The sequence below is a fragment of the Lynx rufus genome, unplaced genomic scaffold (genome assembly GCF_022079265.1).
Source record: "Lynx rufus isolate CCGP_SWC_20201006 ecotype Redwood Valley unplaced genomic scaffold, mLynRuf1.p SCAF_4, whole genome shotgun sequence".
NCBI lineage: Eukaryota > Metazoa > Chordata > Mammalia > Carnivora > Felidae > Lynx > Lynx rufus.
The window spans coordinates 8993752-9128901 of record NW_025814856.1 but is presented as its reverse complement, the minus strand read 5'-3'; the positions used below and the strand labels follow the sequence as shown (position 1 = coordinate 9128901).

General features: G+C 56.1%; 6 protein-coding genes across 8 annotated transcripts; 3 read left to right on the top strand and 3 right to left on the bottom strand.

The window, feature by feature from the left end:
• The first annotated feature begins 14547 nt into the window (after positions 1–14547).
• On the top strand, positions 14548–46752 carry RFX1 (regulatory factor X1). The gene is given in 22 exon segments (XM_047097090.1): positions 14548–14778; positions 22200–22351; positions 22353–22554; positions 29280–29389; positions 29606–29689; positions 30361–30468; positions 31437–31553; positions 32615–32710; positions 34315–34409; positions 37222–37606; positions 40063–40244; positions 41240–41359; positions 41447–41562; positions 41816–41934; positions 42018–42127; positions 42423–42574; positions 42668–42765; positions 44063–44212; positions 44295–44503; positions 44905–45058; positions 45141–45186; positions 45324–46752. Coding segments are annotated over 21 exon segments (2928 nt in total). The 5' UTR covers positions 14548–14778; positions 22200–22246; the 3' UTR covers positions 45494–46752.
• A 77-nt stretch (positions 46753–46829) lies between these two features.
• DCAF15 (DDB1 and CUL4 associated factor 15) lies at positions 46830–54740 on the bottom strand. Its single transcript, XM_047097091.1, has 13 exons — positions 54601–54740; positions 52781–52878; positions 52553–52688; positions 51727–51833; positions 51512–51651; positions 51247–51417; positions 48889–49323; positions 48704–48795; positions 48479–48607; positions 48272–48357; positions 47956–48060; positions 47746–47861; positions 46830–47361 (listed from the first exon to the last, which is right to left on the bottom strand). Exons 1-13 carry the CDS (start codon positions 54730–54732, stop codon positions 47306–47308), a joined length of 1803 nt encoding a protein of 600 aa, XP_046953047.1. The 5' UTR covers positions 54733–54740; the 3' UTR covers positions 46830–47305.
• A 3214-nt stretch (positions 54741–57954) lies between these two features.
• PODNL1 (podocan like 1) lies at positions 57955–72519 on the top strand. The gene is made up of 11 exons (XM_047094557.1): positions 57955–58038; positions 67693–67743; positions 67898–68122; positions 68692–68785; positions 69073–69137; positions 69272–69381; positions 69716–69872; positions 70126–70241; positions 70734–71391; positions 72046–72194; positions 72345–72519. Exons 1-11 carry the CDS (start codon positions 57955–57957, stop codon positions 72517–72519), a joined length of 1884 nt encoding a protein of 627 aa, XP_046950513.1.
• Positions 72520–73210: 691 nt separating this feature from the next.
• Positions 73211–90338, bottom strand: CC2D1A (coiled-coil and C2 domain containing 1A). Of its 3 annotated transcripts, none has more exons than XM_047096033.1 (29): positions 90067–90338; positions 88363–88498; positions 86160–86272; positions 86000–86065; positions 85584–85718; positions 85243–85480; positions 81312–81436; positions 80957–81029; positions 80740–80811; positions 80501–80631; positions 80350–80422; positions 79529–79662; positions 79076–79190; positions 78822–78994; positions 78038–78160; positions 77897–77955; positions 77689–77805; positions 76262–76335; positions 76129–76187; positions 75953–76004; positions 75719–75818; positions 75542–75632; positions 75090–75227; positions 74938–75002; positions 74290–74353; positions 74068–74194; positions 73913–73989; positions 73785–73832; positions 73211–73686 (listed from the first exon to the last, which is right to left on the bottom strand). In XM_047096033.1, exons 1-29 carry the CDS (start codon positions 90124–90126, stop codon positions 73666–73668), a joined length of 2859 nt encoding a protein of 952 aa, XP_046951989.1. In that variant the 5' UTR covers positions 90127–90338; the 3' UTR covers positions 73211–73665. The 3 variants fall into 3 exon arrangements, with proteins under 3 accessions (XP_046951989.1, XP_046951992.1, XP_046951991.1); XM_047096036.1 differs by having other exon boundaries at positions 74938–74999; positions 90067–90337; XM_047096035.1 differs by having other exon boundaries at positions 79076–79187; positions 90067–90337.
• A 356-nt stretch (positions 90339–90694) lies between these two features.
• BRME1 (break repair meiotic recombinase recruitment factor 1) lies at positions 90695–110253 on the top strand. The gene is made up of 10 exons (XM_047096138.1): positions 90695–90896; positions 91336–91387; positions 95491–95668; positions 98209–98290; positions 98530–98640; positions 102290–103594; positions 106698–106808; positions 107051–107139; positions 109179–109271; positions 109513–110253. Exons 2-10 carry the CDS (start codon positions 91357–91359, stop codon positions 109661–109663), a joined length of 2151 nt encoding a protein of 716 aa, XP_046952094.1. The 5' UTR covers positions 90695–90896; positions 91336–91356; the 3' UTR covers positions 109664–110253.
• Positions 110254–112333: 2080 nt separating this feature from the next.
• Positions 112334–114844, bottom strand: NANOS3 (nanos C2HC-type zinc finger 3). The gene is made up of 2 exons (XM_047094931.1): positions 114349–114844; positions 112334–112401 (listed from the first exon to the last, which is right to left on the bottom strand). Exons 1-2 carry the CDS (start codon positions 114842–114844, stop codon positions 112334–112336), a joined length of 564 nt encoding a protein of 187 aa, XP_046950887.1.
• Between the last annotated feature and the right edge of the window lie 20306 nt (positions 114845–135150).

The following is a 135150-nucleotide window of genomic DNA, read 5'->3' as shown; positions in this document are numbered from 1 at the left end:
CCAGACCCGAAGAGAGGGCACAGCCAAATACAACCCCCGCATAGGGCCGGATCTCCTCTAGGATAACAATGATAATGAGCGTTTCTGCTTCCACAGTGTGGGCTAGGCTACAAGGCCAGGCACTGCTCTAAGTATTTTGCATCTGTTTCATCCTCCCAGTGACCTATGATAATGGTTCTCAAATTTGAGCAAGCCTCAGTATCTCCCAGAGGGCTCGTTAAAACACAGATTCCCGGGCCCTATTTACAGAGCATCTGAGAATCTGCATTTGCAACAAATCTCCAGGCCGTGCTATTGCTACGTTGCTCCAGAAACGGCACTTTTCTTTCTTTCTTTCTTTCTTTTTTTTTTACATTTATTTATTTTTGAGAAAGGGGATGGGGAGGGGCAGAGAGAAGGAGACAGAGGATCTGTCGCAGGCTCCTCGCTGTGACCGCAGAACCCGATGAGGGGCTCGAACTCACGAACGTGAGACCGTGACCTGAGCCAAAATCAAGAGTCAGCTGCTCAACCGGCTGTCACCCAAGGCACCCCAGAAACCACACTATTGAGACCCACTGGACTATGAGATTAGGACTAAGATTATGCCCATATTACAGATAAGGAAACTGAGGCACAGAGTGGTGACAGAAGGGGCCCAAACTTGGCTAGTAAGTGGGGGCGGGGATGGGGATTCAAGCAGAGCCACCTGACTCCAAAATCCATGCTCTCCAAGGGAAAATCTTAAAGATCACAAAGAATATATTATGGGTACAGGGTTGCAGTTTTGCAAGGTGAAAAGAGCGCTGGAGACAGATGAACTGGACACGTAAAAGCGACGAAGATGATCAATTTTATGCGTATTTTACCACCATTAAAAAATAACTTTAAAATGTTTAATTAAGATAACATACATCAAGAAACTGGGATGTGCTGGGAAGCGTTTACCAATGAGTTCTCCAGAAGAAAGAAAAAAAAAAAAAAGAAAGAAAGAAATTAAAAAGACCCTGGTTTGTAGCAGCTGTTGGTTTCCGGCCAATTTCAAGCTACCAATATGACGTCTGCGTGGTCAGCAGAGTCCTGAAGAGTCAACCATCAGGTCTCACAAGCGAGTGTCAGCTGACTCGGCCAGAACGTGCAGTTGAAAGAATCATAAACAAGACACCCATGTTGTTACCTCTCAGGTCAGGAAATGGGACTGTGCCAGCAGCATAGACATCCCCCACTGCATAATCCTGTCACAGGCCCTCCCACCCCCTAGGGGTAGCTTTAGTTGTCGCTTCTTTGTATTTTGTTGCGATTCTAACCCCAACATGTGCATTTCTGGGACAGATAGTTCTGTTTCCTTCTTTCCTTGTGCATTTCTCTTGCCTTCTTTGTTATTTTTTATTTTAGAGGGAGAGAGAACAGGAGGTGGGGAGAGGTGCAGAGGGAGAGGGAGAATCTCAAGCAAGCTTTATGCTCTGCACGGAACCCAACATGGGGCTAGCCCCCGTGACCCTGGGATCATGACCTCAGCCAAAACCAAGAGTCCGACGCTCAACCGAGCCACCCAGGAGCCCCATCAATTGAACTTTTGATAAGTATGACACACTTAAGGAAGAGCACACAGATCATTCGTGGACACCCGGAAGAATTTTCCCAGACCAAACATACCGCGTAACTATGACTCGGGTCCAGAAACACCCCTTGCAACCACCCCCCAAGATAGAGGAACGAAGCTCCACCTTTTGGGAAGGGAGAATTTGGAAGGATTTGTGGACATACGTCAAAAGTACAGTAGTTGAGGGGCGCCCGGGTGGCTTGGTCGTTTACGCACCGACTTCAGCTCGGGTCATGATCTCGTGGTTCGTGGGTTCAAGCCCCGCATCGGGCTCTGTGCTGGCAGCTCAGAGCCTGGAGCCTGCTTCGGATTCTGTGTCTCCCCCTCTCTGCCCCTCCCCCACTCATGCTCTGTCTCTCAAACGTGAATAAACGTTAAAAAAAATTCTTTTTTTTACAGTACAGTAGTTGAGATACGCTTTGGATGAAACACTTTGAGGCTCTGCAAAGATCTTGTTTCCCAGTTTACCCACTCGCGCTAGCATTCTGGGTAGATTGTGTGCATAGAAGTGTTACTGTGGTGTTTGTTGATTAGTAATTTTCCACGTACCTCATCCCTTCCACATTTACTATTACTTATTATTTGGAATTCTGGAGGAAGAGTTGTTCTGTCTCCAGTTATTTGTTCATTCATTTATTTATACCAATATGGATCATTCATTTATTTATACCAATATGGACTCGTGAACGGTTATTTCAGTCTTTGGGTTGTAACCCGACACTATTGTTATTTATTTTGTTCCTCAAACTGTTCCAGCTGTGGCCATTGGGAGCTCTTTCAGTTGGCTCCTGTTCTAAGCATTTTATTTCAGGCGCTGTCCTTTCGCCGTGAGTCCGTATTTTTTGTTGGCTTGTTTTTGTTTTTTTAGCACTTCTTATTTCCTGGCACCTCAAGAAACGCAGGGCTTGCCTCGTGTTTTCCCTGCCCCAGTCCTAGAATCAGACGCTTTCCTAAGGAGTCAGGATTCCCTTTTATTGGAGTATCACAATGGGAAGTCAAGACCTGGGCACTGGGTGTGTCCATCACTACTGGGGGTGGGGGTGGGACGGGTATGTCATTGCTGCTAGGTCCTCTCAGCTGAGAGTCTTCCTTTTTTAATTTTTATTGATTTATTTTACTTTTTTAATGTTTACTTTTGGGAGAGAGAAAGAGAGAGAGAGAGCAGGGGAGGGGCAGAGGGTGAGGGAGACACAGAATCCGAAGCAGGCTCCAGGCTCCGAGCTGTCAGCACAGAGCCCGACGCGGGGCTCAAACCCACAAACTGTGAGATCATGGCCTGAGCCAAAGTCAGACGCATAACCGACCAAGCCCCCCAGGCGTCCGGCATTCATTTTTTTTAAATACTGGGTAAAATTCATACAGTTTACGTAAAATTAACCATTTCGGTGTTACATGTACATGTTTGTTGATAGCACTATTCACACAAACAGCAGGAACAACCCGTCAACAGATGTATGGATAGACAAAATGTGGTAGATCCATACAATGGAATATTATTCGGTCATAAAAAGAAATGAGGTTCGGATACACGTTACAGCGTGGTTGAACCTTGAAAACATTACAGCGAGTGAAAGAAGCCAGACCCACAAGGTCACATATTATAGGATTGCGTTGATCCGAAATACCCAAAATAAGCACATCCCTGGAGACAGAAAGCGGACTAGTGGGTTGCCAGGGGCTGGGAGGAGGACAGAGTGGGGAGTGATCACTACTGGGTATCCCTTTGTGGGGGTGAAAATGTTTTGCACAGAGGTAGTGGTCGCAGAACATTGTGACTATCCTATCTGCCGCTGAATTGTTCACTTTAACATAGTTTTGTGTTACGTCAATTTCACCTCGATTTAAATAAACAATACTAGGGGCTCCCATGATGGGCTGAGCTGCGTTGGAATCCCACCCTTGCCTCTTTCCTGCTGTGTGACCGTAGTAGGCAAGGAAGGCATTTAACCTCTCTGTACCTTGGTTTTCTCACCTGTAAAACGAGGAAGATTCAATGCGCGCATCTTAAAACATCCCGGGGCCGGCGGGCAGCGCTGTGTACTTCTGTTATTTCTACTTGACACATTCTCTTTGGATCCGAACTTTATCCCTTTGTCCTTTTCTTCATGACAAACTCCTGGCCTCTGTTGCCCCCTGTGGTGTCTTGGGCCCAGGCAATGCTCCAGGAAGCGGGAGTCATATCTGATTGTACTGCTTTGAAAGGGCTGATGAATAAAATGCTCCCCCCACCTCCTCTTCTCTCAGCGACTCTCCAGGGACGTACCCTTCTGCCCTTTTCTCCATATCCCCAGTGCCTGGCTCAAGGGCTGGCAAAGAACAAACTCGCTGGGAAATAATTGCTGTCTGTCTGAGTTTGACTGCCTGGCCCATAACCAGAAGGCTCTTTTGTGCTTCACACAGAATCAGAGTTTTGAGCCCAATATAGCTGCATTCAAATTCCAGTTCCTATGTGAACTTGAGAAAGGCCTTACACCTCTCTGAATTCATTGGGAAGACGGAGTTAATTGTCATATTTCCTGGGGCGCCTGGGTGGCTCAGTCGGTTGAGCCTCTGACTTCAGCTCGAGTCATGATCTCGCGGTTCGCGAGTTTGAGCCCCACGTCGGGCTCTGTGCTGACAGCGGTCCCCCATTCTCTCTGCGACTCCCCCGTTCACACACACTCTCTCTAAAATGAATAAACATTAAAAAAAAAAAGGAAATTAAAAAAATAGGCCTATTTCCTTCCTGGGGCTGTTTGGGGACTTGGGTGAAATTCTGTAAAGTGCTGAGCACCACGCACAGCACACGGTAAGTGCGGTGGGTTGGGTGTGACCCTGCACAAAGATACCTCCCCGCGTCCTAACCCTCCGGAACTCTGAACCTGATATGATTTGCGGAAAGGGTCTTTGCATACGTAATTAAGGCCTTTGAGATGAGATGGTCCTGGATTATCCGGTTGGACCCTAGACCCAATGACACAGGAGAGATAAGGCCATGTGAAGACAGAGGCAGAGGTTAGAGTGATATACACGAAGAAACCAAGTCATGTCTGGAGCCACCAGAAGCTGGAAGAGACACGGAAGGACCTTCCCCCAGAGTCTTTGGAGGGAGCATGGCCTTGCGGACCTTGATCTCAGCCTTCTGGCCTCTAGAACCGTGAGAGAATACATTTCTGCTTTTGTAAGCCCCCCAGTTCGTGGCAACTATCAAAGCAGCCACAGGAAACGAATACGTAAGAATTAGGAAAGCCCGCCTGCTACCAATATCATTATTATTTTCATTACCATTATTATTTTTGGTCAGCATACAAATGCACCCAAAGTTTACCAATCCTAAATAAAACCACTCTCTCCAAACTTAACTAATCCTATTTCTGGATGGTCGGTACAGCCTGGTGCATCAGGAAATAAAAAGTATAAGATCGGCTGCGGTATCTCCCTCCCAATCTCAGCCCCCACTTTCCCCTACAGGTAACTCACTGCTCTTAGTCTCCTGAGTATCTTTCCAGAATTTCTGTGCACCTGTACAAACATGTGAATATAGGTTCTTATCCTCCCCCCCACCCCCCCACATACACACACCTACTTTTACATGAAAGGTAGCATTTAAAATTGTTTAATTGTGGTGGGGCGCCTGGGTGGCTCAGTCAGTTAAGCATCCGGCTTCGGTTGAGGTCATGATCTCGCGGTTCGTGGGTTTGAGCCCCGCGTCGGGCTCTGTGCGGACAGCTCGGAGCCTGGAGCCTGCTTCGGATTCTGTGTCTCCCTCTCTCTCTGCTCCTCCTTGGCTCGCTCTCAAAAATAAACAAACATTAAAAAAATGTTTTTAATTGTTTATTGTGGTAAAATATACATAACACACAATATGTCATTTTAACCATTTTAAGTGTCCTGTTCAGCAGCATTAAATACGTCGCATTGTTGTACAGCCGTCCCCACCATCCATGTTTACCACCCCTATGTTTTTAAATCTTCTCAGATGTTTTTAAATTTTATTTTTTTTATTTTTTTATTTTATTTATTTATTTTTTTTTATTTTTGGGACAGACAGAGACAGAGCATGAATGGGGGAGGGGCAGAGAGAGAGGGAGACACAGAATCGGAAGCAGGCTCCAGGCTCTGAGCCATCAGCCCAGAGCCTGACGCGGGGCTCGAACTCACAGACCGTGAGATCGTGACCTGGCTGAAGTCGGACGCTTAACCGACTGCGCCACCCAGGCGCCCCCTTTTTTTTTTTTTATTTAAATTTTATTTTTAAAATTTATTTATTTTGAGAGAGAGCGAGGGAGCATGCACACACGTGCACAATAGGGGAGGGGCCGAGAGACAGAGAGAGAAAAAAAGAGAGGGAGAATCCCAAGCAGACTCCACGATGTCAGCACAGAAGCCGACCTGGGGCTCAATCCCACGAACCCTGAGATCACGACCTGAGCTGGTATCAAGAGTCTGACGCTTAACCCACTGAGCCACCCAGGCGCTCCTCTTCCGAACTCTTTCATTTTCCCAAACTGAAACTCTGTCCCCATGAGACACTAATCTCTCACTTCCCCCCTTCCACTCAGGCACCCATCATTCCCCCTTTTGGTCTCTATGGATTTGCCCATTCCAGGTACCTCGTGTGAGTAAACTCCTATGACGTTTGTCGTTTTGTGTCTGGCTTCTTGAACTTGGCACAATGTTTTCTTTTCTTTTCTTTAATTTTTAAGTCTATTTCTTTATTTTGGGAAAGAGAGGGGGTGGGTAGGGGCACAGAGAGAGGGAGAGAGACTTCCAAGCAGGTTCTGAGGTGACACAGCACAGAGCCTGATGCGGGGCTCGAACTCACAAACCGTGAGATCACTGTGTTGAGCGGAAATCAAGAGTTGGAACCTTAACTGACTGAGCCACCCAGACGTCCCTCTTTTCCTTTTTTTTTAAGTTAATTTATTTATTTTGAGAGAGAGAGAGAGAGAGAACAAGGGAGTGTGTGCATGAGCATGGGAGGGGCAGAGAGAGAGAGAGAGGGAAACAGAGAATCCCAAGCAGGCTCCACGCTGTCAAGTGCAGAGCCTGATGTGGGGCTTGAACTCACAAACCACGAGGCCATGACTTGAGCTGTAATCAAGAGTCAGATGCTGGACCAGCTGAGCCACCCAGGTGCCCCAGGCACGACGTTTTCAAGTTCATCCATGTTGTAGCATGTGTCAAAACTTCAATTCAGGGTGGCACGTTTTATACATTCTGCTACACCTTGCTCCCCCCCTCCCACCCCACTTAACAACAAATGCCAGAGATCTCCCCATATTGAAACTCTCTTCACACACCTTGTTGTTGTTCTACAGCTAGGTAATATTCTGCTGTGTGGATGTCCCATAGTTAATTTCACTCCCAGAGACGGGCGACATTTTTCATCCGTTTGTTCTTGAGCTAACACTGCAGTGAAAAACCTTGTAGAAATGTCATTTCGCACATATGCAAGTGTATCAGTAGAAAAATTCCCCAAAGTGAGATTTCTGGCTCGAACAATATGCGCATTTGTGCTTTTTATAGATATTGCCAAATTTCCCCTTTGGGGGATAGATTAATCCACACTCCCTCCAACAATTAATGAGTGTTCTGCTCCTCTATGGCCTCACCCACAGAGTGTGTCAACCTTTGGATTTTTGCCAGCATAACAGGTGAAAAATGGTATCTCGGAATAGAGAAAATTTACACTTCCCTTCCATAAGTACAGTGGGACATACTCCATGTGTTCAAGAGCTATTACAGTTTTCTCTTTCCTCTCTGGTCACCTTCGTTGCCCGTTATTTTTTAGGTTGTTGATCTTTTTCTTCTTGATTTCTAGGGGTTCTTTATATATTAAGGAGATCTCTTATCTGGTTATCCGATGGGGGATAAATATTTTCTCCCAGGTTGCCGTTTCTCCAAACTTTTAAATTAATGAACACTGACATTTACTGAGAATTTGATGGACGCCTGGTCTTGTGCGGTGCTTTAAACACCCTAGTCAACCTGACTGACATCATTTTTCGTCTCTAAATACTACGAATAACATGCATCTCTAGAAAATAAGGATATTTATACACTGACAAATATACAATCATTCTTCGGTATCATCTTACGCCGAACACATATTCAAATTTCCCTGAGTCTGTGAAATGTCTTTTCAGAGTTGATTTACAGCCCAGACCAACAGAACTTTCTACGATGGTGGGAGTGTTCTATATCTGTGCTTTCCACGATGGTGGCCACCAGCTGGCTACTGAGCGCTTGAAATGTGTCCAATAGCGATGAGGAACTAAGTTGTTCGTTGTATTTTATTTTAGTTACTTTTATTTTTTTAAGGGTATTTATTTATTTTGAGAGAGACAGCGTGTGTTAGAGAGTGGGGAAGGGGCCGAGGAGGAGACAGAATCCCAAGAAGACTGCACTGTCAGTACAGAGCCCGACGCCAGGCTCGAACTCATGAACTGTGAGATCATGACCTGAGCTGAGATCAAGAGTCCGGCGCTTAGTTGACTGAGCTACCCAGGCATCCCAAGTTACTTTGAATTTTAACAGCATGTGGGAAATTACTAGTCAGGATCCCCGATGCACGTAGGTGCAAAAACCCTCAACAAAATATTAGCAAACTGAATTCAACAATACATTAAAAGGATCACACACCACGATCAAGTGGGATTTATTCCGGGGATGCAAGGACGGCTCGGTATCCGCAAATCAGTGTAATACGCTAGCAAAATGAAGGACAAAAATCATAAATGATCATCTCAAGAGATGCAGAAGAGCATTCGACAAAATCCAACATCCTTTCGTAACGGAAACTCTCAACAAACTGGGCATAGAGGAGACGTAGTTCGAGGTAATAAAGGCCACGTACGACAAGCCCACAACTAACATCATAATGGTATAACACTGAAAACTTTTCCTCTAAGACAGGAACGAGACAAGGGTACCCGTTCCCACTACTTTTATTCAACACAGTACCGCAAGTCCCAGCCAGAGCAATTTGGCAGAAAAAGGAATAGAAGGTAGGGGCGACTGGGTGGCTCAGTCTGTTTAGAGTTCAACTTCTGCTCGGGTCATGATCTCACGGTTCATGAGTTCGAGTCCCGCATCGGGCTCTGTGCTGACAGTGCAGAGCCCGCTTCAGATCCTCTGTCCCCCTCTCTCCTTGCTCCACCCCCAGCCCTCGAGCCCTCTCAAAAACGAATAAATGTTTCAAAAAAATTAAAAAAATAAATAAAAGGTATCCCTTCCTCCGCCCCCCCCGCCCCCAGCAGCCACCATATTAGTGCAGATTTCAAATCTGTCTTCCTGACCCAAATACATCTAACCTACATTCACTGTCTCCATTCACCTCCCAATTGGCCCTCAGCCGTTTGCCATCTGCTATATGCTCCCCAAATGCCAGTGAACCTAGGTCTCACCCAGTCCCATCTCTCCCCAGACACTATCACGCCCTCACTGGTCCAAGCAAAGCGCCCACTGGTGTAATTTCATCCCAGATAACCAATTTCTTGCTCTTCCCAAACCACTGCCAGAATCTCTAAGACATTTGCCCTGTGTTCCTGAACAGGTACATAACCTCGAGCAATAGGATGTAGCACTGTGTATGTTTATATGCTCACTTTGTATGTGTGTGCAAGTATGTTGTGACTGGCACAACGGGACTGTGTACTAGATTTGCATCTGTACCCTTTCAGCTCAGTGATATATTGCATTTTTGTTAAGAGAGTCAAAGCGGTTATTAACTTATTTCCTTCAGCCTCTCCCCACCAAAAATTGTCTTACCACTTGGTGGGGGGTGGGAATAGGTTGACACAAGTTCATGTGGATACTCGTGTGTCCCAAGCATTTTCTCTCAAAGCCCAAGTATTTAGGGGATCACCTCTCAGATTTTTAAAAAAGTTTATTTATTTTGAAAGACTGGGGGGGGGTGGGAGAGAGAGAGGGAGAGAGAGACGACATGTGCCAGAGAGAGCAGGGGAGGGGCAGAGAGACAGGGAGAGAGAGAGAATCCCAAGCAGGCTCTGTGCGGTCAGCACAGAGCCTTACGTGGGGCTTGAACTCACAAACCTCAAGATCATGACCTGAGCTGAAATCAAGAGTCAGAGGCTTAACCAGCTGAGCCACCCAAGCGTCCCTCACATCTCAGATTTTTGTTTTTTAATTTTGTATTTATTTTAATTTTTTTTAATGTTTATTTATTTTTGAGAGAGAGAGAGAAAGAGCGTGAGCAGGGGAGAGTGAGACACAGACACAGAATCCGAAGCAGGCTCCGGGCTCTGAGCTGTCAGCACAGAGCCCGATGCGGGGCTTGAACCCACGAACCGTGAGATCATGACCTGAGCTGAGGTCAGATGCTTAACCGCCTGAGCCACCCAGGCGCCCCTGTTATTTTGTAAATCTCAGTTCATTCCTTTTTTTCCCCCCCAGCTTTTCCTTCCGCTCGATGATGCAATACCTTCAACAATATTTTCCCAAGATCACCTTAACTCATCAAAACCCTGCTTGCAACATAGTTCCCCAAACCTGTTGGACTGGGCGTCCTCTGACACTAGATTCCATTTCATCCATGGCTGTATCTGCACAGTATTCACACATTTATGATATTTTTTTTTTCTCTTACCCCATTGTGTGGCTTGAAAAGTTAGAACTAGCCTGCTAAGCATAACACTTAATAATAAGCAGAAATGCACCGGCTTTGATGATGATTTGCCAGTGTAACAGGAGGATGTCTCGTTTGCATTCCAATGCACCGAGGGTCAGATTCTCCTTAGTAGCTGGCACATTCGTAGAGAGTTTTAAATTTCTTCTTTCTCTGCCTTTTAGCAAAACTCCACGGAGATCTCTTTCTCCTGCCGCTTGGGGGAGGAACAGGGTTGCGGGGTCTTAAAATGCTGTGGTGTCTGGGTTTCACGCCCATTAGCACGATACTTTGTAAGCTACTTTTTGCTGCCGGGCTACTTGGCTGAGGAGTCTGGATCATGCGGCTTTCTTAGTTCATCTTGCTAGAAAGATGGACGTGTACGTTGCCTCCAGTGACCCACCTCAGTGAGTGTGCTCACCCGGTGCAAAACTTTCAATGAATACAAAAATTTGGAACAGAACCACCGAGGCGCGGTTCCCTTGGTTTAACAGAGACCCGATGACCGGCTTAAATGCGAGAGAAGGTTGGTCTCTGCTGGTGGATAGCTGGGAAGCCCGTGCCCTTCTGTCCCTTGTTGTACCATCCTCTAGGGTAGTATCTCCAAGGACGTTTGTCTAGAGACATCTTTCAGTGTCATACCTGGCTGGGGGAGGAGGCTACTGGCATCTAGCGGGTGGCGGCCAGGGGCACTGCTTAATATCATAAAACACACAGGACAGTTTCCCACCACAAAGAACAATTTGGCCCCAAGTGTCGACGGTGCCGCCTGCCCTAGAAAAGTCCCCGGTCCCTTTTTTTCATGACTGACTTGTTGAAGACACAGGGACAGTTGTCATGTGGTACACCCCCCCCCCCCCGCCCCAACGCTGGATTTGTCTGTCGCTTCCTGATATTGTCATTTAACTTGTTTCTCTACCCTTTCCATTTCCTGCAAACTGGATGTGAGGTTGAGAGACTTCATCAGTCAGGTTTAACGTTTTGGCAAGACGTGTCCTAGGGGAAGCTGTGAACTTCCTTTCGCATCACATCGGGAGGCCCAGGGCCCTTTACTGTGCTGCTGAGCTGCCTGGCAGCTAATGCTGGTGACAGCCAGGCCTCCGTGATCAAGTCCACACCCCTGGGCTCCGTGAGCCATCCGGCACCCTGTGCCTAGTCTGTTCCCCGTCATTCTCTCACCTGCTGTTTTATGATGCCCATCGACGATCATTGCCCAGATCAAGGATTTCCTTGGCTTTTGCAAAACGGCAAATTTTCTTTTTCTTTTTCTAAGTTCATTTATTTTGAGAGAGAGAGGAAGAGGGAAGGAGGGGCAGAGAGAGAAAAGGAGAGCGTGAATCCCAAGCAAGTTCTGCACTGTCAGCACAGAGCCCAACATGGGGCTCAAACTCAACAGACCATGAGGTCATGACTTGAGCCAAAATCAAGAGCTGGATGCTCAACGGACTGAGCCACCCGGAAGCCCCAAAATGGCATTTTTTCTAATTCTTTCATTCTTTCTGCATTAAAAAAAAAAAAAAAAGTTTATTTATTTTGAGAGAGAGTGAGCAAGCGGGAGAGGGAAAGAGACAGAGGGAGAGAGAGCATCCCAAGCAGGCTCTGTGCCATTATCGAGGAGCCCGTCATGGGGCCTGATCCCACGAACTGTGAGATCATAATCTGAGCTGAAATCAAGAAATGAATGCTTAATGGACTGAGCTACCCAGGCCCCCCTAATTACCAATGTTTCAGAAAGGAGTTGGTCAAGAGTGTAACTTGACTTCCAATGGTGTATATATAACGTGTGTTTTTAAGTTTCAAATTGGGGTATAACATACATAAAGGACATAGATTTCGAATGGAGAGGTCAGGGAATTTTTTATATCTATAAACCCATGCAAACACTATAAAAAAAAAAATAGAACATTTCTAGCCCACACTGCCTTCCCTGCCACAAAGGCTTATAATGAATATTTGCGATTGAAGAAATGATTTCCAGGCTTGGCTGTGCTCACTGGGGGGTTAGGGACTTCAGGGAGGTGGGGAAATGGGTGGGAGGTGGCAATAGGGCTTCTAGTCCCCCCCCCGTGGCCCCCATGCACACAGGGCTGGCCCTGGGACCTCCACCTGTCTCACAGACGCAGCTGCAGGGGCTGACTGGCTCTGCGGGCTGGGATTTATCCTGGCCACCTTATGCCTGCAAGTCGCACTCATTCTTGGGTGGACTTATCAGCGCTGGGGCTCCGCGAGCGTTTCCAGGCTGATTGAAACTGCTGCTGATTTTCCTCTACCGTGGAGGGTCACACCCAGGGGCATCAAAGCACATCGGAAAGGCCCAGAAAAGGAGACAGGCTGTCTGGGCTCTGCTGCCTCCCAGGTGCGTGATCCCGGAAGAAACTCCTTCTACCTCTGAGACTCTATTTGCTTTTTTGCTTTACCCGTCTAGTGGGGCGGGGCGGGGGGGGTGGATATTCCACGTTGCGGGGCTGTTGGGAGGTGGAGGGTTTCTGGGGAATCACCTGGCTGCCTTTGCTTCTCTGACCTCACCTCCTGACGCTTTCCTCTTTGCTCCTTCGGCCCCAGCCTGACGTTTATCTCCCGCCTCCCCTCCTCCCCGCCGTTCCCTCCACCTGGGTTTTATGGAGTTGGCTTCTTTTCACAACTCAGGACTGCAGGACCCCTCCCTCAAGTGACAGAGGCCGCTGCATCCTGTCACTCCTCTCCCACCCCCTCCCATGTCACTCTTACAGCCCCTTAAAAACCTATCTTATGTAGTCATTTCACTAGTAATGGTGTCTCTCTTAATAAAATGCAAAGCCTGAGGTTTTGTCTGCTTTCTTTACTTTTACAGCCCCGGGCCTTGCACACAAGAGGGGTGAAGTTGGTTGAACCAGGAAACAGCAGCTCAGAGACAGAGCCGCTTCGTCACACTGTCACACAGCAGGACTACAAGTAGAACCGTGGGCTCTGAGCTTTTTCGTTCATTTTCCTGTCTCTGGTGGAGACCATGGCGCAAAACTGAAGGGGGTGGCGGGGCAGGCGGGGGTGGGGGGGTGGGGGGAGGGCAAAAAACTCATTTATCAAGATAATTACTATTTTGAGAAATCAAAATTGATGCAAAAAAATTTGAGGATTAAAATATGTTTTTGAAAAAGTAAAAGACAAGATCCGATCCAGCACTTGCGTGACTCACTTCATCTTGATCCCACTCCTGGCAGGATCCTATCTTTATTTAAAATTTTGGTAGTTTGGTCATCATGGATTTATTTTTTCCCCATTAATTTTGATACTTAAAAAATATTGGATAGAATGTCATTTATCTTGATGATTGAGTTTTTGCGCCCTCAACCTAGTCTCGACCCGCTTCTGTCTCTTCTCTCCTGGAGAAACTGAGGCAAGGAGGACGGTGAGGGGGCGGCGCGACGGAGGGGGAAGAGCGTCGGGGTGCGGTGTGGAGCCTTGGTGAGCAGCCCGCACTCCCCTGGGGGTGCTGGGCGCCGACCTTTGCTTATCGCCCGCGCTAGAAGCCTCTAATTAAGTCCTCCGCTTGCAGGAGACCTTTCCCAGGGCTGTCCGCACCGCCTGCGGGGCGGAGATAGCCGCGGTTGTCCCGGCAGCGGTGACCTTTTCCGGCCCGATAGGAGGGGGAGGCGGGAGCCCTCGCGGAGGCCGGGTCTAGGCGGAGGTGGCGGGGGAAGTTTGCTCGAGGGATGGGACCCGGGATCGAACCCAGCCTTCACATCCCACGACCATCTTACCAACGTAGGGCAATAGGGGGGAGGGGAAGAGCGCCCAGTGACGTCACTGAATCCCTAGCCCAGCTCCGCCGCTGACGTCACAGACGAGCCGCGCGCGTCACTGCATTCCTCCCGTGACGTAAGCGCGCGAGGCGAGGAACTGACCCACCGGGGCAGGAAGAAGTCTGAAGGAAGAGAGCTTTCCTTTCTCGCCTTTTATAGTTGGTAAGGCTTTTAAAGTACGCTGAGCGGACTACCACTCCCAGCTGGCTTTGCGTGCTGCGCATGCGCACGGTTCCCAGCTGGAGAGCGCGGCAAACCTTTGGAATGGATTGACATCCCTTTAGCTGAACCATAAGGCAGGTTTTACAGCCGCAAGCCAATCCCAACCTCACAGACCCCACCCCTTTATTCTTAGGCCGCTGCTTCCTTGCGGGAGTGACGGGTTCTTCTGCCTTTGAGGGTTCAATTTCCTTTGATGGACATTCACACCGATGAATCAGAGCGCCGAGAAGTCGAGAGGGTGTTGAAAAGCGTGACTTAGGACCAATAGCTTAGCAGCAGGACCTAGCGCCATCCAATCACTTCTCCTGGCGCCGCCAATCACCCGGGACTCCGCCCCCGCTCATGACGTGTGTAGGGTGGGTAGCAACAGTTGCCCCGGTGAGGGAAACGGAGGCGCCATAGCCACGGTAGTCGTGGCGACCAAGCAACCCGGCAACGCGAGTCAACAACAACAACCGCCCGGCCGACCCCCACCCCCACCCCCCCCTGCCCGGCCCGGGGACCCCGGCACGTTCCGTCCCCCTCCCAACATCGCCTCCGAGACCTCTGGAAAGCCCTTCTGCGGACACAAGTAGGAAGAAGCCGAGGTAACCCGGGCGGCCCTGGGGTGGCGGGCCCGGCCAGGGAGGGCGGCGGGGCCCGGGCGGCGGGTGTCGCTGTAATCATAGTCCGGGGGGAAGGGGCGGGCGGTCAAAATGGCGGCGGCGACTGTCGGGGCCGTGGGGGAGGGGGCCGGGGCCCGGCTGGGGCGACACCACCCGCCCCTGGGGTCCGGGGCCCAGCCCCCGCGAGGGGCGGGCGCTAGCAGGCCGGCGGCGAGTGGAGGTCGGTTGGACGGGGCGGGGGGCTTTTATATGTTGGGAGGTGCGGAGAGGCGGGCCTGGGGAGGCTGGGCCAATGGGAGCGAGGGAGGGGCGAGGCGGGGCGGAGGTGAATGGGCGGGGCCAGGTCGTAAGGTGTGGGCGGGGCCGGCGGGTGCCGGTGGCGGGGGAACCGGGTGGGGCAGTTGCCGCCAGGGCCTTACAGCCTCCCAAAGGGATGGAAAGCCACCTGTGCTGCGTCGCTTTAGAACCCACCCCACCCCAGTCATTCCCAGTACTCCGTGTCTGCCACATCTGAGGCCTCAGTTTTCCATTCTGTAAAGTGGGGAGAATCATTGCCATCGTCCCTTTTCTACATTTCAGCGATTTCTGACTCCTTTCAGGAATTTCTAGGCCTCATCTTTGAACTTTTACTGCTATGTGCTATTTTTGAATATGGTTTGATAGAACTGTTAGCTAATCTTGATTTCCACACTGCCGTCTGTTCCTAAATCTCCCTTATTCTCGGAGAGAAAGCAAAGGAAAACAAAGTTTCATGGAGAAACTGTGGGCTAGGAATATGGCTTCAGCCGGAAGGATTGGTTTGCAGAAGTCGAAGCCCATGGCAGGGGAGGAGTGATCTGGGGTGACTGAGGTAGTCGAACAGAAACTTGATTGCTTCTCTGTGCACTGCTCTCTTAGACCTCGTATCGTCCCTGGCCAGAGGACTTGTTTCTGGAGATGGGACGATTTCTAACCTTCTTGCCCATCAAGGTCTGCCTTTCTGGGAATGGGAAGCAAATGGCGCCTGGAGAAGTTTCTTAGATTTCTTAAGCTGCTTCTCTTGGCCAGACACATGTTTTTGTGTCAATCAAGTTGGTGTCAGCTGGGTCACATGTCACTGAGGAGGTACCAGCCTCCAGAGCCACGTGGGCAGGAGCGGCACATCAAGATTAGAGGAAAGGGGAAGTGTTCCATGTTGGTTACAGGAGAATCTGAGCGACTGCTTTGGAGGGCAACAGGATCTACCTGCTTGGGGAAGGATTTATTTTTTTCAGATAGCCAGCTGGGCCAAGTCCACTTTGCTTGTTCTCTGTCTTGCTTTGGAGCTCGGCATCAGCAGAGCTGAGTGGCGGTGTGCAAACTGTAGCCCTTTTCTTTTAAAGTCAATCAACTTCGAGGAAAAGGATCTCAGGCTCTCCTAAGGCTTTCCGTCAAGAATTTGAGACAAGGGGGGCGCCTGGGTGGCTCAGTCGGTTAAGCATCCGACTTCAGCTCAGGTCACGATCTCACGGTCCGTGAGTTCGAGCCCCGCGTCAGGCTCTGCGCTGATGGCTCGGAGCCTGGAGCCTGCTTCCGATTCTGTGTCTCCCTCTCTCTCTGCCCCTTCCCCGTTCATGCTCTGTCTCTCTCTGTCCCAAAAATAAATAAACGTTAAAAAAAAAAAATTTAAAAAAAAAAAATAAAAAAAAAAGAATTTGAGACAAGGGGGGAGGGGTGGGGTGGGGTCTCACTTCTCGGGGACTTTTTCTAGACCCGTTCCTCTTTGAGAGGTGACAGGACCCCTTGAAAGTTCAGAAAGGCAGAGATTAATTTTCCGAGCCAGACTGGAAATACCAAGTCGCCAGAAAGGTCATCACCACCTGTTGGAAAGGCAAACTTTGGGCAGAAGGCGATGTTAGCAGTTATCTAGGCTTGTTAACTGCCCCCTCCCCCCCCCATAACTTTTACATTTGAAGGGCCCAAGCCCAGAGGGGTCTTGTGACTAGGGTTGAGGGCACTGGTTTAGTTTGCTTGTGGAAGCAATCGGCTGCTTTCTCGCAATCAACTGTCGCTGTGTGCCCTTCGATGAGTTACTGTACTTCTCTAACCTCAGTTTCCTTTTGTCCAAGCGAGGGACAGTGGCCATTGGTAATACTCTTAATCTCATATTCCTGTGTTATGGACCCGATAAAAGAATCCATGTTGAACATCAAATACATAGTAATTGCTCAAACTGTGTTAGCGGCTACCCTTATTATCATGATTGTCCTTTCCTGCTCAGCCCTCCGAATTACACCGCTTGTATTTATTTTTATCATTTTGAATTGGGTGAGAGCCTAGTGGCTTTAAAGGTTGACTCACTTGTTGGGCTGTGTGGGCAGATGACAGAGATGACAGAGATCCCGGGAAGCTGGATACCAGGACTCTAGTTTCTAGTGGGAAAGTGTTATTCCCCTCGCTCCTGAATAGTCCTTCTCCCGCTTCAGGAGAGCAGCCAAACAGAAAAAATTCTCCTGGGCCTGGGCCCAGACTCAGCCCCAAGGCTTCCAGGAGGCAGCTGGGTGAGCCAGAGATGTGGGTGTCGTGGGAATGGTGTCCCTGGAGCTGAAGTCCTTGCCCTCCCCTCCCCATACACGTCTCAACATCTCGGGGATGGGCCAGGCAGACTTCCCCGGGGATGCAGCCTGCAGATAGCAACGGCACACTGCATGCTCTTCTTGGGCTGGGCAGCCCGTTCTGGACCAGGGGGCATTGCCCAGCCCTGCTGCACAAGCCTGCTGCTGGCAGGCAGAGGCAGGAGGCAGTAACTCTTTCACAAGGTCTCGTCCATTGGTAGATTCACAGTGACCTTTGACACCCATTAACAGTGTGTTCCTGGCATGTGGACACTCATTTGACAGTAAAAGTTGAGTCCCTACTACGTGCCCGTCAGTGTTCTGGACCCGGAGGTCAGTGATGGGCAAGGCGGGCCAGGTCTCGGCCCTGGGAGAGCTTGCGTTTCTGGTCATGGAAGGAAGAGGAACTATGGATAAGAAAATGGGGGTGGGGGGCGCCTGGGTGGCTCAGCCGGCTAAGCGGCTGACTCTTAACTTTGGCTCAGGTCATGATCTCACGGTTCGTGAGTTCGGGCCCCCGCATTGGGCTCTGTGCTCACAGAGCAGAGTCTGCTTCGTATCCTCTGTCTCCCCCTTTCTGCCCTTCCCCTGCTCTCGCGCTCTCTCTCTCTCTCTCTCTCAAAAATAAAATAAATGTTTAAAAAAAGAAAAAAGAAGCAAATAAGGAAATAGAGGTCCAGGAAGAAAATAAAACAGGAGTCTGTGCTTCAGAGTACTTGGGGTGGGAGGCACACTTGAGACCCAAGAAGGTGACATATAAGCTGAGACCTGAACGATATGAGGCAGCCAGCAGTGGAGAATGGGAGTAGAGGTGAGGAGAGGATGTCAGTCAGGTGGAAGAGTTGGTGCAAAGGTCCTGAGGCAGGAGGAGGCATGGAACATTCTCGGAGCAAGAGCCAGTTTGACTAGAACATTCAAAGTGAGAAGGAGAGACTTGAGGGGCTAGATGCCTCAAGGCCCCAGAGGTCTTGGGACGGGCTCTGGATTTTATTTAATTTCTGTGATAGGAGCCTTGGAACCTCCTGAATACAAGAGTGACAAGATAGGATTTGTGTTTTCAAAGGATCTTAAAGACTATAGAGGCGAGACTGGAGCTAGGAGCCAGTAATGAGAGTGTTGTGGGGGTCTGACAACTGAGATTGGCTGATGAAAGTGGAGAGAAGTGTCCAGCCTTAGGATCTGTTTTGGAGGAATTACAGAGAAGTCTTAAAAACTAACTGGCTATAGAGGATCAAGGAAACGCACATCATGATATTTAAATTCCCTGTTCCCCTGCAAGTTCCCCATTGAAGCCATTCTACGGATGAGGAAAGTGAGCTTTCTTTCCATTTCCTTCGGAGGGCCTTGTCCAAGATATAAACCATCTGGTTGTGGAATCTGGCATCCAGAACAGAGGTCGGCAAACTTTGACTGCCGCCTGGTTTTGTGTGGCCTGTGAACAAAGAATGATTTTTACACTTTTCAGAGATTGGGGGTGAAAAATCAAAAAGGAGAATATTGTGTGGCATGAATAAAATGTCCTGACGTGATAGGATATGAAATTCAAATTTCAGAGTCTATAAATAAAGTTTTATTAGCACATAGCTGCGTTCATTTGTTTACATATTATCTATGGCTGCTTTCACTGCAAGGGCAGAGTTGAGTAGTTGCAATAGAGGCTGCCTGCCCACAGATTGATTGATTCAATGATTGATGCAAACATTCTCCAAAAACAGATACTGACTTTGAAAGATAGATACAGCCATTGGTGACTTTCTTGGCAGTCTCATTGCCAAGGAACAGGTTTGCTGAGTGATTCCCTTGTTCTGTGTGCCCTGCTCTGTAAAGAACGGGGTCTCATGCCGTATAAATATTCGTGACTTATTTCTCTCTAGGGAGCACCTTGCAGAACAGTGCTTAACCTACTCATCCACGAATGGAAAGAAAAGGGCTTCCTGGTCACACAATTGTGGGAAACTTGGGATCCTGTATGGCCCTTCCTGGAGACTGATGGCAATGACAGTTGCCAATAGAGAAGTTGGTTTAACTGTTTCACTAATCTCCCTTTCTTTAAAAAAAAAAAAATTAATGTTTATTTATTTTTAAGAGAGACAGAGAGAGAGAGAGACAGACTCCGAGTGGGGGAGGGGCAGAGAGCGGGAGACACAGAATCCGAAGCAGGCTCTAGGCTCTAAGCTGTCAGCACAGAGCCTGATGCGGGGCTCCAACTCACACTGAGATCGTGACCTGAGCCGAAGTCAGACACTCCACAGGCTGAGCCACCCAGGCGCCCCTCCCCTCCTCCTTTTCAATTTCGCTGTTCAGCCTTCATTGTCCCTTCCTTCCCCTGCCCCTGAGTGGAAGGAATGAGGCCTTCGGGCTTTGCACCTCAAGGAGGAGAAAGCACCTGCAAGTGTGGAGCTTTTAAAGTTCTTTCCTTGTGGGAGGTACCCCAGGAGCAAGCCGTGCTGGGGCTCAGAAAAGCCCAGGCCAGGGTTTCTCACAGACGTCCCCCAGAGCCACCTGCCTCGAATCATCTGGTGGAGAGTTAGCTCAAACAGCAGACTCTGGGGCCATCCCAGACTCTGGGCAGTGGGGCCCAGGAGCCTGCATTTAACTAGCTCCGTAGGTGATGCTGATGAACAAACACCAGGGTTGGAGTCCCCCTGGGCACCTCTTTCTAAGACCTCTTTCCCCTTCCCCCTCCATCTCTACGTGGCACAGATACTTGTTCAGTGAGAAGGAGAATAGTGGTTTCCACCTCTCAGGGCTTACTGGGTGCTGGGCTTGTCTCGTCGGACCTTTACACCAGCCCTATGCATCGGTGTCCTCCTCATCCCCAGGTACAGATGGGGAAACTGAGGCCCAGCGGAAGGTCAGGAATGTGTTCGTGAATTAAGAGACCAGTCAGGGTTCGTGTCGAGGTGGCTCTGACCCCAAACAGACGGACACGGATCAGCAGCCGTGACTCGAGCCCCTGAGCTCGGCCAGAGTTTGGACCTGATGGTGTGAGGAGCCCCCATAAGGCAGCCCCTCTGATGCTGGCACGAAGACTTTGGGAGGGCAGGGGCTGCAGGATGATGACATCTTCTTGCGCGTGGCAGGTGTTTAATCTCTGTGCGTGGGGCTCAGGTATCCCCATCTGGAAAACAGGGAACACGCTATGTACTGATTGAGAGAAGTAAGTGAGCCCTGCGCCTGGCTCCCGGGGTGGGGCTAGCAGTTAAGAGCACACATCTGGAGCTCAGAGAGACCTGGGTTCAAATCCTCTTCTTACCAGTTGCTGGTCACCCTTGGCGTGGTTTTGCTCATCTGTAAAATGGCCATGGTGGCTCCTCCGTCATGGAGCTGCTGTGCAGAGGTGATCGCAGCCAGGGCTCCTGGGGCTTCTGGTCAACCAAGAGTTGTCCCCACCCCCCCCACCCCCCCCCCACCCCCTGCGTCCTTCCCCTTGCAAATCCCACTCCTCGTCACCAGTGGCTGGAGGGCTGCCTGTTGGCGCTCGATGGCACACAGGTGCTCAAGGGTTAGCGCAAGAGAGCCTCTGGTTCAGCGGCCAGCGGGGCCTGGAGTGCCCACGGGTGTCACAGGCGACCACGGGCGGGGCTGTCAAACTCAAATACTTCCCTGGGCTGGCAGGGGCCGCGAAGATACGGGGGCTGGAGCTTCTGTTAACCACCCCAGTGTTTGTTCCGCTGTCCTCAGATGTTCAGGGACTGGGGATGGCACCCGTTAGTGTGGGCGGCGGCGGCCACAGGGGGAAACCGTTTGCCTATCTTCTGGGCTTGGTGAGAGGGAGGTGGGGCTTGCGGGGGTGGGGCTTAGCACTGGGAGGGGCGCGGTCAGCTAGAAGGGACTGGGCTCATCAGGAGGGGCGGGTGCCTAGCCCAGTACCTGGGAGCGGGACCCACGACCCCTCAGCAGCCAGAAAGGCTGCCTCTGCCTGGTTGGGCCGGCCCCGTTCTGAGGTCAGCGGTGACTGCTGAGCCTGCCCTGTGGCCGGGGCCTGCTCCCAGCCCGGTGCCCCTAGACTCGGAAGGGCACTCTTCCTGTGATGAGCTCACATCTGCTATGGTAACCCATTACGGTCCATTCAAGGGCCTGAAAGCCTCTGTGGCCACAAGCTGCTCTAAGAGCTTTTTGGACTCAAAAACACTCTTCCCTTGTCTGGCACCCCACTGGGAATGATACCCAGCCAAGAATCCAAGCCCAAATAGCAGGCATGTAGGGAACTGGGGCAGGCTGGCTGCGAGACAGCTTTCCCCACGACCTTACCTTCCAACAATTAGCCAGCTACTCAGGTGCTCAGAGTGCCCAGGACTCAGCCTCAGCCTGCTGTGTGGCCTGGGGCAAGCTCCTTAACCTCTCTGAGCCTCAGCTCCTCATCCGGCAGGAGCAAACCCAAACCCAGGCTTGGTTGTTGCAAAGTTTAAAATGAAATAATGGGGAGAAAGCACTCAGCACATTGCCCAGTCTGCAGGAGCCCTCAGGAGAAGTGTACTATTTGTCTCTGGGTGAGGGCCCAAGACCCCACCCTCCCTCACCCTCCTTTGACACAGGGGTCCCCCAGGCAGCCGAGGCTGGGAAGGAAGAAGGCAGAAGCCCTGGACAGGGGTGAGTGGAAGAAGCGTGGGCCAGCCCCAGTCCATAACCAGTTCCCCTGCAGTGATGGGTTGGTTGTCTCTGGCCACCAGCCTCAGGATTTAATTAAGTTAGCGATGAACCTAACCGTGTCTCTAGGGAGCCAGGAGCTGCCCCTGGTTTCCTCCGCCTGTAGATTAATTCTTGTTTTTCCTTCTTTTTTTTTTTTTTTTTTTTTTGTTCCCCCCCCTCCCCTTCTTCCCAAGGAAGAAAAAAAAAAAAAAGCCTTATTTATTATCATTTCCCCCACTGTTGGCATGGCAACACCAGCGTACGTTACTGAGCTCCAGGCAGCCCCACAACCATCCCAGCCACCACAGGCCCAGCCCCAGCCACCACCGCCGCCAGCAGCGGCGCCCCAGCCCCCCCCAGCCGCCTGCCGCCGCGGCTACCCCCCAGCCCCAATATGTCACTGAGTTGCAGAGCCCCCAGCCCCAGGCACAGCCACCAGGCAGCCAGAAGCAGTATGTGACGGAGCTCCCGGCCACCCCCACGCCCTCGCAGCCGGCTGGCGCCCCCACCCCGACCCCGGCGTCCCAGCAGTACATCGTGGTCACCGTCTCTGGTAAGTGGACATGTCCTCGGAGCCGGGGGTGCTCTGAGAACGACTCGGACAGGACTTTGGGGAGCCCTGCGTCCTGGATGGAGGGGGGCACAGGGATGCCCTCCCTCTGTCACTGTGCCTGTCAACAGCACGGCAGCTTTCAAACTTGCTGGGGTCCCCGGCGGGGGACGTGGTGGGGGGCATTTCTGGGGAAGGAGGGGTCAGGCCAAGCAACGAGGCTTCTGTGCGCCTGAACTCCTTTCCACCAGGGCGGCCCTTAGGGCTGTTTCTGTCTCTGTCCCCAAGTAAACTGCCACTTGAGGAAAGGCCTGGGCGGGGGACTTAAAGTTTGCAAACGTCTGTTGGAGACGGAGGGCGAACGGCCTGCCCTCATTTCATGCGAGGCATTCGTGGGGGCACTTTGGGGAGGTCAGCCGGGAGGCCTCCCCAGAGGTGCACCCTTTTTGTTTCTGGCAGGACCCAGGGGCCGAGGGAGGCTGTTGGTTGGGCAGTTTCTTGATCTCATGGCCAAGGACCCCTGTTTCTCACTGCAGTCTCCCCTGTGGCTCTAGAGAAAGTGGCCGGGAAGCTTGAGTCGTGGTGTCTGTGATTCCTGCCTGGACCATCTTTCCCACGTCCTAGAGATGGGCCCAGCAGGAGGGACTGGGAGCAGAGGGTCAGGACAGGGAGTCACGCCCCTGAGGAGGCAGAGCTCAGACCAGGACTGGGCATCTTCAGTGGTTTCCAGTGTGCACCGAGGGGTGGGGTGGGGGTAGGACAGGGGGAGAATGCCTTGAAGCCCCTCAATCCTTCCAGAATGGAAAGGGAAGGAGGGGGAATCGCAAAGCCATCCTGGGAGGCTGTGGAAGGGGCAGGTCAAGGCCGGGTTTAGGAAGCTAGGACAATATAGAGTGATAATGTGGCAACTGACATGGCCCCAGGGGACCAGAGCGGATGTAGCCGGAGCCCCGAGCAGCATCCTTTAGGCTCCTGGCAGTGTCGGGGTCTCCAGAGAGGGGTGGGGGTGGGGGCAAGCAGGGGCTCAAAGTGGTGACTCTTTACCACAGGGACTGGCCGGACTGGCCTGGAGGGATGTCATGTGAGAGCCATGCTGAGAGCACCAGCCATGGACATGGCCAGGGTCCCCAGGTCGCAGATCTCCAGCAGGTTCCCAGCACTGCCCAGTTATCCTGCTGGGTTTTCTCACCAGTATACCCCACCTCCCAACTCTGCGAGAAGCCGACCCTCACCTCCATCATCTCATCTCACTCCTCCCTCCTGATCCCTGACCCTGCTGCCTAACTCACTGGGGACTGGGGACAGGCGCCATCACTTATCAAGAAGGACCCCATCTCCCCTGAGCTGGCCTCACGGCTCTCAGGGTGGGTCTGTGCCCACCAGCTCTGAAAATCCCAGGCCAGCCCCTCCAGGGCCTCGTGGCTCAGTCCCTCTCTTGCACATCTTTCCCACCAGCCTGCAAAAGTGAAACAGCTCCCATTTTAACCAGAAACCCCAGTTCCTGCACCCCTCCAGCTGCTGCCCACGGCTTCACTTCCTTTTAAGTTCAAATTCCTTGAAGGGTTCCCCCTCCCTTCCTTAACTCGTTTTCTCTCCTCTGCTGGCCTGTGCTTTTCCCCCACCCCCCGCCCAGGGCCCCAGTTGGGAGTCGCCCACAGCTCCACCTTGTCTGTCTGCTGGTCTGCTTCCTTGGTCCCTGGGAGCCACCTGACACACTGGTCCCCTTCCTCCCAGAAGCACCCTCCTGCCCTGGTCTCTGCCCACTTCCTGCCTCCCTTCTCAGCCCCCTTTGCTGTTTTCCTCCTCCAGTCCCTTCAGGGTGGCCTTGTCCAGTGTGTCCACTTTCACTCCCACCTCGGTGCTAACAGCACTCCCTGGGCCGTGGCCTTGAACCCCAGCCACCTGTGACCCATCCATTCAGGGTTGAACAGGCCTCCCAAGCCAGCATGGCCAGATGGAACTCTGGATGTTTTCCCCTCATCCAGTCCGCCCTCTCCTGAGACTTCCTCGTCCTAATAAATACCACACCCGGGCCCAGGCCAGCCTGGATTCCCGTCCTACCCATCCCTGAGCAAGACCTCTTGGCCCCACCTCCTAAATGCTGCCAGCACCCACCATCTCTCCCACCTCCACGGCCCCCACCCTGATCCAGCCCCTGCCCTCACCCACCACCGTCCACCCCCACAGCGCCCAAGAGGGAGCCTGATGGCAACTATTGATTAATCGCATCACAACCCAGTTCAACCCAGATGATTTGGAGGCAGGTGGCCCTGGGAACCCTCTCTGAGAAACCCTGACCTTGGCTTTCTCACCTGAGGAGAGCCGGCCCCCTGTGGCCTCTCCCACAAGGAAAGGGCTTTCAAAGCTCCGCCCTTCCTACATCCCCTGCCGACAATTGCCTAGCGTTCTAACTCTAGCTGGGACATCTGCCAGCCTCCCAGCCCCACCTGGTCCCACCTGCCCCCTCCCACATCTGCTCCAGCCCTACTGGCCTTCCTGCGGCTCTAAAAACCCACAAGGCTCAGTCTGACCTCCAGGTCTTTGCGCTCTCGGCGCCTTCTGCCTGGAGCGCTGCTCATCCCAAACCTTCCCATGGCTTGTCCTCTCTGTTCTGGTGTCTGCTCAGATGCCACCTCCCTGACGCCCACACCTCCCCACCCTCCACGGCTCGCTCCGTCTCCTGACTTTGCTTTATTTTTCTTCTTAACACTCATCGTCACCTGAAGTGATGACGCCCATCCCCTTATCCCTGAGGGCGGGGCTCTGTCCCCTGGGTCTTTGTGGAATGATTGGTGAGCACCCGCGTGAGTGCCAGCCTGACCCATCACAGCCTTCACGTTCGGTCAGCCCTGGGCAGCCGAGAGCAGGCGGGAGGCCTCGCCTGTCACTGCTGGAGGACTTCGCTCAGCATACAGGGCATCTGATTGGCCCTGGACTTCCTGGGTGCTGGTTTTTGCTGCTTTGGGGGTCCAGGGCCCTCAGGGCAAGGGTTTGGAAAGGGCACATGGCTCCAGGCCCTAGGGCACCCCCAACTCCTGGCATGTTCCTCTCTCCCCGCCCCCAGCCTCTCCTGTGCTCCCTGATGCATGCCCAGGGAGCAAGCCCCTGGTGCTTAGAGGTCAGGCCTTTGCTCCCACTCCCCTGGTCCCCCATTATACCGTGGGGGCACTCTATGCTGGTGGGCTGCAGTGAATGGGCCGCGGGGGTGACACTAGGGATTCCTTCTTTGGTCTGTCTTTCACGGTGGTGCTGGGGGCTTTCTGTTCCTCGCTGCTCCCTGTTCCGGTGGCGGGGAGCCCGTCCCCCAGAGGGTTACTGGGTGATGCTTCCTTCGTCTGTTCTGAGGAAGAGGAGGTTGGCTGTACCTTGTCATTCCACTTGCTGCTCCATTGGCCCCTCCCCCATCCCTCGCAGTGATTTCCCAGGGTTCCTCCGTGACCCTCTCCTGGGTTAGTGTCTCTTTTCATCTAAGGGTGGCCTCTGGGTCACGTGAGCCCATCCCAGGCGCGGCGGCGGGGGTAGGGGAGGTAACTGACACCAGTCAAGGCTGCGGCAAGGTGCCAGGGGCTCCTTCAGAGCCAGAGCAATCTGAGCTGACCAGGGACCCAGGGGGACGCAGGGAGGAGGCGGGGGGGGGGGGGCGGCGCGGGCCAGATCCAACCTGGAGCCCAGGCTGGAAGCCCAACTGAGAGCAACACCACACGCCAGACTTTATGGGCTCTGCCCGAAGGTGTCTTTGGAGGTGATGGGAAGGAAACTCGTTTCCCTGCTCAGGACCAGCCCTCTAGAGCCATAAGTGCCTGTCCTCACAGGCTGCCAGCCTCTTGCCCGAAACTCGAGGTGGAAGAAGGGCACTGCGGGCCCTGGCTGCCGTGGCAGGAAGGTGAAACTGAGCCGGCCTGCAGGAGACAGGGCTGGGCTGAAGGAGGGTCTGCGGCCAGCCTGTCTTCCCTGCTTAGCTCACACTTGGAGTCCTTGGGAGTCCGGGAAGACTTGTGTCCGAAAGAGAGCTTTACAGACGGGAAAGCCAAGGTCAGGGCAGACGAGGGACCCAGGACCCACAGGCCGCTCCAAGAGCGCCTGACGGAAGTCATTTCAGGATCAAAGGATCGGGAGGGAGAGAGCCAGACTGCCCCGTCTGTCGTCCATGAGGACGACAGCTTGTCATCAAGCCTCTGGGGCTTCCCTCAGTCTTCCCCCCTCATAGCTCGTGGTCCTGGAGATGTGAGTCGGTCTCAATGGGGAAGTTGCAGGGCCCGGGGAGGAAGTGATGCTCATCAGATTGAGGGACAGGAAACCAGCTGCCACTTCCTGACTATAGACTTGAGGCTGCAGGGCCCTCCCTGGTCTCATGCACATGCCCAGAATGGAGAAAGCAGACAGACAGATGCAGAGGCCCCAACACACACACACACACACACACACACACACACACACACACACACGAAGCCCCTCATCCAAATATTAGACTCTGGAATCTCACCTGCTTACTTCATGGTGCAGCCTGGCACCCCCTCCTGGCCTGGCAGATCCGGGGCTCCCAGCCTTGAGGACCATCCCAGACTGTTTCCTGGGGCTTCCCCATCCCCTGGTCTCAGCAGGTCCCCAGGCCTCCCAGCTGCTGAGGGTCCCGCTGAAGGTCCCACTGAAGGCGTTTTCATCGGAGGCCCCGGGCCTAGGAGGTAGCTGGGGCCAGCCCTCCGCTCAGTGGCCCACCATGAACTAGGCAAAACCTGTCAGAGGCCTCTTCGGTTGGGTGCCATTCCTTGGGCTGGGCCTGGCTCCCCGTGTCCCACGGACGGCCAGGTGTGCCAGGCCCCTCACGTGACTCAGGGCTTTCTCAGGTTTCTCCCGGGGGCCCATCTCAGTGATGGCTGCCTCCCTCACTGCTCAGGGAAGCCTAAGTGGACACGAGGGAGGACTCTAGCCGGATCTAGGGATTGGTATCTCCTGGAACTGGCTGCAGAGGCAGCTGGCCAAGCAGGCCTGAGGTTGTCCCAATGTGTGTCCCACGTGTGGCCAATGAGAGGCCTCCCCCAACAACCACCTCCCGCATCTGGCCACCACTCCCCCTCCCCCCAATGCATAACGCGTTCCTGAGCTCTGCTCCAGACTTGGTCCCTGAGGTTCTCGCTGCTCCCTGGCACTGCCCTTCTGCCCTGGCCAGGCTCTTCTCCCAAGCCTGTGTCCCCACATAGCCACGGCCCGGTTCCCGATGCTCTGGTCCTTCTGGGGTTCCTGTTGACCGCCCCCCCTCACTGTTTACCACGGCCCTTGGGGTGTCAGCCCAAGCATGACCCGAGACTCTGGATTCTACGCACAATGTGAGGTTTATGTGGGCACAGATCTGGGCCAGCATCCTGTCTTGCCACTTCCCATCTGGGTGACCTTAAGCAGGTCACTTCCTCTTTCCCTGTCGCTTGCCTTATCTAACAACAAGGGTGATAAAAGTTCTTTCTGTCTCCAGCTACCCGGGAAGACCGTAGCGCAACACTTGGGGCACTAGAAGCACTATAGGTACCCCTCCTCCTTGCCCACCACCCTCCAGTCCTGCCAGGGACCCCCCGGGGAGGTGGCACTGGCAGCTTAGCTCCTGGTAGCACTTTGGAGGAAGGCAGGCACATATGCGCCCCACCACCCTACCCTGGCTTCTGGAACTGCTGGGACCAAGCCAGGCCACAGGGAGGGGGCAGGATGGATGGTATCCTGACTGGGGCGGGGGGCTCCCAGCCAGCATCCCTCAAGGACAGTTGCCCCCCGTGCCCCTCCCCTTCTCAGCTCCCTTGTTAATCACTCAGCGAGCTGTGCATGAAACTCAACCTGCGCCTGCCCGATAGCATCTCTGGGTACCAGCCTCCCTCCTGACTTCATAGCAAGGCCCCGGCCCAGAGAAGGCCCTGCTTGGGCCGTGTCTGCTGGGAGGAGAGTGTTTATTCTAAGAGGGCAGCCGGGAGCTCTGCATCCACCGGGAGGGATTAGCTCCCCAAGGTTGTGGGTAGAAAGCTGCCCACGCACCCTGCTGTTCCCAAAGAGGTGGGCAAGGAGTGAGGACCGTGGGGCAGGTTCCCCTGGATGGACGGGGGCAGGGGCAGGGGCAGGGCGGGGACAGGTGGGCACCATGTTCTACGACTGCCTCTTCTCGGCTGCCTGTCAGCGTGAGTACCTGCCTGCCCACCTCCAAGCCCCCCCCCCCCCGCTGCCCCCGCCCCACCGAGGACAGGGAGGCTGGGACAGTGGAGGGGGGGTGGTGCTTGGCCACAGGCTGGCAAGGCCTTCTGAGCTCACTCCTGACCGTCTCCCATTCCTCGGAAGCCAAGAGTCCTCTTGAGGAAGGTGGCCCCAGCACCTTGGTCCTTCCAGGGCTGCTGAGACCCTGGGGAAGGGGGTCAGTCACTGGCTGTCCACAAGTCCTGTCTGTTGGGGAAAGGGATCCAGCCCTCTGGGCCTGAGCATCACGGCTCCTCAGTCACCCCTCCTGGTCTAGCGTTGGGACGAGGAGGGGTGGGGTGGGGTGGGGCTGCTTCTGCATGTCAAGGGCCACAGGTCCTTAAGGCTTATCCCAATGTGCACTGTCAGGGCCTGCCAGGAGACAGGCAGGATCTTGGAGAGACCCCGCTCTGTCAGAGGATCAGCTTCAGGCCACTTCGTCCCCTCCTGATGGGCTCAGGCTCAGGCTCAGGGTTGACAGGGACAGCAGGCGGAGCTGACCCAGTGACCCTTCCTCACAGAAGGCGCCATGCGGGCCAGTGAGACTGTATCAGAAGCCAGCCCGGGCTCCACGGCCAGCCAGACCGGAGTCCCCACTCAGGTGGTTCAGCAGGTGCAGGGCACCCAGCAGGTAGGACGTACTCCCCTCCCCCCCCAGGGGGCAGGGCGGGAGGGCACACGAGAGGGGCATTGGTGACGGTGGCCACAGGTACTTGGCCTCCCCTCCCACCCTGCTGCCAGAGCCATCTGCTCACCTGTTCTTAGCAAGATGTTCGCTTCAGCCACCACCCCCACCCCGCCCTGGGGAAGCCCGCATGGCTCAGGTCCTTACTCCCTGCCCCTACAGCGTCTGCTGGTCCAGACAAGCGTGCAGGCCAAGCCGGGCCACGTGTCTCCCCTCCAGCTCACCAACATCTCAGTGCCCCAGCAGGTAAGGCTGCCACACCAGGCCCGGCCTCCCCCTGGGTTGCAGAGCCAGTTCCTGGTGGCCTGCTCGGATGTGCCTTCACCAGCATCAAGGACCTAGGCCCCATCCAGGGGGATGACCGCCGCCTCCGGCCAGTGAGACGGTGGCAGTCAGGGCCCGTTGGGGAAGGAGTTGCTGCAGAGGACATCTTAATAGACAGCCGAGGAGTAGCAGTAAGGAAGGTGGCTTTCAGGCCCGGCCCCGATATCTCAAAGCACAGAACCCAATGCCAGTTAGGAGCCAAGAGCCCGTAGCCAGCACGGGGACCGTGAGTACATGGTGGCCTGTCCCCCAGAAGGCTGCCGGCGGTGTGATGGGGCTCCGCCCAGAACGGGCGGGCTTCAAGGGTGAGAGCATATTGCGCATGGCCTGTGGAGCCGGGCTCCCTAGACGTCAACCCTGGCTCGGCCACTTACCGGTTCCAGGGCCTCAGGCGAGCGCTTTCGCCGTCCCAAGCCTCGCTGTCACCCTGTGTGCGGTGGGGGTGGTAACAGTGCTGCCCGGGGGCCGTCGGGGCAGTTTTGTGAGCTGACGGGTGAGCACCACCAGGACATCGCCTGGTGTGGCGCAGATGCTCGCGGGAACCGGACGGGCTGTTGTGAGTGAACTGTGGTCCTTTTTCCTCCTGGTTCTAGGCTCTCCCCACGCAGCGTCTGGTGGTGCAGAGCACGGCCCCAGGCGGCAAGGGTGGCCAGGTTTCCCTGACAGTGCATGGCACCCAGCAGGTGCACTCGCCCCCTGAGGTAGGTGGTGGCCCCATCAGTTGCCCTCTCTGTACCTCTCTCCCCGGGTTGGGCATGTACCCCCAGAGTATACTTGGAGGGGTCCCTGCGCCCCCAAGCCCGCTCGCTCCTCCAAAGTCCTTATTGAGCCCGGGTCGGGTGGCTTGGCAGCCTGACTCGTGGCCCTGCCAGCTCTGAGCTGCTTCCCACCCCAGGCTGAGATGGGCCTCGCAGCTCCACATCAGGACCCCGCGTCCCAGGAAGCAAAGCGGGTCCCCCTGCGCCCCTCAGGGCTGGTAGAGGCTCTTCCCCAGACTACAGGGTGGATTCTGGGGACCCCCCTAAGCACTAATGAGTGTGTTGGAGGCAGGCAGACCACGGGTGGCTGGGAGCATAGGTGGCAGCATCAGGAGCTTGGGGTCAGACCCCCAGCTCAGCCATTTCTCCTGGGGGACTCTGGCCAGGCCCCTGGAGCCTCCTGAGCCCAGTGTTTTCTGTGTAAAACAGCTAATAATACCAAGTGCCGTCAGCTCCGTGTGGCCACAGCATGGCCCAGAGCTAACAGGGACTCTGTCACCAATCTGCCTGGGGTCAGTGCCCGGTGCCACCACTCAGCTGTGTGGCCTTGGGACATCCCTTCCCATCTGGAAAGTGGGGCTTGCCTCACCTACCCCTCCTCACCTCAAGGCGGCAGTCCCTCTGATTTCGGAGGCATAGGTGTCCTCTGAGCTGAGGCCATCTGGGCTGCAGAGGGTGGGTCCCCCCACCAGCACCTCTGAGCCGAACCCCTAGCCTTGTCTGGGAGTGAGCGGGGCTACGGCAGGGACTAGGCATTTGGATTCATGAAACGTGGCCAGTTACCAGCCTAGGAGACTGAGACCTCTGTAGACTGCCACCCTCCCCAAGTAGCTCTTGGGACAGCCCTCCTGAGAAGGGTTTTCCAGGGCCTGGGTGCCCAGACTACGCTCCCGTGTCTCCTTCCCTCGCAGCGGTCGCCGGGGCAGGCAAACAGCTCCTCCAGCAAGACGGCTGGGGCCCCCGCGGGTGCAGTGCCGCAGCAGCTGCAGGTCTGTGGCGTTCAGCAGAGTGTCCCCGTCACCCAAGAGGTGCCAGGCCAAGGCGGGCGGTGGCTGGGGCAGGGGGTCCTGGCCAGGCAGCCTCTGCGGCCTCCTTGGCTGTCTGTGAGAGCTGCGGTCGGGAAGGTCTGTGGGAGCCAAGCAGGTAGGGGTGCATCCTCAGCCGGCCCCCGGGGGCCTCTGGCAAGCACCTCGGCTCTCCTTCAGACACGGCATCCTTATCTGCATAATGGCTTCTGCCCTGGGAGTCTGGGGGCAGGGTGGCCGGGGTTGCTGGGGGATGAGATGTGGTCCTCACAGGTGGCACCTAACACTGAATGGGCGCTGGAAACAACTTTGAGAAACAACCTTGCCTCTTTGGGGAGCTCAGGGAGAGGCCCAGCCTCCAAATGCACGGCCAGCCTTTGGGAGGAGGCTATGCTCTGAGCTGCTGGAGCAGGTTAAGTGGCAAGGGTCGTCTGCCATCTGGTTGTCATCACTCACGTTGTGGGGTCCCAAACCCCTCGCAAAACCAGATGAAAGGCACAGACCTCCCCCAGAGGAAAAGCAGAAACCCCATCCCGAAGGATTCGCAGATGTCCTGCCGAGCACCATGCACCCTCTGAACCTCCAGGCCTGGGTCCGAGTCCTAATCCACCACTCAGCACCCCACCCCACCCCACCCCCGGCCTCTGCCCCTCGCTCTGTGCCCTGAGGGCAATGTCAGTATTCCTGCGGTAGCATGAAAGTAAGGAGGAGGAGGCATGGCGGATGTGGGGGTGTGCGATAACTCATGTCCAGAGTAGGGGTGGGTGGCAAGGACTCCTGCAGTCAGTCCCAAGTTCAACTTCAGTTCTGCCACTTCCTGTCAGCCTCACTTTGATGAGCGTCTGTTCACGCCTCTAACTGAACGCCCGGGGTCAATGTGGTCCTGAATCTCAAAGGCACTTGGTGCAGGGCCGGCAGGGAAGAGCTGGAGAATGGTGGCCTCTTTCTCACCGGGCTGCTGTGAGGCTTACAGGAGTTCATGTGGGCATGGGGTGGGTGCTCAGGGATGGGTGGGCCTTTGGTCGCCACGGTTACCACAGTCTGACTTGCCTTTTCCATCCCAGAGGTCCGTGGTCCAAGCCACTCCACAGGCGCCCAAAGCCGGCCCCGTGCAGCAACTTACGGTGCAGGGGCTCCAGCCAGTTCACGTGGCTCAAGAGGTGCGTGTCTTCTCCACTTACCTCTGGGCAAACTGGGACTGGGGAGGCCCCGGGCTGGGGAGGGGTGGGTGCGGGCCCATCAGGCTGCAGGGAGGGAATGGGGCGGGGCGGGGGGCTCGGGGGCGGGGGGAGGGGGGGAGGGCCGGGGCGGGGGGAAGTTCCTCAAGGGCTTGGGCTGTGGGCTGTAGACTCTGTCTTGGAGCCTCCCCTCTCCCCGGCACCTGGCGGTTCAAGGGCCCAGGTTTTGCTAAGAGAGAGATCTGGATTCTCCCCTCCCTGAGGCACCGGGCGGGATCTTCTGTGGGGTTGCCGCGTGGGCTCAGCGACCCGGTGGGCGGCGGAGGCCTAGAGCCCCGCCCGCGGCCGCTCCCGGTGACCCCCCAGTGTCTCTGTTTGTCCTCCAGAGCTCAGGCAGTCAGTTTCCCGCTAGGAAGGCAGAGCAGCAGGAGCCCCGGCCCACGCCGCCGCCGGAGCCGCCGCCCCGGCCACCCACGCCCGGGCCCCGGCCGAGCGCGCTGGCCCCGGAGCCGCCGCCGCTCCCGCCCGCGTGCAGGGGCGAGGTCCGGCAGCTAGGCAGCCCCCAGCCGCCGCCGCCCCATTACGAGCCGGGCGCCGAGCAGTGGGTGGAGCTGGTGGGCGTGATGCCCCCGCACCTGCTCCTGCCGCAGCAGAAAGTGGTCTTCGAGCCACTGCCCGGGCTCCCGGCCCGAGCCAGCCCCGACCAGAGGGTCAGGATCCAGAGAGTCCCCCAGGTGCTAGTGTTCGGCACGGCCGCCACGGCCCTCAAAGTAGGTGGCCGACGCACGGGCGGGGGGCATCGGGCGGGCGGGGGCGGGATCCGCCGGCCCCGGCCGGCGCCCGGCCCCAGGCTGCCCGCCTGGCCCTGCTGGCCCTGAAGACCCCACCTCCGCCCGGCCAGCGTGGGGACCCACCTCCGACCCCACCCCCACCCCCACCCCCAAGACTGGCGGTCCCAGGTCCCAGGCTCCACTCCAACAGACGGGCGGGGGGTGGGGGTGGGGAATTCAGGCCCCGCCCCCCAAACCTTGTCAGTAATTCCAGGTCGTGTCCCGCCAACCGGAGCCCCACCCCTGGCCTCTGGCTCCTCCCCTGACATCCTGTACTTAGCTTCCAGGCCCCGCCCCTACAGACGGGGATCCTTCCCTTGATGCAGGCTCCACCCCTGAGGCCCTGTTTGTGTGTGGTTTTCAGGCTCCAGCTTTGGCTTTAGCTCTAGTGACAGCCTTGTCCCAGTGCTTGGCTCTACTTGTGGGGTCCAGCTTTCACGCTCAGAGTAGGACTCCGGGGTCTCCTCAGCCCGCCTCACGTCAGGCCCCATGCTTGCCGTCCGTAGCCTAAGCACCGAGTCCTGGCTTCTGACACAGCTCCACCCGATTCCCAGCCCTGACCAAGGCCACAACCCCTGGGCCTCTGACCCCTGGCCCTGTCCAGGATGTGTTCAGAAAGTCCAGAAATGCAGCCTCCCCGCCGGGGAGCCAGGTGTCCTTGCGAGCTTGGACAGCTACCAGCCCTTTAGAGACAGAGACAGAGGCAGAGGAACCGCCCCACCCCTGACCTCCTGTGTGCCCTTCCTCCCACACCAGGTGCAGCAGCTCCAGCAGGTGCCCGTCCCACACGTGTACTCCAGCCAAGTGCAGTATGTGGAGGGTGGTGACGCCAGCTACACGGCCAGTGCCATGTGAGTGGGCGCGGGGGGGGGGGGGGGGGGCGGGGCCTAGGTCGGCTCAGGACCCTGCTGGGACTTGAGGCCTGAGAGTCCCTGCCCCTAGCCGACCAGCCAGCCTTCAAGGCCTCAGGTGACAGGTGATAGGTGCTTCCCCAGGATAACCAGCAGCCATCAGGCAGGGGCAAAGCAGAGGGGGCCCTCGCAGGTTGGGAAAGGCATCCCAGTATAACTTAAGACCTTGGGGTCAGATGAGCCTGGTTTTTAGAAAAGAAAAAAAGAAACTTTAATTTTTATAAGACAAACTTTCTGAATTAGTAGGGAATGTTAAAGAAAAAGAAATCTTCCCTGTTGACCCCCAAGCTTGCTCCAAAGGCAGTGCTGTGACCAGTTTCTTTGTTTCCTCCTAGAGACACCCTGAGAATAGAAACTAGCCCCTTTTTTGTTCAGAAACAGGCAGAATGTTCTGTCCTTTATTTCTTCCCAGTTGTGTGTCTCAAAGCTCTTCCCTGTTTCTCTGACCGGGTCCCAGTCACCCTGTTTAACGGCTGCATAATACTCCACGGTGCAGACATAGCGTGAACGTCGTAGCCAGTGCCGTCAGCCAGTGCAGACGCTTGGGGGCCCTCCTCTCCCTGCTGTCGCGTGCAGCATTATCAGCACCTGCCACGTCAGGCACATGCCATGCCCGAGGCCTGCCCGAGCCTCCGCTCTGGCTCACTGTTGTCCGGGAGACCCCTCACACCACCTTCGCTCTCTCCTCCTTCACAGTAATAGTTCCAGGATCACGGTGATTGTGGGTTTAATTGTCGGAAGCTTCATTCGGTTTTCTTTGCATTGTGTCTGACCTTTTTTCTTACATCCCCCACCCACCTGTCCCATAAGGGCGTGATGCTGGGGATTAGCTCATAGAGCAACTCAGTCCCTGGATCGTGGTGCTGTGGCCTATCCCAGGGGGCTTGACCCTGGCACCTGAGTCATGGTCGACGGCCTCCAGCTACCTCATAGTTCCGTTGACTTATTTCCCATGCTGCCACTCTCTGAGCCACGCAATTAACCAGAGTGGGTAGGGACCATACAGGGCATTCCGGAAAGAAGAGTGGCCCCCATAGGGCCCCCAGAAAGTAGAACTGAGGCACAAGCCCAGGCCTTGTGGTGCCGGGCTGGCTCCTTCTGCCTCGCCTGGTAGTGTCTGTCCTTGCTTCTGTTTGAATTCTCCCCTCCGTGGTTATCGCGTGTGGGATCACACGTAGCCCGTCACCGCCATCGGATTCTGGTGAAATTGTTAGTAGCACTGTGTCCCCTGTCTGTCTCTTGCAGTGGATTTTAACTGGCTTCCCAGCCCTTTGCCAGCCTGGACCCCCTCCCTGGCCAAAGCCACAGTCCCTGCACCTCCGGCTCTGGCTCTGTCCAGAGACGCAAACGTTCATTCAATCATGCAGCAAATTGCTGCCAGAGCACCATTTTTCGAGCACGTGTGGCTCCAGATGTGGGGTGGGGTGGGGTGCTGGGCTGGGCTGGCTGTGGTCCCTGCCTGGGGATGGGGTGGAGGGCACTTGCTGGTGCCACCCAGTGCCACTTCAGTAGACGTGGACCAGGATGCCGCAGTCAAGAGCTGCCTCTTGGTGTCCAACAGGTAGGGCGCCCGCTTCGGGTGACCAGCCTCCCCCCCTCCCCCCCCCCTTTGGCCCCTCCCCCCGCCTTCTCCTTGCCGCCCTGGAGGCCTGCAAGTCTCCTTCCCCAGCTTCCTTCAGGAGCCTGTTACAACAGAACCTTCTGCGGCGGGTCCCATCTGGCCGGCCTTGCTCCCTTTCTGGATTTTTAAAATTTGATGTTGTTTTGAATCACTAATAAGTTAAGAGGACTCAGAAACCAAAACTGTGTCCAACGATGTCTTGTGAGATGCCTACTCCCCATCCATGGGGCCTCCACCCGCATGATGCAGACATAGATAGGAAATGGGGCACAGTCTCCCCCCTGTTCCGGAAACCCCATCCTTACCTTTCCCCACCTCTTTCGTTCACCTGAAAAAATGTTCTGGAGCTGCTTCTTTGGCAGGATCTTCCTCTCTCTTACCCTTTCTTAGGATTCTGTCACCTTTCACTTAACTGTCCTCCAAAGAGGACTGTCCTCCAGTTGTTTTTGCTCTCTTGCTATGAACTGCAGCCTTGAGACCCCACATCATCTGACGCGGGTCCTGGGACGGCTGGAGGAGAACGCTCCTCTGCCTCAAAAGGGACATGCTCTGCACTCCAGAAGTCGTCGCTGAATGGCCCCCCAGGGTGGCCACCGGATTGAAGGGAGGCCACCTCCCCTTTCTCCAGCCCCCTCTTCCCGGCTCGTTTACTACCTGGGCACGGACCACGTTCTGCGATGCCCTTGATTCACCTCTGTGCTTGCTTCTCCTCTGGCTTCCCGGCGACCACGTGAACTCCCCCGGGCAGGGCTTTTTCTGTCTTACCCACTGTTGGGTCTGTAGTGCCTACAACAGTGTCCAGCATACAGTAGGTGCTCGATGAGTTGGTTGTTTTGTTTTGTTTTTAATTGAGTGAAGTGTGTGCCCTATTCCAAGTGACCTAGCCATTCTGTCTTGGCTTCTTCACATCTGAGGTGTGGGCTCCCATGCCAGGGGCCGTTCTGATGATTACATGGAAAATTGGGCCCCATCAGGCACTCGCTCAGAGTGGTGCCTGGTCCGGCATGGGTAAACGTTGGCGGCCTCTGGCTCCCATCCTGGGAGGGCCCTGGTGCCACAGGAGCCCCCTCCGCCCCGCCCCTCGGCTGCCCAGCTCCTGCCCGCTGACTCTTGCCTCTGCTTCCTTCTCAGCCGCTCCAGTACCTACCCCTACCCGGAGACGCCGCTGTACACGCAGACAGCGGGCGCAAGCTACTACGAAGCTGCAGGCACAGCTGCGCAGGTCAGCACGCCCGCTACCTCCCAGGCGGTGGCCAGCAGCGGCTCTGTGCCCATGTACGTGTCCGGGAGCCAGGTCGTCACCAGCTCCGCCAGCAGCGCGGGTGGAGCCAGCGGCGGCGCCGGCGGCACCGGCGGCACCGGCGGCGGCGGGGGCGGCGGCGGCGGCGGGGGCGGCGGCGGCGGCGGCAGTGGCGGCGGTGGCAGCGGAGCAGGCACCTATGTGATCCAGGGCGGCTACATGCTGGGCAGCGCCAGCCAGTCCTACTCCCACACCACGCGTGCCTCGCCAGCCACCGTGAGTGCCGACTCGGGCCCCAGAAAAGGCATGCAGGGCCGGGGGCGGGGGGAGGTGCTGGGCGCGGGCGGTGGGTGGTCGCTGGTCGCCGGCAGCAGGAGTCTTCGCACCCTTGCGCCAGAGTCCTCAGATGAAGATGTCCGGGGATCAGATCCTGGCTGTGTAGCCTCAGACAAGTTACTCAGCCTCTCTGGGCCTCAGCTCATATGCATGAGGCTGTTAGACCAGGGCCCGAGAAGTGTTGTCTCCTGTGATCAGAACTGATGATGGCAGGGGTATAGCAAGGGGAGGGAGAGGCAGGCACCAGCATGGGGGGAGCTGCCCTGAGCAAGGCACTTTGTCCATCTAGAAGGCGACAAGAAAACCTCTCTCTGCCCAGAGGTGGGCTGTATGGAGTCACTTGGGCCGGGCCTCTCACTAGCTCTGTGACTGTGGTTGGATCAGGGCCTAGTAGTCTCAGGGTGGTCCTTGTCCTCTTGGAAGTTGGGGTCTGGAGTGATCTTTTTTATTTTTATTTTTATTTTTATTTTTTAATATTTATTTAGTTTTGAGAGAGAGAGAGAGAGAGAGAGAGTGAGCGAGCAGGGCAGGGGCAGAGAGAGAGGGAGGGAGACAGAGGATCTGAAGCAGGCTCTGAGCTGTCAGCACAGAGCCCAATGCAGAGCTTGAACTCAAGAACCGTGAGATCATGACCTGAGCCGAAGTCAGGCGCTTTGCCCACCGAGCCACCCAGGTGCCCCGGGGGTCTGGAGCAATTTTAAATACTGCCCCTTGGGGGGCGCCTGGGTGGCTCAGTCGGTTGAGCGTCCAACTTCGGTTCAGGTCGTGATCTCACCGTTCGTGAGTTCAAGCCCTACGTCGGGCTCTGTGCTGAGAGCTCTCGGAGCCTGGAGCCTGCTTCAGATTCCGTGTCTCCCTCTCTCTCTGCCCCTCCCCTCCCCTGCTCACTCTCTCTTCTCTCTCCTTCCAAAATAATAAACATTAAAAAAAGCTTTTTTATTTTAAATTTTTTTTTTCAACGTTTATTTATTTTTGGGACAGAGAGAGACAGAGGATGAACGGGGGAGGGGCAGAGAGAGAGGGAGACACAGAATCGGAAACAGGCTCCAGGCTCTGAGCCATCAGCCCAGAGCCTGACGCGGGGCTCGAACTCACGGACCGTGAGATCGTGACCTGGCTGAAGTCGGACGCTTAACCGACTGCGCCACCCAGGCGCCCCTAAAAAAAGCTTTTTTAAATAAAATAAATAAATACCGCCCTTTGACCTAGCCACCCATCATGGACCACATAACCGAGACGGAAGCTTTCTCAGAAGGCAGGCTGAACCTCCCTTATACCCCCATGTAGCCCGGCTTCAGGTCTATGTTGTTCGAATGCTGGTTGTGACCCACCCAGCTGATTTCATGACCCTGTAACGGGTCCTTACCCGAAGTTTGCAGACACGCTTCACTAGAACACTGCCGTCCTCTAGACATTCCCCATTGATAGAAGTATTCCCTCTGTGCTGTTCAATACAGAGGCCTCTTGCCACATGTGGCTATTGAGTGCCTAAGATGTGGCTGGGGTCACCAAGGAACTGAGTTGTTTTTCCTTATGCTATTTTGGTATAATTGTAGATTCATAGGAAGCCGCGAAAATAGTACAGGGAGACCCCCGTGGCCGGCTCACCCAGGTTACCCCGCCCACTCAGATTACCCCACTAGTTACGTTTTACATGACTGCAGTACAGTATCCAGCCAGGAACCTGGCCCTGGTACAACGTGGGGGGTCTACTTCTATCTTTTTATCACGGGTGTACATTTGGAAAACCACCGCTACAATCACGATGCAGAACTGTTGCACTGCCACAAAGATCACCCCCCAACTACCCCTTATAGTAACCCCCGCCCTCCTCCCTCCCAACGTCTCTAACCCCCAGTAACCATAAATCTGTTCCCCATTTCTATAATGCTGTCATCTCGAGAATGTTCTATGAATCATACTCCACATGACCTTTTGACATTGGCCTTTTCCACTCAGTATAAATTAATTTAAATAGCTACGTGTGGTTGGAGGCACCTCTGTTGGACGGTGCAGTTCTAGAGAGTTCCATGAGATTTAGTTCCCACCGGTGATTATGCTATGATGTGACCTACAACGTGGTTGTCAGCGTCACAATTGGAAATGGGCACAGAGAGAAGGGACGCCTGGGTGGCTCAGTCAATTGAACCTCCACCTGCAGCTCGGGTCACGGTCTCAGGGTTCGTGAGTTCACTGCTGTCGGCGCAGAGCCCGCTTTGGATCCTCTGTCCCCCTCGCTTGGCCCCTCCCCTGCTTGTGCTCTCTCTCTCTCTCTCTCTCAAAAATAAATAAACATTAACAAAAGAAAAGAAAATAGGTACAGAGAACACTTCACAATGAGTATTCCAGAAACTAAAGCAATTCCTCATGCTCTTCGGTCCCTGGTCCGGCCCCAGGTTCAGTGGCTCCTAGACAACTATGAGACGGCCGAGGGTGTGAGCCTGCCACGGAGCACCCTCTACTGCCACTACCTGCTGCACTGCCAGGAGCAGAAGCTGGAGCCCGTCAACGCCGCCTCCTTCGGCAAGCTCATCCGCTCCGTGTTCATGGGCCTGCGCACCCGACGGCTGGGCACCAGGTGGGCCATCCACCCCCGACAGCCGCAAAGCCCGCCCTGTCTCCCAAGTTCTCCAGGGCCTTGGCTACCCCTGTCACGCCCTCGCTCACTGGCCCCTTCCTGTCACACCCACACATCCCCACCCCAGGGCCTTTGCACCAGCTATGCCTTCTCCTTCACGCACTCTTCCCCCGTATTCCTCCTCAAACGCCGCCTGGCCCCGTTAACTAAAACTGCAGCCTTCCCGCCTCCCTGACTCCCCAGACCTCCCCCTTCCCCGCTTGCTTTTTCTCCTTACGGAGGAGCACCAGCCAACATGACTCTGGGTTACTCCCTTCTCTTGTTTCTGATCTGGCTTCCAATGCTAAAATGCAGGAGCTGCACACGGTTGGTGCTTAAATCAGGGCCTTCGAGTGAATTCATGTAGGGAGGAACAAGGAGCCATCCCACGAACCCACTCTTCCCTTCTTCTCCTTTGCGATGCCCACACCTCCCTGGGGTGAGCCCTGCTCATCTCTCCGGTCCAGTTCCCAGCTTAGGCCGTTGCCTCATTCGCTTGCACGTGCCTGACCATCTCTCTGTGCCGCGGTTTCTTCTTCACCTGTCTGTGGAGGGTGCCAGGAGCGCCCTTCAGGGGAGAGGGCTGAGGAACACGGGCCTTTGTGCGTGCGGAGCGCTCAGGCCAGGGCCCGCGGTGTCCTTGTAACTACTAGTCTACGAGTCCGTGCTGAGCTCCCGGCCCGTGCCAGCGTCAGGGGCCCAGGCGTGCCCTCCGATGCCGGCCCCACCTTCCCAGAAGGCCGTTGGCACGTGGGGACCTCGCCTGGCACCCACAGCCCCTGTCCTTCCCCAGCGCGGCGCCCGCTCGGCTCTATGGAACACGGGTCTCGCCCCCGGGCTGTTTGTCCCCCAAGCAGAGAGGAGGCAGGGGGGATGGGAAGGGCCCGGCGAACAACCAGAGCCCCCCACTCCCACCCCAGGCGCAGCCTGGCTCTCACCCTCTGCCTCCCCCCCAGGGGCAACTCCAAATACCACTACTACGGCCTGCGGATCAAGGCCAGCTCGCCCCTGCTGCGACTGATGGAGGACCAGCAGCACATGGCCATGCGGGGCCAGCCCTTCTCACAGAAGCAGAGGTAGCGGGAAGGGGCGGCCCCGCGCGGGCGGGGGCGGGGGGCAGGGCTTGCTGGCCTGTCTCAGGGCCCCAACCGCCCCCTCTGCAGGCTCAAGCCCCTCCAGAAGATGGAGGGCATGACGAACGGCGTGGCTGTGGGGCCGCAGCAGGCCGCGGGGCTGTCGGACATCAGCGCGCAGGTGCAGCAGTATCAGCAGTTTCTGGGTGAGAGTGTCCTGGCCCGCGGGGCGGGCTCTGGGGCAGGTCCGAGGCCTCCGGGGAGCATGCACATGGTTCCCTTGTCCCCCCGCCCCCGCCGCAGAGCCTCACCGTCCCCCACTGCCTGCGGGGCGGGGAGGGGGGCCCTGCTGGGGAGGAGGGTGATGACAACCTGATACGATCCCCGGGGAGAGGTCTGGGGGGGTCGGTGCATGCAGGTAGAGGATAAAGGCCTCATGGTGTCTCCTCCCGCCTCCAGATGCCTCAAGGAGTCTCCCTGACTTCTCGGAGCTTGACCTCCAGGGCAAAGTGCTCCCCGAGGGCGTCGGGCCTGGGGACATCAAGGCCTTCCAGGTCCTGTACCGGGAACACTGTGAGGTAGGGCAGCCAGCTGGGTGGGCAGGGGTGAGGGAAGGCCATGCTGCCCCACCCCGTCCCTGAGCATCCAGCCTCCCCAACAGGCCATTGTCGACGTCATGGTGAACCTGCAGTTCACCCTGGTGGAGACGCTGTGGAAAACCTTCTGGAGGTACAACCTCAGCCAGCCCAACGAGGCGCCTCCGCTGGCCGTGTGAGTCCCTCAGTGGGAGTGAGGAGGAGGGAAGGAAGTGGGGCACCGTGTGAGTCAGCAGCACCCGGGGCCGGGGCAGCCAGACCTCGGCCATCACGTAGAAGGGGGGCATCTGCCCGAACCCCTGCAGTCTGGGGGTGTACGTGGCCTTGTGACCCCCACCCCAGAGCGTGCCTGTGTGTCGGTCTGACGGCGCGGGGGGATAGCGCGCCTCGCTGGGCCGTCTCCTCCCTGCAGCGGGTGGGTGCCTGTGCCCGTGTCAGCCTGACCTCAGGGGCGGGGTGGGTGTCCACAGGCACGACGAGGCTGAGAAGCGGCTGCCCAAGGCCAGCCTGGTGCTCCTCTCCAAGTTTGAGCCAGTGCTGCAGTGGACCAAGCACTGTGACAACGTGCTGTACCAGGGCCTGGTGGAGATCCTCATCCCTGACGTGCTGCGGCCCATCCCCAGTGAGTGCGCCGCTGCCGCACCTCCCCCCCCCCCGCCCTCCCGCCTTCCCCCTCCCCCCTGCGGTCCTGATACGCCCCCGCTGCCACCCACAGGTGCCTTGACCCAAGCGATCCGGAACTTTGCCAAGAGCCTGGAGAGCTGGCTCACCCACGCCATGGTGAACATCCCAGAGGAGATGCTGCGTGTGAAGGTGAGGGCGGGCCGAGTGGCCAGCCTGGGTGCACAGCCCAGCTCCTCCCTCCTGGCCATGGAACTGTGGGCTGGGGGCCTTGGTCTCCCCTGCCTGTTAGAGAGGCAGTTCCTGTTCCCTCAGAGTGAGCTTTGGGTGTTGTCTTTACAAACCGGCTTCCTCAGGTGCCCACTTCTGAAACACAACCCCTTGGTGGTATTTTTGTACACGATCCGACAACTTAAAAAAATAAAAACCAAATGCAGCTTGAAGTAGTTCTCTTCAGATGGTTTCAACAGGGGGGGGAAAGCACCATCTATAAGGTAACAGAATAATGGCCCTCTGCATCAATGCTGCACATTCACTGCTTACATGTGAGGGATTAGATGCGACGTGCTTGCTCTTGACCAAAAAAAGTAAAAGGAAGAAAAGGGTTGTTTTGTTGTCCTTAAAATGGTAACAAGACAGTCGTACAGAACCAGACATCTGAAGCATCACCCCTGAGCGCACTGCACACTGGGGGGTGGGGGGTGGGGTGGGGGGTGGGGTGGGGGGTGAGGGGTGGAAAGAGTAGAAGCTGGATCCAGGGGGAAGCCCTTCAGAACTGGCAAGACTCATGTATTCATTCATTTATTCAGCATGCATTTATTGAGCACCTGCTGTGTGCCAGCATGGTTCTCAATGCTGGGAGCACAGCAATGACGGAGATGAACAAAACCCCACCCTCCCTGACACTCAAAGGAATAACAATCCAAGCAATGGCCTTTCTAGGCAGTGCCCTCAGAGTTTGTATTGTGTCCTTTAATTAAAAATAATAACACGGGGCACCTGGGTGGCTCAGTCGGTTGAGCTTCTGACTCTTGATTTTGGCTCAGGTCATGATCCCAGGGTTGTGGGATTGAGCCCCGTGTCTGGCTCTGGGCTGAGCGTGGCACCTGCTTGGAATTCTCTCTCTCTCTCTCTCTCTCTCTCTCTCTCTCTCTCTCTCTCCCTCCCTCCCTCTGTCCCTCTCCCCTCTCTCCCCTGCTCGTGTGCACAGTTTTTCTCTCTCGCTCAAAATTTAAAAGAAAAATAATCTGGTCAGACACATTGCATTGATTTTTTTTTTTTTTTTTTTTTTGTCCCATACTTTGGGTGTCCACCCAAAGTTTGAAAATCCCAAACCCCTTGATTTCCCAACAAAAACGACAAGATACATCCCTCCCTTTTAGGAGAAAGAAAGGATCAGAGAAGTTGCAGTGTGTGGGGCAGGGGATGGCGGGGGTGGAGGTGGGTTCCACACAAGCCACAAGCCTCCCCCCCTCCCCCCGCCCCGCAGGTGGCGGCGGCCGGTGCCTTCGCGCAGACGCTGCGACGCTACACGTCGCTCAACCACTTGGCGCAGGCGGCGCGGGCAGTGCTGCAGAACACCGCGCAGATCAACCAGATGCTGAGCGACCTCAACCGCGTGGACTTCGCCAACGTGCAGGTGAGCGCGCGGCGGAGCCGGTGAGCGCGGGGCGGCCCCGGGGCGGTGGCTGAGCCGCGGGCACGTGCCCGCTGTGTTGCAGGAGCAGGCCTCGTGGGTATGCCGCTGCGAGGACCGCGTGGTGCAGCGTCTGGAGCAGGACTTCAAGGTGACCCTGCAGCAGCAGAACTCACTGGAGCAGTGGGCGGCCTGGCTGGACGGCGTCGTGAGCCAGGTGCTTAAGCCCTACCAGGGCAGCGCCGGCTTCCCCAAGGCCGCCAAGCTCTTCCTCCTTAAGTGGTCCTTCTACAGGTGCGCTCAGGCCCTGCGCGATCCGGGCGGGAAGGGGGCGGGGTGGGAGGACCCTGATCTGAGGGCGGGGGCTTAGGGACGGCTCCTCCCCTCCGGGGGCGGGTCAGAATGGGATCACAGGAGGCCCCGCCTCCTCGGGGAATTTGGGACGGGAGAAGACCTCGCCCCCCTCCCCGCCCCCGCCTTCCCTGGGGCTCAGGTGCCCTTTTACGAAGGCGGAGGCCCCGTTGGCGGTGGGCTGGGTGATGACCGTTTGCTGTCGCTGACGGAAGCCCTTGGGGAGCCAGCGCGAGGCCGGGCCCGGTCGCCGGGCTTGCCGGCGCTTGGGGTCTTTGCGGTACTATACGGGGGCGAGAGGCGGGGCCGGGCCTGACGGTCTCCTCTCCCGCCGCCGCCTACAGCTCCATGGTGATCCGGGACCTGACCCTGCGCAGCGCTGCCAGCTTTGGGTCCTTCCACCTCATCCGGCTGCTCTACGACGAGTACATGTACTACCTGATCGAGCACCGCGTGGCCCAGGCCAAGGGCGAGACCCCCATCGCCGTCATGGGCGAGGTGCGCGCGGCGGGGCGCCCAGGGCGCGGGCGGCCCCCCCCCCCTTGGCGGGACCCTCACCCCTTGTCTTGCCTCCTTGCAGTTCGCCAACCTGACCACCTCGCTGAACCCCCTTGACCCGGACAAAGGTAGGCGGGGCGCGTCCCTACCCAGGGCCTGAGTCCAAGGGGCGGCGACCCAGGGGGATTGGGGCGGAGGAGGTGCCCACGGTGCTCTGGGGGTGCGGCCGCCACACGCTGAGCCGGGCCTGCTCTGTGTGCCCCAGACGAGGAGGAGGAAGAGGAGGAGGAGAGCGAGGACGAGCTGCCACAGGACATCTCACTGGCGGCCGGCGGAGAGTCACCCGCGCTGGGCCCGGACGCCCTGGAGCCGCCGGCCAAGTTGGCAAGGACAGACACACGGGGCCTCTTCGTGCAGGCGCTGCCCTCCAGCTAAGCCCGCGGCCTCCCCCCACCCCGCCCCGCCCGCCCGCCCCCGCCGCCCATCCACGCCAGGGTCCCTCACAGCTTCTGTGGCTTCGCTGTCACCGTTCCAGCCTCGGCCAGGGCCGGGATGGGGGCCTCCAAGACAGGGAAGGCTAGGGGGTCCCCGCCCCCAGTGGGGCCGGCACCAATCACAGGGCCGGGGCGGAGCCGCAGCTGCAAACTGACACAAAAGACGTGCCTTAAGGAACCCGCCTCCGTGCCCAGGTGCCCCGTGGGACAGCCAGCTTGGCTCCTTGGCCTCCAAGGCCTCAGCATCTCCCTCTCCCATCCCAGGGGGCAGGCAGGCAGGCCCCCCTCCCCTGTGGAACCGTTAACTTATTCAGCTCGCTGGCTTTGCACAGTCTGTCCTGGGCCCAACCCTGAGCCCCAGGTGGGCACAGGTGGGCGTCACCTGGGGACCCCCAATGTCAGCAGCAGCCCCGGGACCCCTCCCCCAGCAACCCCACCGCTCCCCACTCCTTGGTATAAGTGCAATTAAAGCCGTGGGTGTCGCATCTTCTCCAGAGCTGGGCCCTCCCTTGCCCCGCAGCCCTAGAGGGGGCACTGCCTGGCCTGGTCGGGGGTAGGGTGGCCGGGGGATGCCGCCTCCAGCTTCCAAAGAGCAGCAGGCGGGGCTGGGCGTGGGAGCCCCGAGGGGCCTGCTGCCGGCAGTGGGGTCCAGAAGTGCCCACGCCCGTCCCGGCCCAGGCTGGGGGCTCCACTCCCTCAGATCCAAGACCCCAGTGTCCCAGGCCGCCCGCCTCTGGTTTGTAATGGAACCTCCGCGCTCCTCCTCTCCCAGGAGACTGTGCTTCTCCTCCGTGCAGTGCGCCCCGCCCCCCACACGACTATTGTGCGATTTTTGTGAGCCGCCTGAGCGGAGTTGGTAACTTGTTGGTTTTTTTCCAACCATCATGGCCTTATCTGTTCCGGTTTTCTCAGTGTCTTCAACCTGTGAGATAGATGTTTATGGCAAAAAGCAAAAAAAAAAAAAAAAAAGGAAAAAAAAGAAGAACCTGAACCTATTGTATAAAAATCACTATTTTGTGTGCTCCGCGTGCTACAGCTTTTGGGGTGGCCCATCCCCACCCCGTCCCCCCCCCCACCCCGCCCTCGGGGCCTCCCCTCTCCTGGCCGTGAAAGTGTCCACGCGTGTGGTAGTCTAGTGTGCCGAGCTGTTTTCTACCTTTTTGTAGTCTTTCTTAAAACACAATAAATTCCGCTGTGATATTTGGCTACTGCTGACTCAAGGGGCCTCGGGGCTGGGGGCTCCAACTGGGCCCTGAGCGGCAGTAAAGGGAATTCAGTGAGGCTCAGAAATAAAACATTTATTACATGAAGAGGAATGACGGGCAGGGGGAGGGGATGGCCACGAGGTCTGCCACCTCAGGTGGGGGAGGCTGGGACGGGCAGGGCAGGGGAAAGGGGTCCATTCGGCCTCCCCGGGGGGCAACGTCCACACCTGTAGCCAAGGAAAGGGGCGGACGCGCAAAGAGCAAGGGCCTGTGCCCAGCGCGGGGTGAAGGTGGGCGCTTGAGGCTGGTGGGGCAGGGGGCTCCCTCCCTCTGCCCCTTCCCAACTTAAATAGGCATAAATAAGAAGCGTCCAGACTCTCAGGCCACCAGGGGCTGCCCCACCCAGCCCCCTTCCCCGCAGCCTAACACTAGTGCCGGTCGTCAGTCGGTCACCGGTCGGCCGGCCAGCCGGGGAGAGGCTGCCAGGAAGGCGGCCAGCTCCCAGGCCGCGGAGGTAGTTGGAGTCAGTGTCCAGAGCGGCCGGGCCCTCACAGCACAATCCACGTGTACCTCTCACTGTCTGCCAGAACCTTCAGCGAGCACCCTGCAGGGAAGGGGCAGAAGGGAGCCGTGGAGTCTCTGCGGGCCCAGGCTGTGGGAGGGGTCTGCCTCTTTCCCCGACTTGATTTGGGCCAGGGCCACACAAGGTTCCAGAAGGCAGTGAGGCCTGCAGCCACCCAGCAAAGCTCTGCTGAATGCAGGACTGGCCGCGGTTCCCCAGGCGCCACGCCTGCCGGGTCCTCTCCGAGCCGGCCCCTCGCCTCGCCGGGCCTGCCCTCCTCCCCTCACCCCCATTCCACCGTGTCCAGTGGCACAGCCAGCGGACTCCTCCACTCAGGAACACTTAGGAATCAGCACCCGCTCCAGGCCTGGCATGGCACCAGGGTAAGGACCTCAGTCCTGACCGCCATCGGGTCGCGGGGCCCACCTTTGTGCAGCGCCTCGTTGGTCATCCTATTGACGTAGCGGCCGCTGCTCTCAGGCACCAGCCACTTCATGACCATGTCCACGCAGCTCTTGCGGTATGAGCTCCAGACACTGCCGCTGAGGGCAAGGGAGTGAGGGCTCTCATCACCCAGGCCGCCCACCCCCGTCCCAGGCCCCCCCCCCCCCGGCCCTGGCCCCAGTCCCACCTCACCTGGTCTGCCCCTTGACCTCGGTCAGGTCGCCTACACTGACTGTCACGAAGATGCCTGTGTTGAGGTCCCATGCCACTTTGAGGCTGGTGTGATAGGTCTTTGGTCTGCAGCGGATGAGGAGCAAAGGAGAAAGGGACGGGACCAACGGGTCCCTCAGCTGGGACCCAGGCAACCCTGGGGGGCTTCTGTCTTTGGAACAGTAATGGAATTTGGGGGGCAGGGGAAGTCTTCTCACATCCCCACTCGCCCACTCCCCTGAAGTATCCAAGCGTGGCCCGCTGCTGGGCGGGGGCAAGGGGCGTCCCGCTCACTCACCGGAGCTGGCCCTCCTCAGTGGGGGACGGGAACGCCAGGAGCAGCAGGCCGATGTTGATGAGGACTTGATTGGTTTCCGGGCAGACCTGGGGGGCAGGGGCGTGGGGGGGGGGGCAGGCAGTGGGACAGTGACAGTTATTGAGGGTGATGCCCAGAACAGGGAGGCCCTGGGCACCCCTCCCCACCCCATTCCCTCCCTGGGCCCACCTCGAGGATGACAATGTCATAGTCACTGAAGGAACAAAACTGGTGGGCCCAGGTGGCATCATGGCGGATGACCTCATTGATGACATATTCGAAGTCCAGCGTGAGCTGCTCCACCGTCAGGTACTGACCCTGTGGGCAGCGGGCGGAGGGCAAGACTGCATCAGCTGTCACCCCAGCAGGCTCCCCAGGGGCTGCCCCTAGGCCTGCCCCCCCACTGGCACCAACCTGGACGGCAGCCCGCTCCCTCATGGGCCGCAGATTGCGGCCACGGAGATCAGTCACCACAAAGGGCAAGGAGATCTTGTCATCCTCGAACTCTGAGGGGGCAGGAAGTGGGGGTAGGGGTGGTGGGAGGCCTGGCTGGCCTCCCATGCCTGGGGCCCTGCCCACCGGGTGGGTTCCCAGCTCACCATCCTCCGCTTCGGTCCCTTCGCTGGACCCCAGCACGTAATACAGCTTGGTGTAGTTGACGTAGCCGGGCTCAGGGGCTGGTGCCTCCGCCGCAGGGGGGCTGTCTCGGGGTACCACCTCCCCACATGGGGCCAGGGGCTCTGAGGGCGGGCGGCAGCGACTGCCCGAGGGCCCCGGGCAGGGGGGCAGCCGGGCTTCCTCCGAGGTCCCGCCCTTGGCCTCTCTGGCCCTGCGGAAGATGTCGGCCACAAACTCCTTGGCTTTGGCGATGGCGGGCGAGGGCTCAGGGGCCCCAGGGACCCGGGCAGGGGCTGTTTCGGGACAGGGACTGGGGAGGGTGGGGGGCACCTCAGGGCTCTGAGGCCCAGGGGGGCTGGGAGGGGCCGGAGGGGAGGTGGTGTGGTCATACAGGATTTGGCAGAAGTTGTTCTCGCCTGAAACGAAAACAGTGAAAGGGGGGGGGGGATGTCAATAAACAAGTTCAAATCTAGGGCACTGCAGACCTTCCTCATTGCCCGGGGGCAGGGCGGTGGGGGGTGGGGCGGGTGGTTCTTAGAAATCCACCTTGGGGACACCCTTCTAGAAGACTTCCCTATGCTGAAAGATCAGTTGAAAACACTCAGAAGGGGAAAAGGCCTTACATGCGCGTGCAAACACGTGCATAAACAATACCTTCAAGCTTTATTTCTGAGCATCTACCAGATGCCACACTGAGGACGCGAGGGAACGAGACACAAAAATCCCTGCCCTTGGGGAGTTCACGGTTTACAGTGACAAAAGCTAAAAATCACCAAAGTCTGAAAACTTACTCCATAGCCCTCCATCCTCCCCAACGGGAGCCTGACTGACTTGGGCACCATCTATGGGCACCATCAGGAATGTGGGCTCGCCACGGACAACCCCAGTGTTGTGTTCAGGCAGGAGCACTGTAGCTGAGCCCTGGGCCCTGCCTGCACCACCTCCAGAGGACCCCCCCCCACAATCAACACTGAGAGGGCGGGGGCTGTGTCCTCCCAGTTCAGAGACTGGGGAACGAGGCTCAGAGGGAAACTTGTCCAAGGGCATGCTGCATGACAATGCGAACCAAGGCACTCCTGTCCACCAGAGTGGACGACGGCCAAGTCAAAACTCCCCCTTTGTGTAAACACTGTCCTATGGCGAGGTGTTAGACACGGGTGACGATGTCCCCCTGACCCCAGTGTGCACAAAGCTGAATCCTGTCCCACGTGACCCTTCCTACAGGGACCCATAGCCACAAGTACCGGGGACAGGTATCGGCCTCAACCAGGCCTGGGTTCTGGAGAGGGCCCTGCCCACAGTGGCACAAGCAGCCAGGGAAGGAGGCCCCTGCACGGGCCTGGGGACAGGACATCCTGGCCCTTGCCGGTTTGTGGCTTAATTGTATACATTTAATCCTTTTTTTATGTCCACTCCACTCCCTCTCCCAGGGACAACCGTTTTAATGTACTTAGTGGGTGTCTTCTTATTGACTCCATTCTTAGGAAATCGGGACGTAAGTGGTGTCGTTGACTGGTGACAGATCTCCTTGGTTTCTTTTGCGTTTGGACGTGTCTTCAAGGCATGCTCCACAGACACGCGTGCTGGGGCGCTCAGTGGACTGCCGATCCAAGGGAATCACTGCCTTGTCCTACCTCCCCGATCCCCAGGGACGGACGCCGGGTAGCCCCTACCACCAAAGCCTTGGACGTGCCCGGGCTCAGGCCGGGCTGCGGTCACATTGTTGCCCTGTGGCCCTGAGGGTGCAGGTGAGGCCCCAGGGTCCCCCATCGCCGCCAGTGGTAACATCAACCAGCTTAACATTAGCTACTCTTAACATTAGCTACAAGGGACATCACCTTGTGACTTTCACTGGCGTTTTTCCTATTCCCGAAGACATAAGATGGCCTTCTGTCTACCAACTGAAATTTTAAGTGACCGTTTCTGCTCGAAAAGGGCACTGCACTGTCCAGCATGGTAGCTGTGGCCACATGGGGCTACTTGAGCTCAACTAAAATTAAATAAAATTTAAAAGTCAGTTCTTGGGTCACTCAGCCGCTTCCAAGTGGCTACCGGTGGCGGCTGGAGCGGACACGGCAGATATAGACCATCATACCCCTACGGAAAGTTCTAGTGGACGGTGCCGGGGAGGAGCATGGCTGGCTTCGGATCCCGTACTCCTGCTGTCCAGCCGTGTGGCCCTGGACAAGGGACTCCACCTCTGCGTACCCCGGCCTCCTCATCTGCCGTGGGGGGCAGTGACAGGACCACCCTCGGAGGGCCGCTGGGCGGAGTCGGCAGGTCACGGGCTCTGAGGCTTACAGCCCGTGCTCGGCCCATCGTCGGGCCCGGGGGCCTACCTGCCGAGTGGACCGAGACCGCACAGGCCACCAGAGAGTAGCTGGTGTTGAGCAGCACCACCTGGTCCTTCTTGAGCTGGAAGGCGGGCTGGAAGGTGGGGAAGGGGTAGACCACCTGGTACTTGGTGTGCAGCATGAAGCCGTGCCGCAGGCACTGCGCGCTGGGGTCGCCTGCAGCAACACAAGCCACCCAGGCTCACTCCCGGCCGTGGGGCGGGGCGGGGGGGGGGGGCAGCCCGCACCCCGAGGCCCCCGGCCCGCTCACCCGGGTGGGCCCGGCTGGCTTCCCGGCAGGCGGCGCAGCGGCCCGGCGACGGCACCGCCACGGTGCTGATGTAGATGTCTCGGTGGTTCTCGTCACTCATCATCATCATGTTCATGAGCATCCCATTGGCCGAGCGGGTGCTGGGGGCCAGCACACCTTCAGCGGCCTGGCCCACGCACCACCCTCGCCGGGCCTTCCCTGTCCCCGGGTCTTACTTGAAGCCGAAGACGATGACCTTGGAGGCATCGCTGGGCCACTCGCACACGGTCAGGTACAGGTCGCTGTAGATCTCCTCATCCTGGAAGAGCCGCACCTGCCGGACCTGAGCAGCATGGTCGGGGTCGGTACGGAGCCAGAGCAGGTAGGGTGGGGGGAGAGGGGGCCCGAGGCTGCACGACGCTGGCCTGGAATCCGAGCTGGGGCTGAGCTGGCAGGAGCGCCCTTTCTGGGGGTGGGGGTGGCGGTGGGGGTGTGTGTGACTCCAGCCAGGGAGTCTAAGCAGCCCCTGTACCGTAGCCTCTGCCTTCCTGAGGACGGGCAGGGGAAGCTACCCTCACAACTAGGGGAAGCAGGGCCCTGGCCCAGCAGGGAGGAAGCTGATAGAAGCCCTGCCTCACAAAAGGGGACCCTGCTAGACACATCGGTTCCAAGCCGGCTCCACCCTGAAACCTGTCCACCTCCCTGGGCTCACAGGTCAGCTGGTCTGACGGCACTCACCTGCTGGAATGGGGGGGTTCAAGGAGTCAAAGTCAGGGTTAAGCGAATGGGGTAGCAAAGCTAACGGCTCCCCCCTGGCCTGAGCCCGCCGTGTTCCGCAGGCTAGATGTGGAGCCGAACCTCACGAGGGTGCTGCTGTCTACCCGCTTTCAACTTTAAAAACGGCAATTTCGTGTGGCTTGACCTCACACGTGGTAAGTCCTGACAACGACCTTAGGAGTACGATTTCTCTGCTTTACAGACAAGGAAACTGGGGCTCAGGGGTGCTGTGATCTGCGGGTCTTGCTGCTGGAAGGGACAGCCCAGCACCGGGCCCAGCCCTACCAGCTTGAGCTTGCTGTGGACGTTGAACTCCCACCAGTACAGATGGTAGATGTAGAAGGAGAAGTCGTCATCCCCGCTGCTGCTGGTGTAGGAAAGAACGTAACGGCCGCACTTGGAAAAGCCCAGGAAGATGTGTCTGTGGGGGTGGGGGCAGAATGGCCAGGTCAGGGCCAGCCTGCCACCCCACCCAGCCACCCCCCTGCTCGGCCCAGCCTCACGCAGCCTCACCCTGCGTAGAGAAAGTCCTCGTCCACAATGTTCTTGAGGGAGACGCAGACCCTGGGCGGCAGCTTCCGGAAGAGGCGAGGGGAGAGCTGCCCACTGATCTGGGGAAGGGGTGGCCCTGGCTCTTAAGGCACCATCGCCCCCAGTCCCCTCACCTAAAGCAGAGTAGCACCCCCAAGTTCTCGCCCAGACACATAGCCCCCCCCCCCCAACTATGACGGTCAAGAGGGGTCCGAGCTCCGGAAGGTGGGAATAGCTAGGGAAGATGGCTCAGCTGGGCCTCATTTGAGCCTCACTCTCCACGAGGGACCCATGCCACCCTCCCAGCCTCACACCTCTTCAGTCTCAGAGCCCCTCTTGCCCAAGCACCCAGGTCCTGAGGACCAGCACTGGCATCACCTCCTCCAGGAAGGTTCCCCAGTCAACCTTGGTCACACGGGGCCACACTGGCTGCCTTCCTAAAGGCTGTTTCCGGTGGGTGTCCTCCACCACTAAAGAGGCTTGACCAACCGCACTCACTTATTCCTCACCCACTAGCCTACACACAGTGTGCTCAGGGCCTTTGGGACAGCCCTGGCCTCAGGGACAGGTGAGGCAGCAGAAGGGTGGGGCTGACCAGTGACCTTCCAATTTCTGCCCAATTCCCCCTTCTCAATTAACCTAGCCGCCTTCCAACCGACTCCCTCATCCCAAAAACTTCAAGGAAGAATTTGGCGGGGGGGGGGGGGGGGGGGGGGGGGAGGGGACAGGCAGGCACAAGCTGAGTGCTAGGGGATCAGAGCACCCGGGTCCTACAGCCCAATCTGAGTGAGATACTTGGCCTTGCCCTCAAGAGGTTACAGTCTGATGGGAAACACCCCTATCTGGGGAGCTCTCTGGCACACTCTTCAAGGAGATCCCCGTCTGATGGAACAGCCCTGTTGGGGAGGCCCAGGCTGACGGGAGACACAATCCCAGTCCAGGGAGCTTCCAAGCTAAGGGTGGAGCCACAGACCAACCCAGGGAGCAACCAGGCTGAGGGTGGCGGCTATCCCTGCCCAAGGAACTCGTCAAAAGGAGGAGACACAGCCCTGCCCTCACAGAGTTCCCAACCTAATGGAGAAGGCACTCTCGCTACCCACAGGGAAACAGTTCTGCCCAGGTTGCTGCTGACCTCACAGCAGATTCACATGTCTGCCCTCCCGGAGCTCCCAGACTGATGGGAGATAGATACGCGGACACATTGTAAGTTTACAGTCTGATGGAGAAGACAGAGCCCTGCTCAGGAAGCTCCCAGTCTGAGGGAGAAGACCAGGCTTTCTCCAGGAAGATCCCTCCCATTCGATGCGGGAGGCAGACACAGGTACAGGAACTCCCAGCTCCCGTGTGGTCAGAGCCGGGACAGAGAGAGGAACACCAGGCAGAGGAAGCCCAAAGCCGGCAGCAGGGGCTCTGCCAAGGGGGCGGAAAGGCTCCATAACGGAGGGGCCATGGGAGCAGGGTTTTGAAAAACGAGTCTGACCCTGGATCGCCCCCTTTCTCCTTATTCCTCCAGCGACCCCCCTCCACCCAAGCTCTTTCCCGGCCACCTCCAGCAGCTCTTCCATCCAAGCCCCCTACCGCGGACCCCGCCCCCAGCCCACTCCATCCAAGCCCCCGTCCCAGCCCCCTCCATCCAAGTCCGCTCTCCTGGGCCCCGCCCAGCCCCTTCCTCTGAGCCCCCTCCCCCGGGGCTCCGCCCCCAACCCCTCACCCCGCGAACTCCCTCCCTCCCTCCCTCCCTCCGCCTCCCTCGTCCCTTTTCCCCACCCTCCAGCGAGCTCTCCCCAGACTCCAGGCCTCACCTTGACCCGCTCCAGCTGCTTGAGGACGTGCTCCCGCCGCCGCCCCGCTGCCCGCTTCCCCCCGGCGCCCCCGGGGCCGCCGCCGCCGCTCCCGGCCCCGCTGTTCCGCTCCGATTTCGAGCTGGGCGCCATTTTCACCCCCTCCCTCCACTTCCGGAGCAACCGGCCTTTTCGTCCCACCCCCGCCTCCTCCTCATTGGCCCTTTCTCGGCATTGCGGCCAGTCTGTTGGGTGAAAGCCCGCACTTGGGGCCTCTTCCCGCTACGCCTGTCCATCAAAGCGATCTCGGCACTTGATTGGTAGAAACGGCACAACCCCCGTGGTCCGCCGCCGTATCCCCGCCTTTCCGCAAGGACGCACCCATCAGAGGCCCCATTTGCGCCCCTTGCCGAAAAGACTTTGACTGGATAGGCGAAGGCCCCTATCCGTCTCGGCGGCGTCACGCCCCCCTGCGGCTAGTGGGTTTCCATGGAGACCGCGGGCGGTCCAGGCCTGTGGGCGGGGCGATGGGAGTCTGTGGTCCACAAGGGCCAGAGTCCCCAGCCTAGTGATGTCGGCGCTCTCTACGGAGGTGCAGAGGCCTGACAGTGTCCTGAGACCACCAGGGCAGGCCGAAGAAAGGGATTTGCAAAAAAAAAAAAAAAAAAAATGAGATTCGATTAAAAACATCTTTCGTTGAAAGTAGGGACGGCCTGGTGGGATGACGATGACGATAATGATAGAATCTATCGCTTATATAGCACTTCACATGTGCAAGACACGGTTCTGAGCTTACAAACAATTCTATGTAGTAAGTCGCTGTTGTGCCCATTTTACAGATAACAATACTAATAATTGTTGAATGCCTGCTGAGTATCATTTTCATATGTGTTAGCTCATCTAATCTTCGCAACAGTTTTGTAGATAGGTCCTTTTTAAAAATATTTTTTTAATTTTTTTTTTTTTAATTTTGTGAGAAAAAGACAGGACGTGAGCAGGGGGAAGGGCAGAGAGAGAGGGAGACACAGAATCCGGAGCAGGCTCCAGTTTCTGAGCCATCAGCACAGAGCCTGACTCAGGGTTCAAACCCGTGAGCAAGATCATGACCTGAGCTGAAGTGAAACGCTCAACTGACTGAGCCACCCAGGCGCCCCTAGATAGGTCCTTTTATTGCGTCCATTTCACACAGGGTGAAACTGAGGCTTACCGTGTAGTGCTCCTGAGTACCTGGCATGCATATGCCTCAATTATGGCTGTAATCAGAGAGGGAGTGAATGGATCTTGTTCTTTGTACTCTCCCAGCCTCATGAATGCATTCCGTGCATTCATTTATGCAGCAAATATTTCTTGAGCACCTACTATGTTCTAGGTTCTAGGGGTACAGCAGTGAACAAGACAGATGATAAACAAATAGATTTCAGTTACCTAATTCCAGGTGGGATTAGAAATCAAAGAGAAGGAAGAAGGCTGCTCAGGCCAGCTAGAGAGAGGTCCCCATGCAGGTGAGGAGGAGGAATATTCCAATAAAGACAAAGCCTTCAGAGGGATGAGGGTGACATGACTGAAAGACCCCAAAAAGTCCAGTTGGGCCAAAGCAGGAATAAGCAAGGAAGAAAGTAAGTAAGTCAAACAGACAAGGACCAGGAAGTGGGCAGGGAGTGTCGGGTGAGCAAGATAGTTGGATTTTACTCTTAAACATAAAGTGGAGCCTCTGGAAGGTTTTTAGTAGAAGATGATGGAATCTGATATGAGATTTAAAAGATCATTATGATCCATGGAGCGAGCACCTGGCTGTCTCAGTGGGTAGAGCATCCGACTTCTGATCTCCAGGTCTTGAGTTCAAATCCCACATTGGGCGGAGAGATTACTTTAATTAATAAATAAACAAACAAAGAAATAATCATTGTAATCCAAAGAATTAAATAAATACCCATGAGTTCATACTGGTGTAAATAAATGATTGAATAAAAAATGGGCGGGGGGTGGGGGGAAGAGACCACTCTTCCATATAGAAGATGTTCAATTAATAGATGTTCAATTAATAAGTGTAGAAAGAATGAGGGAAATAGGAAATTATCATCAGGCAAACACCACAATTACAATTTGCAGCAGGCGAGATCTACCAATGAGTGCTAAAATTTGTGGATGAAACTGGAAGGAGAAACACCTACCCTAAAAGTATCTCTCCCAAAATATTTATTAACTACTGGGTTTTTTTTAAATATATGTCCACAGATTGTTTGATATGCCTCCTTCCGGGAGGTGGAGCTTAATTCTCCACCTTGTTGGGTGCGGGCTGGATTTAGTGACTTGCTTCTAAGGAATAAAGTCATGGGAAGGGAAGCAACGAACTTGACAGTGGAGAAATCTGGCAGACATTACCTCAACCAGGTAATCAACATTGTCATCATAGCGATGAGTCATGTGCCCGGACCTTTGATATGATGTGATGAGGAGGACACATCACCTCCTCAATATCGTCACTTAAACCCCCAAACTCAATCTAGTCGTGAGAAACCATCAGATGTTTGTCCCAACTCGAGGGAGAGTCTACAAAGACCTGACTAGGATACTTCAAAAACGTCAGGATCACGAGAAACAAAGCCTGACCAAGAAACTGGCACGACTTAGAGAAGTCTTAGGAGACGTGATAAATAAATGAAATGTGGTGTCCTGGATGGGACCCTGGACCAGAAAAGAAAAGGACATCAGAGAGACAACTGGTGTCACTCATATTAAGCCTGTAGTTTAGTGAACAGTCTTGTGCCAAAGTTAGCTAACCTCTTAGTTGTGACAACTGTACCGTGGTTATGCAAGATGTTCCCATTCGGGCCAGTGGGTAATGGGTAGACAAGAACTTTCTGTGCCTCCTTTGCAAATTGTCTTAACTCACTGAGCTGCCATATTAAAAATGCTGTACACTGGGTGGATTTACAACCAAATTTGATTTCCCATAGTTCTGGAGGCTGGGAAGTCTAAGATCTAGCCAATCCTAGATTGTATATCCTTGCTATATCCTCCCATGACTGAGAGAAACAGCGAGAAAGAGGAGAGAGCAAAGGCACACGAGCACTGGCTCCTTTATAGGGCGCTAATCCCATTCATGAAGTCTCCATCCTCATGACATAACCACCCCCAAAGGTCCCACCTTCCAGTACCATCCCATTGGGGCTGGATTTCAACATATGCCTTTAGGCAAGGCACAAACATTTAGTCCATAGCACAAATCTTCTGTAAATTGAGAATTATTTCAAAATACCAAGGTTTCTGAAGAGAAGACTCTTCAAAAGTTCATTTGGCTTCCGTGTGGAGGATGTTGAGGGGAAGAGGGGTGGTGGGGCAAGAATGGCCTCAGGGAGGCCAGAGGGAGAGGTTATGGTGGCTCGGATTCGAGTAATAGCAGTGAAGACGGAGAAAAGCGGCTGTATTCGGGGCCCATGGGTCATGTTCAAGGACTGGGTATCGGGGTAGAGATAAGAAGTAGGTTTCAGGGGCGCCTGGGTGGCTCAGTTGTTTGGGCCTCTGACCTCGGCTCAGGCCATGATCTCGCGGTTCGTGGGTTCGAGCCCCGCGTCCGGCTCTGTGCTGACAGCTCGGAGCCTGGAGCCTGCTTCGGATTCTGGGTCTCCCTCTCGCTCTCTGCCCCTCTCCCGCTCACGTTCTGTCTCTGTCTCTCAGAAATAAATAAAAATGTTAAAAAAAAAAAGTAGGTTTCAGTTATTCTACATCCTTGCCAATATTTGTTATCTTCTGAGTTTTTTAAAAAAGTATTTATTTATTTTGAGAGAAAGAGATAGAGAGCAAGCAGGGAGGGTCAGAGAGAGGGAGACAGAGAATCTCAAGCAGGCTCCGCGTTGTCAGTGCAGAGCTCCATGCAGGCCCAAACTCACAAACTGCGAGATCATGACCTGAGCTGAAACCAAGAGTCTGACACTTAACCGACTGAGCCACCCGACTGCCCTGGTTATCTTTTTTTTTTTTTTTTTTGATAGAAACCATCCTAATGGGTGTTATCATTGACGTTTTTAAAAATGTTTATTCACTTTTGAGAGAGAGACAGAGACATAGTGTGAACAGGCAAGGGGCAGAGAGAGGGGGACACAGAATCCAAAGCAGGTTCCAGGCTCTGAGCTGACAGTACAGAGCCCGACGTGGGGCTCGAACTCACGAACTGTGAGATCCTGACCTGAGCCCAAGTCGGACGCTTAAGTGACTGACCCACCCAGGTGCCCCTCCTTTTTTTTCAAGTTTATTTATTTCGAGAGGGAGAGAGATTGCCCATGTGTAAGGTGGGGAGGTGCAGAGAGAGAGGGAGAGAGAGAATCTCAAGCAGACTCCACACAGTCAGCACAGAACTTGACACGAGGCTTGAACCCACAAACCATGAGATCATAACCTGAGCCGAAGTCAGACGCTTAACTGACTGAGCCACCCAGGTGCCCCCTCACTTATTTTAAATAGGCATTACCTTTATACAGTCTTAAATTCAACACGGAGGAGACATAGAATGGGCCGTGAGCACGTGAAAAGATGTTCAACATTATTAGTCGTCAAAGAAATACAAATAGAGTCACAATAATATAGCAGGACATACCCACCAAAATGGCTAAAATTAAAGACTGACCACAAGTGTTGACAAGGACTTGGAGGAACCCTAACTCTCACAGCCGCCAGTGGGGGTGCAAAACGACACAACCACGTTGGAAGGCAGTTTGGCAGCCTCATAAAAAGTGAAATGTGCACTTACTGTGTGATTCAGCGCATTTCACTCCGATGTATTCACCCGAGAACGTCTTTTTTTTTTTTTTTTTTTTAGATTTTATTTTTTTTTTTTTACATAATCTCCACAGGCAACGTGGGGCTCAAGCCCACAACCCCGAGATCAAGAGTCACACGCTCCACCGACCGAACCGGCCAGGCACCCCTACCCGAGAGAACTTTTAAAAAAGACATGTGTCCTCAAAGACTCGCTCAGGACTGGTTGTGGCCGTGTTATTTGTTAATCGCCCAAAGTGGGAAACGAGTAAAAGTGTATCAACACGTGATAAATAAATGAGTAATAAACTCACGTAATAAACAAAATGAAGTACTGTGCACCTAAAACTCACGTTGTATCTCAATTATATCTCAGTTTCTAAAAAAAAAAAAATGTTCAGACACTTCACTGACCGAGCCACCTAGGCGCCCCAATATCTTTTTCACTTTATGAAAATGATCAAAACTGTCAGCCTCGCTCTGTACCCTTTTTCTCCTCACGAGATTAGCCCTACCCACACTAATCCATGTAATGGTTTGAACAGTGACCCACAAAAAGGGTATCCTGGTGTCCTAACCCTCAGAACATGGAAATATGACCTTATTTGGGGGGGAAAAAAAGACGTAATTAAGTAAAAGATCTTGAAATGAGATTACCCTGGATTAACCAGCTTGGCCCTAAAGCCCACGGCCAGTGTCCTTATAAAAGAGAGGAGGAGGAACGCAGACACTCTCATGGAGGAAAAGTCCACATGGAAACCGAGGCAGAGATGGTCCTGACACAGCCACAGGCCCAAGAACGTCAAAGATTGCCAGCAACCACCAGAAGCTGGAAGAGCTACAAGGAAGGAGCCTCCAGAAGGAACAGCTCTGCCAACACCTTGACTTGGGACTTCCAGGCTCTCTCCACAGGTCCAAATAAATAATCTGGACTTCTGAAATGAATAAATGCCTGCCGTTCTAAGCTACCTTGTTTGTGAGCATCGGTATGACCGTTCCAGGAAGCTGATACATTACGTATATAGAGTGAGTCCCTTGTGTGTCCTAGATCTGATTCTCTATTTTTTTTTAATGTTTATTTATTTTTGAGGGAGGGAGAGAGAGAGAGAGAGAGGGAGACACGGAATCCGAAGCAGGCTCCAGGCTCCAAGCTGTCAGCACAGAGCCCCACATGGGGCTTGAACCCACAGACTGCGAGATCACGATCCGAGCCGAAGTCAGACTGAGCCACCCAGGCGCCCTTGGTTCTCTATTATTTCAACAGGAACATGTTTAGTTTGTTTATTCCCCTCTTAAGAGATTATTTTTCACTTGTTCACACGACATATGTTCACCACTCACCTGGTTTGTATTCGACACTGCTCTAAGTGCTGAGGGACAGAGGTGACTATGGCCAAGTGCCCCCCTCCACAGTGGGGGAGGACAGTGGACGGTGGGCAGATATGTAAGTCAGGATGTGAGAAATGCCAGGAAGAAAAGTAAGGCAGGGAAGAGGAGAGAGAGAGAGAGACAAAAATGTTGCTTCTGATTGGGGGCTCTGGTGAGGGGCCCTCCGAGGAAGTGACGTGAATTAAAATCACCAGCCGTGTGTGATCCCATGCGGCAGAGAATTTTCACTGTAATAAACGAGCCTACAGGGAACTCTTGTGTGTATCTGTTACCGGCTGTGTAAGAGGTTTTCCAGAGCAGATTTCTGGTCCTTGGGTGTTGCAGAGAGAGTAATACTCCAAATAGTCCCCTTGCTCCTCCCCAAGCCCCTACCCCGACCCCCACCTTCTCTGTCCCTTGCAGTCAGGCAGGACCACGTGACTAATCCTGGCCAGTGAAATGCAAGCAGAAGGTACTTCTGGGTGGAAACCCTGAAAAGCTGACTTGGGAGTCCTCTCTTTTCCACAGAGCCAGCAACTGTGGGGGCTGCTGTTCAAGACGGTGCGGCTTCTGGTGGACTGGATCCCTGAGTGACTGTGTGGCTCAGAGTGACCCTGCTGATCCGTTGAGATCATATTGTGTGGATGACCAACTCTGGGGTTAGTCGCTGACCCTTGGGGCTGCTTGTTACACAGAATGATCTTGCCTGCCCATCTAATACCCACGGGAAACTGAACCAATAACGAATGTATCTACATATATGTGTATCCGTATGTGATATATCTTATCATGTATATATATTCTTTATATAGAGATAGATATATATGTGTATATATATCTATCTTTTTATATATGCACATGTGAAACAGAACCAGTAAGATATCCATATCTAAATCATCTATATCTATCTTATCATGTGTATGTTTATCCTTTATTCTTTATATATATATCCTTTTCTATGTACATATGTATATATCATTTTATATATATATATCTTCCTCTTTCAATCTATTTATAGACATAGAATTCTATCTCTATGTATTGATTGCTCTATCTATACCTATATCTACACCTATTAATCTATAGAAAGATTTAGGGGCACTTGGGTGGCTCAGTTAAGCCTCTGAATTTGGCTTCGGGTCATGATCTCACGGTTCATGACTTCAAGCCCTATGTCAGGCTCTCTGCTGTCAGCGCAGAGCCCATGTCAGATCCTCTGTCCCCCTCTCTCTCTGCCCCTCCCCCGCTCTCTCTCCTCTGTCCCCCTCTCTCTCTGCCCCTCCCCCGCTCTCTCTCTCAACAATAAATAAACTTTGGTTTTTTTAAGTCGAGAGTGATGCCAAGGCCGTGATCGATTTGACCTTCAGTGCTCACCTGCATGCACCCACCCACCTTTGCCCCCCATCTTCCTTATACCGACCTGGAAGTATTTTTGGCACTTGGGAGACAGTCTTCGAGAGCTCGTCCGCTGTCTTCCCGGTGTTGGCCTCACTGACAGAAATTCCTTTCCTGTTTCATCACCACTGGTTTCCCTGCCTTTGGATTTTGTCGCCGGCGAGCAGCGGAAGCCGGTGTGGTTGGGAACCCCTGGAGCCCGGTCTTCTAGCACTCCTGCGCCCCTGGCCTCACTTTCTCTGCTTTCTGTTCCGTTCAGCCCCTCCATGGACTGGAGAATGCCCATCCATTTGGGGGAGGGCAATCTACTTCACTGAGTTCACAGATTCAAGCGCTAATCTCTTCTGGGAACACTGTCACAGATGCACCCAGAAATCAGGTTTAATCTGCGCAGCCCATGGGCCAGTATCACTTTATAGTATAACCTTTCACTGGACCTGTACGGTTAACCATCACAAGTACACGACAGGCACATTTTCGGTTTTACCAGATACTTCCAGGTTCGTCCTCTCTTCCGGACCCTCCTTCTCCATGATCTTTGCTGGCTGTCTTCTGCCCACCCCTCGGCCATCAAGCTTTTCTCAGCAGTGTCCCTTGGGTCTCCCTGCTCGTTTTCTTTCCTTTTTAAAAAATGTTTATTCATTTTTGAGAGAGAGAGAGAGGGAGTGTGTGAGCAGGGGAGGGGCAGAGAGGTGGGGAGGGACAGAGGATTCGACGAGGGCTCTATGCTGACAGCAGAGAGCCCGACGTGGGGCTCAAACTCACGAACCTTGAGATAATGACCAGAGCCAAAGCTGGACGCTCAACCAACCGAGCCACCCAGGCGCCCCTCCCTTTCCATTTTATGCTTCCTCTTCGGCCAATGCCATCCACACCTTGGCTGCGACTCTCATTCTGTAGATAGCCTCCGTATCCATTAGGACTTATTTTTTTAAGGATTTTATTTATTTTATTTTTCAAAAGAGAGAGAGAGAGAGAGCAGGGAAGGGGCAGTGAGAGGGAGGAGAGAGAGAGAGAGAGAGAGAGACAGAGAATCCCAAGCAGGCTCTGCACCACCAGTGTGGAGCCCGACACGGGGCTCGAATCCACGAACCACGAGATCGAGACCTGAGCTGAAACCGAGAGTAGGAGGCTTAACCGACTGAGCTACCCAGGCGCCCCCATTAGGATTTAGAGTATGTTGTTTTTTTGAAGGAGAGGAAAAGGGAAACAGTGGCCTACCCAAGAGAGACGTCTGTTTCTCCGTGGCGTTCGAGACCGCTGGAGCCGGGGTCTTGAAAAGCCTGAGACGCCGTGGCTCCTCTCCTATCTCTGAGCCTCACAGGGCCCCGAAGGCCCAACCAGGAGTCTCCCTGCTTTTGTCAGACATGTCCTCCATCCGGAGGGAGAGGCTCCCCACCCAGCTACCTCCCGCCTAATGGGTCACCTGCCTGGCAGCCTGAGAAATCTCCCAAACATGCCAATCACACCCCCTCATGGGAACCAGAGGTCACCTCCCCCTTTTGTCACTACAAAGCCTGCCTGCCACAGCGCCTGCTTTTTCAGTTTTTTCTTTATTAAAAAATTTATCCCAGGGGCGCCTGGGTGGCTCAGCCAGTTAAGCGTCTGACTTCGGCTCAGGTCATGATCTCTCAGTTGGTGAGTTCGAGTCCCGCGTCGGGCTCTGTGCTGACAGCGTGGAGCCTGGAACGTGCTTCGGATTCTGTGTCTCCCTCTCTCTCTCTCGGCCCCTCCCCTGCTCGCACTCTGTCTCTGCCTCTCTCTCTCTCTCTCAAAAACAAATAAACTTAAAAAAAATGTATCCCAGCTTCTTGGTGATTACTTGCAAAATTTGCACTAATTTGAGCATGTTGTGTTATGAATAAGCAATTTTCATTCTAAACTTTGGAGGCCACAACTTAAATAACTATGCTAATTTTAATCGCGAATTTGGTGACTATTCTAGTTGTTTTGACCCTGTTTCTTGACTTGGCTCCCACGTGCGCCACCCCCATGTGGCTCCCCGCGTGGCATGCCGTGTCCTGCCCTCCTCCAGGCTGTGATTATATGTGCATAATAAACCAACACCAGTTTTTTCTATCCAGGGTTGGCTGTCACGTGCGTGGCTATCTTGTATCATTTAGAGCAGACCCCTCCTTCACCAACAGGGTGGGTAGGAGGTGATCAAAACACTCATCATTGCAGGGATGGCCTTCCATTGTATGTGACACCCAGGTTGCTTCTATCTTGTCCCTCCACCATTCAAGAATAGTGGTCTTGACGTCATGGCCCAAGATGGCTGATGGAGTTCCAGCCATCACATCCACATTCCAACAGTAGGGAGGAGAAACGCTCTCCTTTTTCCTCAAAGTGGCACATACCACCTCTGTTTACACAGTCATATGGTTGTACCCAGCTGCAAGGGAGGCTGGGAAATGTGGCACTTTATCTTAGGCAGCCATAGGCCCAGATAAGTATCAGTGATTTTATGAATTTGGCTCAGATCTTGAAGGGCTAATTAGCCAGATGAAGGCTGATTGAGAAGTTTGGCCTTAGCCTGGGTCTTGAGGTTGAATGCCATCAGAGCATGAGGGGCAGGCCCAAGGCGTGCCTTGGGATCATTAGTGCGTACTGATTTAAGGCCCCTCCTTTCCTTTCCTTCTTTCTTTCTTTTTTATTTTATGTGAGAGAGAGAGAGAAAGAGAAAGAGAAAGAGTGATCATGAGCAGGGAAGAAAGACATAGAGAAAGAGAGAGAATCCCAAGCAGGCTCCACACTCAATGTGGAGCCTGACATGGGGCTCGATCCCACGACCCTGGGATCCTGACCTGAGCTGAAATCAAGAGTCGGACGCTCAACCGATACCCAGGTGCCCACCCCGTTTTTTTCCCCTTTCCTTTTCTAATTGGGAGACTACATTTCTCATCATCCTCTTGCCCTCTTTAACATCAACCCCCACCTCCTCCCCATACGCCCCAGCAAGCAAAATGAGACCAGATTGCTGCCCTAGCTGCCCACAGTGTTCCTGCAACTGTCCCTTGTCCCCATGACCCTACAGTCCTCCCTACTCTGAGATCAGAGCCAACACTGCCTCCCCATGCGAACCTCTCCCACACACACAGACACCATCCTCCACGCATGCATTCCATGAAGGTGTCATAAATGCTGATTATGCCGGGCTCTATATTCGTGGACCATGGTCCTCCAGTGCTGTCCCTGCAGAACTCTTTGCTGGGTAGGGGAAGGCTGGACCAGGCAGGGCAGGGCTAGGAAAGGCAGGGCAGGGCTGGGCAGGGCAGTGCAAGGTAGAGGAAATGGAGTTTGTCGCAGGGAGATAAGGCCAGCAGGTCATTTACAAGAGCAGTGATTAGGTTCCTAGCTAACCAGTGCGGTCCATCCTTCTGGCCACGGGGACTGGTTCCAGACGGACATGTGACCAAAGCGAGGCCAATGAGCTTGAAACTTGAGACTTTTCAGTTGGAGTAAAGCTCAGAGTGTGCCCGTGTTGCTGCTGGGGATATCTCGGCACTCAACAGAGAAGCCTGCTGAGAGAGCTCAGAGGCCAAGGATCAAACGAGGATGTGATTTGAGCCACTGGGTCCAGCTATGCCTGAATGATACATCCACTGGATGTTTCTGTTCATGAGTCAATAAATGCCCTCGTTTGCACCGGCTGGTTTTGTCTGGGTTCTCTGTCCTTTGCAACTGAGCTCTGTGAGGCTAGTCCCATTACTCTGCTGGGGAGACCGAGGACATTCCGAGCTAGCAGCCACTGGTTCCACATGGAGATCTTGGGCTGAGGACTGTTTCTCTCTTCTGGCTGAAACTCAGACCTGTCTCCTGCCCTAGCCCTGGGGGACCCTGAGTGTCTCCTGTCATCAGTGCACGTCGTCCTGGGAAATGTGGGCAAATGATCACCTCCAAGCTTCTTCCTTTGTGGGAGGGGGATTAGCAATGCAGATACCCTCTCTGTCCGTCATTCCCCCACATTGGTCCCTTCCTCCCACTCCCCTGATGGACTGCCGTCTCTCCGTGGCTCAACCTCCCACTCTCCCTGGCAGGTGATGTCTGGAGCCTGCCAGGAGCCCCCAAGCCTCACCATCAGGCATTTATATCTATTTAGGGCTGGGGGCTGTTCTACCCAAAGTGCCAGGGAACTCAGATCCTGCAGCCTCAGCCCTCAACCAGTGCCTGAGGGAGGGAGTTGGAGAATCAATATCCCAGCTCCCTCACCCCTCAGGTAGGACGTGTGTCCTACAAAATCTGCCAGCACTCCCCAGCAGGACCGAGCCCTATGCCTCTGGTGGGAACTTGTTTGATAACAAGCGTGACAAACCGTCCCAATTTGCCCAGGACTAAAGGTTTCCTGGGACTCAGGGTTTTGAGTGCTAAAACTGGCGAGTTCTAGGCAAGTTGATTACCCCGGAGATAACTCATCATTGACTACTTCTTTCCTTCCCTCTGTCATTTCCCTGCTCCCCGACAGCTTCTTTGTCCAAGACGAATGCACTCAATCCTTGTCTCAAGCTCTGCTTCTGGAAAACCTCCCTCCCCCCGCCCAAACTTCAACCTCCTTCATGCCCTTCACACAGCCCATCGGCTCGGCCACTTCTGAGCTGAGGACTTGTAAGGGGCAGATGTGGTGCTTAGAATTTTCTGTCCGAAACCTGGTTTTGCCTTTGAGGAAGGAAGGGTATTCTGTCATCTCTGTCCTACGTGTGGGAAAACTGAGGTTTGGGCAGGAAAACGATTTGCCTGAAGACACCTTGTGGGTAAGTGGTGCATCCTGGGAGATGGGATCTGGGGCAGAGGTTGGCTTCTTCCCCCACGCTACTGCTCTGGTGTAGAGGCCGAGGAATGTGCCGGGAACCTTCTCACCCACCTCAAATGCGTTATCTCATTTAATCCTTATACCACTCCTGGGAGATGAGAAGACCACTCCCCACTTTGCAGAGTGGGAAACCAAGGCCCAGAGAGGTGCCAGAGCCCAGGTTCAAGCCCAGGCAGGCTGGCGCTGAGTGCATATCCTTAACCACCCTTAACCACCGGGCTCGTGCTTCAATACGTGTAATTTCCTTTCAGGCAGCTGCGGCTGTGGCCATTCAGGGAGGAGGAGGAGGGGCCCAAATGGCAGGCCTGGCTGAGAGCCCCCAGGCTGGCATCTGGGCTGGCAGGCTGAGCCCAGGCCTGCCCTGACCCCTTGCTGCCAGCCCCAGTTCCTTGGGGACCCTCCTGTGGCCTGAAGCATCTTCCGCTCCTCTGCCCCCACCCCTATTTCTGCGGTTGGCCCAAATACCAGACAGGGCGAATCTTAGCTTTCCCCCAAGCATTCCATGCTCCTGTGGCCCGGCCCAGGCTGGCCGAGGTTACGCAAGCTGAGCAGGGGTGGTTGGTGGGGGTGGGACCGAGGGGACGGGCTGGCCTGTCCTCGCCACCCCATCCGGCAGCCCTCCCACCCTCCCCAGGGCGGGGAAGGGGGTGGGCCGGCTAGTTCCCCACCCCCACCCCCCAGCCCCTGGGAGAACAAGCCCGGTGGAGGGTGGCCTGTGCCAAGAGATGGGGGGCGGTGGCGGCCGCGGAAGAGGCTCCAGGAGGTGACCGCCTGGTTTCCATTAGGGAGCCCTGGTCGGCATTTCAGGCGAGACGGCAGAGCTGGGGCTGGCTATGGTAAGGTGGGGTGGGGGCGGGAGGGCAGGGGAGGGAGGGGAGCCTGCCTGCTCCCCCCTCCCCCCCCCCGCCCCACGCGGGGATGCTCCTGTCGCCATGGTGACCTGGTGCTGGGCCTGGGGCCACCGTGACCCATCAGTCCCTCTACTCCCAGCGGCTGAGCCTGCTGCTGCTGCTCCTGCTGCTGCCCGGCCCCCCACCCGCCCCAGGCATGGAGGACGCCGCCTTCCCCCACCTGGGGGAGAGCTCGCAGCCCCCGCCCCGGGCCTGCCCCCAGCGCTGCTCCTGCCCCCGGGCAGACACAGTGGACTGCAATGGCCTGGACCTTCAGGTGTTCCCGGACAACATCACCCGGGCAGCTCAGCACCTCTCCCTGCAGGTGGGGCCCCGGGGGCCGGGGTGAGCACGCCAAGTGCCGGGTTTCAGGGTGATGGGGTGATGGGGCGTTGGGCGTGCAGGTCTTGGCAGCGATGGAAGCTGGCCTGGGTGAGAGCGTCGGGGTCTGGGCACTGGAGGCGAGGGCAGGTCGGGGGGCGGACAGACACTGGAACTTTTAGGAGGGGCTGAGCGTTTGGAGGTGTTAAAAGGTCAATGTCTTGGCAGTTACGGGTTTTGGGGGGGGGGTCAGAGTGATGGAGCATGTGGGTCAGGTGTGGGGGTGATGAAATGTCAGACAGCATCTTTTTGGTTTATAGGGTTGTTTGGGGTCAGGGTGATGGGTGTCAGGGGTCAATTATGGGGGCAGATGGGGTGTCGGGGGGTCAACATCTTGGCGATCACAGGGTTGTTTGTGGTGACGGGGTTGTTTTGGTTGCAGGGTAATGGGGCTTTGGGGATCAAGTGTGGGGGTGAGGGGTGTCAAGGCTTACTTGCTTAAGGCGATGGGGAGCTGGGAATCGGGGCTCCGGCCACTTGCGGAGGGCTCAGGGGTGTGAATCCTCCCCCCAGAACAACCAGCTCCAGGAGCTCCCCTACAATGAGCTGTCACGCCTCAGCAGCCTCCGGACCCTCAACCTCCACAACAATCTCATCTCTTCTGAGGGTGAGGGGTGAGGGGACCTCGGGAGGCGGCCCCTTCCCTCCCCTGCTGGGTCTGTGGGTAGTTCTGCGGTAGTTCCCAGAACTGCCCTTTGCTGAGCAGGATGGAAACTCAGGCTGTGGCTTTGGAGGACGGGTGGGGAGGCGTGTGGGAGGGTGCCTGGAGGAGCCCCTGCCAGTCGCCAGCCAAGAGCCCTGGGGCAGCTGGGAGCACAGAGTCCCCCACTGCCCCCTCCCTGGGCCCCGGGGCCGCGGGGGGGGGGGTCCCCTCACTGCCCATCCCGCTCCCAGGCCTGCCCGATGAGGCCTTTGAGTCCCTCACGCAGCTGCAGCACATTTACGTGGCCCACAACAAGGTGAGCACCCCTACCTGACCCCTGCCCCGGCCCTGAGGCCTGGCCCGCAGGGACATACAGCAGAGCGAGGAGGGCACGGCGGGGGTGGGGTGGAGGGCAGGGCTCCCTGACCAAGCATGGCCGTGTCCCCACAGCTCTCGGTGGCCCCCCAGTTTCTGCCCCGCTCCCTCCGAGTTGCGGATCTGGCTGCCAACCAAGTGACGGAGATCTTCCCGCTTACCTTTGGGGAGAAGCCCGCGCTCAGGTAGCCCCTGGCCCAGCCCGGACCTCTCCGACCTCAGATATGCCTGGGGTCACTCCCTACCCCTGGAGGCCTGAGGGGATCATGAGCCTGCCCTTGAGGGTCTGCAGGGGCAGAGTCCTACCCTGGGAGGGAGGTGCGGGGTGGGGGGGGGGGGATCTGAGGCAGGACACCCTGGATGCTGTCTGGAGAACCGCGACACGAGGCGGAGACAGTGCGCAGACGCGTGCGCATCCTCACACTGGAGGCCGCGCTGGGGTGCAGGGGGCGGGGGCGGGAGTGGGGGCCGGTGGGAGGGCCGGGGGCAGGCTGGTGGCCGGAGCCTGGCTCCCCTCAGGTCCGTGTACCTCCACAACAACCAGCTGAGCAACGCCGGCCTGCCCCCTGACGCCTTCCACGGCTCTGAAGCCGTGGTCATCCTCAGCCTCTCCAGCAACCGGCTCAGCTACTTGCCGCCCAGTCTGCCACCCTCGCTGGAGCGGCTCCACCTGCAGGTGCCCCTCCTCCACCCTGCCAGCCCCCTACCCGCCCCCTTTCCCTCTCTCCTGGGGGAGCCCCCCCTCCCGAGAATGCCAGTAGTCACAAGTATCTTCGAGTCCTGCCCACTGGCGCGGGTCACTCACGGGTGCTCTCGGACCCGCGTTGCCAAAGCTAGCTCCCTGCTACTCCCTTACTCAAGAGCCTTCCATAGCTCCCTGCTGCTGTCTGTCCCCCAACCCCTGGTCTCGCCGTCTCCTCCTTTCCCAGAACAACCTCATCTCCAAGGTGCCCCGAGGGGCACTGAGCCGCCAGACACACCTGCGGGAGCTCTACCTCCAGCACAACCAGCTGACGGACAGCGGCCTGGATGCCACCACCTTCAGGTGGGGCCTGAGACAGGGGAGGACACAGGTGCAGCCTCCTGCTGGCAGGAGGGGTTGAAGGTTCGGAGTCCAAGCCCCACCCCCAGCAACCCTCCAGCCCCCTCCGGGGTATGACCCCCAAACCGAGGCCTCATTTGCTGAGCACCTGCTGTGCACCAGGCTCATCGGAGCACCTAGCAGCCATCCTTTTGCTCCCAGCTCCTCTGTGCCTGGGTTCTAGTATCCAAACGTCATCACCGCGGCATGCAGACTTGCACCCAGAACTCTGTCCTGGTCACCTCCACATCCAGCCCCGGGGGCCGGACTCTGCCCTGATCTCAGCAGGTGCCCCTCCCACCCAGATCTCGCGACTCGCCCACCCCCAAGTTGGGGTCTCCGGCTTCTATCGCGGGAGCACTCCTCAACCCTCACCCCCAAGGTTCACCTGTCCCCACCCCCCCACCCCCCCACTCCCCCCACACCCAGCCCCACGCCAGCCCTCTCTCCCACCAGCAAGCTGCGCCACCTCGAGTACCTGGACCTGTCCCACAACCGGCTAGCCTCGGTGCCCGCGGGCCTGCCCCGCACCCTGGCCGTGCTGCACCTGGGCCGCAACCGCATCCGCGGGGTGGAGGCGGCCCGGCTGCGCGGGGCGCGGGGCCTGCGCTACCTCCTGCTGCAGCACAACCAGCTGGGGGCGACGGGGCTGCCCGCAGGGGCGCTGCGGCCGCTGCGGGGCCTGCACACGCTGCATCTCTATGGCAACGGGCTGGACCGCGTGCCCCTGGCGCTGCCGCGCCGCCTGCGGGCCCTGGTGCTGCCCCACAACCACGTGACCACGCTGGGCGCCCGGGACCTGGCTGGCACACCGGGCCTGGCCGAACTCAACCTGGCCTACAACCGCCTGGTCAGCGCCCGCGTGCACCGCCGGGCCTTCCGCCCGCTGCGTGCCCTGCGCAGCCTTGACCTGGCCGGCAACCTGCTGACCCGGCTGCCCGGCGGCCTGCCCGGCGGCCTGCACACCCTGCGGCTGCAGCGCAACCAGCTGCGGGCCCTCGAGCCGGAGCCGCTGGCCGGCCTGGACCAACTGCGGGAGCTCAGCCTGGCGCACAACCGGCTCCGGGTCGGAGACATCGGGCCCGGCACCTGGCACGAACTCCAGGCCCTCCAGGTCAGGCGCCGGCCGGTCAGCCACACTGCCCCCACCGCCCCTCCGTCCCCTCCATCCCCACGCCTTGCAGCGTCTTCCCACAAGGCCCCGAGATGCCTCAAAGAGAGCCCGGCAGACGGACCCGGGGTGGGTGAGGCAGAGCCGGCCTCCGGGCCTTGGGCCGGGCCGTCCCTGCCACCTGGTCCTCGGCAACCAGCCCCTCTGCCTCCCCGGGGAACACGGCCCCCCTGGTTCCTCCTGAACGCGGCTGCTTCCACAGAGTTTAGAGCATCTGGGGGTGCAGGCGCTGTCCTAGGCGCTGGAGAGGTGGGCACAGAGCGACACAGCTCCGGGCCCGTGGCACCGACGCACTAGTTAGGGAGAAAGCGGTTGGTCAGTAGACGGTGTCGGGAGGGTGCCCGGTGAGGGAAGTGCCATCCTCGCGAACGACTGCTTCGATCTCTCCCGCAGCAGGCAGGTCCCCATCTGTCTGGGACCCCGGCACCTAGAGCCCAGCCTGCCCCAGAAGGAACTCCCTGTACCTCTGTCGGGGCTGGAGGGAATTTGGCAACGTGGAGGGGGTTGAGGGGAGGAGGCCCAGGCTGGTGTGGAGTGCCCGGGCAGAGAGGTTTGGGGCTCAAGGCCCGGGGCCGCCGTGGCATCATCTCTGCCCAGGTGCTGGACCTCAGCCACAACGAGCTGTCCTTTGTGCCCCCTGACCTGCCCGAGGCCCTGGAGGAGCTGCACCTGCAGGGCAACCGCATCAGCCACGTGGGTCCTGAAGCCTTCCTCAGCACTCCCCGCCTGCGCGCCCTCTTTCTCAGGTGCCCCGGAGGCGGCTGGGGAGAGCGAGTCCTGGGGGCAGGGGGCCCTGAAGGGCCGTGATGGGCTCCAGCAGGCCTGGGTGGGCCAGGACGGTCGTGCCCCCACCCCCTTCCTTTGCACCCACCCTCACGCCTGCCTCTCGGTTACAGGGCCAACAGGCTTCACATGACCAGCATCGCACCGGACGCCTTCCTGGGCCTCCTGCACCTGAGTGTGGTGGATACGGCGGGCAACCCCGAGCAGGTCCTGGTCCGGCTGCCACCCACAACTCCACGTCAGCCACGGGCAGGGAGCCCCCGAGCCCGGAGGGGTCCAGCAGTGTAGCCCAGACCCCTGGGGCTCCACTGGGTCACGGACCGAGGAGACGGTGCCCATCCGGGGCCTCAGCCAGGCTCCCCCAGGCCTCAAGGGCCCGGCCAGGAAGCTGGGGACAGGGGCGCTGCGTCCACACACAGGGAGCCCCGGGAGAGACTCAAGCATGCAGCCCGCACGCCAGGCACGCAGACCACACCAGCCCCGCCGGACGCGGTCCCCACTCCCCGCACAAGTGGAGGCGGCAACAATAAAGCCTAATAACCCTGTCAAGTGCTCACCACCTGCCAGATGCCCTTCACCTTGCAGGAGGGGCTCTCACCATCCCAGCATCCAAGTGAGGAAACTGACGCTGTGGGATGCTAAGAGGGTCGGGCAATCTGGTCCAAGTCCCGGGGCCAGTGAGCGGCCGGGCTGGATTTCGAGGGGTCAGCAAGAACCACCACGTGACAGCTGACCGTACGTATACACCCGAACACACCCAAGGCCACCAGCTACAGAAACACACGGCACGGCAGACGCCCTCAAGCAGGCCACAGCCCTCACACACGTCCCCGGAGCAAGTGTGCGAATCGAACACATCCTTCACGGGCACTCTCCCCCCACAGCCTGCCCCTCTTATGGGCACCCTGCCATCAACCCCCGGGGGACTGTGGGAGAGACCCAGCTGGCCACAGGGCGGGGGCAAGAAACATCAACAGGACAGAGTGAGCCAGGCGTGGCCCTGGCTGTTTATTCCCTGTGTCAGCCCTGGGGAGCCAGCTGGGCTCTGGCTGACCTCAGTGGCTTCTTTGGGGTGTGGGTGGGCTTCAGGGTTAAGGCTGGGGAGGGATAGGAAGTAAAGTGCTTGCAGGGGCCCTCGGGGCTTGGTCCTAGCTGCCCCCCCACCTCTGGGGCAGGCCAGGGGCCGGACACCCCAGGCTGTGCAAACGGGACTCTCCAGGGCCCACCCAGCCAGGCCGGGGCAAGGGGCACAGGCTGGCTGGTGGTGCCATCCTCGGGGCCCCCCGCCAGGAAGAACCCGGCGGAGGACGTGTCCATCTGGAGCTGACGGTCTGCTGATTGTCTGCTTGTCTGGCCTCCGGCTGTGGCCTGGTCAGCTCCTCCCGGTGCCAGGGCCTTGGGCACTCTCCAGGGGCCGCCCATCCGGCCGACCCCTCACCTGCGGAGCCGCTGCAGCTAAGGAGGAGGCCGCCAGGGTCAGGGAGGGGGTACTCATGGCCACAGCCGTGCCCCACACCCCCCGGCCTGGCCGCTCACACACCCCGGCCGCTCACCTCACTCTCCACCAGGTTCCGCCTGTAGAGTGCCTCCTTTGCAGCCTCCTGGGGGCCGAGAGGCGGTCAGCGGGCAGCCGCGGGCAGCCCCGGCCCCCCAGCGCCCACCCGGCCCTCGCCTGGCTCACCCTGCTGCCGTCGTTGCCCAGGCGCCGGGCCGCCTCTGTGTAGAACTGCAGCTGACGCTCCAGCTGGGCCGCGTACTCTGAGGGTGGGGAGGGGTCAGGATGGGGGCTGCTGCCCTGCCCTCCCCTCCCCCACGCGCCCATCCCCGAGACCCTACCCCTCCGGATGCCCGGGCCCCCCTGCTCCAGCTGCGCCCTCTGCCACTGGCTGCGTTGCATGATGTCCTGGTACTGCTGGGCCACCTCCGGGGGCACCGGCCGCCGCGCCTGCCTCAGGGCCAGGATCTGGGGGGTGCAGAGTGGGGGACTGTGACGGCCCTGTCCGGGGCCTACCGAACCCCCAATCCTGCCCCAGCCAGCCTGTCAAAGCAGGCACCCACCTTCCGCTCCAGACGCTCTTGATCAAAGGCCAGCACGCTGAGGCTGTGCAGGGGCCGGGCCGATCTGTGGAGTTGGGGAGGGATGAAGGGCCGCAAGGACCCCCCAACCCTGACCCCGTTAATTCTCACAGACGCACTGGGCGCTGGGGAACAGCAGGAGATAAGCTAGGCCCACCCTGGTGTTGCAGAGCCCACGACCTAGTGGGGCTGAGGGCTCTACACTCAGGCAACTGCCGTGCCCGGTGGTCAGGGAAGGTTTCCCAGGGAAGAACGCAGCCAAGCTGGGAGCCAGAGGAGTTAGAGCTGGGCAGGGGAGTGGGGAGCAAGTGCTGGGTAGGGGGGCTCATGGCATCATCAGAAGACAGAAAAGCCCAGAGGCCAGTGAAAACGAGGTGTAGATAACCATGAACGAACAGGAGGAAGTGGGGTGAGACGAGACTACTGGATATATTGATAATGGTCCAATCACAAAAGATCCTAAAAATCAGGCTGAGAAGTTTCAGGACGTTTCAGGAGACGGGGAGCCAGGAGACGTTTTGGAGCAGGGAAGGGATGCACTACAATTCGTGCCTGATGGGAAACTGTCCAGGAGGGGCTGAAACAGGAAGAAGGGACTTCTCTCCAGCATGGCTTGACCCAGCCACCTACCTGTTCCCTGGCTCCCTCGAAGGGGTGGGTACGGGAGGGGCCTTCCCTTTGGGCCCAGCAACCTGCTTCAGTGGACAGAACCAGTCTTGTGATTCCCGGCCCGCTTGAACCAAGCCTCCCTCCCTGGGGTTGCTGATGGGCAGGAGTCTCACCGTGGGCGCGGCTGCTGGCACGGGGTCAATGACCAGCCACCTCTCAGTTGTGGTCTCCAACTGCTGGGCGGTCAGTGGCTCCCGAATCCGGACCATCACCTCCAGCCGCCCCCCGGTGGGCCTGCGACCATCCAGGACCTGGGTGGAAATGAGGGGAGGCTACTGAGAAGCAGGCAATGGCTGGAGGCCCAGGGCCGGGATCAGAGAGAACCAGGGTAATTTCCAAAATCTGAGCCCCTAGATAGATAGAGCTGAGACGCCAATTGGTCAAAATGGAGCAGGGTGCTGGGAATATTTAGGGCTGGGTAGTATGGAGGTCTGGGATCCCTGGGGGAGAAGCTGGGTCAGCAGAAGAGACCCCTAGGAGGCCCAGGGCCTGTAGGGAGCTTTTGAATAATGTTAACAAGTGACACAGCCACACCAGAGCCTGTGGGCAAATGTCCACATCTCACCTCAAGGATCTCCCGGACCTCACACGCGGTCTCCAGGGCGTCCAGCTTCAGCTGGGCTGTGCCCAGCACCCGGTCAGTCTTGAACAGCCCCCTGTGTGCGTGAGGGGGACAGGACGGTTGGCCCGGGGCAGCTCCCCCTCCCCCAGAGTCCGCCCAGCACCTGCACCCCCAGCTCACCCCTTGTGGACCACTTCAAATTTGATGCCTTTGGTCTGGATGGCCCTTCGGAAGCCGCGGTGGCTGCGGTTGATGCAGAGTTTGAACTGCTCCTTGAACTCTACTCCGGGAATGAGGACAGGCCCAGGAGGAAAGAGGGAGGGGTCAGGCTATGGTTTCAGGTTCTCTCTGCATGGGGCTGGGGTGCCTCCCGGCAGCCACGGCCTCCTCCCCCTCCTCCTCCGCTCCGCTCACCGGGGGAGTCTGTGTTCTTAATCACACTGGTCTTGTCTTTCTGAGCTTCTTCCTAGAGCCAAATCAAATAGGAGGCAGGAAGGCTCAGGGGCTGGGGCCTGCCCTCGGACCCCTGCTGACCCACTCCCGCGGATGAGGCTTGAGCCCATCTTTCCTCTCCTGGGCTCTCTACATACCACGTTGGGATAGGGGAAGTCAAACCGAACAAAGACATCCAGGTCGCTGGGAGACAGCCCTGTGGGCAGACAAAGGTCAGAGCCGGGCAGGGAGGCAGTCCCGCAGCCCTGACCCCTGCCTGGCGCCCCTCACCTGGGGGCGTGGGCAAGTTGATGCCCTTCACGATGAACAGGAGCATGTCGTTGCTGCTGAGGTCAGGGAAGATCCTTCCGGGAGGGCAGGTGGGGAGACAGAGGCACGTCAGCCCCAACGCCTGCCCGCCTTCTTTTCCCTTTGTGGATCCGGGGAACACACCCCACGCTGGCCTTTGTAGCTATATGGGCCCCTGGGCTCCAGTTTTAGGATCTGGACAGACTGGAATTCTTTGTCCAGATCTGCCAATGGCTTACTTTCGAGACTTTTCTTCAGTCTGGGACCCACTCTGCGCCAGCCAGTGGCTTCACTGCTGGGGGACCTTCCCTTCATTTAACAATACTTCTGGGGGGCGCTTGGGTGGCTCAGTCGGTCAAGAGTCCGATTTCAGGTCATGATCTCAGGGTTCGTGGGTTCGAGCCCCACGTCAGGCTCGGTGCCGACAGCTCAGAGCCTGGAGCCTGCTTCAGATTCTGGGTCTCCCTCGCTCTCTGCCCCTCCCCCGCTCGCACTCTGTCCCTCTCTCTCTCTCTCTCTCTTTCAAAAATAAATAAACATCTTAACAAATTTAAAAGAGCAATATTTCTGCAGCCCCTACTATGTGCCTGCTGGTGTCCTCACTGATGGGGATATAGTGAGACAGACCCCATCCCTGTGCTCATGGAGCCCAAGCTAGCTGAGTGAAGAGAAGACCAATGCATATATAAACAGAGGAAACAAAGCAATTCTGCAGAAAATTAAAATAGGGGAAGAGAGTGGAGCATGCTCAGGATGGGCTGTTGTAGACGGGAGTGGTCAAAGAGGGCCCTTCAAGGGAGGCGACATCATAGGTGATTCTGGATGCCAAGAAGGCGCTACTACACGGAGACCTGGGGAAGAGGGTCTGTGCAGAGGAAAGAGCCAGTGCAAAGGCCCTGAGGATGAACATGCTTGGTTGTCTGAGGGATCAAAAACAGGCCTGTGTGGCAGGAGGCAAGCAACGTGGGGACAGTGGGTGGGGACGAGGTGATGGGGAGCCAGGCTGTGCAGATGTGGGAGAGCCAAGGTAAGGGGTGTGGGGTATCCTAGGTTGTTGCAGTGGCTGTGCCTAACCCCATGTGTAAGTGGGGAAATGATCCCAATTCCCCACGGTGTGGGAAGGCTTAAGAGGAGCAGGACCAACAACAACCACGCTGAGGGCTCACCCGGGCCTTGGGACAAGGCACATCTCTGCACTCACTCGGTCTTCCCCATTTCTCAATGTGTCACTGGCAACTCCCCAACACCATCTTTCACTTGCACCTCACGCCTGCCTCAGGACCCTTGCATATACTGTGCTTTCACCGTGCAACCCAACTCTCCCCCAGAGGCAAGTCCTCCGCTGGCTTCTGGGGAGTGCAAGCCCCTCTCCAAAGGGGCATCTGGGCCAAGGGGCATCAGGGCCTTACTTGATGACGCTGAAGGTTCTCTGCTCAAAGCGGGCAGTGGGCGTGGGGAGACCTCGGGCGAATGCCTGCTTCAGAATCTCCATGCTCCGCTTACAGTCCTCTGCCAATTTCTCAAATCTGCCGGCAAGAGAGCCCTGTTCAGGTCCCTGGTCCCGGGGATGGGATGGGGGTACAGACGTCTGGCAGAGGCAGGGACAGGGGTACTTACTTGCTGGTTTCGGCAATGTTGCCCAGGTGGGTGAACTGGTTAGAGTGGTTCAGGCACATCTGAAGAGCAGAAGGCAGTGAGGGGAGGGGCGGGGGGCCATGACCCTGAGGCCTGCTGATCTGGGCCAGGGGCCCACCTCACCTCATGCTGCTGCCTTATGAGCTTGGTGAGTTCACCGTAGCGCCGGGCAGACTCCTGAGACAGACCTGGGCCAGGCCGCTGGACCAGAGAGAAGTCGTCTTTGTTGACGGGGGCGGGTGGCACCTAGAGAAGACAAGCCTCATGGGGAGGGGCCTGCTGGTTAGCAACAAACAGGCCCGCGCATGGAAATGTCACCCCTTCTTGGAGAGGCCTTCCTGGACCACTGCTTTGCCCCAGCCCTGGTCTCTCTTCTTCCCCGAGGAGAAAAGTGGTGCTCAGAGAGAAGTGGATGGTCCCTCCCAAAGTGGCACACAGCCCAGGTACTACACGTCCCAGCATCCCTTGCAGCCGGGTACCGCCATGGGATTCAGCTGCGGCCAGTGGAAGGTGAGAAGTGATGGCATTCCATGTCACTTGCTTTAAATGGAACTGCTTGCCTTGCCCTTTCTTTCTCTCTCACTGCTTCCCACGGACTGAATGCAGGAAGGGCATCAGTCCACTCTGAGCACGTGGACAAAGATGACCTTCCGAGGTGTGACAGAGCAACAAGATGGAAGGAACCTGGGCCCTGGAGGGCTCTGTCTTCTCCAGAGCCCAGACTGCCCTGAGTATTCCATGCGAGAAACATATCTGTCTTCTTTCAGCCACTGAGTCGGGGGGGTACTTATCTGTTACAGAAGCTTAACCTGGATCCTGACTAATATACTCCAAGTTACGTGGCTGCTAAGTGGCCACAGCCCAACAGGGGGTGCCTGGGGAGGTCCAGCAGGCCTAGAGGGTTCACCTTGGCGATATCCACAGGCAGCCCATTGCGCGAGGCCTCCAGCATGGGCTCCAGCCCCTTGGCCTGGCGCAGGTGCATTTTGGCACCCTCCACGTCATTCTTCTGCTTGGCTCTCAGTGCGGCCTGTAGGAGCTGCTTCTTGCGGCCCTCCAGGAAGGCCAGTTGCTGCTGGGCTGTGGGTACAGGGGGGTCTGTGGATGCGGCCTGGCCCACAGCCAAGCAACAGGCAGCCCAGGAAGGGAGGGCATACCTACCTCTGGCGGATGCGCCCTTGGGGGCTGTTTTGGCTGCTGGGGTGGAGCCTGATTGGGGTGCCCTTGAGGGTGGGGCCTTGGGCTGGGCCGTGGGGGCCGGAGGGCTGGTGGGCTGCTGACAGACAGGGAGGGAATCAGAGCTCTCCCAGCACTCGCAATGGTTCCACTCCCCAAGGGGCCGGGGCCCGAAACTGACAATGGTGACTGTCTTAGTTTCTGTTTCCTCAGCAACGAATGCCCCATATAGTCTCATTCTCACTGAATCTTTGCAGAGACAAAGACAGCCCCTGTACCCACTTTACAGATGAGGAGGCAGGATGAGAGAGCAAAATGGCTTGCCCACAGCTGCACAGCCAGGAAGTGGCCAGGCCGGGAGGGAGGCCAGCTCTTCCCAGGCTCTGTCAGGGCTTTGCTGCCACTCCCGTCTCACCCCAAGACCCCAGCCCCTCCCACCTTCTTAGGTTCCTCATCCTCTTCATCCTCTGCGCCTTCATCCTGGTTAGCCAGCTTCATGGCGGTCTCCAAGACCCCCACCAGGCTCTGCTGGGTGGGCTCGGTGGCCTCCAGGCCCTGGATGGGGGGAAAGCCTGGGCGGCCAGTCAGGGCCCAGTCAGGAGGGAGGGACCCATGCCCCGATGGCGGAGACGTGGGTTCCTCCCCTTCCTAAGGAGCCTCGGGGCTTTGGATGTACTTTGAATCCAGGAAGGAGCTGCTGCTGGTTCTGTGTAGATGCAGATTATTCCAACCTAATCTCCTGCTGCCTCTCACCTGACCCCGGGCCTTGACCAGACGCCAACGGGCAAGCACGGGGTGAGGCGGGCCACCAGGCACAAGAGGCGGTCACAGGCCTGGAGGGATTCCCAGGGGACCAAGGTGTTGAGGAATAATTGCTCTCCCGGGGGTGCGCGGGCAGCTCTGAGAACCCAGAGGAGGCCCCCAACCCACTGGGAGGCTGATGGAAGGCTGAGTAGAGTGTAAGGCCGAGAGCTGATGCGAAAGGAGGAGTCGAACACAGAAGAAATGGAGGAAATCACACAGACGATGGTGGGCTGGTGAACAGGCTCTCCAAGTAAAACCCCCTGATTTTTAGCGTCTGCCGATTTCCGTGGTACAAACACTCCGATTGAGACCCAACCGTAAGGTACCAATTATCTAACAAGTTTGCAGAATTCCCGAATGCGGAGCACACAGCTCCCTGGGCCTGTGCGGTCAGGAGGAATAGCACCTACGGAGGCTCAGAGGCCAGGAGGGGCAGGGGAGGGGGCTGTGCCTACCTGGGGGCACCGGCAGCTCGGCCACATCTACCGTTCGGCCCGCCTTGTGGGCTCGGATGGCATCTTGGTATTGCTGTAGTGGACACAGGATTAGGGCTACCTGGGCAAGGCCTCCGGGCGCCGCCTGCCTGCCCACTGGGCCCCCACACACCTTGACGATGCGCTCATGCATGCGAGCCTTCCGCTGGTCCCCTTTGGTCTTGGCCTGGGCCGCGGCCACGTGGTATCGCTCCATCCGCTGCTCCAATGCCTCCAGGAGAGTCCGTGGAGGTGGGGGAACCTCTGGGCCAGACAGGGGCCGAGGGGGAGCAGAGGGGCAGGGTTAAGAGTCTTGGGAAGGAGAGACTTGTCGCCCTGGCCTGCCCACCACACAGGGTTCCAAGAGCCTACCTGGCGTGGAGGGCACTGTGCTGGGAGCCGGAGGCTGCGGTGACGGCGAGGGTGGCTCTGGGGGCAGCTGGTCTGAGGGCAGAGAGGTCCAGTCCAGCGAGGGGCTTGCTTGGGGACCCCCTACCCCATGCTGGTGTGGTCTGAGGGGGTCCCCAGGTGACCAGAGAGGGTGGCAGCACCAAGTCCCGGAGGCTGGGCAGGGTGGTGGGGTCCTCACCAGGGGGAGGTGGCAGGCGGGACAGGTCCACAGGCTCCCCCCGGCTCAGGGCCTCCAAGATGGCATCGAAGCTCTGAGAGAAAGGAGACGAGGGGAAGAGGCTGCGGTTGGGGGCCAGGACCCTGTGGGGAGCCTCTGTCCATTCCTCTGCAGCATCTTGCTCAAGCCCCTTCCAATACTGACGCCCATTTCACAGGCAGGGTAAACCGGGGCTTTAAGAGATACGGAAAACTACACGTACAGAGTGACTAAGGGTCAGGAGTCAAACTGGGGTCCGTGTGACCACAGCGCTCCTGTTCTTTGCCACCACGCAAAGTCGGAAGCGTCGTGTCTTCTCCCACCGGTCTGGACGCACCTTGGCCACACGGAAACGTCTGGCAGCAGTCGCCGTATCTCCCTGCTGCTTGGCGTGGAGGGCGGCCAACTTATATTCGCGCTGGCGGCTCTGCAACTGGGCCAGGAGGTCAGGGCTGCAGGGACCTGGAAGGGGGAACAGCGTACGAACCGCCTCTGTTTAACCGTCACAACGAAGCCTGTTCCTTAGGCCTGACCTACAGATGTGAGCACCGAGGCTGAGAGGCCATGCCGTCTCCCCAAGATGGTGTGGCGGGGACTCTACCCCGGGACCTGAGAAAGAGACAGAATCCGCAGCAGGCTCCAGGCTCCAAGCTGTCACCACAGAGCCCGACGTGGGGCTTGAACCCTCGAACTGTGAGGTCATAACCTGCACCGAAGTCGGACGCTTAACCGACTGAGCCACCCAGGCGGCCCTCATCTTAACTTTAAAAAGTGGCCACAGGGGCGCCTGGGTGGCGCGGTCGGTTAAGCGTCCGACTTCAGCCAGGTCACGATCTCGCGGTCCGTGAGTTCGAGCCCCGCGTCAGGCTCTGGGCTGATGGCTCGGAGCCTGGAGCCTGTTTCCGATTCTGTGTCTCCCTCTCTCTCTGCCCGTCCCCCGTTCATGCTCTGTCTCTCTCTGTCCCAAAAATAAATTAAAAAAAAAAAAAAAACGTTGAAAAAAAATAAATAAAGTGGCCACAGTTGTCATTCCCAGTGTCGTGCAAATACTGACATTCACAAAACAGAACTATCACATCACTCTTTAAAACTTAATGTACTTTAAGGGCGCCTGGGTGGCTCAGTCAGTTAAGTGTCCGACTTTAGCTCAGGTCATGATCTCACGGTCTGTGGGTTCGAGCCCTGCATCGGGCTCTGTGCTGACAGCTCAGAGCCTGGAGCCTGCTTTGGATTCTGTGTCTCCCTGTCTCTCTCTCTGCCCCTCCCTTACTTGTACTCTCTCTCTCTCTCTTAAAAATAAATAAATGTTAAAAATTTTTTTAACGTTTTTTAATCTAATGTACTTTAACTACCATGGTGATTTGAACCTCACCAGTATTCACTTATTTTTATTTTTTATTTTTTTGCAAGCTCTATGCCAACTGTGGGCCTCGAACTCATGACCCCGAGATCAAGAGTCACACGCTTTACCGAATGAGCTGGTGGTGCCCCTTGTTTTCTTTAATTGCGGCAAAATACACGTGAAATTTACCCTCTTAACCCTTTTTAAGTGTACAATTCAGTACATCAAGTACAGTTGACCCTTGAACAATGAGGGTGTCAGGGGCACCAACACCCCCTGCCCCCGCCATGCAGTTGGAAATCTACTTTGGACTCCCCCCAAATTTGACTACTCATAGCTTGTTGTTGACCGTGGGCATCACCAATAAAGACAACCGATCGACATGTTTCGTACGTTATGCGCATTATATGCTGTTCTTATAATAAACGAAGCTGTAAGAAATGATACTAGGAAAGCCACAAGGAAGAGAAATACAGTGCTGCACTGTGTTTATCAAAGAAACAGGGGGCCTGCTCAGTTTAAAGCTGCCTTTTCTTTTTTTTTTTTTCATACTGGGTGGGGGGAGAGAGAGTATGAGTGGGGGAAGGGCAGAGGCAGAGAGAGAATCCCAAGCAGGCTCCACCCTCAGCACAGAGCCCAACGAGGGGCTCAGTCCCACGACTTGGGGATCATGACACAAGCCAAAATCAAGAGCCCGACGCTCAACTGACTAAGCCACCCAGGTGCCCTGTTAAAAGTCTTTTCCTGACCACCCTATGGTATATTTGTGCAACCAAAATCCATCTATGAGGCTCACTGGCAAAGTGAGGAAATGGAGAGTTAAACTGCTTTTTTTAAAAAATTTTTAACGTCTATTCATTTTTGAGAGAGAGAGAGAGAGAGACAGAGTGTGAGTGGGGGAGGGGCAGAGAGAGGGAGACACAGAATCCGAAGCAGGTTCCAGGCTCCGAGCCGTCAGCCCAGAGCCCGACGTGGGGCCTGAACTCACGGACCGAGAGATCGTGACCTGAGCCAATGTCGGACACTCAAGCGACTGAGCCACCCAGGCCCCCCTAAATTGCTTTTTTAAACAGTATGCTAGTTACAGTATTAAATGACACATTCGATAGGTTTTCAGGAGAAATATCATTAAATTTAGGGCAACTGGTGCAATTTTTGACATAAAAAAACAAAGGGCTATTGCACTTACAACCACCGGGGTCCATAAATCCTAGAAACGCCTGGCAAGCTACATGCATCGTATTTTTTCAGACTGACAACTGCACCTACAGCTTTAAGTTCAGGTGTATTTGCCTGAAAAGGTATCCGTGAGTGGAAGCAAAAAAGCGTTGACATTTGATCGGTTTTATCTCCTATCACAGTGAGTCTCTCGGAGTCAAGAAAATGTCCTTCCGGGGGCACCTGAGTGGCTGAGTCAGTTGAGCGCCCATCTGACTCTTGATGTGGGCTCAGCTCATTATCCCAGGGTTGTGAGATCCAGGCCACACTAACAGCTTAAGATTCTCTCTTTCCCTCTGCCCCTCCCCTGCTTGTGCTCCCTCTTGTGGGGGGGGGCAGCGAAAACATTCTTCCAGGTTGAATCATTGGTATTATTAGCATAGCACTGAACAAAGCCTAAATATATCAGGCTTTTTGATAAAGAATTTTTATATGCCAAGAGCACAATTTTATCGCACTGGCACCTCTTGCTGACAGGGCTGGGGCTGGGTCCGCCTTCTACCAATTAACTCTGTTTCCCTGTTCATTGTTTCCCAACTTCCCTTTTTTCTTTTTCAAAGCACCAGGAAACCTGCTTCATACCAACAAATAGACGGGAAGACACGGGGTCCTGTTATCACCATGTTGCGGGCTTCCCTGGACTCTACCCAAGTCGTATGCCAAAACCCCGTCGTGAAAAAAGCTTTGGTGATTTTGGCTGAGCATTTCGGGTGACGATTTCCAACAACCTTCCCTGAACTTTGCCAAAACAATAGCTTAGAAACCAGCCGGGCTGTGGAAAGATTTAGACCTGGTGTTTGCTTTCTCAACCGGGCCAGCCCAGTTTTAAGTGTCTCTTCGTATGTTTGGGGAGCGTTTGCCCCTGGGGCAGTGCCTGTGTTGATATTCTAGAAGGGACAGAGGCGGGCACTCCTTTCGGGTAGTGGGAGGAAGGCCACCGGAGAGGGAGAGGTTGGGAAGGAAAACCTCCCGCAGGTGAGGGTTTGTTTGTTTTCTTTAATGTTTATTTTTGAGAGAGAGACAGAGAGACAGAGACAGAGTGTGAGTGGGGGAGGAGCAGAGAGAGAGGGAGACACAGAATCCAAAGCAGGCTCCAGGCTCCGAGCTGTCAGCACAGAGCCTGACGTGGGGCTTGAACTCATAAGCCCGCAGGTCAGTTTTAGAAGACAGACATGCTGAGGGCTGGGGAATTATCCACTTATAGCTCTTACGCGTTAGCCCTCAAAAGGGACTCCGACGCATGCTGCAAGGTGACACTAAGTGAAAGAAGCTGGCACCAAAGGACAACTCGTGTGTCGTCCCACTTACGTGACGTGTCCAGGAGACGCAGACTCATAAAGCATGGATGGCGGCTGTCAGGGGCCGGGGGAGCAGAAATGGGGAGCTAGTGTTTCGCGGGAAGAGAGTTTTTGTTCGATGAAACAGTCTTGGAAACAGAGGAGACCGGTGCACCACATGGTGAACTTGCTACTCAATTGCACACCGAAAAAGGGTTCAAAGGGCCAATGTCATGTTGTACGTATTAAACCACCACACGTACAAAAAACGGCATTCGTGAACTCCAGAGACATGAGGACCTGGGGAGGCGAGGGGCGTTAAGGATATCTGACAGTCAGTGCAGGGCCTGCACCCCCACAGAATGGCCAAGTGCTGAGTAAATCCCACGCCTGCAACATCCCATGTTAGCCCAGCCCTGCCCCCGGCCTACCTGGCGGAAGCTGGGGCTTAGCCAAGCCTATGGATGAGGCTGGGGCAGAGGAAGGCGGGCCTTCTACCGTGACCCTGGGCTCCGGGGCTGGCTGGCTCGTGGTGGAGGCCGGCTGGGAGGGTGCGGGCGTGTGGCTGGGGGTGGCTGCCGGACCCTTCCCCACTGCCACGGGCGGTGGGATGTCCCCTTCGTCGATGGCGTTACCTTTCCGGACCGAGGCCAGCAGGTTTTCAAGCGTCTGAGAGAAGGTGTGAAATGGGTTTCCGAGGAGCCTGACAGCTGGGTGCGGTGGGCCGGCGGTAGGGTGCCAGAGCCCTCCCGTCACCCGCCCGCCCGCTCACCTTAAGCCCCCGGTCGTAGCGCCGCATCTTGGCTCCACCTCCAGCTTGCCTAGCGCTTTCGATCGCCCTCTGGTAGAGAGCCAGCCTCTCCTGCAAGGTGGCCTCCACCCCGGGGCTGGGGGCTGCGGCTCTGGGCTGCAGGAGGGACCGGGGCATGGTCTGGGTGGTGACCCCACTTGGGCTCTCCCCAAGGGCTTCCCTGGGCGAGTGCCTATCACACGCCAGGCATGGTGCCCCGGGGGCCAGCTGTCCCCGCCACCTCTCCCATCCCCCCCCAGGAAGAAATCATCATCATTGTTCCGGGTGCAGGGAACTGGGTCTCAGAGGTGTCATGTCACCTGCCCAAGGTAACATGGCTGAGGGGCAAGGGAGGGCCTTGAACCCTGCACTACGGGGAGCAGGTTGTCGGGCTATACCTGAGCCACAGGAGGGTGGGACTCCAGAGACTTCTGCTCCTCCCCAAGGACCACATTTAGTTCTGCCTGCAGGGACACACGGCCATTGGCCAGGCATGAGGGCCTGCTGCACGGGGCAACGACAGCATGGGTGGCCCCCTGCCCTGCCCTGGGTGCTCACCAGCAGGTCGTCGTCAGCCTCCACATCCTCCTCGTCGTCGGTACCTTCCTCCTCATCCGGGTCTCTCATGCACAGGCTCGCCATCTTCTCAATGGCCTCCATGGGCAGGGGACCTGGTGGCAGTGACAGGCCCCAGATGGACTGGGATCCTTCAAGAGTCCCCATGGGGCGCCTGGGTGGCTCAGTCAATTGGGCGGCCAACTTCAGCTCAGGTCATGATCTCACGATTGGCGGGTTCGAGCCCCACGTCCGGCTCTGTGCTGCCAGCCCAGAGCCTAGAGCCTGCTTCGGATTCTGTGTCTCCCTCTCTCTCTGCCCCGCCCCCCCAACTCATGCTCTGTCTCCCTCTCTCTCTCAAAAATAAATAAACATTAATAAAAAAAAAAAGTATCCCCAGCCTCCTGTCCCAGTTACCCATGGCCCTAAAGAATAGGGCAGCATGCCCCCCTACTGGCCCTTCCATGGCACCCTACTGCCCTTGGGCCCACCAGGTATGATCCCGCTAATCCTGCCGGCCTCCTCTCATGCTTATCAAGCCGGACTTCCAACCCTGGCTCTGCAGCTTTCTTACTGTGGAGCCCTGGGCAAGTCACGTGACCTCCCTGGGCCTCAGTCTTCCCACCTATTAGACGAGGGCAAGTTTCTCCCTCACACACGCATCGTGAGGACTCAAGGTAAATGAGGTTCTAGAAAAGCACATCATCAGCACTTTGTCATTCGAATTATTCTCATTATTTGCGTTACCTACGTCCTATAAAAGTGCCTTCAACACTGACTTAGCACGTACTGGACCACTGCCCCTAGAGGAAATACAAGGTTAGGATCCCATGAGCCTCTGGGCACAGTTTCGTCAACCGGCCGATGCATAATCTTGTTCAATGTGTGCCTCTATCTAACTATACCTTTTTATTTTTATTTTTTTTTTTCAACGTTTATTTATTTTTGGGACAGAGAGAGACAGAGCATGAACAGGGGAGGGGCAGAGAGAGGGAGACACAGAATCGGAAACAGGCTCCAGGCTCTGAGCCATCAGCCCAGAGCCCGACGCGGGGCTCGAACTCACGGACCGTGAGATCGTGACCTGGCTGAAGTCGGACGCTTAACCGACTGCGCCACCCAGGCGCCCCCTAACTATACCTTTTTAAATATATGTTGTTGGTTTGTTAACATTGAACTCAAGGCTACTCGTGTTTGAATGAAGCTTATCTGCTAGCGTATTTCCTCCATAAGACGCATCACAAACTTCTTGCCCTTAAAGACACGAGACAGCTCTAAGCGCCACACTTTAGTGCCATTCTGAACAGCAAAATGTACCACACAAAGAGTACCCACAAAGAGTGCCAAAATGAGCAAAATGCAGCCTTACACAGACTGTGAGAAGGACCCGTGTTTACTTGAAGCCCTGAGACAAGAAGGTCGACGGTCATCTTGCTCTCTCTCAGCTGGGACCGCGTAAGGTGAGCGACTCAAACTTTCTGCAGCTCTGTGCACGCCCGCAAGGAATTGCCAAACCTCCCCGACTATTGATTTTGGTGTTACCAATAAAATTTAGCCCGTTGGCGAATTCACAAATATGGAATCCGTTAATAATGAGAGTGGACTGAATTAGCTAACAAGTATAAAGGTTCCGTCTCCCCTTGGAGCTCCAGCCCCAAACCCCACTGCAGTGTTGCTGACCCTGTCACCTCCCACGGGGGGAGGGGGGAGGGCTTTGCATGCGCTGGGCCTCCCAGCTGCACTTTCTAGCTCTTCTGCTGACCATCCTTATTGTGGGTGTCTCTTGCGGGCACCTGGCCCCAGCTCACACGTCTCCCCCATCCCTCTGTGCTTCCCTCACCCCAACCTGATCATGGGACAGCGTGTTGGAGGAAATGTGAGACCGTGTGTGAAGTACTTTACACACACGAGAAGATGAACTACTGTGACTAAGGGCAGTTATTATTCCCATTTTACAGACGGGGAAACCGAAGTCCACACAGGTGCGGGGACTCATCAGTCACACAGCCAGTAAGCAGCACAACTGGGATTTGAACCCTCACTCTGGGTCCAGAGTTGATCGCTTAACCTCTTAACCCAGGCTGCGTGTTCTAGGAGGGCAGAGACCTTCTCCATCTCCTTTCCCCCCTTCTCCCCAGGGCCCAGGGCTGAGTCCTGCCCACAGCAGGTGCTCAGAGAATGTTCAGGGGTGTGTTGAGAGTCTCACCTTTGCCTTTGAGCTTCTCCAGGACTTGGGGCTGGCCCCCCACCAAGGCCAAGAACTCGGCCTCCAGTTCCTCATCGTTAACTCCGTCCTCGGGGATCATAAGGCCGTCTGGGGAGAGGTCAACCAGCAGGCCCAGCTGAGGGAACAGTAAGGGTCCAGTCAGACTTTGGAATGCACCCCACCTGTCCAGAGGCAACCAGGACAGACCCAGGTTTCCCTCAGGAAGGAAACCCAGGTCTCGGAGGGAAAGTAATTTCCCCCAGGGAAGTGCCAGGAGGCTGGAATGGGTTGAGAATGCAACAGGTGTTCCAAGATGGGCCAGGCCCTCTGGCCTAGATCAACCCGGGGCAAAGGGCAGGCAGAAAGACCCTGCTCCCTGCTCCGAGCCCACACCCACAATGTGCTGCTGACTGAGTTCAGTGGGAAAGACAGGCCCTACACCCTGTCCAAAGCTAAGCCACTCGGTACACCTGGGCTTTTCCTTCCAGCATACTCAGCAGAGGGGGCCACGCAGGAAGCCTGGAGTTATCAAGAGCAAATAGAAGCCCGGACAACATAGAAACTGAAAGCGGGGTTTTCATTGTGTAACAGACCTGTCTTCCTATCCCGTCCCAGCTAATGACCAATCGTGATGTGATGATATTACACTGAACTACACAAAACGGCCTTTTCTGTCGGTCAGAATGGGCAAATACTGGCTACTATGTATGGCTCCTTTCAACAGTAATAAGTTACGCGTATTGGCTCAGTCGGTTGAGTGTCTGACTTCGGCCCAGGTCATGATCCCGCACTTTGTGGGTTCGAGTCCCGCATCGGGCTCTGGGCTGACAGCTCAGAGCCTGGAGCCTGCTTCAGATTCTGTGTCTCCTTCTCTCTATGCCCCTCCCCCACTGTGTCTCTCTGTCTCCCCAAAATAAATAAACATTAAACAAAATAAGTTATGCTTATTGAGTGTTAGGTTCTAGCACTTTCCATAAACTATTCCAGTGAATTTTCACAACTGTGCTGTGACATAGGGACTCTTAGGGCCTCCATTTTACAGACGAGGAAACAGGTGTAAGAGCTGTGAAGCTGAGTGTCCAACATGCAGAGGCCAGCAGGGAACTCCAGGTTGGCCAGATTCTAATACCCGGGCACTAAACTATGGCCTGAGCTCCTTCCACCAAAGCTAAGAAAAATCAAACCTTCCAGGTGCCTGGGGCAGAGGAGACGGAAGAGGGAAAAGGACGACCAGACACAGTCCCGTGGGCTCATGGCAGCCGCTCTGGATTTTGCACTTAGCCCTGGCCAAGCTGTTAATCCCTATGACCTTGGGAAGCTGTCTTCACCTCTCTGGGCCTCAGTGTCCTCATCTGTACAGTGGGGATAGAAAGTCTGACTTGGCCTGGCTGATGCGAGGTTCCATGAGTGTCCAAACCAGGAGTACATTAACTATCCTTATCTCAGGTCCCAGGCCTTCCCCTCCCAAACTGGAGAGGCTTCGGCAACAGGTGGCTCTGAGCCCAGGGCGGGGCGCCAAGAGCTGAGGAGCTGGGGAGCCGGGGCCACTAGGCCCCACTTTGGGGGCAGAACCTCATCTGGAAGGCGGGGACCGGGGCTCACCTGGGGGTGGTGATCGGTTCCCCTGGTGGGTGGGGCCCTCCTCTGAACCTGTGATAGGGGTGAGAACGGTTCTCTAGGCGGGGCCGTGGGGTATAGACTCACCTGGCGGGCGGCGGCGGCACCTCGGCCGGGGGGCCCCGGGGGTCCCTTCCTCTTGTGCATCTTCCAGGCAGGATGCCCAGACCACTGGCCACCTCGCCTGGCCTTGCCCTGCCTCCTCCCCTGGGGCCTATCGCCGCGCACGCGCACTTCCTGAGCCCTGCGCCCCTGGTTGGCGCCCCGCGACCGCTGACCCCGCGCCCTCGACCCCGGGGATGGCCGCCCCACTTCCGCCTCGGCCTCGGCGCCGCGGCACCGGAGCGCAGCCACTGGACTTGCTGGGCCCGCCGCACTGAAACTACAACTCCCGGCAGGCAGTGCGCGGGCACGCGTGCGCACTGCCGGGCGGTGGGCGGGCCGCGGGCCGCGCGGGAAAGAGGCGGGGCGTGCGCGCGCGTGCGGGGGCGGTGCTGCCATCGCGCCTGCGCACGGCGGTGCCGTGAATGCGCGGGAAAGAGGTGGAGCGCGCGCGCAGGTGTGAGGGGCGGTGTCCGCCGCGCGGTTCGCGGCGTCGCGCGGCCACCTGCAGGCTCTGGCCTCTCCTGGCGGCCCGGGTCTGGACATTCCATATTTTTAGGTGGCCGGGGTAGGGTTAGTGTGGGTCCGGCCCCCAGAAGTCGGGCCCACAGCGCTCGGGCTTCGGGCCTTCTCCTCCCTTCCCCCCCCACAGTCAGCGCCAGACCCCCGGCCTCCGTGAGGGCCAAGTTTTGCCCTTCATTTTCTCAGAAAATTCTAATGCAAGTAATTTAACCGAGTTGTTCCCCGACAGATCCAGGCAGACCTACCCAGTTCCTGATAAGGACAGAGGGACCTTGACAACTTCTGTGGCCCAGGTCGGTGTCGACTTGTCTGGACGGCCCCAGGCATCCCCCACAGGGCTCCCTGACCCTTTGAAGGGCCCCAGGTGGCTCCTTCCAGGGTCCTCGGGTGTCCCTGGAAGGGCCTCCGACCAGAGCGGAGAGGGACGGGGCTTCCCATGTTCTGTCCCGACGTGGGGACTAGAGCCATGTCCCCAGGGCTTCCCAGGCGGGCGGGCGGGCCGTGGCCTGAGGTGGCTGTGACTCCCCCCCAACCATGTTCCCTCGGGGCCCAGCTTGACCTCCCCCCCCCCCCCCCCGCTCCCGTCCCCCCCACCCCCTGCCCCCACCCCGCATCCCGGCAGCCTGATGGGCCAAGGTGCGGGGAGGGTGGCTTCTGCCCTCAGCCAAGGTCACTGGGGCTGTACCCAGGGGCGAGGACTGCTTACAACGATGGGATTGTGCTCATTTTCAGATTTCTCAAAGGAGGGATAAAATGACCAAGAGGAAAAAGCTTCGGACTTCAGGTATTTGGACACTCAAGTTGACACGTCTTTATTGCTGCTTCCGGTTACAGGAGGATGGGGGCCTGTTTGTTGTAGAAATGGTAACACGACCCCGCCAAGCCCCTGGGCGGGGGGAGTGACTTCATACGAGCTGGTGAGAAAAGGATGAATTGTGGAAAGTGCATATGGTAAAAAAAGTGAGAGCTTTCTGGAGTTTCCTCCACCCTCGGGTGGGATCCCACAAGCTTAGGGCAGGGGTGCGCTCTCAGAGACAACCTGTGAATAGAGCTACAAGGTCTTTTTTTTTTTTTTAACATTTATTTATTTTTGAGACAGAGAGAGACAGAGCATGAACGGGGGAGGGGCAGAGAGAGAGGGAGACACAGAATCGGAAACAGGCTCCGGGCTCTGAGCCATCAACCCAGAGCCCGACGCGGGGCTCGAACTCATGGATCGTGAGATCGTGACCTGAGCTGAAGTCGGACGCTCAACCGACTGAGCCACCCAGGTGCCCCGATGTTTTGTTTTTTTTTTTAACGTCTATTTTTTTTAACTTTTTAATTTTTTTTAAGTTTATTTATTTTTGAGACAGAGAGAGACAGAGCATGAACAGGGGAGGGGCAGAAAGAGAGGGAGACATAGAATCCGAAGCAGGCTCCAGGCTCCGAGCTGTCAGCACAGAGCCTGACGTGGGGCTCGAACTCACGAACCACAAGATCACGACCTGAGCCAGAGTCGGACGCTCAACTGACTGAGCCGCCTGGGTGCCCCCAACTACAAGGTCTTTGATATACTACAGGGTCATCGGTTGGTGGCTAAGTGTTTCACTCTGGAACCAAAACCCTGGGTTGAGGGCAGCCTGGGTGGCTCATTCTGTTGAGTGTCCAACTCTACATTTTGGCGCTGTGCTGGGATTTGCATGGAGCCTGCTTGGGATTCTCTCTCCCCCTCTCCCTCTGCCCCTACTCTGATCGCGTTCTGTCTCTCTCTCTCTCTCTCTCTCTCTCTTTCTCTTTCTCTCTCAAGACAAACAAACGTTAAAAAAAAAAAAACTGGGTTCGTCCCAGCTCTCATGCTTGCCCTGTGATTGCAGATGACTTACTTTGTGCCTCAGTTTCCCCTTTCTGTAAATAGAAGATAATAAAGGCACCTACCCTGTCCATTCAAACAATGATTCTCAACCTGGTGGGAGGATTTTTTGCTCCTCGGAAGACACTGGAAATGTCTACAGACATTTTTGGTTTTCACAACTGATATATGTGGGGAAGGTGGCAGGGACTGGCATTTAGTGGGTTGAGGCCTGGGATGTGCTCAAAATCCTAGAATGCGCAGGACAGCCCCCCACAACACAGAATGATCTGGCCTCAAATGTCAACAGTACCGAGATGGAGAACTCTGCCCTAGAGCTCACATGTGGATTAGTATTTGTAAAGCACAGAGGATAGACCCTAGGTATACACAAGTGTATGCTGCTGTTATGATTCTCCCCCCAGACTTAAAAAAAAAAAAACAAAAAAACAAAACAAAAAAAAAACCTTCATTCTAAAGTAATTTTGGTCTTACAGAAAACTTGCAAAAATAGTTCAGGGTTCTGTCTACCCTACCTCCAGCTTCCCATGAGGTTAATGTCCAACAAAACCACAGGACAACGATCAATCATAATATTGCGTAAGAAGCCAAGAAATGAACCTCGCTACACTACTTGTTCCAAACTTTCCTATATATACACCAATATAGTGTTTTCACTGGAAAATAGAATCATCACACATATCGACCTATAATCTGTTTTTTGCTTTATGGGATATCACATCCTCTTTATTTGTCAACCTACATATACGTTTCTTCACTTGAAAAGAAAAATACCCAACATTACATAGTATAGCACCACCTCCCTGTCATTGTCTAAGATAACTTAAACCTCGTAGAAGTTTAGAAATGATTACTTACTGGCTAATGAACATAAGGAGTAGCACTCATTTCCCACCCCACCCCCCCAACTATGTGGGACAAAAATTAGCAACGGATTGAAAATGTTTTGTGTAGAAATGAGCAACAGGCTGCTTGGAAACACAGGAATTTCACTGACCTTGGAGGGGGAAGCTGGGGACAGCCAGGCCCACCCACAGCATGTCATTTGGGGCCTCTCTTGGCAGTGGCCTCCCTAGCTTGGTGGACCCCAGGCTGGCCCAGGACAGCTGTTTCTGTGTGTCCTGGAAGGGGTGGGGACAGAGGAAGAGGATTCTGGCAGGTGGTGAAAGAAGCCCTTCCCTCCCAACGTCTTTGGCCTTTGGCGTTGAACATAAGGTTCTGCCTTAGTTTTTCTTAAATTAGTCCTGTGGGGATAGATCACAGGAAGGAAATGGGAGGCTCTTCACTTCTGTTGATATTTTTGTTTTTTATTTGGTACACATGTCCATTGGATGAGTAAAGCGAGCTGGTGTTTGGGCATCGTAAGAAACCAAATAAACAAAGCTGCTCGATTTTGCCTTTTTTGGCAGACCACAGGGTGGGAATATGCTTGTGTGAGAAGCATTCGTTGGAGCCTTGCTCTAAGTACAGCACTGGCGAGGGCACCTAAGCAGGGTGCACCGGCAGGCGGGGCAAGGATGAGATCAAAGGGTGCTGCAGACTCAGGTCCTGCCCTCATGACCCTCAGGGTCTAGGCAGGGGAGAAAGAAAATTGCTTCTCACCAGGAGCACTAATTCAAATACACAGCAGTAAGGTAAAGTTCTAAAAGGGTACACGTGAACCATAACAGAATCAAAAAAATTACAGAAAAGTCACAGTGGTCTACTGGAGCACAAACAGCCAAGTGAATGCTAACGAGGACCCTAGTGATAGATGTGGGGGATGGGGGGCTCATTCAGTGGGTTTACTTCTAGCTGAGGTTGGAAAGGATCTACCTGACTGAACTCCAGAAAGACCACCTGGTTTGCCTTTTTGTTCTCACTGGTCAGAGGCACGGTACATAGTAGGTACTCAATAAATGCTCAAGTGCACTTAAGTATGCAGGCTCTGGAGTTGGACTGACTGGATCCCATTCCAGATTCCTTGGCCTCCAGGTGCCTCAGCTTTCTTATCTGTAAGATGGGCAGAACAGTGGGATCCTGCCTCAAAGTTTTATCATAACATACCCAACTTCTCAGGATAGCGTCTGTCATGGAGTTGTCTAGGTTCAACCTTTATCATTTGTTTTTTGAATAAATGAGTAGGTTGGGGCCAGGTTTGGAGAGGTATTACAAGTCAGCCACTACTGGCAGTTTCCGTGTAAGGGTGTTTCCTTCATTCAGCAAATAGGTGTTAGGCTCTTAATTGCTTTCAGTGATGGGGAAGGTATTGCAGATATTCAAGGGGCCGAGGAGCAGCTGAGATGTCACCTCCCTAGCACTCGATAACTGTAGGTCCCAGTTTTCCCAGGATGGATATTCTGCAGGCATCACAGAAAACTAGAGTGGTACATAATCTAGTCCTATCAGTGTTTCCTGGTGGTGATCTCTGTTTTACACGTGTGTTTATTTAATCATGTACCAAGTATTTATTGAGCACCAGTGGTATACTAGATGATCTTCTAGGCACTTGAGACTCAGTAGAGAGTGAGATAGACCCCTCTTTGTATGGAGCAGGTTGTATTGAGGGAGACAGAAAATAACCAGTACATCAGATACTGGCAAAAAAAAAAAAAAAAAAAAAAAGCCGTGAAGTGAATGAAACAGACCATGGGTCTCTATAGGGGGTGCCCTATAGAGAAGTCAGGGATGGCCCTCTGCAGGAATATTTGAGCTGAGACTCAAGGAAGCCAGTACACATCTCTCCCCACTTTCCCAGAGAGACAGGTGGCTGGACCAGGTTGTCTTATGTAGTTTGGTGCCAGGCCACATCAGGATTTGGTCTCAGTCATGACCAGTCCTTAGGTAAAAAGCCTTTGAATCCCATGGCTACCTAAGCTCCTAGACAAGGCTCCATCCCATCTCTCTCTCCAGGCTAGTGTCAGAGCAAGGGTTTCCTGCTCTTGGAACAAGCTTGTTCATGTTGCGGCAGTGGCCCTGCCATGTTGGTTGTCAGCCGTGGAAGTGCCTGCTCCCTGTACCTCCCATCCCTTCATTTTCCTTTCTCTCTAAACTAGGTGGAGAAGGAATCCGTCCTCCAAAACTCCCAAAGAACCCAAGGCTAGGAGACTCTGGCAGGCCCCCCCAGAGTTCTGAGTGGGGCTGTTTGTGTCTCCCTGAAGCGTCAGAAGGCAGATCAGGACCTGTTCCCTCTGCCGAACAGAGGACAGAGGAACCAGTACAGGCAGCCTCCAGGTAGGTGGCTTGGAACATTCCAGCAAGCCTTCCCACCAACAGTGGGCACAGCACAGCCGTCCAGTAGGCAGGATGCAAAAGCGTGGGGACAACCATGACCCATCCAACGCCACGCCTCCCTCTGCGGGTTCAGGGCCCCTCAGGTTGCTTCTCAAAGCCATTCCTAGGACTCTCCTTTCCAGAGAGAAAGGTTGATATTTTAACCACGGGCAAGGAAAACCTTGAATGTTTCAAGGTCACTTGGTAATAGAATGCATCTTGTCCTCTGCTGGTCAAATCCATGTTTATCCCACATTCCTTCTTAACCAAGAAAGGATCGATGGAGTTGTGGGTCTGCGAACTAATAAGCCATGAAAGGGGATAGCAAATATTATGTGCCAGACAGTGTGCTAATAATAAACAGTTTACGTCTGTTTGTTCGTTTAATCCTCGTGGCTATGTGAGGTAAGTTTTTATCCCTGTGTCACAGGTGAGGACTCCGAAATTTCAAGAAATCAAATGGCTTACTTGCCCAAGGCTACTGAGCTCGTGCAGGGCAGGCTGAGGTCTGGCTGTGTCTGGCTCCTGGAGAGGCCAGCAGGGCTCATGGGGTCCCAGGCACTGCCCACCCTACTGTCTTAGTCCATAAGAATATTCAGAACCTACAGAAGTGGGTTCCCACTCTCTTTTTTCTGTTTTTGTTTTCAGAATGTTTAATTAAGAAATACCATGTGCATAGAAGTACAACAGAAAAAAGCAAAGCCAACAAGCTTAACACATTTATGTTGAGAAATGAAATCTTTACCAGTACCCTAGCAGCCACCCAAATAATCCACTCCAATTAAAAATTTTCAAACTCTTGGGGCACCTGGGTGGCTCAGTTGGTTGAGCATCGAACTTCAACTTAGGTCATGATCTCACAGTTCGTGGGTTTGAGCCCCATGTTGGGCTCTGTGCTGACAGCTCAGAGCCTGGAGCCTGCTTCAGATTCTGTCTCTCTCTCTCTCTCTCTCTCTCTCTCTCTCTCTCTCTCTCTGCCCCTCCCCCACTCTTTGTTTCTGTCTCTCTCGAAAATAAATAAGCATTAAAAATTAAAAAAAAATTTTTTTCAAACTCTTGCTGTCAGTATCTAGATTTATTCTGTCTCCATAACCTCCTGACATGGTTTAAACCTGTTACTGTATCTTCGTGCTTTTTCCTGTTCCACTTATAAAGGTGAAATCATGAAGGTTTAGTTCCAGATTTTGATTTTTTTTAACAACACATACATCCACATTTATTTAGATATAACCATAAGTCTCACAATCTTTTTAAAAAGACCTAATATTTGGGGGGGGCGCCTGGGTGGCTCAGTTGGTTACGTGTCCGACTTCGGCTCAGGTCATGGTCTCGCAGTTTGTGAGTTCAAGCCCCGTGTCGGGCTCTGTGCTGACATTGCAGAGCCTGGAGCCTGTTTTGGGTTCTGTGTCTCCCTCTCTCTCTCTGCCTCTCCCTTGCGCGCGCGCTCTCTCTCTCTCTCTCTCTCTCTCTGTCTCTCTCTCTCTCAAAAATAAATAAACATTAAAAAAAAGACCTAATTTTTTAAGGTCTTTGGGTTTATAATAAAATTGGAAAGAAGGTAATGGAGAGTTCCCATATAGACCCCTGGCCCCACACATGCGTAGCCTTACCCATTGTCATGATCACTCACCAGAGCTGTGCATTTGTTACCCAGGATGAACCCGCACTGACACATAATAATCACCTGCAATCCACAGTTTACTTTAGAGGTCACTCTGTGTTGTATGTTCTGTGGGTTTGGGCAAACATAGAATGACATGTATCTACCATTATAATCTCATGCACAGTATTTTCACTGCCTAAAAATTCTTTGCGCTCCACCTGTTCATCTCTCCTCTCTCCAACTCTGGCCCCATGGATCTTTTTATTGTCTTCGTAGTTTTGCCTTTTCCAGAATGTCATAGCGTTTCCATCATACGATATGTAGCTTTTTCAGGTCACTTATTTCACTTAGTAACACGCATTTAAGCTTCCTCTCTGTGTTCTCATGGCTTGATAGCTCATTTCTTTTAATGCCGAATAATATTCCATTGTCTGGATGCACCACGGTTTATTTATCCATTCACCCACTAAATGCAATCTCAGTTGCTTCTGCATTTTGGCAATTAATGAGTACACCTGTTTTTTCTGACATTGAGTCTTTTGCATCTGCAACTTCCTTTCTCTGGAATTTGCAGAGTTGGGGGTTAGAGTGTCATTCCAAATGTGAGATCCTATTCTGATTTCAGGAGCCAATTCCTGGGATTCTAAGGGTAAAGTGCTGCCAGAGCAGGAAGCTTGGAGTCTGGGTGTGAGACTCTGCACCCTTCTTGGCAGTCACATGTCACCCGAGGCGCAGCTCCCCTCCTCTACCCCACCCTCTGCAAGCAGGTGCTCCAGGACCTCCCTTGCAGGAGACTGAGCACTACTTTGCCTTTGGATTCATTCTGTTTGTCTTACCACGCGCACGGACAGCTTTCCAGAACTTCAGAACCACCTCTGTTTTGCCTTTCTCCACCCAGCTCCCCTGCTGAGGAAGCACAAGCTCCCGCCAGTCTCCTCGGGGAACCAGAAAAGGAGCCAGCACCCCTTCCTCTTTCCCAGGTGAGCCTGTTCTATGGCCTCATATATGTACTACAAACGCTGCCTCCCTTAAGCTGGAGTTCTTATCTCCATTCAGCATCAACAGGCTGACAGGTTGGTGAGACTGTGTGCTGGGGATGGAGTGGAGGGCAAGGACTGCATTTGAAGCTGCAAGAAAGGAACTGGTTTGGTGTTTGTTTTCTGAGACCTCATTCCGCCCTTATCTTTATTGCTGCTTTGTTCTTGTATCTGGTCCACAGAATTCAGCCAGGAGGTTTGTCCCCCAGTTTGCAAAGTCCAGGAAGACAGTGACAAGACCAGCAGAGTTGAGGGAAGAGGACCTCAGGAGTAGAACCCCTAAAATCAGCCAGGTGAGCCCATTAGACACCCAGTAGCTGCTTGGACCAGCCTTGGCTACTGAGTTCAACCTTGGTTTTCTTTGGCATTGGCTAGACCTGCATCTGTCTGCATGCCTTTTTCAGTGCGTGATGCTACAGATGTGTGTGGAGCGTGTGCCATGCCTGTGTGAGGCGCTCAGGACAGCTGTGCCTGCACCCAAGTGGTCAAGGCCACAGCCCTTTTCCCCAGGTTGCATGATAGTAGTAAAAATGCAGAAAGACAATCCACATTCTGTCCCTGAACCCCTTTACTTCTTGGAAGCTTTTGTGTGGTTGGGGGTAGGGGATGGGTCTTACAGCGTACTTTCTTGTCCTTTCCACCATGAGCTCCCAGGGTGATGATGTCTCTGGCAACAGGGACCCCTACAAAAGTGAGGGATGGGCATTCCCAGCAGCCACGTTTGTAATCATCCCCAGCGAAGAACACCCGATATCCTTTAATGGGCGAATGGCTGAACACACCATAGAGCACAACCCAGCAATGAAAGAGGAACAAACCAGTGATACACGCAACAATCTAGATGGATTTCTAGGGCATTATGTGGAGTGAGAAAAGCCAGTCCCAAGAGGTTATATACCGTAGGGTTTCATTTACATAATGTTATTGAAATGAGAAACTTATAGAGATGGGTTGGTTAGTGTTTGCAGGGAGTTGGACCAGGGTGGCGTGGGGAGGTGAGTGTGGCTACACGTGGCAGCACAAGGGACCCTGTGTTGGAGATTTCCCATATCTTATTTGTGTGGTGGATGCACAGCCTCCACCACTGAGAGAGCTTTGTAGAACTTCATACACACACACAAACAAGCGTAAGTCAAGCTGGAAAGCCAAATAAGGTCGGTGGACTTGATCAGTGTTGGTATCTGGACTGTGATATTATACTCAAGTTATATAAGATGATACCACTGGGGGAAACTGGGTAAAGGGCATGACGAATCTTTTTCTGCCATTTCTTTACAACTGCATATGAATCTACAATGATCTCACAAAAAGTGTAATTTAAAAACAAGAGGGGTCGGGGGGTGCCTGGGTGGCTCAGTCAGTTAAGTGTCTGACTCTTGGTTTCAGCTCAGGTCATGATCTTGCGGCTTTGTGAGTTCTAGTCCCATGTTGGGCTCTGTGCTGGCAGCGCAGAGTCTACTTGTGATTCTCCCTCTCTCTCTGTCCCTCCCCCGCCTCGTGCGATGTTTGTCTCTCTCAAATAAACTTAATAAATAAATACATACGTGCACACGTACATACAAACGAGAGGTCGGGTGCCTGGTTGGCTCAGTTGGTAGAGCATGAGACTCCTGATCTTGGGGTTGTGAATTCAAGCTCCATGTTTGGTGTAGAGCTTATTTTAAAAAAATAATATTAACTAACTAATAAAAGGGGTCTTAGCTTCACTGTCGACTGAAAATGTGCAGGAAATGCTATGTGTAACTCAGCGGCTGGTTGCCAGTGGCTTTACTGAAGCCAGACTGACAGGCCATGACCTTCAATGCTCTGATATTTGCAACACTCACCCTCCTAGAAAGGTTGGACTTGACTGATGTAGGGAGGTAACTGTGGAGGAGGCATCTCCCTCAGTGCTGATAACCGTATGGAAGAAGCATGGGAAGGGGGGGGACAATCGCTGTCTATAGGGTGCCCTTGGATACAGACCTCAGTCCCTACCTATCAGATGTAATTACTTGTAGTCCAGTTTGAAAGGAGAGTTGATGGCATGGTTGTGAGAGGAAGGGAGGTGATGGGTCGACTCCAGGGTTTGGGGCCTGAATAGCTTGAAGGATGGAGTTGCTGTAGTTGAAACAGGGAGCCTCTGAGGGCATACTCAGGAGCTGGTGTCGGTCATGTGACATTGGATGTCACCAGGAGATACCAGAGGGAGATTCCAGATACCAGTGTCTCGAGTTGGGGGAGATCCAAGGGCTGCAGTGATTCTGCAGGTTTAGGTCTGAATGCCTGGATTGAGCTGCCATCTACCTAGGGGACAATATCTATCTATGTCCCAGTCAGAACCCTCTTTCCCACCCTGTTCTGGTCATCTCTGTCTCCGTTAGGGACATTTCGCTTCTCCCTCTCTCTTTTAAGTTTTTTTTTTAGTGTTTGTTTATTGTGAGAGAGAGAGCAGGAGAGGGGCAGAGAGAGAAGGAGAGAGAAAGAATCCCAAGCAGGCTCTGTGCTGTCAGCATAGAGCCTGATGCAGGGCTTGAACCCACAACCGTGAGATCATGACCTGAGCCAAAACCCAAGAGTTGGATGCTTACCCGATTGAGCCACCCAGGCAACCCATCTCTCTTTTAAGTTTTTTTTTAAATGTTTGCTTATTTTTGAGAGAGAGAGAGAGAGAGAGAGAGAGAGAGAGAGAGACAGAGTGCAAGTGGGGGAGGGGCACAGAGAAGAGATACAGAATCTGAAGCAGGCTCTAGGCTATGCGCTATCAGCACAGAGCCTGATGTGGGCTTGAACTCACGAACCCACAAGATCATAACCTGAGCCAAAGTCAGATGCTTAACTGACTGAGCCACCCAGGTGTCCCTTAAGTTTTTATGTTGAAATAATTATAGGCTCATAAAAAATTGCAAAAATACTATGGACCCAAGTGTCCACTGATAGATGAATAAACAAAATGTTGCATATCCATACAATGGGATATTATTCAGCCTTAAAAAGCAAAAACATTCTGATAAAGGCCACAACATAAATGAAACTGGGCAATATTATGCTGAGTGAAATAACCCAGCCACAAAAGGATAAATACTATAGGATTCCACTTACAGGAGGTCCCTAGAGAAGTCAAATCCATGGAGGCAGAAAGTAGACTCTCGATGCTTGGATGCCCGGGGCTGGGAGACAGGGATTAATGGGGACAGAATTTCAGCTTGGGAAGATGAAAAGAGTTTTGGAGATGGAAGGTGGTGACGGTTGCACAACAGTGTACATGTATTTTATGCCACTAAACTGTATACTTACTGATTAAGATGGTGAGTTTATATAATGAGTATTAGACCACAACTGAAAACAAAAACAGTACAGGGGCGCCTGGGAGGCTCAGTCAGGTAAGCGTCCGACTTCGACTCAGGTTATGATCTCACGGTTCTTGGGTTCGAGCCCCGCATCGGGCCCTGTGCTGACAGCTCAGAGCCTGGGGCCTGCTATGAATTCTATGTCTTCCTCTCTCTCTGCTCCTCCCCTGCTCATGCTTTGTCTCTCTCTCTCCTTCAAAAATAAATAAAAACATTTAAAAATAAAAAAAGAAAAGAAAACAGTACAGAGAGGTCCTTGTGTGCTCTCCTCCAGTTTCCTCCAGTGGTAACATCTTCTAACTAGTATCCATTGCCAACACCGGTCAGTTGACGTTGACACAATCCACAGGCCCCCTTGATTTTTATATCCTTGATCTGTCCAAGAGCCTCCATGTGCCCAGTGTTGGTGGGAAGAAGGAGCTGATGGAAAGAGGGATTCCTCTGCTTCTGGTCCCCATTCCAGCCCCTGGCTCTAACTACGCCCAGCACTGGTACTGAATGGTACTGGGTGCACCATGTGTAACATCTGAGACTTTGTACAGGTATAGTTACAACTAGAAAAAATTTTAGTTGATTATTGAAGGCTCAAGGCTGAGTCTTTTACTCTCCATAGGAAACACCGCCAGGGCCCAGTAGCCAACAGGCCAGAAGCCGACTGCAAGAGGAGTCACTAGGGCTTGCTTCCTGGGAGGCCAGGGAGCTGGGAGCCCAGACCCAGGTAGACAGCACTCACCCTGAACACAGAGACCAAAACCCCATGACACCTGTGCCTGGAAGTGGGGATTCTCCGCCCTCGGCTTCCACCAATGTCTCTCCAGAACGGGGGATGGTACCCTTGGCCTCAGAGAGGGCCAGCCAGGACCACCTGTCGGAGCAAGGAACCAACACACCGGATGGTGAAAGCAGGAAGGGATGTTGGGTTCTAGGCTATCATGGCCAGAAAGGGCTCCTGCTGAGCAGTGATGCTGAAGAGAAGGAGCCAGACCGAGGAAGCCTCCAGGAAGCAGGTGTCCAAGGGGGAGCAGAGGCTGACCTGCCTGAGGGGCACAGAGAAAAAGGAGACCGTGTCCTGGGTCCCTCCTCCACTCAGGGCCCAGAGCCCGGATCTGCAGACCAGGCCCTCTCTGACCCCATGCAGATACCCAGCAAGACTAGCAGGGAAGCAGAACAGAGCTGTAGTGGCCCAAGTCATTCCTCCCTTGGGACCGTTGTCATCACAGACAGGAGGACAGACCCCACTGAGCCAGAACGGAGGGCTCCAGAGGTGGCCAAGCCAGATGAACAGGCCAACACCAGGGCACCTTCCTCTCCCAGTGGGAAGGCCCCTGATGGAGGCCACAGTGGGGTCCTGCTCAGCTGCACACTTCTCACTGGGGAGACAGGAGGCAGAAGGGAGGCAAGATGGGAAGACAAGCCCCCTGGCAACATCCTGGGGGGCCCTTTAGGCTCCCTGGCTCTGGATCGCAGGATAAAAGAGCCCATAGTAGGTGCTGGAGATTCCAGTCTTCTAGCCTCAGAAGTGGGCCCACCTGTTGATCAAACAAGGGCGCCTGGCCTGGATGAAGAGGGACTGGGGGGGATATGTGCACTGCCTTTGCTGTTGCAGCCTGAAGGTGAAAAAGCAACTGAGTTAAGGAGCCAGAGCCCTAAAGAAGACCTTGACTGGTTCAATCTGTCTCTTGGAGCCTTTGCTCCTCCAGTGCACAGAGAAGCAGTGGGTGGCCCTTCCCAGGAGACCAGGGCCTGCCACGACCACCCAGATGCCCCTGAAGATCCCACAGGCTGGTCTGAACCCCCTCCTGGCTCTGCAGACCAGGCTCTCTTGGGGGAGTCTCCAGCCATGGAACCTCACTTCCTGCCAGACAGCCAGATACGGGATGCCCTAGAAGTCCCTGACCTTGCAGCCTCACCTGAGCAGGTAAGAGTTTCCCCACATGATAGCCAGACCATCCCAAGATAGGTGTCAAGTGGCCATGAGCCCTGTCACAAACCACCCACTGGTGGGGAATTTGGGGTGTGTGGTCATCTGTTTATACAGCACACGGGTCTAGGAGAATGAGGTTTAGCTTCAGTATGTATGGAGTCAGTGATTTTCCAGATAGGACAGTCCTGCCTTTCTGTAAGGAGTTTGTGTGGGAACTGCAGAGCCCCAGGCAGTGACACACATGCATTCCGTCAGCCCAGGCAGAGTTGATGGAGGTCCTCCATTCCTTGACTGGAGCCCCCAGGTGTGCCCACCCTCTCCACGCTTCAGGGCCTGGCCCTGGCTGCAGGTTTCTGAAGGATATAAAGAGGATGCCTGAAGCCTTGAGGGTACCTTTGAAAAAGCCAGTGTTGTCAAAGCTGGGCATGGGGGAGAGGACTTCAGTCTCCAACTGAAAAGAGCCTTTGCCCATCTTAAGGGTCGTTTCAGGGTCCTGATATGAATTTTTTTTCCAAATATATACAAGAATTTTGCTTTCCTGCTGGAATTTGTAGGGACTTTCTTTCCTTCAGGGATCTGCCTGCCCAACAGGCAGTGGGAGAGCTGCCCCAAATCACCTTTCCTGGCTACTGAGCCTACACCGGCCATTGGCATTCCACCTGTCGAGGGCAGGTGGCAGCCTTGCTTCGGCCCCACCCCCAGGGAGGCACCACATCCCTGACCACTGGCACACCCGAATCTGGGCTAAGTGCTTTGTGGTCACACCCTGGAAGGTAGGTGGTTCTCTTTCCACACACTGGGTGTGGATAAGAGGCTGAAGGAGGTTGGGCACCTGCCCAAGGTGAAGCAGCTGAGTGAAGCAGGCTGGGTTTGTTCCCAGGTTGGCCTGATTCTGCAGCTGTGCCTGTCCTGGAACACAGAACCCAGCTTGCTTCACAAACATTGGCCTCTGTTTCTTCGGCTGTTATGTTGAAATGTTTAAAAAATTAGTTCAGTTACATGCTTATCAAGAGCCTGCTCTTCCAGGAGTCAGCACATCAGGCGTGGTCCCTGCCCCTGTGAGGTTTGTGGTTGTACTGTTCCCACCTGCCTCTCCCAGAGTAAACATTTTGTACCCTATCATTTCAGCACTTAAAGAGTTTTTTTATACAATATGGCCCCGAAACACAAGCCTAGTATTTCATCTGGTGCCTACCTGAAGAAAGCCAGCTGTTCCAGCCACAGAGGGGAATGTGGCTGGGTTGAGCAAATGTGAGTCTCCAAGGTGCTGCCTTCCCAGGGGATGGCCAAGGGTCATCTTTGGCCCTTCACCATGTTTACCTGCAAGGTAGCTTCAGACCAGGCCCCAGGTGCCACATGTGGGCCCCCAGTACCTTGAGTCATCCATTTCTCAATCACCAGATGAGTAAGATCATGGAAAGCCAATCGCCGTGCAGTCCACTCATAACGTTTGAAGACAAGTACCTGGGATAGATGGGCGTTCAGCTCCTGGCACAGCTGAAATTTTATAATTGAAGCCCCATCCCTTGAAAAATACAAACCCCTCCCTTGGAAAGAAGAGCAGTCTAAGTTACCCCCAGTCTCTGGCTGCTGGGCAGTGGCTAAAGGAGCAGTTGGGCTATCTAGTGGCATCCAGCAGGCAAAGAGCAAGCCCTTCCTGATCGGCCACCAGTGACTTTGGGCTTTGAAAACACCAAGGAATCTGCAGTGGTGGGACCCAGCAGACAGCCGGGGTGGTCAGACCTGACAGGCCCCCCAGGGGCGGAAGCGCTGCCCTGACAAGGCTGCTGACGCCTGGGCACGTTTCGTTTAGATAATGGGCGTTCCCAAACAAGTTGGGGCGACCCCGGCACAGGCAGGTTCCCACGGAAAGCTTCTGGATGGGGCCCAGCAGGAAGGCTGCGTGGACAGGCACACTTGGGAATAGAGTGCAGGTAGATGGAGAGAGTGGCAGCAGCGGCCTGCCCACTGTCCCTCACGGTGGCACAGCCATGAGCACTGCTTCGGAGGAGGCAACTCGGGGTGTCCCAGAGGTTACACAGCAATGACAGAGCAGTTTCAAACCCAGGTCTCCTCACAGGAAACTATGGTGTTTTCTTCTCATAGTAGCTCCCTTAGGATGTAACACTCCCCACAGAGACACTGGGGCCTCTGTAGGCCACTGCCACGTAAGCCACTTAAAAAAAGCTGATTCCAAGTCCCTCTTGGGTCCTAGAGTGGTGGCCTCCAGCACATTCTGGAGGAGAACTGCCCTCACTGTGTCAAACATTCACAGAACCCTGGTGGAGGCAGTAGTACCTGTCAGGAGGGAGAATATTCCTCATGGCCAAGAACAGCACAGTGAGTTGAGTGAACATGTGATGCCAAGTTGTATTTTAAGCCACAGAGTCACTTACATGAAAGTCAACCAGATGCCTGGGAGATAACTGGACGGGCTTCCCAACTCGGCACTGCTGGCATTTGGCCCCAGATAGTTCTGTGTGGTGGGGCTGTCCTGTGCACTGTAGGGTGCTGAGTGGCCCTCCTGACCTCTACCCACAGCATGCCCGTAGCACCTTCCCCAGTACCAAAGTGTGCTGACCAGCGTGAAGTGCCTAGGGGTGATCCTCCCTGGTGAGAGCCGCTGGGCTACAAGCAGCTCTTCACGTCTGTTCCTTGGGATTCAGGGACATTTGCAGCTGTAAGCTGTAGCTCAAGCACTTCATCCCATCCCCCACTGCTGTCAGGAGAGAGGGGCTCGACTCTGAAAGGATGTCTTTTGGAATGGGTCCCGTCTTACTCTAGGACTTTGGTCCCCCCAGAAGAGGCCCTGAGCCGGCCACTCTGCCCCAGCCTCTTTGCCTCTTTTCAGAGGGACATATGTCACCTCCATGATTGAGCCTGACATTTTCCATGAAAGTTAAACCACCGTTGACATTTAGAAACTTAAGCTTCCCAGGGTTATCTGGCTTTCTCCCCATTAATTATAAATTTTCCCTTAAAATGTATTTGCAAAATCTCTCCCTGACATGAAACCTGGCTGACCTCTTCCCCTCAACACCAGATGCCCACCTCGCCCCAGTCACCATTACTGGGGGTCTTCTCTGTATCTTTCCAGATACTGCAGGATGAGCAGGAGACAGTGCTACACCTCAGCCATCAGAGACAGAGCCAACTGCCAGCACAGATCAGCCCTTCAGAAAGCACAGGCCCGGCAGGGGACACCAAGGTCAGGCCCCACATTGCCCTGTCTGTTCTTTTGGAATGGGGAGGTGGGGAGAGCAGCTGGGGCTGGCGGCCCCCGGGTCTAGCTGTTACGGCATCCCGTCCCTTCCCTACACCACTGTTCTGCAGGATTCTCTGCCTCCGTGTCCCTGACATGGCCCGGAGGAACCGAGAGGTCCCCTGCATGACCCTTCCCTGTGCAGGGCTCACAGCTAGGTCATTCATAGGTGTGCTCTCTCTTCACAGTTGTTTCCTCTGGGGAGCAGGCTGGACTCTCGTTGGCCTGGCACAAGCCTACATGCTGATGGAGGCCCCCTCACTGACTTCCAGCTGAGGTAGACATGATGGGGGGAGGCTGACCCAGGACCCTTGCCCCAGTACCGGTTGTCCCTAAGTGCCTGGGAGGGGAAAACATCACTGCTTTCCTGGCACTGGCGCTTCCCACACTCTCCCTCACCATAGGCCTGCCTTGCCCTGGATGGGCCTCAGTAAGGGAGCCAAGCCCCATCTTTCAAACTGTGCGTGTCCCCTGATCCCCATGAGTGGAAAAATCGTGATCATCGATCTACAGACAAACCACAGTCTCTTCCCAGAACCCCTGGGAAGGTGCCCCCAGGTCCATGGGTTGTTGTGACGTACCATGTACTTTTTGTGGAGAGAGGTTCTAGAGCTTTCCCTAAATCTCTAGAGGGGAAGAGGACCCAGACAGGGCTGAGAACCGTTGGCCCATGTGACCTTGGGGTCTGTCCCCACTCTGGCACCTTCTGGACCTCCAGGGTCCCTGACTGGTCCCATCTCCTCACTTGGCTCTGTGCCCTAAGGCAGGCCACTTTCTGCCTCCTGCAGGCCATGGAGTGTGTGTGTGTGTGTGTGTGTGTGTGCGCACGCGCGCGCGTGTTGGGGGGGTCCTCTGTCTCTACCCCAGAGCCTTTCACAGTCCCATCACCTCCCTTTGTGTCCTTTCTCCCCACCCTGCCAGGCGCTAACACTGAGCCAGTCCTCTCCTGTTACCTTGTACTTGAACTGGCCTCTCTGCAGAGGCTGCAGCTTATCGATTATTCATGGCCAAGTTTCTGTTTCTGGCTGGCAAGTGTGGAGGAGGGGTGAGAGACACAGCCCTTGGCAGAATTTGTCTCCTTCCTTTTTCTCCTCCTCCCCCTCATCCTCAGGATAGAGGTGGCCACGTTCCCACCTCTTACCCATGCATAACATCTGTAAATAGTACCTGTTGTACCACTTGTTGCCACACACACACACACACTGCAAGGGGATCAGTGGCAGTTTAGTCAAAGTGGCCTTACTATTGCTTGAGCAAAGAGGAGAGAGATTCATGTTGTGAATCTCCAGTGGCCTCTGATATGACCCACATGGATGACTGGAAGCCCCAGGCAGGTCATGGGTCTGGTTCAGTGTCCTGTGGCTGAGTGGGACGTGCAGAGGCTAAGGCAAGCCAGCTCAGCGTGACCGAAGCGGGTGGGGCAGAACTGGAGTTCCCACAGTGACAGCCCGGCAGACACTGCTAAGCTGGGGTGTGGGAGGATTTAGGAACAGCTGTTGGCTCGAGTCCAGGAGGGCAGCCCACTGCCCACACCCGCAGGCCACATGTGTTAGATACAGTGGGTGCTGTGGTGCATCTACCCTTCCATAGATACTAATGCCATCCAGTGCCAGCTCTTCCAGGAATTGCTCTGGGCATGGGGGAGGCCGTGTGGGACAAAACACAAAACTTCCATCTGGTGGGGGTGGGAGGGTGAGAGACCAGCAAATTAGTCAGATGGTGAAGTGTTGAGAAAAACACTGTGAGGAAGGGGTTAAAAATTTACAGTGGTGATCAGGGAAGGCCCCCTCCCCCCACCAGGAGGAGATATTTGGGAAAGAACATTCCAGGGCCCTAAGAAGTGCTCAGGGAACAGCCAGGAATTCAGTGTGGCTGGAACAGGGGGGGAAGGGAATGAGAATGAGGGGATGGGGTCTGGAGGTGCTGGCAGATGGTGCAGGGCTGCAGGGAGGGGCACTGGGCCCGACCCGGTTTCCATTTTCACAGCCCACCCCACCCCAGCACTGAACGGCGGACAGGCTGTAGGGGCAGGAACTGGGGGCCAGGGAGGCTGTGGCAGCTGTCCAGACAAGGACCAAGGTGGTGGGGAGGCGGCTGGATTCTGAGTGTGCTTCTCATGGTACAGCTAGCCAGGTTGGCCATGAGGGCTCTGCCTGTGGTGGCTTCGTATCTGTAAAAGGTATTAACATCCAGAGAAGACCGCTCCAGGCCCAGCAAAAGCCCCCAGAACAGACTTTGACAGAGCTGTCCAGTGAGGTCTGGACATCCCTCCCTTCACATGATCCCTACACATGTCATCCCTCCCTTCCCCCCCAGGACATGTGTAGGGATCAAAGCTTGCGAAGCTGCCAGGATGGAGGACGCAACAGACACCGTGCGTGGCCTTGTCGTTGAGCTCTCCAACCTGAAGTAAGCATTGGGCAGGGATCCATGGATGAGTGGGGTGGGAGGGGTGGCAGAGGGGAAGGGCCTTGGAGGGTGGTGGGGAGGGCCCAGTGCCAGCATCTGCCTGTGTGCGTGTCCATGATCCGTGAGTGTGTAGGTGTGTGAGCTTGTGTGGGAGAGTGAGCAGCCACTTGTGCCCGAATGAGAGGTGGGGTCCTCTCACGGACGTCTGGTGGAGCACAGCTCCTGCTGGCACTTCCTGCAGCCGGCTGATCATGAGCACCCACCGGGACCTGGAGGCCTTCAGGCGCCTCAACTACAGGAAGGCAAGGCCAGCAGGGAAAGCGCCGGCACCCTACACATCAAAGGGAGCTGGGAATCTCCCTCCAGGGGAGCGATCCTGGAGGGATTTGTAGATTACTTCCAGACCACCTCAGGAGCGCCCTGTGCGCACACTTGTGTGCAAGCTCACAGTGCCTATGCGTGTTTCCTCTGCGCTGGCCCCCAGAAGTGCCTGGTACTCCTGCCAAACAGCTGGAAACAATCCCTCAGCAGACCCCGGAAAGCCTGCAGGCCGTGTGCGCCCCCTGGTTTACCCTAGAAGATGCTCCAGCGTTTCCCCAGTGGGCCCCAGAAACCTTCCCTCAGCCTACCTAGAGGTCAGCTTTCCATGGGAAACACAGGAGGCCAGGCCTCAAATCAGTAGCCTCCCTTGGGAGTTGGTACGGGAGGGGACCTCCCTGGGGCTGCAGCAAAGGCCAGAGGCAGGAGGCTGGAGGCTGACTGTGCCCCCAACACTCAGAAAGCCAGCTGCTCTGAGCAGGGCCTAGAGCTGCCCGGATGTTTATCTGGATTTGCAAATTTCAGTTCTTTAGCTCAGGTTATGGGAGGTTCAGAATTTGTTTCTTTCCTGGAGGAGAAAAGGGTTCCCTTTGTTGGCGGTACCTTTGTTTTTCTCCAGATTTCCATTTTATTTGTTCTGGTTAGAGCATTAATAAATGATTCCCTAGTGTGGATCTGTGACCTGTTGTTTGGGGTTTGAGGCATTTTCAGTTCCTTATGTTTTGCCCACAAACCTCCCTAACCACCTCTTTCTCCTTTTACTTCTCATCCTCCCCAGGAAGGCTGGTTGGGCCACTGCCGGGCCCTGTGAATCAAGGGGTCCCCACAAGATGCTAAGTGTGTCAGTCTCCAGGAGTGGGTGGCTGTGTGTCCATGTGTGTGTACACATCCAAGCACACACACACACCCGTATCTGTGGGGCAACAAGCCCACTGAGACATCATAGTTGATCACTCAACTGCGGAGTTGGTAGGTTCGCTTTGAGAGCTCAGATGGCCTTACCCATCCCCCAAGGAAAAAGCTGCTTCTAGGCCCCAGACTGGAAGGAGGCAGTCCTGGGGGATTGTTACTGATACAAACACAGCTAGTGTCTGCAGGTGCTGCTGTCCAACCCATTTTACAGAACACGATGCTTCAATTAAATTGGTCACCAAAAGGTTGACCAGACTGGAGACTTCATTAGTCCTTTGACCTGTGACTCCTGCACCCATTTCCTATAGTCAAGGCAGAGATCCCCTCCTACTGCCTTCTTAGACCTCAGGAAACCCCATGCTGGAGGAGAGCAAGGTGGGTCATGGTCCCCCTTCTCCTGGCTGGATGTGCAGCTTCTTCCTTGAACCTGCCTGGACATGCCCCTTCTCCTGGTATCCTGGATCTCAAGTGCCAGCAGCTCTGGCCTATACAAGGAGCACTTACAAGCAGCTGGGGGTGGCTGGGATGTTGTGTCCCCTAACGCAGTTTGAAACTCTTGGGGCTGCTAAGGAGCCTTCCTCTGGGTCTTCTTTCTCCTCCTTCCCTCCCCTCTCCAACCAGAGGGACCAGGCTGTCCTCAAGGACTGTCTCCCATCCCCAGCCCTCCTCCTGGGTGGCCTCGGGTCCTGGTCCACGTCCAAAAGCCAAGGGCCAGAGGGGACCTGCAAAATCCAAATCCCGCTTCCACCCAACTCTGGGAGACCGTGTGAGCTAGGGACGGAACCCCAGACCCCAGGCCAGCCCTTGGCTTGGGGGGAAGAATTTAGACAGACATTTGCCACCTGCTGCTCTCTGGAGGCCAGGGGAGCAGACAGGGAGTGGGGATTCCAACAAGCTCAGCCTTTGCCCCAGGAGAACTGGATCACATTACCTTGTAGGGACGGATCTCCCTCCCCTGCCCAAGCAGAGCCAAAGCCATGATGCCTTCTGCCCAAGGCCTTGGCTGGCCCAACCCCCCAGGACATATTCCCATTCTTTGCCAACCCCCTCAAGAAGTCCTTCCCTGTTCTGAAGGGTCTGGCATGTGACTTCATGGCCTTGGTTGCTAGGACATCTGTGATGACCTAAACATTCACTGAGGGCCTCCTTGGTCAGGATGATTTGGGGAGGAGGGGGAGGGACAGTCTCCTATCAAGCCCCCACCTCCAGGGTGGAGGATTCTGCCCATTTGGCATGTCAGTGTGTGAGAGATGGCTGGAAGGGAGTTCGAAAATACCAAACATCACAGAAATGGCTTCAGGGTGCTAACCGGGCAGCAAGTGCCATGCTCAGGTGCTGGGCTGTCACCCTGTGGTGCCCACTCCCATTTCTCAGCATAAAGCAAGCTCACCCCAGCGCTCCAGGATGAACCAAAATCCAAATAACAGTTGGGGAAAGTGGGGGTCAGAGTAACATGTGGGGGCTGAAAGATGCAGTGAGAATAGAAAAGAGGTGCCCCATCCCCTCTGGAGCTGTTCACACTAACCTTGTCCCAAGACCTGGCCTCTTCTGACGCTGATCCATTCATAAGCATTTATTGAGTGCTGAATGGGTGGCCAGTGCTGGGGAGGGAGGGCCAGGGTGACCGACGGCCACCTCCTTCCTCATGGGGGGGGGGGGGCTCTTTCAGCTGTGCTCCCAGGCCCTGCTCTCTTAGCCAGGCCTCCAGGCTGGGGGAAGGGCCCAGGGGCAGGTCCTTGCAAAGTGGACCTTCCCCAAAATACATCTTCCATCCAGCTTGGGTCCCCACACCCAGGGGAAGGCAGCATCTCCATCCTCCCTGCACCAGTCTCCTAGGCAGAAGTGGAGGGACAGCAGGAAGAGGGTGAAGGTCCAGAAGACTTCCCAGCACCTTTGGAACCTGGATTTTAAAAAGCGGAGGGAAGGAGAAAAACGATAATAGGGTATGATTCAAGGCTCTCAAAGTCCTGGTTCAAACTTCAAGGCTGCCGGGGCTCTGGCGCCACCTGGGGGCCTCTCCTGGAATAGCATCCCTGTGACCACCAGATCAGGACAGCCCAGGGTGGGACCCAGAGCTGGATACAAAGCCCAGGAACTCCCACTCTGGCTGGCTGCGCTGCCCCCTTGCGGCTGCAGGGCTCTGGGACTCCACATTTGTTACACCCAGAATGTTACAGGAGGCTGGCCTTTCTGCCAGTATTGCGGTGAGGGCTGCTCCACCCCACCCTCCAAACCTGGGGAGTTTTCCTATTCCCTCCCACTTAAGAAGGGAAAAAAAGCAAATTCTGAGGCCATCATTTCTATGTACCCTCGGCTTCCCCCATTTCCCAGTTGGACTTCACTGCATCTCTTGGGGAATATGGTCTTCTCCTGGAGGGACTCATCTCTTTGGACAAATGCTCCCTGCACAGCTTCTGGGGGTGAGGGTGAGATGGTCCCGCCCAGTCACTTCCCTCAAGGAGCTCACACTCTGATGGAAGAGGCTATACCCACATCGGGCACCCAAATGGGCAACAACATGGCCCAGTCAGACCTGCCTCTTCTGTTAGCCATCTTCCGCAAAAGCAATTAAAGTTGCTAAAACGATTTGTTTTAAAACCCCACAGGAGCTGAGGCCTTTCGCATCTGTAATAACTGCTGCCACGTAAACTCAAACTACACCAAGCCTGCGGCCTGCCTGGTCCCTGGCCTTCCTGCCTGGCTGGGAGCTCGTTAGAAATGCAGGTGCTCAGGCCCCACCCAGACCTGCAGAAATGGAATCCACGTTTGATGATCGCTATGGGGTGACCCATGGGGTGAGCCAGGCAGTGTGGGGCCAGTTTAGACCTCAGGGAGGCTTCAGCCAAAGCTTTCATAAACTTATGCCCCCGCTGCCCTCCTGAGCTGATCCACACACAACCTGACGTTTCCCTGGATGCTGGGTCTCTCCCTCCTTGCTACCTTGACACCTTTGCCTGGAGGACCAGCCTCCTTCCTGCCTTCTAACACTCTGAAATCTGTCCCGACAGTCCAGTCTACCACGGTCTAACATACTGTTAACATGCAGACCTGGTCTTGCCCCTTCCGTGGCTCCCTAGTACCCAAGTCCAAGATTTATAAGGCTTTTGTGCTGTTCCCCCAAGTCTCTGACACCTCTTCCACCATACATGCACACACATTCTGTCCCAGATACATTAACTTCACTGGGTTCCTGAACGAGTTCCAATGCCTGGGCCACACTTCTCAGCACTCCATCAAACTGAATTAGACTTTCAAAAGTCACTTCCCCCAGGAAGCCCTCCTGGACCCCTCCATCCGGATCCAGGTGCTTCCTCCAGACTCTCCCATTCAGCAGTCATCACACTCTCTGAAATGCCGCTCTCCCATCTACATTTTCACATCGCTGACCCAGCCCAGCACTCAGCACAAAACAGACACCCAAGCTACTTGGCGCAAGAGTGAACAAAGGAGGAGCGTGAAGAAGCCAGGGTTCAGAGACGCTGAGCACTTCTCTCAGGCCACACAGCTCCTAACTGCCAAGCAGGACTGGAGCCCCTGCGATACCTAACTGCAGATCCCACTACTAGTCCCCACAGCCTCCGCGACAGATCACCCCATGCCTGGAAAATAAGGCGTTTCCCACGTGGGCCCAAAGAGGGAGAGTCTTGCCCAGGCCACAAGTTAATCCCAGCCCCAGTTTACTCACATTGGGCAACACTTGTAGAATATTGTTCTAAAGTTTCTACACAGATCATCTCCCCCCGCCCCTCTAAAGTGGGTGCTTGGGCTAACCCCACTTCATAGAGGCCCCGAAGGACTCAGCCACAGCCTGGGGCAGGTCCCCTCCACAGCGGGTCTCCCCAGCCACCTGCACAGGCCGCCGCCGCCGCTCCCGCGCCTGCCGCTCCCGCGCCTGCTGCTCCTCCTCTGCGATGCCCCGAGTCCTGCATCCTCGCCTTATCAGGCCGGGATACCCTCTTGCCAGCTGAGTTGCGGGTGGTATAGCTGTAGACGGAGGTGTAGCCCTGGCCAGTGAGCGGGCAGAAACGACGGGTGTGGGCACGCTCACGCGTAGCGCCGCACTGAGGGCACACGTAGTCACGAAGGATGGGACACAGCACCCGGCCGGCCTCATCCTTGAGCACATGGGACTGGTAGATGGCCCGGGACTCGCCGTTGTGTTTGCAGAAAGAGCACAGGCGTTCAGGAGCTGCTGAAGATTCCGGGCTGGGCCTCTGACCCCCAGGTCCTGGAGCTGGCTGTGGCTGGGGGTCCAGCCTGGTCTCAGGCTCCCCTTCCCCACGCAGAGCCCCGACCAGGCGTGCCAGACCCAGGTAATCCGTCCATAGGTTGAAGGTTCCCATAGCTGGGCAGCGTGTGTGCCAGGTAGAGGGGCAGAGAGAAGCAGCCTTGCCTGCCCAGAGCTCCGCTTTCTAACCCGTCCTCTGCCCCTCCCTTCCCCTCTGTGGAGCCTAGGAGTCTGGGCTGTCAGTTCCCTCCTTATACCTCCAAGGGAGTGTGAAGGGGGAGGAGCAGGCCATGGGAGGTTCCTTATTGTCACAGGGGGGCTTGCTGCCGCTCCCCCATAAAGGCACCTGCCAGGGGATACATGGTCTCTAGGTGGGCTGGGGGTGATGGGGAGTGACAGGACACAGGCTGCAGGGGGCACCCACAGTTGGGAGCCACCCCCCCCACAGAGGGGCATGGGGAGGGCTACCCCTGCCTACCCCTCTTGGAGGCCTGTGAGGCCAGCCAGTCCTGCCCCACAGGGAGACGGGGAGGGGAGGGGGAAGCCCCACCCCAAAGACAAGCACCGATGTAGTCAGTAACTTAGTAACTTGTGTCTTCCTTCCCCTGGGCTGGGGGAGGGGCCGGGTGCCCCTGGGCTCTTTGGGGAAGGTGGGGAGCTGCTGATGCTCGGCTGTCTCTGCAAGGGGGATGGTGCCTGGTTCATGGGGAAGGCCAAGGATCAAGACCCCCAGCTCCGGGAGTCCCTCAGGGAGCTTTCACACCTATTTCAGTGGAACCACTTTCATGGATGAACACCCTGAGGTATGAGGCCACCTGCCCATACTTCACAAAGACAACACAAAAGCCAGTCTCCCCCATCCAGTTACCATAGCCCCTAAGGCTAGGTGCTGGCCCTGAGGTGGACAGGAAGTGAGAAAACATTATGGGGGCAGCAGAGGCACAGGCTGGGTTAATGGAGGGGGGTCCCCCCAGCACCTCAATCCCCACCCACTCCCTCAAATGAGACCCTCAAGAGGTACCCAGGTGGGGCAGAGACTCGGCAGATGAAGGGATGAGCAGGCACCAAGGTGCTAAGGGGCAACCACAGGTAAAGCAGAGGTCTGTGGGTGCTGGGCCCAGGACCTAGACACAGAGAAGAGGGGCTCTGCTGCCTGCCCACCCCATTCATTGGTTGACTGACTCGTTCAAGAAATCCTAGTCCTGAGTCCTCTGGGAACAGGGCTATCCCGTCAGAAAGGTTTTCCAGGTGCCTCCCAACTCCCCCCACTCCCCTGGATTTATTCCCCCAATCAGGCCTGTGTCCATAAGGATCCCAGATGCCAGCCCTCCCCAAGGGGTGAGGAGCTGAGGTCAGGGCATCGCGTGAGTGGGTCTTGTCCCCTAGTCCCTTCCCCTCAGGCTGTGTCCGGCCCAGCCACAGTGACATTCATCCCTCGGTGGGTCTGGCCTCCGTCCTCACAACCCACCGACAACAATGAATGTTGATTGTGACCTTCGCTGTGGCCTAAAGGAGGGGATGCCCAGGCTGGATCTGGGAGCTACCCCGGCCCTCCAGATATAGAAGGCAGGGGTCATGATGGGTGGATGGCAGTTCCAGGCCTCGGGGTCCACTCAACGGTCGATGGTTTGCCTGAGCTGCCCAAACTCACCGACAGGTTGAATGTTCCCCCAAACCCTTGGCAACTTCTCCAGGGGGGGCAGGACTGGACAGTGGGGTCGGGGCAGGAGAGACTGGAGGGGGTGAGGGACCTATTAACTCAGTAATTCAGCAAGTAGGACCTGTCTGCTCCAGGACCTGGAAAAAGCACAAGATAAATATAAATAATAACTGTAGATATTTACGTAGGCTTTGCTACACAGAGGCAGCAATACTGGGCGGTGGGCTTGTTTCTCGGCGCATCTACTCAAATCATCCTCAAAACGGTCCTGGAAGGTGCAGAGTATTTGTCAGTTGGGAGACTGAGGCCAAAGGGCACCCACTGCTAGTGAGAGGCAAAGGAGGGATTCCTAGTGGCCCCAAGAGGTCTGGCTGCCAGACGGTTATTGCCCCAGGACATTGATGCAACAGCGATAAACAAGTCATTTTAATACAATGTAATACCTTCTGTGAGCTTCACTGTGTTCCCCTGCAAGGCAAGATTGTTTATGAATCACAACAACCCCAGGGGGTTGTTCCTCTTTGCAAATTTGGGGCTAGCTGTAGGGCCACTTGGTCCACCTGACAGCGGAGAATCCTGAGGACTAGAGGAGAGACCCCCCTGGCCATCTGCCCCCTTGATGTGGGGGTACAGGGTCGCTCACCCTGGGGCTTCAAAATAGGCATCAGTCAAATCCCTGCTCAGACTCCCAACTGCACCAAGATGCTGCCCCCTCCCCATTCCCAGTCCCTCCCTCCAGGGGCCCACAGATTTGGGCTCCCACCCCCTCAAGGTCGCCCACCCCAACCCTCCATGCGCAGTCTCAGGAAAAGCCACCTCCAACCGGGGTCTGGGGACTGCCTGGGGAGAGGCCTTCAAATGTCCAGTCCCTTCTCAGTTTACTGGGAAATACTGAGGGGGTCAGGGATCCCAAGTGTGCTGAGCTTAAGTTAACCCCAAAACGCCCCTTGTCAAAGGTGGACTGAGCCAGCACAACTCTCCAAGCCAGGTCCCCAGATCCCTACCCAGAGCCAGCCCCCAGAGACCCTTGCACCCACCCCGGCCCCTCCCTAAAGCCTGACTCTGAAAGCCCACACTCCTATGGCCAGTTCCCGGGACCCGTCCTCTAAAGCCCACCCCCAAAGTCATCCCTCATAAAACCACCTTCAAAGCCCATCTTCAAAAAGCCCATATCCTCTAAGCCCTGCCTCCACACCCCGCCCTCTGAACCCACCCCTTCTGGCACCCCCATATTCCAGCTTCAGGAGCACCCAAGGCCACTAAGCCCCACGCCTCAGTCCCGCCTCTAAAGTCAGCCTGCCTAGACCCCCATAACCCCGTCCCTACAGAGGCCCCAAGGCCACCCCCTTGAAGCCCACGGTCCTTAAGTTCTGCCCCTGTAGGACCTGTCCCCAAACAGGAAGCCCTGGGAGGGGATCCTGGAAAATGCTCGCTCCTGTGAAATTCCCCTACTTCACGAAGCCCCTTCCCTAGAGCCCACATTCTTGACCTTGGCCAGGGATCCAGCCACGTTCCCACACCAGACTGGAGTTCAGAGTAGGGAGCCCTCCCCCACCACCCATCAATCCAGCCAAAAGGGCCCCATTCTGGGGATAGTTTGAGGGCCCCCCTTTACCAGGCTCAGGATATCTAGGCCCTTCTGAGAGAGCCATGTGGGGTCTCCTGCAGTGAAAATCAAGGTCCTAAAGAACAGAATGCCTAAAACTATGGGGGAGAAGCATGGTTCAGGAAGGGAAGTTTATAATAATAATGCTTTACCTACACCACTATTATTAGGATACCCATTTTATCGATGAGGATGGTGAGGCTCTAAGAGTTTGGAACAGAACTCACCCAGGTTCCTCAGAAGCTTTGTTTGTGACGATGACTATGGAGCTAGAATGAGGGGTCACCTGGCATAAGGTACTGGGCACAATGGTGGGGAGACTCCTCAAGACACCCTTTTCCTTCTGTGTCTCCTCTCTGACTTGATTCCTTGAGGGCTCTGACCTTGACCTACCAAAGAGGGAAGTCCCTAAAGAAGTTGTCTCCAAGACAAGGACCATCAGAGGGTGCCTGGTCCGGAGGGTCAGAGCCCAGGTAGGAAGGCAGGGTTTCCAGCCAAAGGAAGGGGCGGGAGGAAACCCAAAGCCCCTATAGGCCCTATGGAGGAGGGGTTGCCTGGGGCTTACCCTGGGTCTGCCTGTCTCTCTGTCTATGGTGGTCAGTGCAGGCTTCTGCCCTTGCCCTTGGTGTCTGTCTGGGTCTGACTGTGCCCCTCATGGGCCAGTATTTGTCTGGATCTCCTGCTCTGTGTGTGCTCCTGTCTGTTGCTGTCTGGGTCTGCCTGTGTGTGTCTGCCTCTTTACATCTGATCTGTTAGCCTATCCCCTCCAAGTCTGGGTCTGGCCCTTGGTGAGGGTTGGCTCTGCTCTGTCTGCATCTCACTCTCTGGACTTGGGGCCCTTGGGGAGGTGGGAGAGCGGAAGCTGACCGTTCCTCCCATCAAGCGTCCTACGGCTTTCTGAAGGGCCAACTGGGCTTCCATCTGATTTTTTTTTTTTTTTTTTTTTTTGACAGAGAGAGAGAGAGAGAGAGAGAGAGAGAGCAAGCTTGCACGGGGGAGAGGGGCAGAGGGAGAAAGAGATAATCTTAAGCAGCCTCCACGCCCAGCACAGAGCCCAACACAGGGCTCCATCTCCCAACCTTGGGATCATGACCTGAGCGGAAATCAAGAGTCAGATGCTCAGGGACGTCTGGGTGGCTCAGAAAGTTAAGTGTCCGACTTCAGCTGAGGTCATGATCTCATGGTTAGTGAGTTTGAGCCCCGTTGTCTGGCTCTGTGCTGACAGCTCAAAGCCTGGAGCCTGCTTCACAGCTTTTGTGTCCCCCGACCCCCTCCCTGCCTCCCACCCCTCCCCCGCTCATATTCTGTCTCTCTCTCTCTCTCTCTCTTTCAAAAATAAGTAAAACGTTAAAAAAAAAAAAATGGACTGAGTTCAATGGACTGAGCCACCCAGGCATCCCCCTATCTGACTTTGAAGCCCAGCAGAGTGAAGATGGGGGGCTGTTTCCTACCCCAACCCCAGACCCTGATGCAAGGAAGGAGGACTTTTCAGGGCCATTTTAGCCCTCATTCTCCCTCTTCCTGTTCCTTAGTCCTTGGGACAGCACCCCTCCCCTCCCCCCCCCCAGCTCCCATCCCAACTGGGAGGATCTGTCTAGGCAGGGGGTTGGGAGGGATGGGTGAGGGGAGCCATCCCAAAACCACACTGACCTGCCCCCACACCCACCCTCACCCTGAGTTCCAGGAGGGCAAGGCAGCAAGGCAAGGCAGCTGGCATGGGTCTGGGGGTCAGAGTTGGAGGTGAGAGGTCCCAACAGAACCAGATGGGTAGAGACGGAAGGAGGCAGGTCTGTCAAGCTGAAGAACAGGGGCCAGGGGCACGAGGTCAGAGGTACAGGGCTTCCAGAGGGTGTCTGGCAGCCTGCACGTCTTTGTGCGCCCCTCTGTGTATGTCCATGCGAGTGTTCCTGGTTGCATGACCCCGTATTTGCTCCAGTGTGCACGTGTCCCTGTGTGTGTGCCCTTGTGTGTGTGGATAGACCCTGGTGGGGCACGTGCAGGAGGAGCTGGTCAGGGCCTGGCCGACAGAGCCCATTATGGAGTGTGTAGCAAAAGTGCACTTGGAGGTCCCCAAGTGGAGTCCCATCGATGGCCCAGGCTGTGTAGACTGGGGGGAAGGGGACTCCTCATCTCCCTGATACCTCCATGATCTCTCAGGTTCCCACCTGCCCTCCCCATGGCTTCCTCTCCACCTGCCCGCCCTTTCACACAGGGTCCTCAGCCAAGGGGCTCATCTGTCCCATCAAGACCTGGGGGCAGCCAGTGGGCTCGGACCCTGGGCTTCTATCCCAAGGCTACCAGATACGGGGCCAGAGATGGAGGAGGCGGAAGGGTCCAGCTTCTCCACGGCTAGGGTGGGGGTGGGGGGGTGGGGGAGGGGGAGGGGCCTAGGCAGGTCGATGGGAAATTCAGACACTTCTAGTGAGGTTCATGGTGCAGGGTGACCCTGGGTCTGGGTCAGGGTGGACTGTGCCTGCCAAAACTCGGGCAGCAGCTACCAGTGGACCTGTAACTGGGGGTCTGCAGTGGGCTTGGGCTCCTACCTACTCTGCTGGGCTATTCGGGGGGTTCTGTGGGTGTCTGTATATCCAGGTGGGCGTGTGCTGTAGTGGGTGGCTGTCTACGCCAGTGGTGTCTTTGTGTCGGCACAAGTGTCGGCACTCCCGTGGGCTTCTGTTTGTGTGTGGATGTCAGTATGACTGTGGGTGTGTGTCAGGCTAATTGTGAGTAACTGCAGGTCGACGTGTGAGCCAGCGTGTGTGGGTGTCTGTCGTCTGTCAGTGTCACTGGGGGTGACTGTAGTCTGTGTGTCATCTGATCATGGTGCCCCCCGACCGCCCTCACTAAAATGTCAGCTCCAGGAGGACAGGGATTTTGATCTCTTGCATCCCAGTGCTAGAACAGTGCCCGGTACATAACAGATGCTCAATAAACAAGTGTTGGCTTTACATCCAGGTGACTGTAGATTTCTGCTTGTCCCTCTGTCATTTTCCCGTGGGTCTGTGGGCCATTGCGCGTGTGTTATTCTGTCTGTGTGTTGGTACCGTAGGTGTCGAGGTGTATAATCAAGTGTTAGGGTAGGTGACTATAGGTGTAGGTACTGCTGAAGGGTTCCCATCTGTCTGTGGGTGACGGTGTCATAATGGGGGTCTAGGAGGTCAGTCTTACCATGGGCTACCGTGTGTCCTCATGTGCAGCTGTGTTACTGGGGATCTGTACGTGTGTACGTCACGATTATGATGGCCTGATGTCAGCGTCCACACAGGCCTCATACCAGCTGTGTGTGTGTGTGTGTGTCCAGTCATCTGGGGGACTGCAGATCCTTGCTTGGGGCTGGCACGTGGATGTCTACATCGTGTACGTGTGTCTGCTCCAGTGCTCATGGATGGTGGTATCTATCAGTACATGGCGGGGGGGGGGGGGGTAAGTATTTGCGGTAGTCATGGTTACCCTGGGTGACAGCCTGCGGGTGCCCGTGCAACACTGAGTATCTGGGTGTGTGTGCGCGTGCAGTAGAGAACTGTGTGAATGTCCACGTTTTAGGTAAGGCGGTGCCTACACTGCGGCCACTGTCGGCGATGGCTGCATTTTTCAGCGTAGCAATGTTTTCCAGCTGTCAGCCCTGCGCGTCCTCGTCATCGCGGGTGATGTGTGTGCCCACGTGGCAGTGTTATCGTGAGTGACTGTGTGTGCGAGTGTGCGGATGACTGTTCCCGCAGGTGATGGGAGTAACAATAGGGAAGATGTATGTCCACGTATAACGTGTGGATTGGGAGACTTCATCAGGGATTTGGGAATATCTAACTGTGGCTCCGTAAATGTATCTGTGAGTAGTCCAGGGCAGGGGGATGGGTGGGAAAGGAGATGGGGGGCACTTCTCAGCTCCTATCAGCCAATAAGAGGCCTTCATCCCCCCACCCTCAGCATGCCCACCAGGGCGAAGTCCCTGTGAAAGGGGTCCTGTCGCTTTAAAAAGGCTCCCCGGCAGTGGGATTCTGGGCCATTTTTCCCTTCTTCGGCCAGTTTCGGAGGGCGTGTTCCTGTTAGTAAACCTCGGCCCCAGTAAATACCCTGCAGCCTCCGCAGGTAATGACAGGCCGGCGGGGAGCCCGCGGAGGGCGCCGGGGCTCCTGCAGGCGGCGCCGCTGCAGCCGCGGGGCCACGGCCACAGCCAGGCCCTATGCCCCCCCCACCCCCCCCCCCGCCGCCCGAATCGCGCCTGGATCGGTCTCCGCAGGGCCCGCGCAGGCCCGCGCGCCCGTGAACTTGGCCGGGGGAGCCTCCCCGAACGCGTGCGCCGGACCTGAGCTTCTCCCAGCCCTGGATATCGGAGGCCCCCACCCGCTCTGCGCCCCCAAGAACAAAGCTCGCCACCGCCCGGCCCCGGGGCCTCCCCGTGGTCAGGTGTCGGGCGGCCCAGGCACCGCTGCCCCTACGCCCCCCATCATGCAGCCCCTCCCGGCGGGGGCATCTCGGCCTGCCCTCCCCCTCGGCGGCCCAGCCTCGGGTACTTGAGGGCCTGTCCTCTTTAGGGCGTCTGGTCTCCCCGGCTCCCCTTCTCGGGGAAGGCGAGATGCAGAGATGCCGCCGGGGCCTCCCCGCCCCCCCTTCTCCAGCCTCCGCAACAATGGAGGGCCGGGCTGCAGAGGCCAGGGCGCCGGCCCCCGGGCCGCGAGCAGGTGCGCGAGGGGGCCGCAGCCGGGTTCCGCCGCCGCCCCGCCCCGCCGCGCCCCCTCCCCGCGGGCGGCGCCCCCGCCCGCCTGGCGCCCGCGCTCACCTCGTTTTGGGCCGCGGCCGCGTCGCCCCTCTTCTTTCCAAACCCGCCCGGAAAAGCCCCCTGAGCCGAGGCGCCTGCACGGGAAATTGCATTTCGGCGGCTCCCGGGCTGGGCGGCGGGGGGGCCCCCCCAGGCCGCGGGCCGGGGGAGGGGGCCGCGGGGCTCCGGCGCCGGCTCGAACCCGCGGCCGCCGCCTCCCGCCCGCCCGCCTGTCTGTCTCGGTGACGTGCCCGCGCTCCCCGCCGCTGCCGCCGCCCCCTCCCTCCTCCCCGCGCCTTGCCGGGCGGTGGGTCCGGCGGCGACCGTGTGTGCCCCGAGGCCTCCCGCCAGGCGCACCGGGACGCACGCGGGATACCCATGGGGCGTCAGGACGCAGCTCCCGGGGCCCGCGCGGGGGACACGGGGGCGCGAGCGGGCACACGCAGGGACCCAGACGCACGTAGACCTCAAAGGCGCACGGGGAGCACACGCGCACAAAGGCACGCGGACCACAAACACAGGGAAGGGTGTGCAAGGGGTTTCCAGACACACATACCCGCAGGAGGGGATGTCAGGACACGCGGGGACACCGGGGCACCGGCCACACGAGGATGTCCATAAAACTGAGCTACACAAATAGGCCCAGGGAGCACACAGACACATGCAAAATACAGACACATCGCTTCCACAGGACAGGATTGTTCAGAACTGAAATATAGGTAGAGAGGAGCCCAGGGGCATGCACAGAGAATACCAAACGGGCACATACACAGACTCACCTCGAAGGGATGGCCACAGAACACACACAAGATACACAGACATACAGGGATACACAGAGAATCAACATACCTCCCCACCCACCAGGTGCAGTCATGGGAACACCTGGAAACACAATACCCCAACACACATGGATATACACACAGAATAGAACACATCTATAGAGATATGCCAGGCACACACAGTCTCAGGGACACACACAGACACACAAAGTTCACAGACACACAAATATATGCGCAATGACTCATGTACAAAGGGCAGAGGCATGCTAGAATTCATAAAACCAACAGTCATACCCACACAAAAAAAAACCCAGACAGGTTCCCAGGGCGCAGGGGTCCATAAGGACACAGTAAATACAGGGATATTTGGGGACACGTGTACCTCTGACCATCTGGCATAGGCATGCACACAGGCCAGATACACAGGCCACATACAGAAGGTAGACTCAAAAGTTATACACAGGTCGGGGGGGGGGTCCCCTCATCACCTAGAGATGCTTACATGGAGCTCCCCTGTTCCCTCACATACACGCACATCAGGTACACAGGCACACCCGGCAGGAAACGGACACTCGCTGAGACTCCCACCGGGGATCCACACACAGGTATCCCCATATACTCCGAACACACACTCAGAGTGCCTGTCTGCTGTGGCCATGATGGCTGCTGGTTGGTGGAGGGAAGTCACCTCACCTCAGGGACCGTGAGGGAGCCAGGCGGCCTCCCCATGTCCAGGGCTGAGCTGACAGATTTCTCATTCTACTTATCCCCCCATCTCAGTCTGACAAGGCGTCAGAGAAGCCTTTGTGCACCCCACGCAAGCCCAGACTTTAACCCTCGTGGAGCCATGGCCCTGCTCTACCTGGCCATATCCCCCCCCCGACCCCCCGACCCCCCCGCTTCGGCCCCCTCACCATAGTCCTGCCCGAGTTTCCCCTTCACAGGTCCACCTTCCCCACACCCTGCACCCTTCCTCGGGTCTGCCCAGAAAGCCAAGCTCCAGCTGGCCCAGGCAGGTGGATGTCCCTAAGATCCCCCAGAGGCTACGGGGGTCCAGGTCTATTCTATGCCGGACTCCCCCCAAAATGGGGGATAATTCCCTGAGAGGGAGAGCATGTAAGGAAGAGGACAGGAGTAAATAGTAATTGGGCCTTCGTGGGTGGGGTCGCCTCCCGCGCCTTTCCCTCTGATAACTGAAAAGAGGGAGAGGGTTACTCTGAAATGTACAATATTCATTAATTCATTCACGGACAATCATCTCAGACTCTTCCCAGCAAGCCAACGAAATGAATATTGTGCTTTTTACAGACGGGCAACTGAGGCCCAGAGAGGGGCTGCCCCTTGCCCAAGGTGGCACAGCCTGGACAGCAGCAGAGCTGGAATTCTGCCCGAGGCCTTTCCCCATCTCCTTCCCTGCAAGGATTGGCCCGGAAAAGCGCTCCGAGTTCTGCCCGCTGAGCTTCCCGAGGCCACCAGCAGGGGGCAGCAGACTCCAGAACCCTCCCCTCCGTGAGGGCAGGCTGGCACTCAGCTCCCGTCGCCTCCCACACCCCCTACCTCTCGGCAGCTGGGACCCCGCCTGCACCCCCAGGCTGGAACCTCCACTGCCGAAATGCAGAGGCCCCAGAAATAAGGAGCTCTTCTTAAATAGAACCGACGTCCCCACAAATGCCTCCCTTGCACGTGGTCCCTCTTAATGGCTAGCTCTACTCCTTCTTGCTGCAACATGTTGTTGGGCGGGCGGCCTCTGCATTCCTGAACCGGGTCAGATCAGGAGAGAGGATTCCTGGAGCCCAGTCCAGTGGTCAGCACCCTTCCCCCGCTTCCTGCCCCTAGAGTCCTCCGAATATCCCCCCGGGGACCAGCACAGGATGGGAGAGGCAGTAGGGGAAGCCCCAGTGCCCCAACCGCCTGGTTCCTCTGGGCGTGGGAACTGCCCTACCCACCCCAGCCCCAGCCCCCAGTTCCTGGGGCCCCTGCCAGTGCTGACTCATAGGGGACCCAGGGCTGTGACTCAGCAGCAGCCCTTCTTGAACTTCTTGAGAGATTTCCCACCCCATGTCACCTCCTGTCCCCCCGGGGGTCTTCTTAGAGACCCAGATGTACGCCAGGCGGGTGCCTGAGCCACCCTTCTCAGCCATGACAGCTCAGAGCCCCAGGCCCAAGGGGTCCCCAAGTTTGTGGCCATGGGTACGCATGCCAGGTCAGCGGGGGTCTTGGGTGGTGGCTGCACGTGCCCAGATGGGTGCGTAGCTCGCACACTCAGGAGTCAGCCAAGAGAAAAGCTTGAAAAGGCAAGGCCCAGAGTGTGAGGATGCCTCCCTTTGCACCCCCCACCAAAGACTGGAAAGGGACAGTCCAGGGCCAGGACGAGGCCCTGGGCGGGAGTTTTGCTCACTCCAACCACAAACCAGCTTCTCAGCCATCTTCTCAATCTGTGGAAATGGCAGCTCCATCCTTCCAGCCGCTTGGGGCCAAAACCCTTCTTAACAAAATGCAGCCCGTTAATAAATTCAGTTACTGTCCCTCCTAAATGCATCAGGATCCTACTCGCCCCAGGGCCCCCACCAGGTCTCCTCCTGGTCCCATGCAGTCACTAGCTCCCTGCTCTCCTGCCCCAGCTTCACACAGTCTGTCTGGTCCACCCCCAGCAGCCCGAGGGCACCTGGGATCAGCCGAGTCAGGTCGTGTCCCTCCTCTGCTCGGAATTCTCCCTGCTTCCCATTTCACTCAGAGCACACTCCTCCCCACAGCTAGCTCTGCACACGCTATCCTGTCCCATCCCCCCACCCCCGCCCTCACCTCCTCCCTCGCTCGTTCTGCTCTGTGTACACAGGCCTCCTCGCTGTTCCTCAAACACACCAGGCACAGTCCAGTCTCAGGGCCTTTGCACTGGCTGTTCCCTCTACTAGGGACTCTCTTCCCCCAGATACCCACATGGCTGCCTCTTTCAGGTCTGTGCTCAACGATCACCTCCACAGTGACACCTTCCCTGCCTGTTTAAAATCACACCCCCTTGCTTTATCCTGCCCTGTTTTTTCACCCATCACCCTATCACCTTTGACCACACTCTATGTCTTACTGCATATCTCATTTCTTGTCTGTCTCCTGTACTCACGTGTCAGTGTCAGTTTCTTCAGGGCAGGAAGCTTTGTCTTGATCATTGTTGTGGCACCAGAGCAGAGTCTCAGACAATTATCTGTTGCATCGATGTATTGATAATTACCATATTCCTGGCATGCCGGGGAACAAAATAGACATGGCACCTGCCTGCCACTGTTTGGCGGGGGGGGGGGGGGGGGGGGACAGTCACATAGCTAGCTGATAGTAATGAGTTCTCAGGGCTGAGAGCTGGAGGCACGAGTGAGTATGGGGGGGGGGCATGGGGGCCAGCCTAAGTATGGGGTGCAATCAGGGAAGCCTTCTGGAGGAGGTGGGGCCATGCAGTGGCCAGGGAGGAGTTTGGATTATAAGTAAGACAGGAACATTTGGAGGGTTTTTATTTTTAGTTCAGTTTATTGAGGTATAATTTACAGAGAGTAAAATTCAGCCTTTATACAATTCTATGAGTTTTGATAAGTAAATATAGCTGTGCAGTCACTGCCTGGATCATGAAAAAGCAGAGTCTTTGGGAGGTTTTAGGCAAAAATAGGTCACATGTACCAGGTCATGCACCCTGCAAAGGGGACAAGGTTGGAAGCAGAGGGCCAGCGGGGAGACCAGTGTGGCTGTCCGGGAGAAAACACACGGGACTGGATTAAGGTAGGGGTCTGGGGGAAGATGGGAATGGGGAGCCCAGGAACTGGGGCCGACAGGGCTGAGGGAGAGAGAGAGGGAGAGCGAGAGGGAGAGCGAGCGAGCGAGCGAGCGAGAGGGAGTGAGGAACCAAGGACGTGCATGGGGACAGGGTGAGTCAGAGACACCTGTAGGACTTCCTGGAGGAGATATTCAGAGAAGGGGTCATGAATACACAGTGAGCAGAGCTATGCCTGGGGAGGATGGCATTTGGGAGGTATTTTACAGAAAGGACTGAAGAGGAGGAGGGACACCAGGAGAAAGTAGTGTCCCGGGGCCAAGGCAGAAGAGAGCAAAGGTGACAGATGTTACCCAGAGATAGAGGACAGCGATGGCTGAGGAAGTCGGGTGGGCTGGGCAACTTGGTGTCAGCGATGTGCCCAGGCAGCTCCTTGAGAAGCAAAAGAGAGGAAGGGCGCCTGCGTGGCTCAGTCGGTTAAGTGTCCCACTTCACCTCGGGTCACGATCTCACAGTTCGTGAGTTGGAGCCCGGAGTCAGGCTCTGTGCTGACAGCTCGGAGCCTGGAACCTGCTTCAGATTCTGTGTCTTCCCTCTCTCTGCCCCTCCCCCACTCGTGCTCTATCTCTCTGAGTCTATCTCTCTGAGTCTCTCAAAAATAAATAAACATTAAAAAAAAAAAAAAAAAGTAAAAGAGAGGGAAGGAAACCAAGGCAGTGGTTCCAGCACAGCGCTCTTCAGCAGAAGGCTCTGGCAAACCACAAACGCAAGCTGTCACATGCGGAATTCTAAAAACTTCGAGCAGCCACATTAAAAAAAAAAAAAAAAAAGGGCAAAAGAAACAGGTGAAATGAATGTTAATCATATATTTCATCTACCCAATATACCCAAAACAGTACCATTTCAACATGCAATCAAATAAAAATTATTAAGCAGATTGTTTACATTCTTTAAAAAAAAAAATCCACACTGGGGGGCACCTGGCTGGGTCTGCCGGAGGAGAGGCGAGACTCTTCATCTCGGGGCCGTGAGTTCAAGCCCCATGTGGGGTGTAGACATTATTTAAATAAATGAAAACTTAGGGGCACCTGGGTGGCTCAGTTGGTTAAGTGTCTGACTCTTGATTTCAGCTCAGGTCATCAGCTCGTGGCTTGTGAGATCGAACCCCAGGTTAGTCTGTATGCTTCCAGCTCAAGCCTGCTTGGGATTTTTTTCCCCTCTCTCTCAAAATAAATAAACTTTTTAAATAAGTAAGTAAGAAATAAATAAAATACTTAAAAGATTTTTAAAAATCCACGCTGACAGCATATCTCAATAGCCCTGTGTGATCAGTGGTAACCTTCCTGGAAGGCTCAGGTCTACACCCGAGGGGCGCCTGGGTGGCTCAGTCGACACAGCATGTGACTCCTGATCTCGGGGTCGTGAGTTCAAGCCCCCGTGTTGGAAGTATACTTACAAAAAGTTTATTTTTCTCAAATCTTAATCTCCCACACAAAACTTACACAGAATGTTCACAGCAGCATTATTCATATCAGCCCCAAAGTGCAAACAACCCAAATGTCCATCGACTGATGAATAGATTTTAAAATGTGATGTAGGGGTACCTGGGTGGCTCAGATGATTAAGTGACCGACTCTTGGTTTTGGCTCAGGTCATGATCTCACAGTTTGTGGAATTGAGCCCTGTGTCGGGTTCTGTGCTGATGGCTCGGAGCCTGCTTGGGATTCTCTTTCTCCCTCCCTCTCCCTCAAATGATTAAATAAACTTATAAAAAGGGGGGGGGGAGGGATGTGTCCATACCACATATTATCTGGCAATTAGAAGGAACGAGGTAGTGATACATGGTCTAACACGAATGAGCCTTGAAAAGTGAATGAAGCCAGTCCTAAGTCACACAATAGGAGTCCATTCATACACAGGGATAGAAAGTTGATTAGTTGTGTCAGGGGCTAAGGAGGATGAAGGGGAAATGGGGGGTGACTACTAATGGGTACTGGGTTTCTTTTTAGGGGGATAAAAGTGTTCTAAAATTGATTGTGGGGGTGAATATACTAAAAGCACCTAGTTGTGCATTTTTTTTTTAATTTTTTAAAATGTTTATTCATTTTTGAGAGAGAGCACAAGCAGGGGAGGGTCAGAGATAGAGAGGGAGACACAGAATTCCAAGCAGGCTCCAGGCTCTGAGCTGTCAGTGCAGAGCCGGATGCGGGGCTTGAACTCTCGAACCGCAAGATCATGACCTGAGCCAAAGTTGCACGCTCAACCGACTGAGCCACCCAGGCGCCCCCGATCCACCCAGGTGCCTCCCCTCCCCCCCGAGTTGTATACTTTAAATAAGGCATTTGTATGGCATATAAATTTTATCTCAATAAAGTGGTTGTAAAAAATGATTCAGGGGGTGCCTGGGTGGCTCAGTCGATTGAGCGTGACTCTTGATCTTGGGGTTGTAGGTTTGAGCCCCACACTGGGTGTAGAGATTACTTACAAATAAAATCTTTTTTAAAAAAGTTTCATCTTGATTACTGAGTGTTTGGGTGTCGCTGTGAATTGTGGGACCCGACCCTGCAGAGAGAGCCTCACTCTCCTCAGCCACAGGGCCCTGCTGCTCCTTCCACACCAAGTTCAAGGACAGCTAAGGTGGGGAGAAGTCCCCACTGCAGACAAGGCAGAGGGGTGGTAAAGCCAAGGAGACATGGCCAGATGTGCACCCCTCTTCCTGGCAAAAGCCATGGGTTTCCCTGAGCTGCAGGTTCCCAAGCCCGGGGGGGGGGGGGGTTGGCTGGAAAGATGGCTCTTCCTGGGGTTTTCACAAAGCCAGAATCCAGGCCCCCCCCCCCCGCCAGCCTTACTAGACAGCCTGACTCAGTTTGTCCACTCTGTGCATGTGACCCTCTGCTGTCCCCGGAATGACTCAGGCAGACTGGAACCCCCTTCCGTGGGGGGGGGGGGACACCCGGCTGTCCACGGTGACTTTTCACAGACATGGCGGAAACCGGCTGTCGCCTCCCAGGCCAGGCAGAGCTCCTGGGGGTAGCCCATCAGGGTCGCGGCCCACATCCCACCCTCCAGAGGGGCTTAAGGACTGGAGGAGGGGGTGGGGAACTCTTCTCAAAGGCCCTTTGTGGGAGCGGCTGGGGGGGGGCTCTCGGGGGGGACCCCGCCCTGCGTGACTCACTCCTCATTGCTGGGCAGTGACTCAGCCCAGGCCCCCCTCTGGCCAGCTTGCAGCAGGTGCTGCCAGCTCCGGCTTGGGGATGGGGGCCTCTGCAGCCGCCTTCATGCCATCCTACTCTGAGCCTGTGACCCACACCCATTTCCAGGGGCACCGGCCTTGCGCTGACCTCCTTGCCCTGTAGGGCTCAGACCACTGAGAAAACTTCCTACACTTCCTCCTCTCCTTGGTTGGGGGCAGACCCCTGGCACTGAGATGCGCCAGCCATTGTCTCACTATTGATTCATGGATCCTCAAACCACCCGTGAGGTAGGGAATTCTTGCTACCTCCTTTTACCAGATGGGGAAACTGAGGCTCGGTGTGATTCCCTTGCGGCCCAAAGCCACAGGAGATCAAACCGGGTCGGGGCTATACCAAAAGCGCTGCTCCGGAGTGTAACGGGGTAATAATCCCAGCTGCCTCGTGGGCCAGAGCAGGGTTACTGCATCCTGCAACGTGGACTCCATTTTATCGATGAGCAAACTGAGGCAACGAGCACCTAACTCGAGAGTGAGAGGCTGGGCCCGGGTTCGAACCGAACCCGAGAGCTGGGGCCTTGCTCGGCCGCTTCCCCACGGGCCTTGGGCGCCCGCTTGGGGGCTGGGACGCCCCCGCCGCCGGGCCCCTCCGGCCGCCGGGGCCGGCAGAAGCCGGGCCGCCCGCCAGGCTGCCGGGCGAGTTGCCCGGCCGCATCACGCCGCTGTGAGTCACCGCGCGCGCCGGCCCCGCCCCCCGCGCTAACAAACAGCGCGTTGCCGGGCAACCGCCGCCGGGAGCCCGCCCCGTCCGCCCCGGAGAGCAGGGTTCGAGCCTCTCGCCGGATGGAAGCTGCGCGGGGCTTTGGGAGCGGCGGCCTTTCCGAGATTGAGGACTCTGATCGGGCCTGCGGTCCTGGTGGGCGCAGACACGAGGGCGCAAGAGACAGCTGCGGTTCAATGAGGGTCGGGGGACAGAGGGTGTGTCGCCGCAAGCCGGACCCTCCCTCGGGCCTGTGGAGTCCGGTGCCAGGATCAGGGGATGGCGCGATGTACTTGCTGTGGGGTGAGAAGAGCCCTGAGGAGCTGGACCAGGGAGTGGAAACCATTTTTGTAGAGGGACTTAGGGTGCCTGCCTGGGGTTGGGGGGATCAGGAGGAGGAGGGGATTTGGGCTTCTCATCCCCACCCCCACCCCCCAAAGGAGCTAACACTGAATACATTCTGTGTTCCAAGCTGCTCTACACACGTGTGTGCCTATGGATATTAACTAATGTTCACAATAGCCCTCTGACGGCTCGCAGGTATTGTGCCCATTTTACAGATGGGGAAACTGAGGCACAGGCACATTTCTTCGCCAGAGGATGCAGAACTCCGAGCTTGACCGCAGGCAGGGTGTCGTGGGCTCCCCCTCGCGGCAGTGGTCATATCTGGGGGAGTCTGGAGCATAGGTCTGAGCTCACGGTTCGGGTGGGACCTGCAAGAGTGTGGTGGGGGCTGCAGAGAAGACAGTTGAAGGCCTTGGCCTCCAGAGGCTATGCCAGGCTAGTTGAGGCCACGCAGAAGTTTCCCAGGAGTCAGCATCACTTCATTCCAGCTCCCCAGGACCCCATAATAGGTACCACCGACTGGGGCGCCTGGATGGCTCATTCGGTGTAGCGTCCGACTTCGGCTCAGGTCATGATCTCCCGGTTGGTGAGTTCCAGACCCACGTGGGCTTCTGTGCTGACAGCTCAGAGCCTGGAGCCTGCTTCGGATTCTGTGTCTCCCTCTCTCTCTGCCCCTAGCCCACTCGCATTCTGTCTCTGTCTCTCTCAAAAATAAACAAACATTAAAAAAAAAGATTTTTTTTTTTAACTCAAATGATTGAATAAATCACTGGGATGGTGAAGTGCGGACGCAGAAAAGTACAGGGTTCCTGGAGAGTCTAAAGTCAGAGGGTCACGGTGGGAGGGAAGGAAGCCTTCCTGGAAGAGTAATGCCCTAGGATCTGAAGGATGCTTTGCGAGCGAGCGGGCAGGTGAGTGTGAAAGGCTGGGGAGAAGTGGGGATCTGACAAGCAGGGCCTGCGGTCAGAAGAGGTGGGAGACCCTGGAAGAATGGTAGGGTCTCCCCCCTAATCCCATCCCCCTGGGAAAGGGGGGATGGGAATTTTCGCAGAGTGAATGGTAGAGGGAGGAGGGAAGATGTGATTAGATTGTCTCCGGAGAAGGGGTGGAAGGGGTAAGGCCAGGAGCAAGGAGGCCAGGGAGGTGTCTGTTGGCGTGTTTTCGGGCCAGAGATGATGGCTGCCAGATTTAGCAAATAAAAATACAGGAGACGCAGTTAAATTTGATTTTCGGATACAGAACAAGTAAAAAAAATTTTTTTAAGTATAATAACGTCCCCCAATATTGCCGGGGACATAACTTACGGTACAAAGTGATTCCTTGTTTCTCTGAAAATCAGCTTCAACGGGGTGTCCTGTGTTTTTATCTGGCAGGAGTACTTGAAGGTCTCAAGCCCCCTAGCCCCCCTCCTCCCCAGGGATGGCGAAAAGATAATAGCTAACAGTACTGAGCAAACGCACCTTGAGGTGAGCACTGTTATCCCATTTTACAGATAGGGAAACGGAGGCTCAGAGAGCTTTCGGTAACTTGCCTAGGCAGTGAGCGAGTGACCCCCGACTGGAACCCGGGCACGTTGGTCGCAGTCCACCAGCGGGTTGGAGCTGGCACACCCCCCTCCTCCACGGGCGGGGGGGATGGGGCTGGGACACGAAGGTTCCCCTGGTTTCTGGTGGCAACAGGATCCTCAGCCCCGTCCCGCAGCCCGGGATCCGTGCCACCCCCCGGCGCCCCTCCTCCCAGGACACCGAGGCAGTGGGAGGGGCGGGAGGCGGCCTCAGGGGGGCTCCGCTCCCCGGCTGCGGCTCGGCCTCGCCCTCCTCCAGGCCGGGAGGATCCGCCGTCTGCGCCCGCCGGCAGGGGGAGGGGGAGGGTTATTTTTACCTCCCTCCAGGCAGCCGGGGCGACAGGAAGTGAGCGCGCGGCCCGCCAGATGTGGGGAGCCAGGCAGCTGGGAGCAGCCACAGCTGGACTGGCGGCCGGCCGGGGTCGGGGGGGAGGGGGCGGGGTCTGCGGGGGGCGGATCCCAGGCCTCAGGTCCCCTCTTTGTTCCCCGCCGCCCTAGCCTCGTGTCCGAGGTCCCCTCTCACCCCCCCCCCCCCGGCGCCCCGCTCATCTCGGTGGTGGCCTTGCTGTCCCCCATCTGTGCGCCGGTGCCTTCGGTGCTCACAGGCTCTGGGGGCCCGGGCGGGAGGGGGGACGCTGCTCCCCGACGTGGGGACCCCCCGAGTCCCAGCAGAGTGGGGGGGGGGGGGAGACGGCCCCTCATCGGCCCCGCCTGCCACCGCCATTGTTTACCCGTCGGCTGCCTCCTAGGAAACTTAACCCGCCCGCGGTAATTTTATTTGGGAACTTCGGCCGGTTGCCATAGCAACCCCCAGTGACGTCAGAGGGGCTGGGGCCCGAAATCCCCGGGAAAGGGGGGATGGGATTAGGGGGGAGACCCCCAGGAGGGCCCCTCCTTAACCCTGCGCCTGCCAGGTCCCGGTCTGAGGGGAGAGGGCAGCCAGATGTGACACCTCTCGGGCGCCCCCATTCTGGCGCGGTGCCAGGTGAGGGTGGCAGGCCAGGCCCTGATGTCATCCGGTGCTGGGTGGGTGGTGAGTCAGTCCTCCGGGTGGGGGCTGGGCCAGGCCTGGGGGCTATTCCTGTCTGACTCACCCCTCCAGTGCCCCTGAGCAACACCCAGACGCTGCCCTAGGGATTTCAGGCGCCAGGCTGGGGGGAGGGGGTGGGGGTCCCCACAGATCCCTGGGGCCTCAGCTTCTCTCAGCCGTAGGTGGGTAGGCAAGGGCTTCCCTGGTGCTGTCACCCGGGCCGAGGGTGGCTCAGTGGAAGGGTTCGTGGCAGTGAACTGGGGCCACCTCCTAACGTCGCTCCCCGGATGTGGGGAATGGCTGGAACTGGCTAGGGAGGGGGCAGGTGGTGGGATCCCTGCTCCGTCCACAACACAGCCCGTCACTAGGGCGATGGGAGGCAGGGGCCCTGACTGGCACGGAGGAGCACACGCGCGCCAGGGGGGCTGGGCTGGGAGGAGCCACCCTAACCACAGTGACGTGGGACTTCCTCGGCAGGGCCTGTTTGATGTCTCTGTGTGCAGCGTTGCCATGGGGCCCGGCAGGCAGCCGTGCGTGTGAGCTGGGGTGACCTATGGGGCGGCTGGGTCTGTCAGGGTCCCTTGACCCAGCACCCTCCCGTCCCGGGCCCACAGGACTGCATGTACCTGGTGTACCTCCGGGCACTCGCTTATCCAACTTTTACCCCATCCTGGGCCCTGGGCCGGGACATTCCTCATCTCATCTCAGAGCCTTGGCGTAACTGCAAACTGCACGTTTTCAATATAAGGAAACTGAGGTTCGGAGAGGTGTGATCACTTGGCCAACGATATTCAGCCAGAAAGTTGGGGAGCAAAGATTTGAAATTCAGTTCTTCCACCCTGCTCCCCTCGTCCATCCATCACACTGTTCTCATTGTTTCTCAAATACCCCAGGCATGTTTCTGCCTCGGGACCTTTGCACTGGCTGTTCCCTCCACCTTGAACTTCTCCTCCAGATGTCTGGACAGCTCCTCCTTC

What these genes read in the sequence shown, in the direction of transcription:
- DCAF15 (XM_047097091.1), bottom strand. Translation starts at nt 54,732, where the DNA reads ATGGCGCCCAGCTCGAAATCGGAGCGGAACAGCGGGGCCGGGAGCGGC. An exon ending in AGGGACCGAAGCGGAGGATG is followed by an intron (nt 48,796 to 48,888) that starts GTGAGCTGGGAA and finishes CTGCCCCCTCAG; the next exon opens with AGTTCGAGGATGACAAGATC. An exon ending in ATGACATTGTCATCCTCGAG is followed by an intron (nt 48,358 to 48,478) that starts GTGGGCCCAGGG and finishes CCTGCCCCCCAG; the next exon opens with GTCTGCCCGGAAACCAATCA.
- PODNL1 (XM_047094557.1), top strand. Translation starts at nt 57,955, where the DNA reads ATGGTGGCTCGGATTCGAGTAATAGCAGTGAAGACGGAGAAAAGCGGC. An exon ending in CAATCTCATCTCTTCTGAGG is followed by an intron (nt 68,786 to 69,072) that starts GTGAGGGGTGAG and finishes TCCCGCTCCCAG; the next exon opens with GCCTGCCCGATGAGGCCTTT. An exon ending in ACGAACTCCAGGCCCTCCAG is followed by an intron (nt 71,392 to 72,045) that starts GTCAGGCGCCGG and finishes ATCTCTGCCCAG; the next exon opens with GTGCTGGACCTCAGCCACAA.
- CC2D1A (XM_047096033.1), bottom strand. Translation starts at nt 90,126, where the DNA reads ATGCACAAGAGGAAGGGACCCCCGGGGCCCCCCGGCCGAGGTGCCGCC. An exon ending in GTGCCGCCGCCGCCCGCCAG is followed by an intron (nt 88,499 to 90,066) that starts GTGAGTCTATAC and finishes CTGTTCCCTCAG; the next exon opens with CTGGGCCTGCTGGTTGACCT. An exon ending in CACAGTGCCCTCCACGCCAG is followed by an intron (nt 80,632 to 80,739) that starts GTAGGCTCTTGG and finishes TGTCTGGCCCAG; the next exon opens with AGGTTCCCCCACCTCCACGG.
- BRME1 (XM_047096138.1), top strand. Translation starts at nt 91,357, where the DNA reads ATGACCAAGAGGAAAAAGCTTCGGACTTCAG. An exon ending in GAACCCCTAAAATCAGCCAG is followed by an intron (nt 98,641 to 102,289) that starts GTGAGCCCATTA and finishes TACTCTCCATAG; the next exon opens with GAAACACCGCCAGGGCCCAG. An exon ending in CTCACTGACTTCCAGCTGAG is followed by an intron (nt 107,140 to 109,178) that starts GTAGACATGATG and finishes CTTCCCCCCCAG; the next exon opens with GACATGTGTAGGGATCAAAG.
- NANOS3 (XM_047094931.1), bottom strand. Translation starts at nt 114,844, where the DNA reads ATGGGAACCTTCAACCTATGGACGGATTACCTGGGTCTGGCACGCCTG. An exon ending in GGCGGCGGCGGCCTGTGCAG is followed by an intron (nt 112,402 to 114,348) that starts GTGGCTGGGGAG and finishes TTTAAAATCCAG; the next exon opens with GTTCCAAAGGTGCTGGGAAG.